General features: G+C 42.7%; 1 protein-coding gene across 9 annotated transcripts; it reads right to left on the bottom strand.

Moving 5' to 3' along the window:
* Positions 1 to 47,167: 47,167 nt before the first annotated feature.
* Kcns3 (potassium voltage-gated channel modifier subfamily S member 3) lies at positions 47,168 to 104,642 on the bottom strand. 9 transcript variants are annotated; one of them, XM_052186110.1, is made up of 6 exons: positions 104,476 to 104,642; positions 101,365 to 101,425; positions 99,659 to 99,781; positions 83,617 to 83,716; positions 75,048 to 75,238; positions 47,168 to 49,188 (listed from the first exon to the last, which is right to left on the bottom strand). In XM_052186110.1, the coding sequence occupies exon 6, from the start codon at positions 49,127 to 49,129 to the stop codon at positions 47,654 to 47,656; it is 1,476 nt and encodes a 491-aa protein (XP_052042070.1). In that variant the 5' UTR covers positions 49,130 to 49,188; positions 75,048 to 75,238; positions 83,617 to 83,716; positions 99,659 to 99,781; positions 101,365 to 101,425; positions 104,476 to 104,642; the 3' UTR covers positions 47,168 to 47,653. The 9 variants fall into 9 exon arrangements, with proteins under 9 accessions (XP_052042070.1, XP_052042066.1, XP_052042068.1 ...); XM_052186106.1 differs by lacking the exon at positions 104,476 to 104,642 and adding an exon at positions 103,729 to 103,924; XM_052186108.1 differs by lacking the exon at positions 104,476 to 104,642 and adding an exon at positions 103,025 to 103,188.
* Positions 104,643 to 144,179: the final 39,537 nt, after the last annotated feature.

Below are 144,179 nucleotides of genomic sequence, written 5' to 3'. Positions count from 1 at the left end.
CTGACCTTCAGCGATCTTCCTTGAGCCGACTAGGATTATACAGCAGGCTTCACTTTAAGCACTTAGAACGTCTGCCTGTCTGGGGTTGTGACTTCAGACCCACAGAAGACTGTTGGGTCCTCTAATACAGATTATTAAATCATGGAAAACTAACTCAAAATCAATATCTCTCACATGGGGATGGGGGCATTAGATGACTATGGATTTACATTTCTTACCCTAGAATCAGTATTTGCTAATCTATTTTTATATCTAACCTTGAGGTGGTGTGTGTGTGTGTGTGTGTGTGTGTATGGATGGATGAATGTTAGACATACCTTAAGAGTATCCATTTATTCTTACCACCCTTATGTGTATTGCTAGGATAGGATACTATGTCCAGAAACGTATTTTCTTATACAGCATCTCCCCAGGATATCCTTTGCTTTACTCTTCTTTACATAACCAGGAAATATGTCCTGGTTATTTAAGATCTAAGACATGATGCTCAGTCCCAAAGAGGCTACATAAACAAAAAGGTGTTGTCCAGGGAATATGTGCCCACAAAGCACAGCACAGACATAGGCTCTATCTCTTCTCTCAGGTTGTAGGCTCTCTCTCTCTCTCTCTCTCTCTCTCTCTCTCTCTCTCAGATACACAGAAAGAGAGAGGGGGGGGAGAGAGAGAGAGAGAACAACAGAGTGTTACAACAGATATGGACTAAAGAAAGCTGATGAGATAAGGCTTCTTTTATTAAGGGGGCCATCAAGAGGTCTCAGTGGTAAGAATAGACTGTTCTTCTAGAGGACTCGAGTTGGGTTCCCAGCACCTATGTGAGGTGGCTCCTAATCTCTATGGGCATTTGTACCCATGAGTATAAACCCACACTCAGACATAGACATGTCCTTATAATTAAAAACTAAACTCTTAAAAAGAAATTTTATTCCAGCAGGTGGATCCATTGGATGAATAATATAAATTAACATACTAAAGGGAGGGTGGGAAGATTAAATTGCTACAGATTCTCAAAAAATATTTATTTTAGGGTTTTTGAGGGTGTTTGTCTACTTGTTTTTAATTTAAGCCAAGTAAGAGACTGAACTGAAGCCATACAAGGAGAACTTCAATAACAAAGGCAGGGTAAAGATCTGTCATTTATGAGCACTGCATGCATTTTGGATGATCACAAAGCAGGATGAGCACAGGGCATCTAGGGCATAAGGTCTGCTAGTATTTGGGAGTTGACTACAGAGGAATTTCCATGCCATAAAAAGACACTTGGACAATTTGGTAAGTAATGGAAGGTTTTAGAGACTCTAGCCAAGAGGAGGATGGGTGTCCTTGCAGTTGAGGAAACTTCTATTTGAAGCAGATGCAGTATGAACAGGGATGTGACTATGAACTTCTCACGACCTGGTGGGTATCAGAAGAGCCCTGGAAAAGTGCTTGGCCCTCTCTGTGCTTTCCCCCTGATCGGGAGCCTTTCCACAGCCACTCATAAGGCATGCTTTACATACATAGTCAGCTCTCTTCCCACACATGGAGTCTGGCTCTGTTTCAGAGGAGAGTCACTTCTAAAAGCCACCACTCTGGTGATGGTTCACAGGCCCAGCAAAACCTAGATCTTAGTCAGGTGACCCATTCTAACCTTCTTCTTTCCAGAAGCTGATGGACTAACCCCAGATACTGGGTGTGAAAAACACAAGTTTTTGCCTTTAATGAACTGAAGCAAATCCCCTAAAAGAAACCAACAAATGACTAGTATCCTTTCCATCCTGGGGTCTGCTCTGCAGGCTTGAGAAAAGTTGCTTATACGTGCAAGTTCTCTGAATCGCAGCAGGACTCACTTGTCAGGAGTGTGGGAGCCCACTCTCTGGGTAGCAATACATCCTCTCCCATGAGGGAAGTGGGAGGAGGATGTAAGAAGCCTTTTGTTGAATCCATCTGGAAGCAAACAATTCTCTCACGATTTATTGCAAAAGTTTGAGTTCTTATGTATCAGGATTTTTTTTTAAGTGACAAAAGATAGACAAGTGCTGCTTATTGTCAACACAAAACATTGTTAAAAGCAAAAGATGACCTGAATAAGAGGACATAGCCCCCATGTTCCTGGATCAGAAGGATCGATATTGTTAAGATGTCAGGGCTTCATGTAATCATCTATATACTAAATTTAATCCTAATAAGAAGCACAAGGAGAAGCCAAGCATGGCAATACACATCGCCAACCTTAGCTCTTAGGAAATAAAAGCAACAAAATCAGAAGTTTGTGATCATCCTTGGCTACACAGTAAATTTCAAGGCCACCCTAGGCTACATGAGACCCTGGCTTGAAACAAAGAAAAACAGAATTGCAAAAGAACTTTTGTTTGTCTAAATTGAAAGGCTAGTTTTAATGATAGACTGACATAAAGGTTGTAGACATATTCATAATAGCCTTGAAGAAAAGAACCAGGTTGCAGCACTTATCTAAAGTGATCTTGAGACATTATAGTGCTGTGAGTATTAGGAGAATGTGGTATTGGCACAGGCATAGCCATGCACAGCAACAGAACACAGTGAAAGGTCCACAGACAGCCATACATGACAAAGTCAAAGTTACATAAGATTCAGTGTCTGTTTCCAAGAAGTCTTAAGTCTCCTGGAGATTATGAGTAAGAAAAAAATGTATTAACAATGTAATAAATGCTACCAGAACCCAGATAAGGGACCTCTTTCTTACTAGAGAAAACCAGGAAAATTCACTAGAGTAACTGAATGAAAGATCAGTTGAATTTGCAAGAATTTTCTAAGTAGCAGCATATGGGCAAGAAAAGAAGCACAAATGAGCACAAAACCGTTGAGTAAATGACCGGCTGCTATACAAGGCACCGCAGCAGTGCATGCAGGCAGTGGAGAAAGAATGCATGGGAACATTAGAGCTACAACACAGCATGCCTTGCATAGCTAAAGGGAGGCTGGGATTCCACAGGTGTTCAAATCCACAGGAAAATTGTATACCCTGGTCTTTGATGTGGTCATATTTGCATTCTGAAATATCATTCCATTAGGATTAAAAAGTGAATTTGGTAAATTTAGAACTGGAGGAGTCAAGACCAGGCAGGGTGTTACCATAACTTTTCTTGGTGGGACTCACTGGATGCTCCCCCCAATGCAAAGGCTATCGGTGAGGGTGAGGTGTTCAAAAGCTGTAATCAGAGAAGGACGATAAGAGGCTACCAGTTGACTTCAGAGAAGAAAAGGGGAATGAGTAAGGAATGCTCCTCTCGCCTCTGCTTTTTGTCAGGTATGACGTAGAACCTCTGGTTTCACTTAAAGGTAAAACCTTTCAAAGATCTCTCTCAGTGTACAACCTAGCAGGAGAGAGGGGCGGAATCTGCTGAGTGGGGCTTTGTAGACTGCCTGTATCATTTCAGAGCCACCTGTGATGTCCAATGAAAATTCACTTTCCTACTGGCATCCTTAAGCTGTACACACCAAGAACCTGGGAAAATAGCTGCAAACAGAAGCTGGAGAATGTGATTCTGCTTTGTGTCATATCTAGGGTGAAAAGGAAAACATTCTGGACCAGTAAATGAGCCGTGAGTCCACCCGGGTCCACACTCCCTTTCCTGGTCATGCTTCGAGGTTCTCACTCTCAGAAAATGATTTATCATTTCAAGTCCTGCCAAGCTTGGGCCTAGTGCTTTCCAGACACTAGACTATAAATGGCTGAAGAAATAACGGGAAAGGAGCAGAGTTGAAAGGCCAGGGAACAACTGTTTTTCTTTAGCTTTGTCTGGACTGAGTAAGCAGGCAGCTGGGGTCAGGCCACCCCGCCTTCTATTACTCAATGAGACAACTCATGTGACCTCATCTCTGAGCGGTCACTGGGACTAGCAAAGCCCTCAAGAGTCCACAACCCCATTGTACGTAATCTCAAAACCCAACAAAATTACTTATATCTTGCTAAACCACCAGAAACATCCTGTGCTACCAAGAGCACTTATTTACCAGACTGCATGTTGGGAGTGGGGTGTTTTTGTTGTTTGGTTGTTGTTGTTGTTTTATTATTATTATTTTGGTGGTGGTGATGGTGGTGGTGTTATTGTTCTTTTTGTTTTTTAGCTTTGGGTTTTTTGTTTGGTTGGTTGTGTTTTGTTTTATTTTGTTTTGCTTTGTTTTGTTTTTAAAGGACAGAAAACAGAAAGAGGTCAGCTCTATTGTGATACAAATGAAGGAGGGAATGCAATGTGTGTTGCCCCAAGTGGTCCCTGAAAACCTGGGCCCTGACTATTCTTTTATGTTGCTAGAATCCCCTCCCTAAGGAGACATAAACAACAACTACCCCTCTTCCAAGAGACCTGACTTCATAATGAGATAAGTTCAGTAGACTTTACACAGAACAATGAGGGTCACCTTGAAGCAGGCATAGAAGGTCTACATCTGACATAAATGACGCCCCTGTGACCACATGGATGGAGTCTTCCTATAATCCATGTGCCATTACAACAAAACTACATTCACAAAGTTGAGAAGAGTGGCTGGATACTCAAGTGAAGTTCCCATGATTGTCTCCACCACTCCTTTGAGGGAATGTCCACAGTCAACGAGTCATGCTATGCTGATAGTTTATAATTAGGAACAGCTGAACTCGTGAAAATGGCTTTAAGAACAACATGGTACAACTCTGTGACAGTGACATCATGAGCGGGTTTACAGACAAAATTGTCATCTATGCTAATTTCTCCTCCCAAATGTCACTCATTTCTTGCTCCCTGATAGTACTGGGGTGCATATTTTCATGATGAAATGAAGACAGTGTTTTTAGAAACATTTATTCTTCAGATAGATAGATAGATAGATAGATAGGTAGATAGATAGATAGAAGAAATAGATATAGATAGATATAGATATAGACATAGATATAGATGTATGTATTATACACACACACACACACACACATATATATATATATATAAAATTAAAAAAAGCCTCACTACATATACCAGACTGGCCACAAAATCACAGTAATCCACCTCCCAAGTTCTGGGGTTAAAGATGTGCACCACCACACAAACTTGGAAATAATTATTAACTTACAGATAGGACAAGTTCTCAACAGGGACTCAACACACTCAAGTGGAAAACATGTTCAAGCTTATTCCTCCAATCTCCATTAAAAAAAAAAAAAGACTGTGATTACAGGCCTTGCCCATTGGGGGGAATCACTGATATCTAAACCACTTATATGTGTTAGTTTAATGTTTATTTATGTACATTTGGAAGGGCCAAGGAAAGGATATAAACAATATTCATTGCCAAGAGACATGATTGGCTAAGGCTGATCCTGGAAGGGTAAAGCATCAGTAAATTTTGTGTGGTTTTCACAAAGAAAAATAAATCAAGTCAGAGTCCAGCAGAGACTGTAAATGAGAACGCCAACCAATCAAAACTAAGCAAGAACCAGTCACAAAGCTCTGTATAGGTGAAAATACCACATACAAAGTGGTCTAAACAGCAGGATGTTATGTCTCAACAGTCCTAGAGAACTGAAAGACCAAGACCAAAGAGGAAGCTTGGCAGCAGATCCTGACGAAAGTCCTCTTTCGGGTGTGTAGAGACCAATGTCCTTGCTGGGTTCTCCTGGTGTAGAGTAGAGAATGAGGAAGCAGGTGCTGCCCTATCACATCTCATAAGACATTCTGGCTCTGAGAAGGTGCTCTCTTCATGACAGACTCACCTCCCAAAGTCTCCACCTCCTGTCTGCCTCACCTTATCGTTGTTGCTGGTTGAGTTTTCATTTTGTTTTCTGTTTTGTTGTTGCTGCTGGTGTTTTGTTTTGTTATTGTTGTTGGTGATGGTGAGGTTTGGGGGTATGATTTTTGTTTTGGAGAAAGGTTTGCCAGGCTGACCTCAAGTGTTTGGCAATCCTCCTACCTCTAGCTTCCTCGTGCTAGAATAACAGGCGTGAGTCAGCAGGCCTGGCTACCATATGCTCTTAAATTAATCCATGAGACTGCTAATTCACTGACTTAAAAGAATCTCTCTCTCTCTCTCTCTCTCTCTCTCTCTCTCTCTCTCTCTCTCTCTCTCTCTCTCTCTCTCTTCCTCTCTCTCTCATATTAAAAGGGAACTTAGTAGATTGGGTTATACCATTCGATTTGTGTAGACTGAAAATGGCATTTTCACAGTGGAAAATTTAAGAAGCCAGTAGTTGCTCATATGAGGAGGCTCTTGCCCCAGCAGTCTGGTAATGAAGGACTACAAGATTCCTGGAGAGCCACTTCCATTCATTTTTCATTGGAAGCCTGAGGAAGCTGCATTCTGGATATTCAAAAGCAGCAGCAATGTGGTACATGAACATACCAGAAAGACATGAAGGCAATGATTCCAAAAAAAAAAAAAAAAAAAGCAAAACATTCATTTTTAAAGGTCATACTTCGGTGTGCTTTGTGCTTTGGTTTGATTTGGGTTGGGTTGGGTTGGGTTGTATTTTTGCTTGTTTGATTGATTGTTTTGTTTAGTTCTTATTTGAGACAAAGTTTTAACCCCATGTAAGATTGTCCTGGCTGGTATGAAAATCATTGGCATCTTCCCCAGTGCTGAGGTTACAGGTACAAACCATCACTCCTTATTTGGGATTTCAACATGTAGATTTAAGGGAACACATGTTTGCCATCTCTGTTAATTATATACCATACCAGAGAACTTTACTGCTAACTGAATCTATTCACATTTGTAAATTCTCCAATATTCTTACAGTTAATAGAAAATATAGATATATAGATATAGATATCCTGGCCAGTGGGTCTTAAGAAGTGATACATGTTATCTCTAAAGCATTTAAGAGATGGTACTCAACCCTCCAGCTCATTTGTTCTCTTTGTGGAGACCCGGACATTCCAAATGGCAAAGATACACAAGGCAAAAGAATAAGACTGTTAAATCATGGCTTGACAGGGCACTGCCCTCACTGGCTACCAAAATCTTGAATGAGAAAAAGATGTTTATGCATTAGGCTACTAAGAATTGGGGATTTGCTTGTTATTGTGCTAAAGTCTAGATTAGCCTGACTAACAGAGATAACAAGCAAGAAATCAAATCAGAGATTTGGGCCTGTGTGTTTACAAAATAGATTTATTCATTAAGTCTATGTTGGACAAGAACTGAGTAAGAGTTAAGGCCAGGACAGAACAGGACCAAAGCCAGTGGCCTACATGGAAAGCTTTCAAGAGCTTCATCTCTCTACCTCCTTGGAACAGCCTTTCTCCCATCCTATACTAACAGGTATGAGTTTGGGATGGAACTGAGTGGCCCATAGACTTTGTAGTGTGGTGGAACTGAAGCAGGATAAACCAACACTACACCAATTTCAAGCTTTTCTCTGTGGCCCTTGGTACTCCATGTGCTAAAACACTGTCCCCTTCTCTACTGCCAACCACTCTGAGTACCACACACTTCTAGGCCTTCTGGGAAATGTAAGAGTGATTAAGATAAACCCCCACTGTGTCAGTTATTTTTCTCATTACTATGGCCAAATACCCCACAAGAAGTGATAACAGAAGACAGGCTGGATTTATTTTGGCTCATGATCTGAAATAGGACGATAGCAGGAAAGCCACAGCAGTGGAAGTGACTATGTAAAGGTCTGAAAATCACTAAAGGAAGACCCCAGATGCAGATAGTATGCAAAGACAATGAGTGTTTATTCTGCAGAAACATCTAGCATGCAAGAGCTACCATCGTTTACAAATGGCAACCCCCACAAAGACATTCAAGTTCCTTTTATAACAGGACTGGTTAATTGCTTCAGAGATAACAGCAGACTTCTAAAACATAGGGCACATTCCAGGGGGTTACAGAAACCATTAACTGAAGGTCATAAAGAAGATATACACACCGCAGGCCCCCAGGTGCAAAAACAGGAGATAAGATTCTGACTGAGTTTGTCAAAACTTCATGGACAGTTTAGTTATATTCTAAAACTATTCCATGACCATGCAAACTAGTAACAAACTGGGAAAGTCAAGCCAGATAATAGCTCCTAGTGTATTTGCATTCTCTGTTATAACAATTCTCTGTCTTATTCAATTTATGACTGAGTTTATGTGCAGACTTGCAGTGAGTGAGCATGTGAACACACTCTCTGAAAGTCTTACAAGTACAGAGAACAAAGGGCAGAGATAAGTCCATCTCCCCTTTCTTCAACTTAGAGAATCACAATTCCTTGCTGAGGCTTTACCCAGCCTTCTGCTATGCCACTTCTTAGGTGCTAACCTGAGGCTACAGCTGTCAGCCTTATAGTGACTCCATCAGGCAGATCAGCTGCAGAAGAGGAATACTTTACACTCAGGAAAGATAGCAAATGCTCCATTGTCTGCTTTCTGAGTGGAGATAAAATGAAAAATGAACTCCTCAACTAGAAGTTTGGGAGACAGATGCCTGTTCACATCTCTTTTTTTTATTGGTTATTTTATTTATTTACATTTCAAATGTTATCCCCCTTCCCAGTTTCCCCACTACAAACTCCCTATCCTTTCCCATTCTCCCCTGTCTCTATGAGGGTGCTCCCTGACCTGCCTACCCACTCCTGCCTCAACACCCCTAGCATTCTCCTACCCCGGGGCATTGAGCCTCCATAGGACCAAGGGCTTTCCCTCCCATTGATGTCAGACAAGGCCATCCTCTGCTCCATATCCAGCTGGAGCCATGGGTGCCCCCATGTGTATTCTTTGGTTGGTGGTTTAGTCCCTGGGAGCTTTGGGAAGTCTGGTTGGTTGATGTTGTTCTTCCTATGGGGTTACAAACCCCTTCAGTTCCATCAGTCCTTGCCCTATTGTTGTTCTTCTTATGGGGTTAAAATCCCCTTCAGCTCCTTCAGTCCTTCACGTAACTCCTCCATTGGGGCCCTGTGCTCTGTCTGATGGTTGACTGCATGCATCCATCTGTATTGGTCAGACTCTGGAAGAGCCTCTCTGGGGACAGCTATACCAGGCTCCTGTCAGCAATAGTGCCTGGGTTTGGTGTCTGCAGGTGGGATAAATCCTAAGTGGGGCAATATCTGAATGACTTTTCCTTCAGTCTCTGCTCCACTCTTTGTCCCTGCATTTCCTTTCAACAGGAAGAATTCTGGATTAATATGTTTGAGGTGGGTGGATGTCTCTATCCCTCAATCAGAGGCCATGCCTAGCCACTGGATATGGTCTCTACAGGTTCTATGTCACTTTTGTTGGATATTTTAGTTAACATCCTATCCCGTCCCGCAGGACTCAGTTATTTGGGGAGCCGAGGGGAACCCAAGCCTGTAGAAATGGGTGGGAAAGAAAAGCGAAGCCAAGCAAAAGGGGTGTTTTGTCAAGGCTTCTTTAATGAAGAGCAAAATGCCTGTTTTGAATGCACTATAAGAGGAAGTAGGGAGGGGCTGAGGGGGAATGCTAAAAGCACAGGAGGAAAGGTCATGGGGCGGATGCTGGCTGTGGCATCCAGCAGCTTTTCTGGAATACTGGTTCCGCCTAGACAACCCCAGGTGTTCGGCCAGGATAAGAACCAGTTGATCAGCCTTGTGTGAAGAAGGGGTTGGTTTAGCTATAAAGCGCAAGGTCAGTGGACTCTCAAGGTGAGAGCTGTTGAAGGTCTGGTTTTCCACAGTTTGGTCTCCCACAATGTCCTCCCTGCTGGGTCCTGGGAACCTCTTGGGTCCCTGGCCCTGTTCACATTTTATCAAATCAGGAAACAGAGGATAGGAAGTTGGGCAGAGCTGTAAAATTCAAAGGTATGCCCTCTAGAGACCTATTTCCTCTAGGTAACCTCCATATCACCTTTCAAAACAGAGCTACCAGCTGGGAACTAAGTGTTCAGACAAATGGACCTGTGGGGGACATTTTCTATACAAACCACAACAATCCTCTATGCCTTGAGCTTCTGTCCCAGACACACTGTGCACTAGTAATCAGGTTATGCTCCTGTTTGTGTTGCACTTCATTGATTATCAAATGGAATATCTGAGTTTTATGATATCAAAATACTATACAAACTAAATTTCCTTTGAAAAGATTATTTGGGTATATAAAAATAAATTAATTAAAAGACTGGGGCTGGGGCGATTACTTGATATATAATAAGCATAAGGAGCTGAATTTGATATCCAGGCCATACAGAAAACATTGGGCACAGCCAGCTATGTTGGTGAGACTTTTTGGAGGGAGGAAAGGTTAAACTGACATGATTATATGATAATCTCAAAAAAAATGTATTTTTATTGGATATTTTATGTATTTACAATTCAAATGTTATCTTGTTTCCTGTTTTCCCCTCCAGAACCCCCTATCCCATGCTCCTTCTCCCTGCTTCTATGAGGGTGCTCCCCTTCCCACCCACCCACTCCCACCTCACTGCCCTGTCATTCTCCTACACTGGGGAATTGAGTCTTCACAGGACCAAGGGCCTTCTCACCCATTGATGTCCAACAAGGCCATCCTCTGCTCCATATCCAGCTGGAGCCATGGGTGCCCCCATGTGTACTCTTTGGTTGGTGGTTTAGTCCCTGAAAGCTCTGGGAAGTCTGGTTGGTTAATATTGTTGTTCTTCCTATGGGGTTGCAAACCCATTCAGCTCCTTCAGTCCTTTCTCTAACTCCTCCATTGGGGTCCCTGTGCTCAGTTCAATGGTTGACTGTGAGCATCTATCTGCCTTTGTGTTGGTCAGGCTCTGGAAGAGCCTCTCAAAAGACAGCTATAACAGGCTCCTGTCAGCGAGAGCTTCTTGGAATGTGCAATAGTGTCTGGGTTTGGTGTCTAGGTTCAGAATGGATCACAGGTGGGGCAGTAAAGCTGGATATAGCTATGTAAACCTGCAACCCAAGCTTCAGGGTGGGGTTGGGGGCAGAGACAGGTGGATTTAGATTGATCCCTAGCTAGCCTAATTGAAATACTGAATGATGCCATGAGAGACTGTCTCAAGGCAATAAGGAGGAAAGTAATGGAGGAAACACCCAAAACTGTACACTGCTCTTCACATGCACATAACTTACTCACATGCATGTGCTATTCCACATAGTACACATAAATTCACATGCACACATGTACCCACACACACACACACACACACACACACACACACAAAGAAATTTAAATTACAGGACCGTTGAACAAAATGTGCATATGCTAAGACTGTGCAAAAAATTTCAAATATCTCTAAAGGCAAATTACATCAGTGGCTCATTTTTTAATGTTAGTTACAGAAAATTCTCTCCTTATAATAAAGAACACCTCCCTCCAATAAGCTAGCCAACTTTGAAAACATTTATTCCTGCCATACACCCAAAAGGGACACCTTGAGGAAACACAAGCTCCCTCTTGTTATATCAGATAATTGGCTGCAGAGATCGGCTTATCTGTACTAAATGAGAATTACATACCCCAGAGTTCCTTTGTCTATCGACTGCTACACTCATCTTCTGAGACATTTAACAGAAAAATGTATTGCCTCCATAAACTGTTATGCTAGTATTGATTTTTTTCTGTATGTATAGAAGCTCTATATTTCTCTATCACTCGCTGCTCAACCTGTTCTTTTTTTATATGAGAGAAGTTCAAGGACTTCACACTGAATTTGTTTATGTTCCTCTAAAGGAACATTCTGCTTTTTATTAAGGGAGATTGCCTATGAATATACAGCAAGTATGGCTCTTATAAGTGATCTATGACTGAAATTCACATTGGCCTGGACCTATCCCTCCTTCAAAGCATCACATGGCACAGAATAAGAAAAGGAATGTGGGCTTTGTTGTGAGGTAAACCTAGTTTGTGAATTCCCAGTTCAGAAACCCATTGGCTCTATGGATCTGAACTTAGAATGCCACAGAAGCACTCTCAGCCTCAGAAAAGGCAAGCTATCAGTACCCTATGGGATTTTTATGAGACTGGTGTGCCCATCACACATTCAGTGGCATCTTATTATTAGATGGTTAGAAACAAAAGAGCTGTAATGCCCTTGGTCAGATGTCTTGTACAGAGAGAGCTACTAAGAGAAGAAAGAGACTCACCCGGCTCAGTGGTTGGCCTGAGAAGCTTTTTGAATTTGTCTTCTGCGGTGCTGTGGCCCCCACCATTCATTTCTTTGTCTCAGACTTTATCAAAGACATACTAACTAATAACTCCAGGGGAAGCATTTGATTGCTGTCTTCCTGAGCTTCCTACAGATTTTATAGGCTCAATATTTCTAAAATACCCTGACCTCTGCATGCCCAGGATCCTTTGCTCCCTCACAGTGCCAGAACCAGCTAATGAGATCTTGCTTATCCTCTTAATGTTAGTGTCCCCAGAGTATTTCCCTAGGACACCTTCCTTATCATTGTACAGTTAGTTATAGTCTTCTTGTCCTTCCTACATAATCATTCCCAAATTTGGACCTCCTACTCTAGACACACAGATCCAGTCTGTCCTGGAGTCCCCTCGGTTGATTTACCTTCTATCTACAGCATCAAAACTTATTCCTTTGAACTTTACACTAAGTGTACCTATTGCTTTTCCAGTGGGCTCTTCTTCAGTCAGCAAAACTACCATTTACCAAGACACTCAGCAAATAAGCAGGATTTGCGTTCTAACTCTGAATTTCATTGTACCCTACTCCTGGGCTTAATACATCTAGCATCATTCTTTGCTGTTCTTCAGGATAATACCACCATACTCCAGCTTAATTCTTCTTCACATGCCCTGAGAATTACTTCACCACTCATATTATAGAGTCTCCAAGCCTCTGACTATATGGCCTTCACAAAAGCAGAATAAACTGTCAGCAAGAAGGTTACTCCAAGAGTGGCCCCCAGACAAACTACCTGTTTTCTAAACATGACAAAACAAGGAGACTGGGCCAAAATGTGACTCAACCACATCACTAAGCTCACTTCCCATTCAGCGGACCTTTTAAAATAGCAACATTTACTTGATGAAAGAAGCAGAGCACTGATTTACATTCTAGCATTAGCTTCTTGCAGTACTGCAGATCGGCTCTAGGATGGGGGGGTCCATCTTCAAAAGTCTAGAGTCCCATCTGTAGACACTAGTAAGACACCCTCATCTGAGGCCTTCTTCCCTCTTCAGTCCCATCTGCCACTGTGGTCAACTCCATTTCTGTCCCATAAGCTCAGATCTGTGTCTGGTCCTCTCTGTCCATACAAACACATTTGCATGACATCTTCCCAGTTGCCACCCCCCACCACCATTATCTCCATCCCATACTTGCTCTTCACCGCAAGTTTGATATTCTTCTTGTGCTTTATAACCATTTATTCACACGTCTCTATATAAAATGTTAACTCAGGGAAGAGAGAGGATCTGCACTGTCCTGGTCTCATTTCTGTGGCTTTGATAGAATACTCCAAGAAAAAGCCACTGGTAGAAGAAAGGGGTTCTTTGTTTACAGTTTTCTTAAGCTAAGGTTTTCTTAGCTTACAGTTACAGGCCATAGTCCATCATGGTGGCAAAGTCAAGGCGCGAATTTCCAACAGCTAGCCACACCCCTCCACAGTCGATTGTAGAGAGCAATGAGTGCATCCATACTCACTTGCTTGTACTCAGATTGGTTTCCCTACTCTTAGCAGTCTGTGAGCCCTGCCAAGAGAACAGAGCTGCCCACTGTGGACTGGGTTTTCCATATCAATTAACTTAATTAATAGAATTCTTCAACAGTCACAAACATAGGTCAACCCAATGCAAACAACCCCTCCCTGAGTCTCTTTCCAGGTGACTCTAGGTTGTGTCAGCTTGACAATGCTGACCATCTTCCAGGAACAAATAAACTCTCTAATCTTGGTAACTTGACAACATTGAAATTTGTTTCCTGATCATTCAAAGTCCATGCACAATGAGTAAGTAGCTATCTCCAATGGCGCTCTCTCTCATGGACTAGATTCCTTAATTTAGAGATGGGACCAGCACCTAGGGCCTGGAATTCCTCTTTTGGGTTTTTGGTTTTCATCTAATGATGATGAAAGAAGGAGAAATGAGAAAATACAAGCTCATTTTAGGAGACAGGGATGGAAGTGGCTACATCACTCTTCTCAAACCTATTAACCAGAATCTACTCATGCAGCAGTTTCACCTGACCTCAAATAGACTGAGAAATATGACATAGTTAGGTGCCTGAGGGGGGAGGGAGGAAACTCCTTCATGAGTATCATGCAGCGCCCTCACCATACGAGCCGAGCCCGGGACTTGCAGCAGTTATCAGTGATTCTTAAGAAATACTTTCTCCATGAATAAATTACAGCTCAGTGGTTCTTGAGAAATACTTTCTTAGTGAATAAATTACAGCTGATCTCTCGTGTTTAAGCAAGTTATCCTCTGTCATATGGCAGATCTGGATCAGAGCAAAGAGTCTGATGGTATGAAGATAGGAAGGAGAGCTGCTTCAGCTGGGCACAATCAAGTGCTATCAATAGCCATGACAAGCACAGAAAGATGTTGGGTAAACACTGAGAAGGAAAAGCAGAAAGCCAGGCTCCTCTTAGGAGGTAAGTTCATCTCAAGTTTCTTCATGGGCCCTCCATCTCACCTCCTATGGGATTTGAAACAAGTTGACTCCTTGATAAGGAAGTTCTAAAGCCACCCCCCGCCCCTTCACTCATCCTTCAATTGAGAGGTTTCATTCCAGAAGCTTAAAAATGAGCAATAAAAAGTCTTACATTCTGTTCCTAATGCCTCCACACGTTTCCCATATAGCTCACATCCCAAGAAAAATCAGTAAAAGTTCTTGTTAAAGCCAAATAACATTCTCATTTTTTAGCTGAAACCATTCCCCCATAATCCCTTGATTTCAACTTTGTATGGCATCCTTTAAACAAAATGTAAATTTAGAGCTCAAACAGCCTAACAAACGTCCCTTTAAAGGAATAGTATTTAATAGTGTGACTAATTACATAATCAAAGTTCAGAATGATATTAATAGAAGGTGGTAGGGTATGCACCCAAAACACATCACTGGGATATGCTACAACTTGCTTTAAATGTTTGCATGGGACAAACATTTAGGTATTAGATTGAAGCATTTCTTTGTATCTTCCCTGGTTGAAAATAACTATTAAGATTTTGGTTTCATCTAATCAAATGACCCACAGCAGATGATATGTCGAAGCATAGAATTACCACCTATGAGCTCTCAGCTTTAAGGAATGCAGAGGCCAACCTAGAGAATGCAGCATCCTAGTCCTCAGAGCAACAGGGGAAATCGAGCTAAACATCCCACTGAAGCCTCCCCCCAACAAACCACTCCCCTTCCCTTTACCATGTCCTCAGTCCTCAAGCCAGTGTGAGACTCACAAATCAGGTTCACCATACTTCATCTGCTTTAATTGCAACAGAGAGAGAGAGAGATCATACCAGTGTTTGCCTTCAGACCCCCAGCCTGGCACGGATGACATGTAAGTAGTAGGCCCTTCATTACACCTGTGGTCTTCCCCATCAGACAACATTCAGGTAGTCCTTTCTGCATACTTGTCACTGATTGATTGTGACACTGGCCATGCTCAGGGAACAGGCTGGCATCCTTGCTGGCTGCTGTAAAGCACAAAACACACTTCACAAAACTGATAAGCTGATTAAAAGAAAAGAGAAACCAATAAATATATTTCAAAAATATTTACCGAATACATGTCGATGCCAAATATCGCACATAGCCTGGAAGGTGTATGAAATAGGGTGTCTTAAGTTGCTTTTGCTATGATAGAACACCACAATCAAAGCAGTGTGGGAAAAATGGGTTAAATTGGCTTACACTTTTACAGCATTGTTCATCATTGAACGAACTCAGAGCAGGAACTCAAACAGAACTTGGAGGCAGGAGCTGATGCAGTAGCCATGGAGAGGTGCTGCTTACTGGATCACTCCTCATGGTATGTTCAGCCTGCTTTCTTATAAAACCCAGGACCACCAGCCCAAGGGATTTATTAGCCACAATAATCTGGGTGCTACCACCATCAATCACTAATTTAAAAAATGCCCTACAGGCTTGCCTACAGCCCAATCTTATAGAGGCATTTTCATAATCGAGGTTCCCTCCTCTCAGATGACTTTAGTTTGTGTCATATTGACATAAAACCATTCAGTACATAGGGTCAAACTGACCCCAGCAATATGTGAATAAGATTTGTGTGAATAAAGCATTTGCCTGTGGATGTGGTGATGATATTGGCAGGAGAGGTAATAAATTATAACAAAAGTGTAAAAGCACTTATTGAGCAGCTATGTGCCCTATAGAAAACATACTACTGTTTTATATCCACAATAATTTTATAAGGGATAGAATGATTATCTCATTATGTGATTGAGAAAACTGGTGCAGAGAGCAAGTAACTTTCCCAAGGTCACTCTATCGAGTAGAAGGGAAAGAAGCTAGTAGGTTAAGGATATGAATGTTTAGGATGTGACGAAAATGAAAGCAGGGAAGTATCTTTAGAAAAGGTGGCATTGCTAATTCTTGTAGAATAGAGGATTGCAGAGGAGGAAGAAAGTGGGATTTTTCCAGAAGCTATGGGCAAAGGCTCTGAGGAAGGAGGGGAATGTGTAACACTCAGACTGAAATGTCGGAGACTGGAATTATACAAGAACATAATGGACAGAGTTCTGAATCTGTTGGCATTGCACTTGGGAGTATGGACATTGGATTGCAAAGGGAAGGAAGTAATACCCATTCCACAGACAGATTTTTGTTGTTGTTCTCCCCCTCAAAATCTCTCCCTACCCTCTTCTCATCCCCATCTACCTGATAATGCCATTTTTCATTTCATTAATAAACTCTTCTCCTTGCCCTTTCAGACTTTAAGAGAGATTCTTAGAAATGGTCACAGGCTCAAATATTTGCCCACTTTAAAGCAAGTTGAGAGCTTGTCATTTTAATTAGAATTTACCAGAGTTTAAAATAATAAAAACAGCCGCACATGGACAATTACCATATTTTATAAAGTTGAAGCCGAAGTTACAGGATGGAGATTCGTAAAAAGAATTGCTTTTATTGAAAAGATGGTAGAAAGAAGGATGAAGAAGAGAAAGAAAAGATGAAGATGAAGGCAAAGAAGGCCATAGTATTTGGCTATAAGCACTTTAGAAAAGCAACTCAGAACCCCCACTAGAGACAATGCATGCAGCTGACACACCCTAGATGTTCTGTTTCCAACAAGAGGTTTCTGTCACTCTAGGCCTCTCTCCCCAGGATCAGAAACCATGATATGGAATTGTTCACTGGTCTGACTGGGCATAGGACTGTCTATTGTGCCTAATCTGTGTGTCTTTCTATTGAATTTTCCACATATGCAGTTGGGGCCTGCTACCCACAGGGTCACCAAGTATCTTCATATCAGTCCAATCAACTTTGTACACAATTGCTCTTCAATCTCTAATAAAAGAAGAGCTAGTGAAAGGCCACTGTGTCATCCTGTAGTAGACCAGTGGGGTGAGAAGAAGGAGCCAGTTTGAGACACAGAAGTCTGCACATGGTCCAACCAGGCAAAAGAAAGAACATTAAAAAGCATTAATAATAATTAAAAAACCAACAATAAAACACATGATCTGTTAGGCTAAATTTTTCAAATAATTACAGATAAAATCCAGCTCTCTGTATGGTAGAACACTTCTGCTGTGGTCCTGTGCCTTCTGTGTTATTGAGGTACCCAGCTGAAAGCTGGATTGCAGTGGGATATAGCTTCTGTCTTTTTCAGTTTGCTTAGCATCACTGATCTAAGACAATTAGAAAGCTTCCCTGTTTACCATCATCTCCTGAGCAGTGTCCTTCCAAACTCAAGAAAGACTCCATACTATTCACTGGGCTTCTGAATATGTATTCAAGGGCTTCAAGGAAATTCCAAGCATTAAGAAGGGCAAATAGCTTCTGTATATTTCCTCTGTATGTGTACCAAAGTAAAATGCCAGGAGCTGGGGGATTCATGTCACTGGGGGAAAGAGAGATTAAACATGGATTGACCTGACCATATTGTGATCCACAGAATTCATTCTGTGCATTGGAAATGGAGCCTCCATTGCAAACAAATAAGCAGGTAGGAGATGACATGAAGAGGAAAATAATAGTTGTGTGGATTAAAATAAAATAAAGGCAGTGTTCTTCAGTGGTTTATATCCATAAGCTCTAAAAATTGTAACAAGTGTCCATTGCCTATGAAGAAACAAGGAAAACTCAACCTCTGAAAAACATTTCATATGATTCCACTCTTTATTTAAGGGATTGAAGCTAAGCATTTGCATATGCTAGGCAACCTTTCTATCACTGGACTATATATTCAGCAATAATTTTATTAACTTGTTCTAGCTACTCTTGAAGCCACACTGTACTCCATTCTGGCCTAAGACTTAGAATACTTCTGCCTCAATCTGTCAAGTATCTGAGATTTCAGACCTGACCTATTGAGGTCCAACTCAAATAACTCCCAAATATCCAAAATTCATTCTCATTCTCTCTCTCTCTCTCTCTCTCTCTCTCTCTCTCTCTCTCTCTCTCTCTCTCTCTCTTCCCTCTCTACCTCTCTCCCTCCCACTTGCAAATTACCTAAAGAAATCTCCCTTCCACATCTCTTCACTCCCCTCCTCTCCCTGCCACCTCTCTCCATTCCACACCACAGATTTTTAGAGTGAAGAAAAACTTCCAGGCAGCAGATTGGGAGGTGGGTGTCACACTAGGCTGCCAAGAGAAGATTTTCATCTGCGAGAAAGAGGTCTGAACACTTCCAAGTTAATCACTTCTATCCTTTCCCACCCTTACTTAATTATGTGCTAACTGAATGGCAGAAGAGTAAATGCTGTGGGAATTCTAAGAGGAAATATCAATGGAACTGAAAATGCTAAGTGACTTCTGCTGCTAGTTCTACTTCAATCAAAAATTTCCCATCAAGTAAAACTATGGGCCACTGTAGGGGTCCCAGGGAAACCTAATACTATAGGAGCTTCCTAAAATATATCCATATGTGGAGGCTATCTAAATGAAATTGCCAAAGAACAGAGGAGACAGAATACCCACTGAACAGTTCTCACTAAGAAATGAAGCTCTAAATATGAGTAATTAGAAATATCTAACTGAACTGTTGACCCAAACAACCCAGATTATTGATTGCCAAGGCTATTAGTTGTTCTCTCCAAACTGATGGTAAAGCTATGTTGCTGAAGATAACACCTACACAACTCATTGAACATGAAGAAGTAAGTAAAGCTGGTGTCTACCGAGAGCCTTCATCCCTGCCAACCAGTGTTCATAGTATGAGAAGGTACTCTGCATGAAACCAAAGGAGAAAAGCAAGCATCAACCCAGAAACACTTACATCGACGATGGGAACCTGCCTGCAAGATATGCTGATATAATAGTGGTGCAAAGTTTGAAGGCATCACCAACCAATATCTGATTTTTCTTAAAGTCTGCTTCATGAAATGGAATCCATCCCTGCTACAACTCAGATGTCCAAGAACTTGAGACCAGATAGGCTGTAGACGTATTCTGTTAAAGGAACAGAGCAAAAATTGATTCCTAGTGATGCTCTGCTATACTCATAGATCAGTTTCTTGCTCAGTCATCACCAAAGAAGCTTTCCCCTGCAGCATAGGGGAACAAATAAAGAGACCTATAGCTGAACAGTCCACAGAGAGTGGGGGAACTTGGAACACTCGGTCCTGAGTGGGGCGTCCCCATCAAATCTCTCCCCTCAGGACTCGGGGAAGAGGAAACAAGAAGAGTGTAAGGGCCAGAGGGGATGAAGGGTACCAACGAAACAAGACCTTCTAAACACAGCCTGGCCCATGCACACATGAACTCATGGAGACTGTGACAACATACACAGGCCGGTACAGGTCAGCACCAGAAGGGGTGGAGATGAGAGAAGGTGGGAAGCCCCCATTCCTTACCTAGAAACTATCTCCAATTGACAGCTACTTTTTGAATGAAAGATTGGTTTTGTCTGATAAAGTCTCACTGGGGATATAAACCATTCTTAAGATTTGTACATGTCCAGTAATAGATGGCCAACACAAAACAGACTTAATGACATCTTTAGAGGTTTGGAAGGTTTGCTTTTGATTTTCTTTTGTTTTTTCTCATATGTTTTGTCAGGGCACTTTTTTCCATTTTTTCTTTCTTTCTTTTCTGTCTTTCTCTCCTTTCTTTTATTCTTTCATTTATTACACCTTACATGCATATATATATATATGACTTCCAGTTTTGTGTTATGTGATTCTTATTTGTGTGTCTGTGCATCGGTATGTCTTTCTTATGCCTTCTCTTTGGCTCTTTTTCTTCTGTTTGTCTTGTCCTTTCTCAATTTGTTTGGTTTTGTTTTATCTTATTTTATTTATTTATTTATTTTATTATTCTGTAGATACCTGTTTTTTCCTAAGGACAGAAAGGATGTGAACTTGGATGGGAAGAAAAGGGGGGGTTTGAAGGATTTGAAGGTACTGTAATCAAAATATATTTTATGAAAAAAATCTATTTTCAGTAAAAGAAATATAGAAAAAATTCCAGCTAGGAAACATTTTATGTTTGTATTTTATATACACACACAGGTAGAATCAGTTTGTTTCTGATGCTATGAAAACTTGAATATCAAATTACTTATTTCTTGCACTAGATGATACACAATAAAATATCAAACTGTCATAATGACTCCATAACAAATTATTTTTATGAACTGCTTATTTGGTTAGCTCTAAAACTATATTTAAATATATTCTGCAATGTATTATTTTATTTACTACTGGCAAAAAAAAAACCACATTACAAACACCCCTATCTGAAAATAAAGTAGATAGTCTAGAGAAACTAGGTCATGGTCTCAGAACTAGAAAAGTAATCCAGTCTTCTGAATGTTAATCTTCAATGTCCTAGTTGGGGGTTTCTATAAAACACCATGACCATAAGCAAAATAGGAAGGAACAGGTTTATGTCGCTTACACATGCACATGACAGTCTATGATCAAAAGAAGTCAGGACAGGAACTCAAGCCAGGAACAGAAGCAGAAGCCGTAGAAGAGTGCCGGTTACCAGCCTGCTCTGCCTGCTTTTCTATATCATCTAGAACCACCTGAGCAGGCGTGGCACCTCTTCCAAAGAACTGGAACCACTCCCATTAATCTTCAATCACCAAAATGCACAACGTATTTTCCTGTAAGCAAATTTTTATAGAGGCATTTTCTCAATTAAGAATCCTACTTGCCAAATGTCTCTATCTTGTCTGTCAAGTTGAGGTAAAACTAACACATTCAGCTGTGAGAACTCATAGCTTTTAGATAAGGCTTCTGTTATACCACTCACCGAGTTTTGACTCATACACTAGAAAAATGTTCATGAAGCACCAGGGTTATGACTTCAGCAGCAGTAGGTGTCAAGTATGTCTTTCATCAAAGGAGCCAGAAATCTGACCAGGAAATGGTTTCCATCAGTTATCTGCTGTAGCACTCCAAGCACCCTTTTGGCTTCTATCTCAATGGCACCAAGGGTATTTTTTAATATAGATTTTTTTTAACCAAAAATCAGCAAAGTGGAGCGCAGGAGTGGAAAGATGAGTCAGTATGTAAGCTTGAGGATTTGAATTCAATCAGAGCACCTACCTAAAAAGCCAAGCATCATGCTGTGAGTGTGTAACCCTGTGCTGGAAGCCTTAAGCTCTCTTAACCAGACAATGCAGCCTAAATAGCAGGTACTGGCTCTAAGCAAGAAACCCTGACTTGTGAAACAATATAGACAGCTCCTGGGGAAGGGGACCTAAGCCTGAGCTCCCACCTTTATGTCTGCACACCTGCTACACACAAACATATACACACTAAACACACACACACACATATACAGAGAGAGAGAGAGAGAGAGAGAGAGAGAGAGAGAGAGAGAGAGAGAGAGAGAGAGAGCAGGAAAGCAGTATTCTGTACCCTTGTAAAACTACGTGATAATTCTGGTAGAGAAGCAAAATATGACCAATACTCATACAGGATGCTCCTCAGAAGGTTTACAGGAAAAAAATATTCCTAGTGGTTCCAAACAGCCAGCTGCAGCCCAGACTTAGGAGTTAGGGAGTTTTAATAGAGAGAGCAACACGTTCTGCATTGAAAAGCTCACTTCAGGGCATCTAATGAAGAACGGGCTGCTTCAAATATTTAGAGCTGAGCTAAGGCACAAAGCTCACAACAAGGAGTCTGTCAGATGCATCTTCATTTGTCTGTGGTAAGAAACAGCAGAGAGCAGGAAGTAGTTTTCAATTAGCCAGGGGTGCAACATGTGCCTGAGCCCTCAGTAATCATCATGCAGAAGTAAACAGGATTTGCCTTAATGGGAAAAATGTCAGTAAAGCCTGTTTGGAAGCAAAGCCACAATATACTGATGAAGCCACCACATTCAAGCGTCTGAGGCGATTTCCGTGAGATTGTCCCCGCCCCATAGGTTTATGTGTTTGCATGCTTAGTCCACAGCTGAACTGCTCGGAAGGATTAGGGGGCGTGGCCTTGTTGAAGGAGGTGTTTCACTGAAGGTGGACTTGGAGGTTTCAAAAGTCCACACTAGATCCAGTCTCCCTGCCCCATCCCCCTCTCTCTTGTTGCTGCCTCCTAAGATCTAGACGTAAAGCTCTCAGCCAGTATTCTAGCACCACGCCTGCCTGCATGCCGCCATGCTCTCTGCCATGATGATAATGGACTGATCCTCTGAAACTGTAAGCCAGACCCAATTAAATGCCTTATTTTATAAAAGTTGCCTTGGTTGCGGCGTAGCCTCTCAGCAATGGAATACTAAGACAGGGCCTCTCTACTATCCCGAGCTGGTGATGCCAGGATGCACGGTGTCTAAGTTACAAAGAACAGTGACTGTGAGAACTTTCTGGAAGCAAAACTCATGCTGAGGTGAAGAAGGGGAAAGGGAAAGAAGGAGGCAGAGAGTTAGAAAAAGAGCAGGTACATTGACCCCAAGGAAGCCTTCCTCATTCCCCAGGAAACATTCAATAGTGGATCAGCAGAGGCAGAGAAGTGACAGAGAAAACCGAATGTCAACACCACACTGCCTCAGAGCCCTCCTGGCTTCAATCACCAGAGCAGAGAAAACCTTCTAATCCATTATCCATCTACCTCTACTCACCAAGCTAATAGGAGTGTGTCCAGTCAGGATCTCCTTTCTAAAAGCATAGAGACACATAAACTTCTCGACATGTTGTCATAACATAACCAACATTTCCATAATAAACATGGCCTGTTGACTCTGCAGATTTTCCATGGGCAGGACACGTTTTTATGAAGGACTACTTCACAGCCAGTTAATGCCTCCTTTTAGGTTATTCGGTTCACAACTGATTTCTGATTCTGCTTGAGAGAGAGAGACAGAGAGACAGAGAGAGAGAGAGAAGAGCATTTGAGAAATGTTTTTCTAGGAGCTAATAAGAACAGCCATAGGAGAAGCCAGTCACCTTTGGCAACAGCATTACAGAGTTAATGACAGTCTTTTCATTCTAGGACCTCACAATAAAATCGTGAGGCAGGGGTTGCCAGTAGTAGAATGTTTACAGGCACAATAAAGAAAATTAAAGCAAACAAAGAAACTCAGTCCTCTACCTGGGTTTTTGTGCCCTGAGCCCTCAGGCCTCTGGGCTGAGGCTGAGCCACTTAAAGTATTCTAAGCCACACTTCTGGAGAGCACTCTCACTATATCCTGATTTCTGTGGTGTTTAGATGCTATCTGCCAGCTTATCACTAATGAGAATAAAGGGCCGAGCAGCAGATGTCTGCACACACATTGTCCAGTTTTCAAATATGTGCTGTCACATTTCCAGTTAAATCATTATTCAATGTTCACATTATAAGAAATACGAGAATGTTATTCATAGATCAGATAGGCACCATGATCCCAACTCATTTCCCTGAGAATTTTGTATAATTCCTAGAAAATAATTACTTTAGAATTTCCAAAAATATCTACCATACAGTTTCTCCCATATGCTCTAACCTATTCTTCTCAATATCAGATGCATCAAGTAATTTTTACGTTCCTATCATATATGTTATAATGGGGATTAAACAGGAAATAGCCCCTCGGAAGGTATTGGGTATTTAAGGCTAGCTTCCCAGGTTGAGTTACTGTTGGGTGGTTACTCCATCATAAGGGTGATAAGCTCATCAAGGTCTTAAACTCTTGATGAGTTCATGGTTAAATGGGCAACAAGAGGTGGGGCCTGGTTAGAGGGCCTGGGTCATGGGTGCTTACCATTGAAGGCAATACCTTAGACTCTCTCTAATCTCTCATGTTCTCTCGTGTTGCATGAGTGAACATACTCCTTGGGGGGAAGGGCGAGTTTTGCTCTTTTGATTTCTAAAAACTAATTCATGGTCTCATAAGCACTACCATTCTGTCTCCCAAGGGCATGCTCACATGATTTAATTGTTGTATATTCATTATACTTAGTGGTGGGTTTTATGGATACATTTCCATCTTGGATATCATGTAATTTGACCAAGTTCATATGCCAACTCCCTTTATTCATAGTCATTCCTCCCAGAGAGTCCTACTTCTATTTTCATGTCCTAGATAACATGATTACATGTGCCTGTATGTAAAAAAAAAAAAATCTCAGACTCAAAACTGAGACAGAACATGCCGTATTTGTCTTTCTGAGTCTCAATTTTCTTCATATGATCATCTTTAATTGCACTGATTTTCCTTCAGATGGCATAATCTTATTCTTTATCATGGCTAAATAGATCTCCATTACATAGACAAACCAAATTTTTCTTTCTCCATTCATTCATTAATGGACACATAGGCAAATTCCATAACTTGGCTATTGTGCACAATGTGTCAGTAGACATGAATAGGCAATTACCTCTGTGCTATATTGGTTAAGAGCCTTTTAGGTACATATCCAATGTGCTGGCTAGTTTTATGTCAACTCATCACAAGCTAGAGTCATCTGGGTAGAGGGATCCTCAACTGAGAAAATACTTCATGAGACTGGGCTGTAGGCATGCCAATAGGGCATTTTCTTGATTAGTAACTGATGTGGGAGGGCACAGCCCAATGTGGATGACACCATCCTTAGGTCGATGGTCCTGAATTCTATAAGAAAACCGGCTAAGGGCTAGAGAGATGGCTCAGTGGTTAAGAGCACTGACTGTTCTTTCAGAGGTCCTGAGTTCAATTCCCAGCAACCACATGGTATCCCACAACCATCTGTAATGGGATCCAATGCCCTCTTCTGGTGTGTCTGAAGAGATCACCAGTGTACTCACATATATGAAATAAATAAATAAACCTTAAAAAAAGAAAAAAGAAAAAAGAAGTCTCATTTAAAAAAAGAAAGAAAGCAGGCTAAGGAAGCCATGAGGAGCAAGCCAGTAAGCAGCACTCCTTCATGGTCTCTGCATCAGCTCCTGCCTCCAGGTTCAAGCCCTGCTTGAAATCCTATCCTGACTTCTATCAATGACAGACTGTGATGTAGAAATATAAGCCAAATAAACCCTTTCCTCCCCAACTTGTTTTAGTCTTGGTATTTCTTCATAGCAACAATATCCCTAACTATGGCATCCAGAAACAGTATAGCTAGGTCATACAGTAATTTGAGCTTCAGATATTTTTGAGAGCTTTTCATGCCAGTTGGCATTCCCACCAGCCGTGTATAAGGTCCCCTTCCCTTCTCGTCCTTGCAAACATTTAATGACACCTCTTAGCATTGCCACCTAGAAGATCACATTTTCAAACCAAGTGTTGGTCCTTGGGATACACACTCTCTCATAGCCATAGCTAACAAGCAGCAAGGCCAGGAAGCCACCTCAAGCCTGATTTGTACCATTGCACCATCTCCACTTCCAGCAGCTGGTGTTGCTGACTGTGCAATATAACTCATCTGCATATCTGTACAGACCAGGATGACTCAGGAAGTTGAAATGTTTTTAAATGCACACCCATCTCCACATCCGATCTGAACTGTCCAGCACAGTCTTTCATTGTCTCAGTGTGGAGCCTGTGAGGAATGGCAATTATGAGGTTTTGAAAGCTCCACTGGCACCATTAGAATGAAATTCATCTTCCAAACAAAGAAGACACATTTGGTTATGCATACAAATAAAACTCGCACAAAAGCCTGGGCTAGCTACCATTTTTCTCCTTGCTAGAGTGTCTGTCTTTTAGAAGTGAAATTTATTTCAAGAGGTAGCATGCTTTGAAACTTTGTTCTTTGTTGGAAATAGCCTGAGCTCTGTGAAGGAGCAGATAGGGTAATGCAAGGCTGAGAATTACTCATGCTTGGCAAAGTAATTACAACTGTTTACTCAATGCCTACTGTGTGCAGGGTGCATTTTGTCTATTATATCATTCAAGTCTCCTCTAAGTCTATGAGATAGGTATTGCCATCCTCACTTCATTAAAAAAATCACAGAAGCATGAAAAGGTAAATTCACTTAGCCAAGGAGTGTGACCATGACACAGAACTCACAGGCTTCTGTGATTCCAAGTTGTGCTTTTTCCTTTTTTCTTTTCCCTTCCTCCAACCTCAAACACACACAGGACCTTCCCCTAGCATGAACAGGGAGAAGCCGTGGTTGGCATTCCCCACTGTGGAGTACTAAGCCATGGGTTTCTAAAGTTCACAGATGGTAAAGCTGGGCTTGCTCCCGGACTCCCTGCATGGACCAATCTGTAAGATCTAGCAGATGGGGCATCTTTCAGAGTGATTTCTTAACAAAGGAAAGTGTTCATAGCAAACGTCAGCTAAGTTGACAAGTTGTTCTCTTTGGGTTAAGTAGTAAGCTTAGGAAAGAGGTACCCAGACTTGAAGGCTGACTGACAGTCAGACCCCCAACTCCACTGTCTATCAAGCATGTGATCTTGGGCAAGGTATTTCACTTTCTTGAGTCTTAGCAGGGTTATGGAAGTGACAAATCGATCAAACTAGCTAACAAATCATCTAGCTCCAAAAGAAATCAAGAAAAGGAGGGCTTGTAGGTTATATCACAGAAAGAAACATCTTACCCAGACCTACCAATGTCTTAGCTGATATGCAGAAGCTAGCAGTGAGGACACAATATAAAGATTCTACCAGTTAAACGAGTCCTTAGACACTTAATAATTCATTCAATCACCATAGGATCAAGGATTTAATATTTTAGTCAGTTATCTCTGAAATCCAAAAATAAAATAATGTAGAGTGGCAATAAAAGGCAGGTAATCTGTCTTTTCCAATAAAGTATGGATTAGGAATGATAAAAATACCGAAGTCACCCTGACTGAGGACACCCTGACCCACCTGTCAACTATACATATTTAAAACTAGGAGCATTACATTTTGAGCAAATCATGTGGGAGAAAAAAAAACCCACATATTCTCCAAATTAAGTATTCATAGCCTTTATCTTAGCTGTAAGACTGAAAATGCCACAGAACCAGAGGGAATGCATATTGTTTTGATGGTTCAGGCATTTGAATATATAACACAAATAACCTGTGACTTAGAAAAGGACAAGAAATTTCTCAAACACAGAGATAAGACTTTCAAGTAATGGAGCTGCTTCCAAGAACATCCATCTCAGACTTGCTTTTGAACCAGCTGTCTAGGTTGGTTTGCCCTATAATAAGCTACAGCAATATTGTGTCTGATAACTGCCTGCTTCCTGTCCACTCCACTCTCCCTTCCCATTGAGGAGACTCCCCAAACTCTACTCCCTGGTCAACCACACCCCTCCCTTGAGAATGCACTGGACCCAATTAAATGGAATTGGGGTAGGTGCATGGTTTTCCCAGTCCTGACCATGATCATGCCCCATGTCGGGTGAGGGCAAATAGGCTTTGTTTTATTATTTAACTTTTTCCTTTTGACATAACATTAAATATGCAGAAACATTATAAAGTAAATGAATAATCCTTCACCCAGCTTTCCTGAATATTAGCATCCCACTAAAGCACAAAAAATATAAGATTATATATGTGGGAAATTAACATTGGTACGATATTATTAATTAAAACAGAAGTTGGTGTCTTACTGCTGAAAAACATATCATGATTTTAAAAAGCCAATGCTCATACTTTCAAGTTATGAGTTTGATTTGTCAAAAGATAAACAAAGATAGATAAAGAAGGACAGCTACATGGGGACTGTGCTTGTTGTGTAAACATGAGGGCCTAAGTTCAGAGCCTCAGCTCCCACATAAAACCCAGGCACCACAGTGTATGCCTGTATCCCTGAATCAGGGATGGGAGAGAGACAGACAGATTCCTGGCAGTCACTCGACAGGCGGTCTACACAAGATAAGAAATTCTAGGTTCAGTGAGAGATGCTTCCTTAAAAGTTAAGGTGGAAAGCATCACCTAACATTTACCTCTGACCTCAGCACAGATGCACAGGAACAAGCAAACACATGTGCATATGTGTACACAGTACACTTGCTCATGCATACATTTGTTCATGGGCATGCTCTCAAGTGCACATGTGTGTATACGCATACATACATATACGCGCATGCGCGCGCACACACACATGTGTGTGTGTGTATATACATATATACATATGAGACTTATATATATGAGACACACACACACACATATATATATAATATATATATATATAGAGAGAGAGAGAGAGAGAGAGTGTGTGTGTGTACAGATACATAGATAGTTATGTCTGAAGCTATGACCTTTTTGACTTGAAACCTGTTTCAGCTGCTTCCTACCAGCAGTACATATACCCCCTCTGTCCTTCCTGCTAATGGGATATAGTGTTCCACTTCTTAATCTCTGTTTATCTGATAGATGAGAAGAAGTATTGTGGGATTTCATTTCCATTTCTCTAATCACAAATGAGTTTGTACATTTTTCATCATTTGAGAACCATCTGTCTCACTTTAATTAACATCCTAAGGAAAAGCACAGAAGAGAAACTTGGTCAAAATATCCACTCTCCTCCCTCTCCCCCCCCCACCCCCAGTTGCTTGTGGGCAGAAAATACGGCTCACAGGTTCTCTGGTCCAAAAGCAGCCATTGTCTTTCTGACCCTCTATCTTTGAGCCCTGGAATGCACTCAACAAGAAGACACCAGGCCCCACCCTCTCCCTCAAGAAACTATAAGCATGGGTTTAGACCCAAGCGAACCTGGAGTCTTTAAAGCAAATCACCACTAGTGCTCTCAGATCACTAATCTGACATCCAAAGACAAGAGAAATATGAATTATATGGGTAATTGAACCAAAAAAAATTTTTTTGAGAAAAATGCTTCCATGATAACATGCTTATTAATTGTACTGGGTAGGACTCTTTCCGGTAGGACAAGAGAAATATGAATGAGAACAAGTGAAATCTCTCCATTTCATATAAGAACGACTGAGTTAAAAAGACATGAAGCTTCTTCTCAGTGTCCAACCAGCAAGACAGCCTCCTAAACTGTTAGTTCTACCAGGAATACCTTCCCCGCCCACACAGGCGTCAAATATCCCACTGTGAAATCTGAAGCTCGAACACAGGCATTCTTCTGTGACTATGGAGCAAGAAGATAGGATGAATTGTTGCAAACTAAAATGTAGGCACCTTGTCATCTGGAGCAAGCAAATAATTAGGTTGGGTGGTGGATAAGACAGCCAGATTCAACCAATAAAAATTTCAGATACCCTGTTAAGTTTGAAAGACACTCAGCCACAATGATGTCCTAACCTTAGAAATCTCAAATACTACATTATGCATTAAACTGGTTAACTTGACATGTGAGGTATCTCAGTTCCATGAAGAATACAGTCCATCACAGTGTAAAAGGCATGGCTGGCAGCAGGAACAGGGGTCTGGTCATGTTGTGCATGTAGCACAGAAGATGAATGAACAGGAAGTCAGCCCCAGCAACAAAACATCAAGGCTCACCCTAAGTGATCTACTTCCTTCAGAAAGGCTCACGTGCCAAAGGTTCCACACACTTCCCAAATAGTGCCACTAGTTGGAGACCATACTTTCAAACACATGAGAGAACATCTTACATCTAAACCACAACAAACAGTCTCAAAAAGAAATAGTCATTTAATGAGATTTAGCTTCCCTAGAAAAATACATGCCACTTAGATTTGAATTTTGGATGAGCAATTAACTCAGGGTCATAAATACTGCCCATATTCAGTTATCTGAAATGTAAATTTAACTGACTTGTACTTTACCTAGAAGGTCAAGTAGCAGGCCTCCACATCTTTCTGAAATTCACCTTCCTGTTTCCCTACATAGAAAGTGGTGGTTCCAACTGCTATCCACTCTGCAGATCACTAGTCTGACCTTCAAAGACAAGAGAAATATGAATTATATGGGTAATTGAACCAAAAATTTTTTTGAGAAAAATGCATCCATGATAACATGCTTATTAGTTGTAGTGGGTAGGACTCTTTCAGATGCAAATAAAATATAAAACTCTTAAGGAAAGAGTCCATAAGCACGGTATGTGTTGTCCAAGGTAGTTGAAAGTAACAGAGCTAGAGCTGACTTAGATGTATCAGAACAAAGGCTTAATGATGCCATTAGGAACCACTAGAGTAGTAGTACACCTCTATAATCTCGGCACTTGGGATGTGGATATAGGAAGATTAGGAGTTCAAGGCCAATTAGCAATATTGCAAGCCTGAGACCAGCCTAGGTCTAAGAACATGCCTAGGACTATACATGAAAATGTATCTCTAAAAACCAACATCAAACAAAATCTGGGTTTTTTTTATCCTCTGTCTCCTAGCTGTGCTTTTCTCCATCTTATTTAATGAAAGTTTGTTACTTAGTCAGTCCCCCAGTAATGAGAGAGATTCTCATTCCTAATGATCCAAGGATAACAGAAGGAAAGCATCCACACAGAGATGTAATGACTCAGTCATGACTGAACTATGGTCTTCTAAATAAAGCAACCCAACATTGTATCAGGCCACAGACATCGTAAGATTAAAACCTACCCCACCCCCATTCTGTCTTCCCAAAATAATGAGGAAACTACCTGGGAAAAGATCTTTATAAATCGCTGGGTCTTAACAGAAAACAAAATGATCTTAAGATTCTATTACTTCTACTATAATGGAAATGACATATCTGTGAAACTCCAAGAAAGGAACCATGTATGTGTGTCTAAACTCTTGAGGAAGATGCCCTCCCTTTCACAAATACATAACTCTACCGATGTCAGACCTTTCTAAAGTGACCTTCTCCTAACCTAGCTGTTATATCCTACAGAGATTTGTCTGAACGGAAGAATTCTATAACCAATAAATGCTGCAAGCCTGAAATTACTTGCTTTAATAGAGGAAGAGAAGGTAAAAAAAAATTCCTAAAGACCAGTCAGCCCTGAAATCAAACAAATAATTCAAAGTGATGGCTAGGGATAGAAGCTAGGATAAAGGGAGAGGAGAGTCCTCCCTCTCACAGGAAAGATTAGTGGGAACTCAAAGTAGAATACAGGCAAGTGATTATGGTTTGATTAAAGTTTGAAGCACAGATATCCCTTTAAAAGATGCAAGTGGGTCTTCAGTAGATGGCATTACATTACACAGCTGTGGTATACAGTGCAAGCACAGGATTCCTAGATTCCTCTTGGATCTCCTCTGCTTCTGTACTTGTGGGAACCTGTTTTCTACAGTGGTGTTTAGGACATAGGAAATATATAGCAGGCAAGAGTTAGCCAAACTCTTAGCAGTTCCTTACACTGGCTGCTCGGAGACATGGAATGTAAGAAATGTGCTTTATAACTAGAAGCTCAGCGATAGACTTTTAAAGTTTAGTAGAGGAAAAACTGGGTGAAATCTCATCTCGAGTTACCTCAGCAAAGCATTTAATAAGCTCTGAGGAGCCCCACATAGGCCAGCCTCTGCATGGAGTTCCATTCAAAGGAAACAGAAGCAGGACTGTGGTAGCATCAAAGAAAGATTCAAATCTTTAAAGTGAGATGAGCACAGGGTTTCTGTAGAAGTCTGTCAGCATAAATGCTTCCCTGAACACTTTGTACTGCCCACGTAGGCTCACAGCACTCTCAGCCACAAATGCCACCCAAGCCAACCAGAGTAAGAATAGTAAGTTAATCATGCCTTACCTGCAAACCAGCCCTGCTCAGTGAGCAAGAATGAGAGGAGCTAGTGACAAGTCCCTCAGATACATGTGTTGTGGCTTCCAGACACCCTTCTCTTTGCAAACCAGCCAGGGATGAAGTGACCATTTCATGTGGCTCATTTCAAACATTAATCCATCATGGTTCTTTGGAGAGGTCCAAGATCAAGGCGCTGATAGAATCAGATGGCCATGTTATTAGCTGTCCTCCCACGACAAAGAGAAATGCAAATTTCTTACAAAGACACTAATTCTACCATGAGGTCCCTACTCTCCTGAGCTCTATAGGTCCTATCTGCCTCCAAAAGACCCTATCAACAGCAGCATAGTAGCACTGTGAGTCAGGGCTCAAACACAGGAATTTTTGTAAGTCACAAATAGCACAGCCATAAACATTAATTTTAATCTGCATAGTGGCAGACGTGCTTGTTACCCACAAAAGTCCTGACTTATTTTTGAGTTGTTAAGAATCAGTATAATAGTTTTCACATTTAATGCATGTGTGTGTGTGTGTGTATGTGTATGTATATATTGTGCTGCGCTGTGCTGTGTATGTTGTGCTGCATTGTTGTATTGTGTTGTGTTGTGTTTGCAATCCCAAGCCTGCACACACATGTGGAGGTCAGAAGACAACTTTGGGTGGCATTCCTTGCCTTTTACCTTGTTTGAGATGGGTTTTGTTGTTGTTGTTGTTGTTGTTGTTGTTGTTGTTGTTCACTGCTGTTGCATACAACAGGCTAGGTGACCTATGAGTTTCTGGAGATTGTTGTCTCTACTTCCCATCTTTCTGTAGGAGCACTGGAATTAAGGAGACATGCTATTGGCCCCAGCTTCTAAGGATTTGAACTCAGATCCTCAGGCTTAGCAAGCACTTTACCTACTGACTCATGTCCCCAAGCCCATTATAGTGTTTTTGATTCTTTAACATGCTTCAAGTTAATGATTTTTAATAAGAACGAGAAAACTATTTTTAAAGAACCCCATGAATAAAGTGGATCACGAAGCCCCAAGACCTGGAGGAAAACAACACAAAGGCCTCCCAGAGCTTCGGTGCCTGGTCCTATTCACTCAGTGCTCGGGATCTGTCACCTACATCTGTGTCATCCCAGAGTCAATTCTCTAATGAATTCCTCTTGAAGCTTTTGTTAGCTTAGAAGCTTTTGTTTGTTTGTTGATTGGTTTACAACAGAAAGAATCTCAGCAGAGTGTTTCTTTTTCATCCACTAAGGCCTGAGAATGTGAGCAGAACTCGTGAGAAGCACAAAAAGGGAAGGTCTCTTTGTCCTAGGAATTAAGAATATCAAGATCTTGCTTTTTTCCATGAAGCGGTGTGACGTCATATCATATATCCTTGCTATGTCTCAGGTTCCTCATGTGTGAAATGCTAGATGATTCTGCAAAGCTTTCCAATTCTGACAGCTTATAATTTTATTTTGAGCTCAGAAAGGGCTGATGGATGTGTTTATTTAAAATTGCTCTGCTGATGTTCCACTCATACCCTGCAATCCTACGAAGCTCTGTGCCAACCCTAAGATCCAGCCAGAAACAGCAGAGAAACAATCCAGGCGTCAGCATAGATTTGGAAAGCAGTGTCTGTGCTTCCTCGGGCCATGCTTCTGACTCTCTGTCCATGTAATAGATGAAGTCCTCTAACTGCAAAGACAAGACCTCGAACAACATTGTGGAACTTCGGTGAGCTGTAGAATGAACTTCAAGCAGAAGCAGTCTACTGGACATAGGGAAAGACTCCGCTGAAATCTTCTTTATTGAGACTCTATCTCTTCCTCACATTTGGAAGCAAAAACTTCTATTCACACTCAGTGTCCTCTTAAATGATCTCCTAATGCCATCCCTTCTCCGTGTGCCCACCAAAGTCCTTCCTTAGACTTTGGATTTTCCCTGATGTGCTCTCAGTCCATTTGCCCTCTCCTGATTCTGCACATTGCTTAAAGGTATGACTTCCTGAAATAAATTACATATTAACTCAACCAAAATTTACCAAGTGTCATAGTTCACTTTGTCAACTTGACACAATCTAGAATCATATTGGAAGAGTTTCAATGGGAACAATTGTCACGATCAAGTTGGGCTGTTGGTATGTTAGGTATGTCAGGAGTTAGGAGCATAGGAGAACGCAACCTTAAGTGGGCAGTACCTCTTTCAGGAATTTTTCTGAATTGAATAGAGAAAGCAAACTGAGCAGCAGGCAGGAACGCATGTGTTCATTTCTTGCTCTGCTCATGGCTGTGGATGTACTAGGAATAGCTGTTTTAAATTCCTCAATGCCTTGATTTCCCTGCTGGGATAGGCTTTAACCTAGAATAGTGAGGTAAAATAACCTCTCTCCTGAATTGCTTTGTCTCAGGGTATTTTATCACAGAAACAGTGACAAAGTGAATTAAGGCTCTGAGCTCCTCCCTTATCCATATAGCCAGAGGAGAGGGGGTGTCACTGGAAAAATGAAAGATATACTTTACAATTAAGCACTAACTCCATTTCATATTTCAGTTACAGTTTAATGACCATAATTGTGTGTGCTCCCCATGCATGTGCATAACCCCATGCTTGAAGATAAAAGTGATCTCATATACCCCTGGCTGTCCATGACTCCCCAGCTGGACCAGTAGTATCACAGTCTAAATGCAAAAGGGATAACTTCTCATCTTGTAAAGGTCAAAGAGGGTAGAGGCATTTGCCAAGAACTGGTGCTATTCAGGGTGCCACTCTTGGAGGCGTGTGCCCCTCCCCCAGCCTTGAGCAAGCTAAACAGATGTTAAGTGTTTGCCACAGTTGGACCTTAATGACCCAGGTAGAGTCTTCTGACCCTGGTGGAGTCTTCTGCCTTGCCACATAGGCAATTTCCTACAGGAGTAGACTGCTTGCTGAGCTTGCTTTGCAACATAATTCAGCTCAAACAAAAGATGGGTCTGTGGACTCTCCCTATATAAATGCAGTGCTAAATATTAAACTTTGAGCCTCGATAAGAAACGTCTTAGTTTCATCCTTCTCTGACACCCCATTCCTTTTTCATTTCCAGTCCCCCCTTTCAGGAACACAGTCCATCCATGGCCGCTGGATGGGTACAGATGGATGCTCCTTTGATCTGTTCTGGATACAGATCTGTGGCAGGTTAGTATCCGGCTTTAGACACTAGCTCATGCAATCTGAAACCTACATCATTGCTGATAGAAGAAAAACAAGAGAAACAGACTTATGTGACAATAATTCTTTGGGAATTCCATGAGGTTCTTTGTTCTGATGAAGCGAGCTTTTCCACAGCTGACACTTGAGTTAGTGAAGTGAGAGTACTCCCCAGACTGACAGGCACTCAGGTGAGCCTCAGCCTCTGATCTTACTGGCAATTACACTGAACCACCATTCCCACCATACATCCAATTGATCTCCACCTTTCTGTGTCCTCCACATTTGAAGGCAACAATAAAATCCATTTGTGTGACTTCCCAAAAAGAGACTAGAACTCCTCATCTATAACCAGGCCATATGCAGTCTTCCTAGCTACCTCTCAGTTTCACTCATTCCTATCCCCAGGCAGCCACGAGAGCCTGACTCAGCAATGCACTGGCTTCTCCTGCCCAGCTCCTCTGTGTATGTCATCATCTCCGCCAAGAGCATTCTCCTTTAACTCCCTTTAACTACCTCTTAACTCGTATTTTTCCTTTAATCAATTTGTACCTTGATTCTTGTGGAAAGAAAGGTCATTGCATATTCTCATACCAACATTGGTCATAAATGAACTGCCTCATTTATATTCACAATACTTTGATGATGGTCCATCTTTCCCGTGAAAAAGTTCACAAGAAGGAAGTGTGGGGCTTTGTTTTGTTGCATAACTCTATTATTGCGCTAACCAGCACAAGATGCTAGAAATACAGAAAGGAAGGGAAGACTGCAATGAAATGGCTACTACGGGGATGTGAAGGGATGCAATGGAATAAGGGAAAATGGCAGGGAAGCAAGACCAGCCAATTCAAGGCTGTTAGGAGAGACCACAGTGAAGCAGCAGGTACAACAGGAATGGCTAACAAAGCACAGAAGTAATAGTGAGGGCTCTGGAGATGACTCAGCCATTATGGGCTTTCTATGCAAACATGAGGACATGGATTTAAGACTAAAGAGCTGTGGCAAAAAGCTGGGCCTGGAAATGGGTACTATAATCCCAACACTGGGAAATGGAAGCAGGTGGCTCCCTGGGACTGGCTAGCAGACAACCTAGCTGAATCAGCGATGTGGAGAAAGAGGAACACTCCTCGACTGCTGGTGGTGCTTGCAAGATGGTACAACCACTCTGGATATAAGTCTGGCGGTTCCTCAGAAAACTGGGCATGACACTTCCAGAGGACCCTGCTATACCACTCCTGGGCATATACCCAGAGGATTCTCCAGCATGCAATAAGGACACATGCTCCACTATGTACATAGCAGCCTTATTTATAATAGCCAGAAGCTGGAAAGAACCCAGATATCCCTCTATGGAGGAATGGATACAGAAAATGTGGTATATTTACACAATGGAATACTAATCAGCAATTAAAAACAAAGAATTTATGAAATTCTTAGGCAAATGATTGGAACTGGAAAATATCATCCTAAGTGAGGTAACCCAATCACAAAAGAACGCACATGGAATGCAATCACTGATAAGTGGATATTAGCCCAGAAGCTCTGAATACGCAAGTCACAATTAACATATCAAATAATTCCCAAGAAGAAGGAAGGAGAGGGCCCTGGTCCTGGAAAAGCTTGATGCAGTATTGTAGGGGATTGCCAGGACAGAGAAATGGGAGGGAGTTGATTGGGGAATGGGCAGAGGGAAGAGGGTTTATGGGACTTATGGGGAGAGGGGAACTGGGAAAGGGAAAATCATTTGGAATGTAAACAAAGAATATAGAAAATTAAAAAAAAAAAAGTCCTGTCTCAAAACCAAACAGGATTATGACAAAACAATGACACCTGAAATTGTTTCCTAGTATCCACAAACATGTCCTGGTACCTAACACACATGTGCACATACATACACACACATGCAAGAGAATGGCCAGATGATTACAAGGCTAGAGCATCGTTATTTCACAAGGTTTCTGAGGATATGTACATACATATGCACGTTCAGCTGTGAGATTTGAGAAAGGGCAGTTCCAGGAGAGTGACAGAGGTGAGGCTCAGCCATGAGGGCGAAAAGGGAGATTCTGGATATACCAGCAATAGAAAGAAGGGACATCAGAAGCCAGAAGGGGGACGATAAAATGTGTGGTGTAAGTGCTGAAGGAATGATAAATAGGCGTTACCGAACAAGATGTCACTGTTATTTAGGGCCTAGAAGACTGTCTGGTCACCAAATACATAGTCGTACTGAATGAATGAATGAATGAATGAATGAATGAATGAATGAATGAATAGTAAGATAAGATGAGATGACATGAGATGAGACATAGGTGAGGGATCTAGCTCTGAGAAATATTGAGTGTATAGACCAGCCCTCCCCACCCCAGTCCCATATTAAAGGTTTGGTTTCCTATTTAACACTATTAGGAGACAATGATGCTTTTAAGACATGACATGGCTCAGCAGTAGGGAGCACATGCTCCTCCTGCAAATGACAAAAGTTTGGTTCTCAGCTCCCATATGACAACTCATAATGACCTCTGTCTCTAGGTTGCGTCAAACTTTACAGTCTTTTGAATATAGGATTTTGGTGGTTTCATGTTTTGTTCCACCACTGGGACAAGAGAACACCTCTGGGTGCAGATATGCTAGACTGCATTCACCCTGCGCTGCTGTCAGGTGTTGGGCTGGAGGGAAGCACCAACCTTACAGAGCTCAGGGGGTAGGAAAATGTAGCCTAAGATGTAGGAGGACAAAGCCGGGTTTCCTGACTCCTGGGCATCTAGGAAACCACGAACAGGAGTCAGGAACAGAGGGTTAGGGGTCCCTGGGCCTACTATGAGGAGCCCAGGGCCCTGGGGCTATGGAGAATTCCAGCCTAGCTCAGCAGTGGGGAGTCCAGGAGCACTGAGGGGCCTTCTGGGGGAGACTTAGGTGGTACAGCTTTATAGTCAAGCTTTCTGAATGTTCCCCATGAGGTTCTTGATGAAAGAGACAGTCCTTGGTTTGAAACTGTTTACTAATTGCTCATCATGGAAAATGAGCGCATACCCCTCCTCAGGCTGGTCCAGAAATTAAATACCTTTTGCAGGAAGGAATTCCAGGAAGGAAAGCTTATTGGCTAAATCCTCAGTACTGCTAGATGCCTCATTAGCATGGAGAACTCTGTCACATCCTATGTGATAGAGGCCTGTTTGGAAGCAGGTGGAGCTCCTACTGACCTCTCAGAGGTTCCCTCTCAGAGGTTCCAGGCTTCCAACCTACTCAACCCTATCAAGTTTCCTGGCACCGTCCACTGCCTCACAGATTATATCATCTGCAAATAGGAATAATTTAATGTCTTCCTTTCCTGTTTGAATTCTTTTCATTTATTTTTCTTGGCTTATTGCTCTAGCTAAGACTTTAAGGACCATTTTGGACTAGAGTAGAGATATGGGCATCCTTAAGCTAATTTAAATAAAACACAACAAAATCAAACACACAATCACAATATCATTGTAGTACAGCTGCCATTCCGCATGAAGCACACTGCAAAAGGTCAAAAGTCCCTAAAGATCCCTAAAATACTCATCATATCCACTGTCAGACATCAAGGGCTTAAGTTCAGCTTATGTAATAAAATCTTGGCTGCGAGCATATTACTAATTAATAAAATCAGAAAGTAGCACGTGTTGAACACTGTCAGTCAGCTTTCTACCACTTTGACAAAATACCTGAGGGAAAATTATTTTGGCTGAATTTCAGAGACCACAGAAGACTGTTACTTGCCTCTATCGGTTTGGACTTTGGTGAGGCAGAGCACCACAGGCCATTTGATGAAACTGAGTCACTTCCTTGAAGCTGTCAAGAAAAGAGAGAGAGAGAGAGAGGGGGGGGGTAGAACAGACACCAAGAGAGAGGAATGAATAGGGAAAGAGAAACAAGATACTCTTCAAAAGTGCGCACTCTAATCTACTTCCTCCCAGTAACTCCTACCTGATACAGTTCCCACAGACTCCCAAAAATCCATTTAATTATGAATATATCAATGGACCAATGCATGGATATCATCAGAGATTTCTACTGCCAATCAATTCCAATCAAGCCTTTAACACTTAGGAGACTGTTTATATGCAAGCGTAAGACGTGCCTATTAAATACTCTTAATATGAATTGCCTTAACCTTGTGAGATAGACTATGAGAGTCCACCTTATGAGGTTGAGAAAAGGGAGGCTTCAGAAAAGTTAAGTAACTTGATCTTAGTTATCAATCAAGAGAGTGGGAAAATCAGGTCCTGAGCTACCTGATGTCCAAGGCGTGTGCTGTTTTTCTGCTTGACTCATGCACATCAGCCTGATAAGCAGCTATTATAAGCTTCTCATCAACAGAAGCTTCTTTCTTTTCAAAATTGTGATAGCTTGGTCACACAGTAGCCTGTATCATGTTTCTATTGAACAAAACAGATAAGTCAGCACTTTCTACAGGGCTTTAGCAGATTGGGCTCAACCGATGCCAGCTGGAGACTGGGGTTGACATAAGAGATCGCTTAGGGTAGATTCAGATAGTGATCTAAAATATGGTCACATACACACTGTAGACTGAAGGGAGTGAATGGGAATGAGAATGAGAAACAAATGATTTGTCAAGACCCAGGGGTAAATGATAAACAAAAGACAAAGCTTAAAAGTCAGAATCTGATCTTAGAGCATAAGCTATTGGTTATGCTCAGGAACTTTTCCCCTGTGCCCATGTCCTCAAAAGTCTTCCCCAGTTTCTTTTCTATTAGTTTCAGTGTGTCTGCTTTTACGTGGAGGTCCCTGATCCACTTGGAGTGGAGTTTAGTACATGGAGATAAGAATGGATCAATTCACATTCTTCTGTATGCTGACCTCCAATTGAACCAGCACCATTTGTTGAAAAGGCTATCTTTTTTCCACTGGATGTTTTCAACTCCCATGAAGAAGTATAGAGAGGGTGTTTTCGACTCCCATGAAGAAATATGGAGAGGGTCCTGATCCTGGAAAGGATTGATCTAGCGTTGGAGGGGAGTATAAGGACAGAGAAGAAGGGGAGAGGTGATTGGAGAATGGGTGGAGAGAAGAAGGTTTATGGGACATATGGGGAGGGGGGATCTGGAAAAGGGAAAATCATTTGGAATGTAAATAAAGATTATAGAAAATAAAAATATTTTAAAAAGTCAGAATCTGGATCACACAAAGATCCAAAGGATACAAAAGACTAGTGATGAGAGGTTAGCTTCATTCTGTGAACCTTGTAGAGTGTTCTCTTCTATGTGAAGCTGGCCCAGAGACAAAGGGACTTGGTAAATATGAATCCATTCCCACCAAATCCAACACCCTGGAGAACCTAAAAAGAGTTCAGAAATCCTAAGGACCCTACCTATAAGGTAACACTGTGACTGTCCTATTTCTCCAGGTTTCATGTAACAGGCAGGAAAGGGGATGACGATGAGGATTCTGAGCACTCTGACTCTCATGGCGACACCATGCTTTCTACACCAAGATCCTTTGCCTCTGGAATCAGTCAAGTTGGCCCAAAGAAGGATGGAGGCATCTAACTCAGGGCCTTGCATTCTGCCTGGCCCAAGATTAGAACCACACATGCTAGAATTGTCATCTATAGAAAGACTCCACAGCAACAATAGAGTTGCTGACAGCTTATGAATCCATCATTAGCTCTTCAGAAACAAGGAAGCTATTTCTTACTGGCTCACAGCAATGAATGTGTGCACCACACATGCTGACAAACATCTTTCTCAGTTTATAAATACCAGAGCTTGTGTTCCCACTCCAATGGGAATAGAGCCTGTTGGCCTGCTGCAGACAAGGCACAATTGCATCAGCTAATTGCTACTGGAGAAACAACTCTCTGTGTACTTTAGTACATCTGGCTTTATAGTATGGCAAGCTTCTCAATAAGATGCACATTCATGATGGTGACTAGCAGGATTCATTTAAAAGGAAAGTTGTGTTCAAATGCTGCGCAATGCTTCAGGAACTAAATGTTCTACTTATTGATAATTTTTTGTTTATTTGTTTTTAATGATGTACTTAAGTCCACTGGGAACTCAATGTATAACTGTTTATCTGTCCTTATAAGGAAAAAACTGTCCTGTTGGAAAAAACTTACTACTAAGTATTTATAGAATACACTAGAAACATGCTCATATCTTCACAATATGATCCCTTAAGACACTGAAGCAAAAGCTAATCTGACACTAGATTAAGTGCTTGCCCTATCTTTGAATCTATTGCCGTTCTAAATTTTTTATCTTTTTAAAAAAATTCTCTCTAAAGTTTACATTGTATAATGTTATTTATGGTTCTCTTCTTTAGAATTTTACATTTTATGATTTAAAATCTGCATCAGTGGTTTTTCATACAATTGAACCTTCCAAATTATCTTTGATACTTGTAAAAGTTTTGACAGTTCTTGAGCCAGCAAGGGATGAACTAACTTGGCCCATGTATTACCACATGGAAAGTCATCTGTGTTATTATTACACACAGTTATATACTGTATGCCAAACACTACTCTGGTCACTATAAACAGGCCACAGCATTTAATTTCTTTCTTATTTCTATGAGATGACTGGCATTATCTCCCTATACAAATCAAAAATGGAAGCTCACAGATTATACCCATCATATGTGCCCACCAGGGCAACAGTGGCATGACTATTACAGAGTTAACCAGCTGCTTTCTGATTGAATTTGAGGTCTGCCCAACAGGAACAAACACACACCTGGTACTATAATCCTGGTGGAAAGCCTACGGCTGAGGATGTCACAGCCCTAGAATGTATTGCTCACATTTTCCTACTACACAAGCCATCTAACTGCCTCTTGAGCATGTACACTATACCTACAGATTGGTGCTGCTGTCCAGCTGGATCAGAGAAGCTTCTTTTTGCAGATGGAAACAGTTGATGTAAAGCCTCACAATTGGTCAAAAGTAGAGGGTAAGTGACTATTGAGTGCTGAGCCCTAAACAAGACATATATATTACAAGGTTCAGAGGGCATCACAAAAAATGGGTTAGAAAAACTTCAAGAGCCAGACAATGGAGATGAGCCCTATGAAATGCTACCTTCTGGATATGAAATCACCATTACAATCATGAACACATGGATGTGCTAACTTGTACAAAACCTGAACGCACACAAATGACACAAAGATGAAGAGAAGAAACTAGTAGGGGAGATAAGAGAAACAAAGAAAAGGTGACAAGGGGTAAGAAAGGGTAGTGGGAGTAAATATGATCATAGTACATTCTATAAATGGATGTAAATTATCTAAATAAATAGTATTCTTGTTTTTTAAAGAATTCACCCATGATCAAAGACAAAGTATTAAAATTCAGATTGTCTGATGTAAAAACCTGTGTTCTTATGCACTGTTCCTACTGTCTGTTGTTCCTAACTAGTAAGATACACTGATAATAGCACACTATTCAAATGAAAGCTGCTTAGTAGTTGTGTAACTACTTGGAGTTGTCCTCACCTATGGATATAGGAGCCCTCAGAGATATCCAGGTCCCAGTCTCTAGTATCTGTGACTGTCACCTTATATCACAAAATGACTCCATACGTGGGTAAGATGTTAATGTAGGAATAGCAGCCAAGGGGACATAACACAGAAGATGTGGGGGCAATGTGGCCACGGAGGCAGAGACTAGTATGATATGGTGCAAGCCAAAGATGCCTGAAGCTATTGGAGGCTGGAAAAGGTTTTGTTCTCCTAAAGCCTCCAGAAGAACCAGTTCTATTGGCACCTCTGTTTTAGGTCCTAGAACTCAGGTTCCAAATCAGAAAACAAATTTCCATTGTGTCAAACCACATTAGTGGTAACTTGTTATTGCTGTAATAGAGAGAACATACTCTTGGGAAAGGTGTAAGGGTCTCAACTGAAAGTCTGACCTCACTTGGATGTTTATGAAACTGGTGAACTTAACACTTTCTCCGTCCTTTATGAAAACATAATAAATATACTGGATATCAACTATGAGGCACCACACACATGTACAAATATGTATGCACACACTAAAAACACTGTGTGTGTGTGTGTGTGTGTGTGTGTGTGTGTGTGTGTGTGTGTGTTGTAAATAAGAAAGCAAGGGAAAAGAAGGGAGCCAGAGCTGTCACTATGCTCTAGGGTGGATTTAGTCTTTGTGTTGCTACGTGGCCTCAAGCAACTCATTCTTCTTCATTGTAAAATGAATAGTGATATGACCCCTGAAGGCCTCTCCAAGCTGCCCCACATTGTCAAGTCCTGTGACCCTAAACAGTGTTTAACCATCTAAGACCTCTTCCCCCAGCTCACCCCTCCTCTCTCCTCTCTCCTATTCCCCTAAATGCTCTGGCGTCCTGCCTGGGCAGGACAAAGTTAGCAGATGCTACAAATGAGCAAGGTTAAGCCACCAATGATGTGTGAACCAAAAGAAAAAGCGCCCCGGAAACCTTTCACCCAGCCTGGCTACCAGAAGTACAGGATCCTTCACCCCAGCCACGAGACACAGACAGATGAACAACCCTTTGCAAGCACATTTGACACCTGAAGCTTTAAGGTAGCAAACTCCTAGGGCCCCCAACAACAGAAGTCAGACCTTAATGGCTAGGACTCCACTGGGTGAGAACAAAAGGAAAATTAGTTGCCAAATTAAAACTGGCTCTTATTGGGCATACTTATAAAATAAACAAAGTTGGAAGGAACTTAGACAGCTTGGAGAGAACATAAATAAATTATCAAGTGTGAGAGCCACAAATCCTAGCAATTGCCCACTCCCCTTCAGAAGAGAACACAAGTTCTGATTGCTTCTCACTTCCTGATCATGCATCTATGAGCAGTGGAGCTAACAGGAAACCCCAGGCTCCCCAACTCACTTCTCACTAAGGCAGCACACATTTGTCTATCCTAATTGTTTGTCTAACCTAAGAGACATTTTCCCCTAACAGAAGGCAAGCTCACACCACTAAACTGAACCATATTCAAACTGCTGCTATCCTCTATCAAAAATAATAGATATTGACAATTCCATATGCTACAAACCACCCTTTTCTAAACGTTAACAAATATTTCTTAACAGTACTATAAATCAACCCTCGAAAAATCCAGCACAGATCTCCAAGCCCCAAGGCAATGAACAGCAGCAGCACACTGTAACCTTCCAGACGGGGACAACAACAGTACTCCTCAAAAGCTGTTGAGTTAAATATGAAATTAACACAAGATGGAGTACTGGATAAGTACAAAAGCATCTGAGACCAAATAGTTAGGACAAAACAAGAAGACCAGGCAATCAAAGTTCTACCTGTACCTACACAGGTGACCCCTACCAGACAAAACGTGAGGAGGAGGTCAGAGCACCTCAAGGTGAAAGATACCACCACTAAAATTGGGTGTTGAGCAAAAGGGAGAGAGACAAAACAGGTAGAGTTTTCCAAGTAGTGTATACCGTGGGAGGTGGGAGGTAGAGTCTGAGGGATGGGGTGGGGGCTTGCCAGTACCAATTCCTGCTTTATCCATAATTGAACTAAGCCAGGCTCAGAACAGAACCCCCCAGACAGCTCTGGTGTCAACTCCTTCAGGAAGCTGTCTGCTCTTTGCTTCCTCCTCTCTCATCCTCCTGTCCCTTTTCTCTCTGTCCCCAGGGTAAAGGACTAGGAAGCTGGCAGTCCTTGTGCAGAATTCATGGCCTTCCAAATTCCTACTGGCTACGATAAAAACAAGTGTAAGGAAGCAAGGTTCACAGAGCAGGAACAAAAAAAGAAAAATGAGCAAGTTACAAGGTAACAAACACTCCTGGAAGCAGTCGGCTGAAACGAACCCCAAGGTCATCAACACAAAGCCAGATGTTGCAGAGCTTGTCTGGTTTCCCTTGCTCCCTGTTCTTTTTCACATACTCACTAGCTTCCTATGAAGTTGGTGTTTAGCCAGGAAGTGCAGTCTTCCATAGAAAAGGGGCCTCTGTCTCTCTATGAACAAAAGGGATCTCTGAGGACTGTGGGAAAGCCAAGAGTAGCTGCCTGTCACCAGAGCCTCATTGAGTGATACAGGGACTTCTGTGAAGAGGTGTTGGGAAGCTAGAGCCAAGACCAGGGAGGAGCCACAGCGGACACTCAGGTTACAGGGTGACCACTGCAGGACCTCCCAGGAGCACAGACAGAGCGGTTCCCACTGAGTACTGACTCAGAATGTCCCCTGAGCTTCTGCAATTGAAACCTACTCAAATTCCTGGAGAAAGTAGCTTATTCACTGTGTCCACTACTCAGTGTCCCTCGGAGCCTGTTCCAGCTTCACAGTTATTCTAGAAAAGTCTGAAAATAATGGCGGCTGGCTTCTGGATCAGGAAAGGAAAAGTACCCGAGCCAGGATGCCCCTGGGCCTCAGGCACCGGAAGGAACTCTGCCTGTGCTCGCCTCAAATCTCCTCCCCGTGGCAGTTCAGAGGCCAGCTTTGCAGTATGTCTTCTAGAGTTCAAAGCTCAGCTGTGTTAAGCATCTTGTGAACTTTCCAAACCCTCCTTCCTGCCAACCTCAGCTTCTGCATCTCCAAATGAAGATGCAAATAAACTCTAAATTCTGGGGAAGTTGCAAGGAATAAATGAGATTGTGTCAACAAACACTCACTGAGGTCTCTTGCATGATGGCTGATGCTACTTTTGCTGCCATGTTTCCTATAATGACAATGTCTGTACAAGCAGCCTCTAGTTACTTCACTATTAGCTAGGAAATATTCAATAAAACAGGATGCCAACTCCTACTTTTATGCTATATATAAACTACCTTTACATTTATGATAACATCAAAAAATCATTTTAGTCGAATAGGTTTTCCCAAAGGAGTAGGCTTCTGATGACATGCTTATGTAAGAAACATCAAGCTTAGAAGCAAACTATTTCTTCGTGTCTCACCCCGATGTCACGGACATCGTAAGAGGAATGAGAAGTGCTAGGGATACTGACAGCCTATAGATAGACTTTCAATGAGATGCATCTCCACACATTAAACGCTGTGCGATACATCCTTGTGGTTTCTCCATTGAAAAGAGCTCAGGGACCGAACTGGCAACCAACCTGACAGCACCCATTAGCATCTTGCTACATCTCAAAAATGGAGTCTGAGGCTACATTCCCTCCATATAGGATGGAACTGTGCCTTTGGCTCTGGTAGTGATTAGCGTGTCTCCTTTCATGGCCTGGAGTTTCTGTTTTGAAGCAGCTATTCCCCTCTCTGTGGCAGTTTGAAAATGCTGGCTTATTTTATAGCTGTCGGCATCTTTGCCTTGGAGATTTTGCACTCGCTGCACTGCATAATGGTCCACATCTGTGTGTTTGTGTATTTCCCCCCTCCACTCACAAAGTAGCTCTTTGCTTGTGAGTGGGTGGGATTTACCCAGGTTTGTATACTTTTCAAGTTTTTTCCTGGAAATACAAATTATAAAATTCAAAGTGCACGGCAAACATACCTTGAAAAGGCATGCCATTTGTTCATGTCTCAAACATCTACATATTAATCATTTTAATTATTTTGCATGAGACAGAATGGTTCAATTACTAATATGTTCTTCTACCTGCCAACCATAGCATATGCAACAAAAAAGTATCAAATCATTGGACATATTCAAAGAGAAAAATTCATGGACATGAACATGCACATGTGTGTGTGTACAGAAGTACATATGTACACGTATGTATGTAGATGTCAGAGGACAGATTACTGCGGTATAAGTCTTCAGTACCATCTCTCTTTTTGAGACAGGGTCTTTCGTTGATCTGAGATTCACCAAGTAGTCTAGGCTGGCCAGCAAATAAGCCCAACTTTGCAATTCTACACATGCAACACTATGCCTAACTTTTTTTTAACTGTAGTTTTTGAGTATTAAATTCAAGTCACCTTGCGAGCACATTACCAACTGAACTATGTGCCAACTAATGTGTTATGAAAAAATTTGATATTCTGTCGGAAGCATGTCCTTTTAAGCCAATTGTGAGCATAATAGAATATACTTACAAAAACATAGAAACAAGGCATTCTCCATACCGAATCAGAAGTTTATTGGGCTCCTAATTCCCATGTCTGGAACATGAACATGGATTTACATGCATTGTCTCATGTTGTAGATCTTACATGCATGTCATCTTCAGTCAGCTGGGCCTCTGCTCTATCATCAGTAATTTGTAGTTAGCTCAATGTGAGTGAATGGCAAATACAGAATGATGTGTAAGCCGTAGCAAGAAATCCTTCCCAATATCATTTACTTTCCCCCCCCAAAAAAAACCGTATTACAACTCTCTCTTGTAAAAAATAAATTTCAGAACAAGGCATTTTAATTGATCTCACTGAGAAAAATAAAGATAATTCTATCAATTCAGAATTCAGCAATGAATGTCCAACTATGGCTAAAAGGTACACCCTGAGAATTAAATGATTTATTTGAACAAACCCATTGAGGTTTATAAAGCTGTGTTAACCTAATGTCGCGAAGGGACACAAGCTCTAAGTGCAAACGCCCCTGCTCATTTTGCAGTACAGTTCTCCAGGGATGAGCTGTTGTAGACATCCTCATTGTCTTCAACGCTCGAAGCATCCGTAGAGTCAGGATCGCTGACCACGATGCCAATGGAAGACAGACTGGTGATGAAGGCGTGTACTTGCTGGGCATAAACGTCCCTAATGTTAAAGTAAGGTAGCTCGTGGCACTTCTCCGGTGGGTCCTCACTGCACTGGTCCACATCCATGTCCTTCTGCTTCTGATAGTACTTGGAAAACTTGTTGAAGATGATGGTGATGGGAAGGGCTACCACTAAGATGCCACAGATAATACATGTGCTTGCAATGATTTTCCCAGCTAAGGTGACTGGGTGGGTGTCTCCATAGCCCACTGTGGTCATACTGATAGTGGCCCACCACCAGCAGATGGGGATGCTGGTGAGACTGGATGCGAGTTCATCTTTCTCCACAGAGTAGATAAGCACAGAGAAGATGGAGATGCCCACAGAAAGGAAGAGAAGCAGTAGCCCCACTTCGTGGTAACTGTGTCTCAGGGTGGCCCCTAGAGACCGGAGCCCTACAGAGTGCCGAGCGAGCTTCAGAATTCGGAAAATCCTCATGAGCCGTAGGATCTGGACCACCTTGCCCATGTTCTCAATGTCCTCACTCTCTTCTTCCTTGGTGTCCACAGCCAACGTTGCATAGAAGGGAATGATGGAGACAAAGTCAATGATGTTCAGAGGGTTTTTCCAGAACTTCTTTTGTGATGGCGCAGCAACCAGACGGATGGCCAGCTCCCCGGTGAACCATGCAATGCAGGCAATCTCCACACCTTCCAGCACAGGGTCATCCACTTCTCCATCCTCGTTCTGGAATTCCGACATGCTGTGCACACACATGGCCACGATGGAAGCCAATACCACACTCAGTGAAGAGATGGCAATGAGCTTGGCCGACAGGCAATACGCTGGGTTTTCCATTCGAATCCAGATCTTCTTTCGGAGCTGACCGAACCTCAGCTCATCAAACTTCTCCAGCTCTTTCTCAAACAGAGACGATTCTTCAAAGGAGGAGTCTGTGCTCACATCATTGCTTTTCTGGTCCCAGTCCTTCTCGTGGCTCTCCTCCTTGCGCTCCTGGTATCGACTGCTACAGCAAGAGTCAATGAAGAGCTCGTTGATGCCCCAGTACTCGATCTCCTGGCAGAAGGAGAAGACACACAGTTCCTCCATGACGTGCAGCTTCCCTGTGTAGTAGAAGTTCAAGACGTATCGAAAGAGGGAGGGGTTCCGATCAAAATAGTACTCTTTATCCGCCACACTATAATCATCACACAGCTCCAGAATGGCCTCCTCAGAGTGACAGGTAAGCAGCTTCCCCAGTCGTGTGTGAGGGAACCGCAGGAGCGTACTCTGATCCACGGACTGCTTAAAGCCCCCCACGTTCAAGTTGACAAGTTCCTCATCTTGTCCAGGGCGATGGAAAAACTCACCAAACACCATGATGGATTGAGAAGGCAGAGTGCTGGCCCGGAAGGGAGACACAGAAGTTCACGCTGAACCTGGAAAGAGCGCAAGACAATATTAGCCTGTGCCCAGTCCTGCCTCATCGGGCTTATTTTTAATCTGCCCTTTTCAGGATGATGGCCTGATTGCAGGGCAGACAGGACCGAAAATGCAATGACAAGAAGCAAAGCAAAGCAAAATAGATTCAAGTCTGTTTAAGTGTCTGTGCATGGGGGGGGGGGGGCAGGGTAAGAAGTCAAAGCTTGAGCTTAAAAATATAATATTAGAAAAGAAGAGAATGGATAATATAATTTCATGAACTCTAATTCCCATTTCTCTATGAAGTCCTCAAATTTCATCTTCTGTAACCCCTCACAGATACACATAAATACATATACACTAAAAAGAAATTCACTTCTGATCGCTTAGTCACAGAATTTACACACATTGAGTTTCAACCACGATGCTCTCATCAAGTCAGCCACTGTCAGGCTTGTAGCCCACTCATGCCCATCCCAAACTCAGCCATCTACCCAGAAAGAAGGCACTTTCCTCTCCTCCACGTATGATTCATAGACACTAGATCAGCTCTTGAGGTGATTGTGGGTTTCACCTTATGCTCCAGCACTGTGCTCTTTCAGAAGAGCCCATTATTTATATTTGGACATTGAAACTCAAGAGGATATAATTATCTTGCTGTAATTAAGCACCTTATATCTTACAGATATCATTACACTTTCCAGGATGGGATTTCAGTGGACTATCCACACGGAAAGAAACTGGACAGGGAAGATCTTTTCAAGTTAAAGATACTCTACTTCCTGACACACAGTCTCTTCTCCCATCCTGCCCTCATCCCAGATGATGGATCCTCAGAGCCACAATATCGGACAGTTGTGAGCTGCTGTATGTGAATGTTGGGAACTGAACCAAAGTCCTCAACAAGAGCAATATAGCTAACTAAACAAAATGGGGAAGAGAGCTCTCAGCAGAGGGTAGCAGAGGTAGACAGCAGGAAGTCTGTCAAGAGGCAGGTACATAAGTCTGAAGGAACTGGATCTTATTCTATTGGCAAGACTGTCATGAACTGAGCTCCCATGCAGGTGTGACATTTCAACAGAAAGCTGTGATCTACAAAGTTCATGCTTGAGGATCATGGAACTGAGTTACAAGGAAAAGAGCATCTCAGTGTTGGTCCCGTTTATAGCTATCTTGAGCCACATGCAGCCAGCAAACTGCAGGTTCAATGTGCCCACAAGTAAAGGATCGTCTCACATGTATTTGTGACCATGACTTTGACCCACTCAGATTCAGGCCTCTGTGCTTCTGCATGACACTGACTGTACAAAACCCTCACCAGGTGCATAGCCTCCTTAGAACCATGAGTAAAATGAATGATTTTCTTTACAATTCAAAAGCCAATAATAAAATATCGGTTCCACTAAGAATAATAGAAGACCTCTACATGGAAAGATGACAACGGTTCCACTAAGAATAATAGAAGACCTCTCTACATGGAAAGATGACAGGACAAGGGTGTGCACAGCACCAGAGTAAAACAGGGACTCAAATGCATGTGGTGGGGAAGCAGAAGAAAAGAAAGTGTCAAGTTCAGGAGTTTACAATGTAAAATTAGCGGGACTTGGAATCATTCAAGAGAAAAGAGAAATGTACGGACAAGGTAAAGGAGACAGATGATTTCTAATCTGCCTATGCTTGTGAAGAATAGCACCATTAAAAGATACAAGGGCCAGAAGGCATTGTTCTTCCCTTATGCTGTGGCCAGCAAAGTCATTGGCAAGAGAAAAGGATTCCTGATCTGAAATAGAGAGCTACATGACAGGTCACAACCTTAAAACACAGGTGGTGCCATCTACTCCAGAAGAAAGTCTACAGTCATAAAGAATCCTTGGGTGTTTGCCTCCGAGACACCACGCTTCATGAAGCCAGAGACCAGAGCATGGCTAATGTATCTTCAATACATTTGCTGACCTCTTCCAAAAAGTCAATTTGCCTCCCTCTGCTTTCTGCTTTTAATTAGGGTTCTTCTTTGAAAGGCCTAAGTCAGAGCTGCTGCCTTGGTCCAAATATTTATGTAATGTCAGGTCTCTGACAGCCAGAGCAGGCTAATGGCACATAGAGTAGGAAAATGTTCCTGGGAGTTAGTTCAGCTAAGCTCGCACTAAGACTTTAATGGAAGCTGTCTTCTGGTGGGTTGTTTTTCATCTCAGATATCCTGGAATCCCAAAATGATATAACGTTTCATGATCCTGCACGCATATAAAGGTCTCATAATCAGGACCTATAATCCACCTCTTCAGTCTCTCCATAGTGACCTCTCTAAAGAACACGATCATGCATGATATCTATATTCCCACTGTGTCCTTCTGCTTTGTCCTCCTGCATTTTCTTTAGCCCACAATGTGAAGGAGAGGTCATTATGACGTCCATCCATCTGCTCCACAGAGTCTCATCATAAAAGCAACACACATCACAAAACCAAAGATCCCATCTAGAGGCTTTCAAAACAGAGATAAAAAGAAAGCATTGCTGGGTCAGATCCAACGCTACAGCTCAAAAGTTACGTTGGGATGTGCAGAGTCAGGACTGGCTTCCTGGACTGCACCTGGTGCACAGCAGCCCACTTGGGGCAGAGAAGGTGACGTTTCTACCTTTACGAACTGCAGTAAGAGTTCCTGTGTATAGACAGTCTTTTGCCAATTGTGGAACATCCTTATGTGGTCTGCTTCTCATTCTGGGTATTGGCAGATGTGGAAACAGGGAATTTGAGTGAAGGAATAGAGGCAAACACTAAACTGGGAGCTTGGTACTATCCATGCTTCAACACTTCTCTCACACAGAAACAAGCACAGGGATACAACAAGCAGCAATATATCATCACTTCCAAGGATGCTGCATTCATACTAGAATTTATTAAAAACCATTCATTTTCTCTTTCAGTAAACATTTAGGGAATCAAAGGTATACTTCTGTACCACAGTGGTATTGTTTGTGTTTATATACATACACATTATATACACTCAGCTCTCCATGTTCGTGAGTTCCAGAACAAAGGATTCTACCAACAACAAATCAATAATATTCAGGAAAAAAAAAGGCTAATAAGATGCTTTGGTGGGTAAAAGCACTTGCTGACAAGACTGCCAATGTTCTTTTTTAAACCTTGTGACCTACATGGTAGAGAGACTCAACCCCTACATGGTGGAGAGACTCGACTCCCACAAAGTTGTTTTCTGAGTTCCATACAGAAATGATGGCAGGTTTGTGCCCACACACATATATACAATAAATAAATAAATAAGCCTCTTTTAATTTAGAAAAACGCATGTACTGCACTAATGGGCAAAATGAAATATGTTTGAACTTTAAGATCAATACAAATTATATAAATATAAAGATCAGTTTAAATATGTCAACTTGAACACTGCATGTTGGTACAGTAAATGTCAAGAAACATGTCTAATCATGTTGGATTCGTATTTTATGCGACACTAGCATCATGTTTTCTTAACCATGACAATGTCATCAAGAGGCTGGTTTTCAAGACTAAAGAGATGATTCCACAGGTAAAGCACCTGCCTCAAAAGCATGAATACCTGAGTTCAGGTCCCAGCACATATGCAAAAGCCAGGTAGGTATGGCAGCCCATCCGTAACCCCACTTTCCCAAATGGAAAGTGGACATAGGACATTCCCAAGAGCAAGCTAGGTAGACAGACTCTTAAACAGTGAGCTCGGGGCTCAGCAAGAGATCCTGACTCACTATATAAAGGTAAAGCTCCATAGAGAAGGATACTTGACATTAGCCCTGGGATCCATGCACACATAAGTGCACAAGCACCTACATGGATGTACCACAGACATGAACATACATGCATACATGTACAAACATACACACACATACAAATACATACAAAAAGCAAAAGGGAGAAAGAATGGAAGGGAGGGAGAAAAGGAAAAGGAAAGGAAGCAAGCAAGTACCTGGAGTATTCAGTTTAGTTTTGTTTGGATTGAATTGGATTAGGTTGGGTTGGGTTGGGTTGGGTTGGGTTGGGTTGGGTTGGATTGGATTGGATTGAATTGGATTGGATTGGATTGGATTGGATTGGACTAGATTTTGAGGCAAGGACTACCTGGCCTCAACTTGCTGTGTAGAGCAAGCTAGCCTTGAACTCACCGAGACCCACCTGCCTCTTCCCCCTAGCTGCTGAAATTAAAGGCCTTTCTAAAAAGGTAAATTTTAGGACGTTCATTTGCTACTGCACAACATGGACAGGGCAGAAGACACCCCAGAGGCCCAGGTACCACTAAGATGAATAAGTGTGTGGTGGAGAGATGGTAGAAAAAGAGAAATGGAAGAGTGCACAATAAAGAGAGGCAGGCCTGGAGGCTGGAGGGTAGTGAGAAACCGCCCAATGTGAGTAGCCTATGCTGCTACCTGAGACCATGGTGATGCCCCAGCCCACAGTGCCACCAAGTACAATATCTGGGTCCATAGCTCTACAGCAGAGAGGAAGTCTGTGGCCCATGTTACCATCAAAGGTTATAGAGACATCCCTGATTGGGACTGCCACCTGAGGCCATGATGTCTGAGAGCTGCACAGAGCCGTCCCTACCCCTCACAGGTTACAACACTAGAGACAACAGACCCACACCATACCCAGGCATCACAGACCTCCCCCCCCCATTGGACACGGGCTCAGGAGAAATATCCTAAATGCCTGCCCTTTGCCACCTGTGGCAGATGGGAGAACAGGCCCCACCCCTTGCCTAGGCTGACTCCTGAGGATGTGAGCATGGTAGAGGCTGGCCCTGCCCCTCTCCAGTTCCAGGATGCAGGAGTGCCAGTTTGCCGCTCACCTGGGCAAAGTGGGAGAACTGGTCCTAGTGGATTGAGGGCAGGAGATGTGCCGGACTGACTAATTCAGCTACCACCCAGGCCCAGATCCAGGGCTTTGAGTTGGCTTACCACAATCTACCCTATCTATAAATTGCTAGAGTGCATGAAGGGACCAGTATGGCCGAACCAAAGCTAGAGGACATCCGTGATATGGGGCAACAACGGGATATCACAGAGGAGTCCTAGTGAGGATCCAGTATTGATGGTGTAGCAGAAGCCAGAGGCCTCGAATCAGACCAACGACTCATTGCAATGAGAATTTGCAAGTAAAGCTGTTTGGGCCAAAGGCTGTAGTGTGCAACACACTGACACACCACAGCTTCCAGGGCAAGATTTTGTTTGTTTTGTTTTTGTTTGCTTTGAGGGAGTGGTTTCAAGGGCAGAATGCAGAGGTGGAAAGATGGTGAGGAGTGGGAATGGGGTGCATGATGCAAAATCCACAAAGAAGCAATGAAAAGCTAAGAGAGAAAAGAAAGGTAAAATGTTATCATTTAAGAACATACAATTTGTTTATTTTTTAATTCTGACTAATTATATCATAGGACATTTTAGATACTAGTTAAATTAAGAAACAATAGTACTTACTGTTTAAAAATGAGTAAGATTATCTAATAACTAGGAAAGTGTGAATTTTGATGTATGATACAAAATAAAACATAGACTAAGAAACGTAGAAAATGTGTGCATTTAACATGTGCACAGTTTTCTCTTCTCATTGTTCTCTGAACAATAGGGCAACACTATTGACACCTCGCTTATACTGTGTGGTGTCACCAATCATATAAAGACCATTTAAAACATGCAGGAGACCATGTGTATTATTTATGCACGTACTACACCAATGTTGAATAACTGAAAATTAATTTATTAAGCACCTTATATCTTGTAGATATCACTAGACTTCAGGGAGTCTGAAGTTACACTACATGGGGTTTCAGGATGTGTATCTGTAGGAATCCTAGAAACCAAGGGATGACTGTCATTATACAACATATATGTGCATGTGTCAATATATATTGACCCATATTTATATTTAGAAGATGGATGATTCAACTAATTTATGAGCAAAAGATGGGGAGATTTTTCTGAATCAAAATTTCTGGTTGTGTAAAAGTAATTTTATATGGAAGAAAATGCCATAGCAACATAAAAATGAATTATAGAAAATACTGCTACAAATATCACACAGAGGGGGTTTAGTATACTTACTATATAAAGTGGCTATTTTTAAAGAAGAAAATGAGCTATAAAAATGTGAGAAATGGGCAAGAGATAAGAAAAGAGAGTTCATCAAAGAAAACCACCCATGGGACCAAAGCCAGACAAAAAAAAATGTTCAACCTTGTTCATGAGTGCATGCGAAAACCACACTGACACGTCACATGACATCTAATGCACACACTTGCAAAAGATCCCAAAGAACATCTACATGTAGTGCTGGCCAACCTGTGGGGAAACATGCTCCACCACATTGTGTTGGGAATACAGAATGAAGGGGAATCCCCTAGGGAGGAGATCTTGACAATATTTGATGGACTGGCATAGGCTATTACCCTCAGATTTAGTAATCTCTGTTCTAGAAATTTTTTCCCAAAGTTACACAAGCAAATAACTGGTGTGTAACTGGTAACAATCCAAATGTCCATCAATAGAGGAACAGCTCAAAAAAAAAGTATGATCTATTTCTCTACACACAGAGACACACCCACAGACACACATATAGACACACACCGCATACACACTACATATATGTGTATGTATACACACATATATACATATTAGAGAGAGAGTATGTGTGTAAAGGAGTAGTTTTCAGGATATTTGTACTAAATGGGAGGAAAAGAATCAAAACACAGAAAGCTGTCAGGAATATGCAGCAACTGTTCTAAGAAAGAAGGTGAAACTAGACCCCAGAGATGGCTCAGCCAGGGAAGTCACCTGCCACCAAGCCTTTCACCCTGGCTTTGATCCCTGGACATACCTTGTAGAAAAAAAGATATGACTCCCTCAAGCTGTCCTCTGACCACTCACACATCATACACATAGAATAAGCAAATAAATAAATATTTTAATTAAGAAATCTAGGGAAATTACAGCTGTGTATTACACACATATATATATGCATACATGTATATATTTGTATATGTATGTGTTTTAATACAAAAAAAGAAACAATACTAATATAAACAAAGAAAACATAAAATAGCCATAGGGGACAATGTCAGAAAGTGAATTCAGGAACCATGCTAATGTTTGCCTAATTATAAAAAAAAAATAAATTAAAATCAAACAGACATTCCTTAAAAATTAAATACTATTCTATCAACCCGGTGACTGAACCTCACATGGCTGAATTACTTCAACAAACTGACTATACATCCTACTGGTATGTGGCCTAGGGAAAAAAAATAAATAGCAGTATTAAAATATTTTTGGCAATCACAGTTACACACTTGTTCTTTTTAAAAATGTTTATTATTTCATGTATCTAGGTGTTTTGCTTGCATGTTTGTCTGTGCACCAAGTATGTGCCTGGTGATCCCAGAAACCAAGAATGTTGCTTAAATTTTTCAAAGACCTATTTTTTTCTAGACTGAAATAAACTAGACAAAATTGATTTTACTCACCAAAAATAACAGCAATATTTTCTGTATTATTTTTAGATAAACCACAAAACATTTATTTCTGTAGGTTTTGCTCATAAATCAAGACAAGGCAGTAGACATAATCATGTAAAAAAAAAAAAAGAAAGAAAGAGAACAGACAAGTCAGTTGCCTATATGGATGCCTGGGGGCCTGTCTTGCCCATGAATCAGAAGTGAACAGCAAACAGCCTATGAAGATGTGGGCTCAGCAAAGGAATGTAAGCCCCAACAATCCGATGAGGAGTAACAGGGCCTGGCTGACACTCCGACTTTAGCTTGTTCCTCTGAGGTTCTTCAGCCCTGACAGAATCTACACAGAAGGCTGCTCCTTACCTCCTGTGTCTGCCCATTACAAGCTGATCTGTTGATTTGCTTTTTGTCCTGAGGCGAGAGCCTAGGGCTTGCACACACTAGGCAAGAGCTCCGCACTAAGCTCCTCCCCAGACCTCACTTGTATTTTGAAACAGGCCCTCACTATGTAGTCCAGGCTGGCTTAGAACTTGTTATCCTCATGCCTCTGCCTTCCAAGTGCTGCTACCACAGATTCGAAACACCCATAACTCCAAAAGCCAATGGTGTGTTTCATCATGACACATTATAAAATGTATTTCTCTCACAAAATTCATTTTCCAAAGGCCTGATCACTTAATAACTGACAACTGGATGGACAGTGATATCGGCACACCTAAAATGACATTTTTTAAAAAGATTTATTTATTTATTTTATGTATACGAGTACACTGTTGCTCTCTCCGTTATTTAGGTTTAATGATAGACACATGTGTCAAACTCTATACAAATGAAATCAGAGCTTCCTACAAATAATTCAGAAACCGCTGAAAATACCTAAAAGATTTTAAAAACGGCTGTTGCCTTATTTGGCTGTTCGGAAGAAAAGCTGTAAGGTATACAGTTCATGACTTGCTGATAGACCTCCAGTTTAAGACACCATTAGCTATTGGTAACCCACGTACTTACATGGCCCCTGTTTGAACTCTCATGCTTTCAATACCTCTCTGTTCTTCCAGAAGTTGCCATTGGGAGTGCCAAAAGGCCTCTCTGCTCGTGATACTCTGGAAATGTTTTAGTTAAAAGTCATTTTAGGAGCTAGAGAGATGGCTCAGGGTTACGAGCACTGACTGCTCTTCCAGAGGTCCTGAGTTCAAATCCCAGCAACCACATGGTGGCTCACAATCATCTGTAATGGGATCCGAGGCCCTCTTCTCTGTGATGGGATCTGAGGTCCTCTTCTGGTGTGTCAAAGATCTATTTTAATGATGATTCTTAAATGCCTTAGACTCCCTTCTAGCCCACCACTCGCCAGAGGTAGTGGAAAAGAAAGGTTCTTAGGATACAGGGGAGGTGGACTTGTTTAGAAATTGTTCTTTGGAGCAAATCCCATTTGCACTGTCAGGAAATCAACAGTTAGGTTCACAGGTCAGCAGCAGCAGCTCGATTCACTCACAAACACTTCATGGATATACCAGTGGTCCAGTCCAGTAGTGTCTGGATAGCAGCTGTAGTGGCACAACCTAACAGGAACAGTCAGACCTTAGCCAAATTGGCTTAGGACAACAGGAGGGACCAGGACCACCATGGATGCCAGGAAAAGTTCTTCACCGTGCCTCTCTCATTAAAGTGGAGATCACCAAGACCTGAGACCAAGACGTCCTGCAAAGCTTGCTATGCAAGCGAAGCAAGTTAAGCCTCCATCACTGTTCTGTGAGTTCCATTTATTCTCCCTCCAAACATCACGTGTCCTCCATGGGTCTTGCCTCGACACATGAGTCTGTCTTAACAAAACCCCATGTGAGTCTGTATCAGCTGACATCACTCTACCAATTAGCCTGGGACCTCAGAAGTGCAAGAAGCTGCCAGAACACTACTAGAAATTTTTTGGTGGGACTCTCTATGGAGTCCTGACAAATGGAGCACAACAACACATGCAAGGTGAACTAATACATGCTTGTCATTAGCAAAGAATCCTTCATCTCATGTTCTTTCACGTGCTTGCTTTAGCGAATCCTCCTTTCACCTGTATCTGCTTCAGGAAAACATTCCTCCCCATGTCTGCCTTAGTGAAATATCCTCTCACACAACTGACTTTCCAAAGAACCCTTAAGTTTCCCCTTCACAGGACAGTCTTGGAACTGGAATTTCATGGCTTCCAGGAATGAACCGAAGTCCTCTAGAAGAGCGCCAGTGCTCTTAACCACTGGGTCATCTCTCTAGCCTGCATACTTATTGCTAACCTTTTATGACCACATAGGATCAAGCAAAGGAAGTGTTATGTTCATGTCCTTAAATGTCCCCAAGATTTCAAAAGAAAAGAAACATGAATATGAGAAGCAATGAAATTAAATGAAACTCTCTGATGCTGAATTTGAATTGGAAATGGCAATCTAAACATACAGCTCATTTTTTGCTCATGGAAAGTCTTATTTCTTAGCTCTGTCTACCAAAACAACAACAAAAAGACAATAAAAATAAAAAAAAAACCAGCCTGAAACAGATGACCAGACGATGGATGCTCCTTGGCCACTCATCTCCCTTCTTATAAGTGAGGTATTCATTCGCACCCATGCTAGGAGTACTAATAACCAAGAGTTCTCAGATAAGTCAGTCCTCACTTGGGAGTCATCTTCAGCCAAAGAAAGCTGCTTTTCCCAAGGTCAGAAACATAGTCAATGACTCTTCATAAAAGACCTGTTATAACCCAGCATCTTTTTATACAAAGGTGGTCTACCCAGCTCCGGAGCTCTGCGACAGCCAAGTGAGTTCTGTGTTCAAAGCTCGTCAAAGTTCAGCACCTCCTTTTGCTGAAGCCTCCTTTCCGAACTTCTCCACAGGCACTGATCCCAAGGATACACAACAAATTCTTGTATATATCTGCCTCTGTCTATTTTAGAGAGACCATGTAGAGATACCATCTAGAAGTATCCTGTTTTAGTGAGACTGAAACAAGTAAATATAACATCTCCCTAAAAGAGCAAGGCTTCCTTGGATGAACAGCCAATTCCCAGTCTGGGACAGAAATACACAAGAGGAGCTTGGAATGTCCTTGTATACTAGAAAATAATGATGCTGTCAAAGACAAGGAAGAGTCAAAAAAAAAAAGATTTAAAGAAAACTAAGGTTTTCTTTAAGTCCAACTGCTGAAGAGAAGTGTGTGTCTCAAAGGGAAAAGAAAAAAATCTGCAACAAATTGTAACATTCCAAATACAATAAAATTCTTACACTCACAGCAGTTATTCTCTGCCTGTGCCCATGTGTATGTTGTGTATGCATGCAGCTGTGCAAAAGTGTAATAGCCAGAAGACAGCCTTAAGACAGGGTCTGTCACTGTGCCAAGAGCTCATAGATTCAGCTAAGTTGGCTGGCCAAAGCCCCAAGGATCTGTCCATATCTATTCATCCCAACTCAGTGCTGGGATTACAAGTACACACTGATGCATCTGACCTTTTAAAATAGGTATAGGGTTTGAACTCAGGTCTTCCTGTTTGCAGAGAATCCTCTTCATTGATAACAAAACACCCATGATAATAATTTTTGAAAACCAAAGCTGTACATGGGCAACTTTCACAGACTACTAAAGTGCCAACTCATTATTCCGTGAAAGTGAAGAAAAAAATCAACTACTTATCCTGCCTTCCTGGGAAAATTATATTTTAGAAAAATAATACACAAGTTAATGAGGGAAATTTTTCTTTATAAAAATATTCCAATAATTTGAAAACACAGCAGTAGAAATAACTAAATTGCCTAATAGCAATTATTCACATTTAAAAATAAGTTGAGATTTTAAAGGTTGAAAATAATAACTGAAAAGGAGTCAGTGTGACTATACTGAATGTCACACAAAATATAATTTAAGATAAAAATTGTTGCCAGAGTCAAAGAACATTGCTAGTAATAAAAATGTCAATCCATCAAGCAAAGCATAAGCACTATAAACATACTTAGCAAGAGAGCCAAAAACTACATGATGTAAAAATAATGGCAGAACTCGAGGGAAAAATCATTGGAATTTCAATATCCCACCTTCGATAACATATGGAACAATTATACAAATATCCACAGGGAAATAAAGAAGATTCAAACATCATTATAAACCAAGAAGATCTGACAAAGACAGAGCACCATAGCTAGCAAGAGCATACTCTCTCTAATGGACATAGACATTCTCTAATACACACCAAAAAAGGCTAAGTCATCAAACAGCCTGGATAGATCTTAAAGTATACCAGCCATCTATCATCACTGTGACAAATTACCTGAGGCAATCAACTTAAAAAGAGACAAGGTTTGCCTCCTGGCTCACTATTTCAAACATTGCAGTGCACCATCACTAGGCCCTGTACTCTTGGGCCTATAGAGAGACAGAGAGCACAGCATTGTACATGGGTCAACCTCAAAGCAACCAGGAAGCAAAGCCAGTAAATAGAAGGGGTGTTAATATCCTCATCAGTGCATAACCCCAGTGAACTAACTTCCTACTACTGCCTCACTTCCTACAGATTATATCACCTCTCAATAGTGCCATAACCACGGACACAGCCTCCTCCTAACACATGGATAGGAGACATTCAAGATCCAAATTACAGTAAGAAAACAAAACATAGTAAAGTACAATAACCACAATGCAATAAAATTATACATCAATAACAAAAGAAAATCTTAGAATATTTTTTTAATGCAGAAGCTAAACCACATTCCTCAAGGACAGGTCATGCAAAGGAGAAATTTAAAAAAAAATGTAATAAAGACAAAACTTCCAACTAACAGGGTGTATAGAAGAGTGACGGGGAAACAAGGTCAGAAGTAAAGAGCACTGGCTGCTATGCCAAAAAGCCCAGGGTTCAATTCCCACCACCCACATGGCAGTTCACAACTATCTAATAACACTCTACGGGATCTGACACCGTCACACAAATATACATGCAGGCAAAACACCAGTGCACATAAAATAAAAATAAATAAATCATTTTAAAAATGTGACTACGGGAAAAACACACAGATGCACATACCTATGGTCAAAGGGAAGAAAAAAGTCTTAAATTAAGAATGGTCCCCCTCGGTGTCCTGTGCGGAGAGCAGCAGAGGGAGAAACTCCCCAAGGCCATCTTCGCGGCCTGCCAGGGCAGAAAAGCATCACTAGGTTCTGTATTATCCCCAGCTTAAGATCTCTGGGGGTGCGAACTGCCAGGGATCTGCCTGTGCCCAGGACCTGAGCATATAGGCAGTTAGCCTGCCAGCCGGTTGTGGGGCCTGTGTCCTACGTGAGAATCAACAGAGGGAGTAACCTCCCCCACCACCCCTCACCCTAACCCTCTCCCCACTCCCTCATCCCCCTACCCCCCATCCGGCACCCCCCCACCCCCACCATCATCTTCGCTCCATGACAGAGCAGTCCAGGAACACCTGGTTCACCTTGACAACCCAAGTATAACATTGCTTGGCAAGACTGAGCAAGACTCCAAAGGAAAGCTCCAAAGAGGAAGGCAGCATATCAGCAATCTGTGCCAGAGGAAACCCAGTCATCCAGTGTTGCAGAAATAGACTTAAAGGTCCACAGTAGGTTGAAGTACCAGCCAGTGACAATAAGACCATCTAACACCAGGGAGAACTAGATGGCTAAAGGCAAGCATAGGAATGTTACTAACAGAAACCAAGGCATTATGGCAGCATCTGAACCCAATTCTCCAACAACAGCAAGTCCTGGATACCCCAACACACCAGAAAAACAAGAGTTGGATTTAAAATCACTGGCAAGGATGCTGTTAGAGGAACGCATAAAGGACATAAATAAATCTCATAAAGAAATTCAGGAGAAAAATGATCAAAAGCTAGAAGCCATTACAAGGGAAACACAAAAATCACTTAAAGAAATTCAGGAGAATATGGGTCAGAAGTTAGTAGCCAATAAGGAGGAAATGCAAAAATCACTTAAAGAAATACAGGAGAACTTTCATCAACATGCAGAAGTCATGAAAGAGGAAACACAAAACTCACTCAAAGAATTACAGGAAAATACAAACAAGCAAGTAAAGGAACTGAGCAAAAACTTCCAGGATCTAAAAACAGAAGTAGAAACAACTAAGAAAGAACAAAGGGAGATAACTTTGGAGATAGAAAACCTTGGGAAGAAATCAGGGGCCATAGATTCAAATATCAACAAGAAAATACAGATGCCGAAAATACCATAGAAACCATGGACTCAACAGTCAAAGAAAATGCAAAATGCAAAAAGCTTGTAACCCAAAATATCCAGGAAATTCAGGACACAATGAGAAAGCCAAACCTAAGGAATTATAGGTATTGAAGAGAGTGAAGATTTACAACTTAAAGGGCCAGCAAATATCTTCAACACAATTATGGAAGAAAACTTCCCTAACCTAAAGAGAGAGATGCCCGTAATATACAAGAAGTCTACAGAACTCCAAACAGACTGGACCAGAACAGAAATACCTCCCGTCACATAATAATCAAAACCCCAAATGTACTAAACAAAGAAAGAATACTTAGGGCAGTAAGACAAGTAACATATAAAGGAAGACCTATCAGAATTACACCAGACTTCTCACCAGAGACCATGAAAGCTAGAAGATCCTGGGCGGAGCTCATGCAGACTCTAAGGGAAACAAATGCCAGCCAAGACTACTATACCCAGTGAAACTCTCAATCACTATAGATGGAGAAACCAAGATATTCCATGATAAAGGAAAATTTACACAATATCTTTCCACAAACCCAGCCCTACAAAGGATAATAGGGGGAAAACACCATTACAACAAGGGCAACAATACCCTGGAAAAAGCAGGATATTAAACTTCTTTCATCAAACCCAAAAGAAGATAACCACACAAGTATAAAATTAACATCAAAAATGATAGGAAGCAATAACCACTACTCCTTAATATCTCTTAACATCAATGGACTCAATTCCCCAATAAAAAGACATATACTAACAGACTGGTTATGTAAACAGGACCCTACATTTTGCTGCATACAGGAAACACAGCTCAGTGTCAAAGACAACACTACCTTAGAGTAAAAGGCTGGAAAACAATTCTACAAGCAAATGATCTCAGGAAACAAGCCGGAGTTGCCATTCTAACATCAGATAAAATTGACATTCAACCTAATGTTGTAAAAGGGGACATGAAAGGATACTTCTTGTTGGTCAAAGGAAAAATCCAACAAGAAGAACTCTCAATCCTGAACATCTATGCTCCAAATACAAGGGCACCATTGTTCATAAAAGAAACTTGACTAAAGCTCAAAGCACACATTTCTCCTAACACAATAATTGTGGACTTCAACACTCCACTCTCATCAATGGACCAATCAGGAAAACAGAAACTAAACAGGAAGACAGTGAAACTAATTGAAGCTTTGGACCAATTGGATTTAACAGATATATATAGAATTTTTCATCCCAAAGCAAAGGAATATACTTTTTTCTCAGCACCTCATGGTACCTTCTCCAAAATCGATCATATAGTTGGTCACAAGACAGACCTCAACAAATATAAGAAGATTGAAATAATCCCATGCCTCCTATCAGATCACAATGGAGTAAAGTGGTGTTTAATAACAATAAAAACAACAGAAAGCCCACATACACATGGAAACTGAACAATACTCTATTCAATGATACCTTGGTTAAGGAAGAAATAAAGAAAGAAATCAAAGATTTTTTAGAATTTAACGAAAATGAAGGCACATCATACCCAAATCTATGGGACACAATGAAAACAGTGCTAAGAGGAAAATTCATAGCTTTGAGTGCCTCCAAAAAGAAATTGGAGAGAGCATACACTAGAAGATTAACAGAAAAACTGAAAGCCCTGTAACAAAAAGAAGCTAATTCACCCAGGAGGAAAGGAAGACAGGAAATCATCAAACTCAGGACTGAAATCAATCAAGTAGAAACTAAGAGAACCATACAAAGAATCAACAAAACCAGGAGCTGGTTCTTTGAAAAAATCAACAAGATTGATAAACCCATAGCCAGACTAACCAAAGGGCACTAAAGACTAACTAAAGGGTATCCAAATTAACAAAATTAGAAAATAAAAGGGAGATATTACAACAGAAACTGAGGAAATTCAAAAAATCATCAGATCCTACTACAAAAGCCTGTACTCAACACAACTGGAGAATCTAGAGGAAATGGACAATTTCTTAGACAGATACCAAATATCAAAATTAAATCAGGATCAAATAGATCATCTAAACAGACCCATAACCCCTAAAGAAATAGAAGGGGTCATAGATAGCCTTCCGACCAAAAAAAAAAAAAAAAAAAAGCACAGGACCAGATGGTTTTATTGCAGAATTCTATCACACCTTCAAAGAAGACTTAACACCAAACTATTCCACCAAATAAAAACAGAAGGAACACTACCCAACTCCTTCTACAAAGCCACAATTATGCTGATACCAAAACCACACAAAGATCCAACTAAGAAAGAGAATTTCAGGTAAATTTCCCTTATGAATATCAATGCAAAAATACTCAATAAAATTCTTGCCCACCTAATCCAAGAACACATGAAAACGATCATCCACCATGATCAAGTAGGCTTCATCCCAGGGATGCAGGGATGGCTCAATATATGGAAATCCATCAATGCTCAAGAAACAAACTCAAAGCAAAAACCACATGATCATTTCATTAGATGCTGAAAAAGCATTTGACAAAATTCAGCATCCTTTCATGCTAAAAGTCTTGGAAAGGACAGGAATTCAAGGCCCATATCTAAACATAGTAAAATCAAAATACAGCAAACCGGTAGCCAACATCAGACTAAATGGAGAGAAACTTGAAGCAATCCCACTAAAATCAGGGACTAGACAAGGCTGCCCCCTCTCTCCCCTCTCGCTATCTTTTCAATATAATTCATGAAGTCCTAGCTAGAGCAATTAGACAACATAAGGAGGTCAAAGGGATACAAACTGGAAAGGAAGAAGTCAAACTATCACTATTTGCAGATGATATGATAGTATACTTAAGTGACCCAAAAAACTCTACTAGAGAACTCCTACAGCTGATAAACAACTTCAGCAAAGTGGCTGGCTACAAAATCAACTCGAGCAAATCAGTAGCCTTTATATACTCAAAGGATAAGCAGACTGAGAAAGAAATTAGGGAAATGACACCCTTCACAATAGCCACAAACAGCATAAAGTATCTTGGTGTGACTCCAACCAAACAAGTGAAAGGCCTATATGACAAGAACTTCAGATCTCTGAAGAAGGAAATCAAAGAAGATCTCAGAAAATGGAAAAATCTTCCATGCTCATGGATTGGCAGGATTAATATATTTAAAATGGTCATCTTGCCAAAGGCAATCGACAGATTCAATGCAATCCCCATCAAAATCCCAACTCAGCTCTTCATAGAGCTAGAAAGAGCCATTTTCAAATTCATCTGGAATAACAAAAAACTCAGGATAGCTAAAACTATTCTCAACAGTAAAAGAACTTCTAGGGGATTCAGTATCCCAGACCTCAAACTTTACTGCAAAGCAATAGTGATAAAAACTGCATGGTATTGGTACAATGTCAGGCAAGCGGATCAATGGAATAGGATTGAAGACCCAGAAATGAACCCACACACCTATGGTCACTTGATCTTCAACAAAGGAGCTGAAAGCATCCAGTGGGAAAAAAGGTAGTCTTTTCAACAAATGGTGCTGGTTCAATTAGAGGTCAGCATGCAGAAGAATATGAATCGATCCATTCTTATCTCCTTGTACCAAGCTCAACGCCAAGTGGATCAAGGTCCTCCACATAAAACCTGACACACTGAAACAAATAGAAAAGAAACTGGGGAAGGCCCTTGAGGACATGGGCACAGGGGAAAAGTTCCTGAATAGAACACCAATAGCTTATGTTCTAAGATAGAACAGACAAATGGGACCTCATAAAACTACAAAGTTTCTGTAAGGCAAAGGACACTGTCAAAAGGACAAAATGTCAACCAACAGATTGGGAAAGGATCTTCACCAACCCTAAATCCAACAGAGGGCTAATATCTAATATATACAAAGAACTCAAGAAGGTAGAACCAAGAGAACCAAATAACCCCATTAAAAAGTGGGGTACAGAGCTAAACAAAGAATTTTCACATGAAGAACTTCAGAGGGCTGAGAAGCACCTTAAGAAATGTTCAACATCATTAATCATTAGGGAAATGCAAATCAAAACAACCCTGAGATTTCACCGCTACCAGTCAGAATGGCTAAGCTCAAAAACTCAGGAGACAGCGGGTATTGGCGAAGATGTGGAGAAAGAGGAACACTCCTCCACTGCTCATGGGATTGGTGCAACCACTTTGGAAATCAGTCTGGCGGTTCCTCAGAAATCTGGGCATGACACTTCCAGAGAACCCTGCTATACCACTCCTGGGCATATAACCAGAGGATTCCCCAGCATGCAATAAGGACACATGCTCCACTACGTTCATAACAGCCCTATTTGTAGTAGCCAGAAGCTGGAAAGAACCCAGGTGTCCCTCAGCGGAGGGATGGATACAAAAAATGTGGCATATTTACACAATGGAGTACTATTCAGCCATTAGAAACAATGAATTCATGAAATTTTTAGACAAATGGATGGAGCTGGAGAACATCATACTAAGTGAGGTAACTCAGTCTCAAAAGATCAGTCATGGTATATACTCACTGATAAGTGGATATCAGCCTAGAAACTTTGAATACCCAAGACATAATCCACATATTAAATGATGTCCAAGAAGAACAGAGGAGTGGCCCCTGGTTCTGGAAAGACTCAGTGCAGGAGTATAGGGGAATACCAGAACAGGGAAGTGGGAAGGAGTAGAGGGAGGAACAGGGGGAGGGAAGAAGGCTTATGGGACTTTAGGGGAGTAGGGAGCCAGAAAAGGGGAAATCATTTGAAATATAAATAAAGAATATACCAAATTAAAAAAGAAAAGAATGGTCTCCCTCAGCAACCAACAAATTGGGAAAAGATCTCCACCAACCCTACAGCCAACAGAGGGCTAATATACAATATATACAAAGTACTCAAGAAGTTAGACTCCAGAGAGCCAAATAACCCTATTAAAAAATGGGGTACAGAGCCAAACAAAGAATTTTCACCTGAAGAACTTCGAATGGCTGAGAAGCACCTTAAGAAATGTTCAACATCATTAGTCATTAAGGAAATGCAAATCAAAACAACCCTGAGATTTCACCTCACACGAGTCAGAATGGCTAAGATTAAAAACTCAGGAGAAAACAAGTGCTGGCGAGGATGTGGAGAAAGGAACACTCCTCCAATGCTGGTGGGATTGCAAGATGGTACAACCACTCTGGAAGTCAGTCTGGTGGTTCCTCAGAAAACTAGGCATGACACTTCCAGAGGACCCTGCTATATCACTCCTGGGCATATACCCGGAGGATTCACCAGCATGCAATAAGGATACATGCTCCACAATGTTCACTGCAGCCTCATTTATAATAGCCAGAAGCTGGAAAGAACCCAGATGTCCCTCAGTGGAGGAATGGACACAGAAAATGTGGTATATTTACACAATGGAATACTGCTCAGCAATTAAAAACAATGAATTCATGAAATTCTTAGGCAAATGGTTGGAACTGGAAAATATCATCCTAAGTGAGGTAACTCATTCACAAAAGAACACACATGGAATGCAGTCACTGGTAAGTGGATATTAGCTCAGAAACTCTGAATACCCAAGACACAATTCACATATCAAATGACTAGCATAACTGTCCTCTGAAGGCTTCATCCAGACACTGACTGAAACACATGCATAGACCCACCACCAAACATTAGATGGACCTTGTGGAGTCATGTGGAAAAGCTGGGGGAAAGGACTGAAGGACCCGGGAATGGATGGAGACTCCACAAAAAGACCAACACAGTCAACTAACCTGTACTTTTTGGGGCTTCCAGAGACTGAGTCCCCAACCAAAGAGCATACACAGGCTAGACCTAGGCCCCTTACACATATATAACAGATGTGTAAGTCTCTGTGTTGGTCCTCCAAAAACTAGAGAGAGGGCGTCCCTGACTCTGTTGCTCACCTGTAGAACATATCCCCCTAACTGGGCTGCTTTGTCTGGCCTCAGTGGGAGAAGATGTGCCTAGTCCTGTAGTGAACTGATGTGCCACAGTAGGTTGGTATGGGTGAGGGGACTCCCCCTTATCAGAGGAAAAGGAGATGGGGGGAGGCTATAAGAGAGGGAAATGGGAGGAGAGGGGCTGTGATCAGGATGTATAGTGCATAAACAAATTAATGAAAGAAAACAGAAAGAAAAGCTATTTTCCTAACTTTAAAATAAGAATTCTCTCCCTCAGAAGCATAGGAAAAAAGAAAAGTTAAGGCCTAATTCTTCTCAAGTTAGAAAATAATGATTACAGTTGAAATGAATGAGACAGAAAATATGAATAGGAATACAGAAAATTCAAAAGGCCAAAAACTGGACTCTTTAAAAAAAAATCAATAAAACTGATGAATCTTCAGCCACACGAAACAAGAAGGAATGGAAGAAAACCCCCATTAGCAAAAGCTGCAATAGACGAGGCCATGTCACAGAAGTGGGAAGAATTGTAAGAGCATTCGGTGAACAAATTCATTCCCACACATTAGATAACCTATAACCTAGATTAAGTAGTCAAGCTGCTAGAAATATACAACTGACATGATGCAAGATGAGAATGGGAATCTTAGTGAATTTTCAAGATACTTAATTTTATAATAAACTTTTAAAAATCTCTACACAGAAAAGTCAAGCGGCAACAGCTCCACTGGGAATGCCATCACTCCTTAGTGCAGATCTTCACAATCCTTTCCAAAACCATGAAGAAGGTGCCCTTCCCAATTCTACAAAGCTAGTATTCCCTTAATACCAAAACTACAGAGAGAAAAGAGAAACAAAACTGAAGATCATTGACCCCCAGGAATAAAGATGCAAACATAATCCACAAATCACTAGCAAACCAAATCCAGTAACATGTCTTAGTTAGGGTTATATTATTGTAATGAAACACCATGAGCAAAACCAACTTGAGGATGAGCGAGTTTACTTCACTCACATTTCCATATAATAGCTCATGTCAAAGGAAGAGAGGACAGGAACTCAAGCAGGGCAGGAACCTGGAGGCAGGAGCTGTTGCAGCAGCCAGAGAGGGATGCTGCCCACTGGCTTGCTCCTCCTGGCTTGCTCAGCTTGAGTTTTTATGAAACCCCAGCAGGGATGAAGCTGCCCACGATGGTCTGGACTCACCCACATTAATCACTAATGCCCCACAGGCTTGGCTACAGACCAGTCCTACAGAGGCATTTTCTCAACTGAGGCTCCCTCCTCTCTGGTGGTTCTAGCTTGGATCACATTAACATAAAACTAGCCAGCACAACATATAAAGGGGGATCTATGCTTTGACTATTCCAGTTTACCTCAAGAATCAGGGCTGGCTTTATATATATGTAAATCAGCCAGGACATTAAAACATGCTGCCATATATATGTATATATTCATATACATACATACACACACACACACACACACACACGTGTGTGTGGGGGGTGGGGGGGTGTTCCATAGAAATGCCATTATACATCACATCTTCACATATGATATATCCCCCAACAAATAACACACACAAACAGGAAGTGCATTAGTGGTCACTTGGAGCTGGAAGGAGAGAAATGGCATTGCTAATGGATACACATTTCTTTTAAGAGTGATAAAAATATTCTGGAATAAGACAGCTAAATGACCTTTTGAGTATAACCAAAAATAGAATTATATACTTTAAAGTACAGATTCTGTAATATATGAAGTATATCTCAGTAAGACTGTTTTTTTAATTGAGTTTCACCTAATGAATGAAGAATTGAGCATTAAAATAGTACTGGTTGATTACCAGCTTATAACAAAAGACCTGAACAAAACTTAGAAAGTAGAAAGAAATTATATTGATCCTACAATCTTACCTTTATCTTTAGATGACAGATAAATGTAGCTGCTATCCCTCATTAAAAAAAACCTTTGTTGATGCAAATGGAGACGACCACAGAAAACCACAACTGGATACAAAGCAAAAAAATCCACAAATCGTGGGGAGTGCGGTCCCAAAGCATTACACTCTGGTGTCTATGACTGGGAGAATACCATGGAAGGTGTGCTGAAAAGATTGTATGAGCCAGAATACTAGGAGGACTGCTGTAGAAGTCTCTCCTAGAAATCGCTCCATAAACAAGACTGGCACAATGGTAAAATCAATGGACATTCTAACATGGAAAGGGGAAAGTTTTTCTAGACAAAGAACTACAAGCAACAGTGACTGCTGGGAGAAGGATCATCGTCCCCCAGGGATGATCCCCTTGTTGGCTATCCAGTAAGAGTGGTCAGCCTTGAAACCATATACACACCAAGAATAAAACCTGATCCAGAAGGATATATGTGTGTACATATGCTTATATGCATATATGTGTTATATAACAATAATCTAAGAAAAAGAGGCTATAAACTTGAGAGTGGCAGGGGAAACATGGAAGAGATTCAAGGGCAGGATTAATGGGAGGAAAGGGAGGGGCAAAGTGATATAATTCTATCTCAATTTAAAAACTTTTAAAGACCTGGACAATGGTTATCAGTGACTGTCAGATAACAATCAATGGGGAATTTCCTAGCACATAGATCCGAGTTCTATCATCTGTCTCCTTAGTAATGCCCAGTGTAACAAAAGAGGCAAAGGGCAAAACATCTCCTGATGGAAGTATAAAAACCATCACACAGACCTAAATTTGATTGGGCCCGTCTAGATCAAACTCTGAATTAAAATAAAACAAGAGATTTCAGAAGAACCTGTTCAATGACATCAAAAGGAATGCTAGCAGCAGAATTGAGAAGCCACACAGAAAAAAATGACACAGACACAGAAAACAGAAGCAAGCTATAGATTTTAGGTGGATGTTGACCATAACAATAAAATGCATATCCTTTCATTATTTGCACATGTATTATATCTGCAGTATATATATATATGGACAAACATTGAATACTAATTAGATGTGTGATATTATAAACTATTAACTTTTTAATTCTTAATAACATTCTAACTGGAAATATACAGTAAAATATTTATAGATAATATTATATAGCATTTGATATTGATTTCTAAAACCAGATGGGGAATACAGTAACATTGACCATACAAATTGGTCATATGCTAGCGACAGTCACAGCTGGGAACTGGCTACCTGGGAATTTGATGCATCATTCTACATCTGTATATGTTAAAATCTCCACTAATAATGACTTAAGAAACAAAGCATTAGGGGGTTACACCTACAATCCTAGAACTTGGGAGACTGAGGCAAAAATCCTGTAAGATCAAGGCCAACTAGGGCCACATAGCAAGACCCTTTGAGGAATTTTTGCTGAACACATTTTTTGAGGGAACCCACCGTAGCAAGTGATTTTATTTATGCTGTATTTCAACTGTTTGCACTCTGAAATTGACACAGTACCTGGACACTAGTGAGCAATTGAAAAGCATAACAGAATAAATGATCTCCTTCATTTAACCAAACAAAGAGACCCCACTGTGGCCCTATGCTGGTTAATATTGACTGTCATTTTGACAGGATCTTAAATTACTAAAGAGACAAGCCTCTGAGTGTATCCATGGAGAAGTTTCTGAAATCCAGTTCACTGATGTGGGAAAACACACCCCGAAATGTGGTACCACTCCATGGTCTAGTGGTCAGGACTACATAAAAAGAATATAGATAGATATGCACCAAAAATGACCTCACTCTGCTTCCTGAGAGTGACACACTGTGACCAAATACCTCACACTCCTGCCACCAAGCCACCACAACCATGATAGACCATATCCCAAGCCATGGGCCAGACTAAACATCTCCTTCTTTACATTGTTTATGTCAGATATTTTATTGCAGCCATGAGCAAAGTAGCTCACAAAGTCCCCAAATTCAAGCTGACCTACAGAAGCAACCAGCAAGGGGAAAGGCAAGGTCTTAGAAAACCTGACTTTACATTGTCTCCGCTCAGCTATGGGACCTTGAGTCAAGAGACTCTTCAAAGACAGAATTAGTTGATACCCTGCCTTAAGGATCAAATACAAGTGAAAAATGAAAACAAAAACAAAACAACCTTGGAAACATTAGAACTTTATTAAGAGATTAATATAGTAACTGCCCTTCCCCTCTCTGGCCCTGCTCCCGTGTTTATTCTTTCTCCATCTGACTAGTACAATTATGTATATCAGAGTTGTTCTAGTTACTGCTTTGTGAGTTTGTGAGTTCTCAAGGACAGGCCCAGAGCCAACACAGAGAGCATAGGTTACTTCTGGATCTGGGTGTTTGTTCCAGTCACTAATGTGGCTGGCTGCTCCTCTCTGGAACCCTAGGGATTTCTGCACTGTTATACAGTTCATCTCAAGCAGTGTGTGTTCAGGTTTAGTAAGCCAAGAAGCCAGGAAGCTGTACCATTTAAAAAACGGTTGAGTATCACAGATAATGTGTTCTCAATAAGAAAGGTTTAATCTTGACCCCAAGAGGGGTTTCTAATCCTGTGTACACACCCCATCTCCTGTCCACCTGAGCCATGATTTTGTTTTGTGCTGTTGGGTTTTTTTAATTTTATAAATTGTATTATAAAAATAACTTGCAAACAAATTAAAAACATCAGACACCAAGATTAACCAGACCCAAAATCTATATAACTCAATGAACCTTATACAATTAGAGCAGGTCTGAAAATGGAGTTTCATATTAAATTTTACCCTTTTAGTGTCAAATATACTTTATGCTCTTACCAATTCCCAAGACCAAAAACTCTATAACAGAATCAGAATTAGAAAAACAGGTAAGTTCATATACCCTTTCATTACTTCGCCCATTACCTCATCCCCTAATATTTAGCCTTTCTTGCTCATGTTACCCTGTGTACTCACACGTATATTTTCTTATGTATTTACATACATTATCACCTAGATTCTGCATACAAGGGACAATCACTTTTCTACCTGAGCCATGTTGTATGGAGGCGTGGTCATATAGATGTCTCTAACAGTACCAGCACTCAGGATAGGGAGTTTTAGAAACTTTGAATTACTGGGTCAAGTTCATAACTCCCTCCTCCTGAACTCTCCTGCTCTGCTCATCTTCTCCAAGAGACCTTTGTGTCCACTTTATACCAACATTTGTCACATGGTAGTACTTCTGTACTTGATTTTCACTCTGCACAAATGTCAAATGTCTAGCTTGTCTGTCACATTCACGCACCCTCTCTACAGCAATAGCCTCTTTGGATATCTACCGGTCCTTGTCTGGTAAAAGACACTGATTTTGAATTAACAAAAGCTATTGCCATTTGTCGAAAAAAAAAATAATAGCAGAAAGCTCTAAATCAGGCATGGCAAAGTTCAGCGACTTGAATGGCCAAACAATAAAGTCAAGGAAATAAAGGGACAGTTGGGGACTGTAATATATTCTCCACAGTTCAACAGCGAGAAACTACAGAGCACCTCAGTGCTTTGGGGGATTAGAGGATAGACTTATCAGTGTTTGTGGAAAATGAAACTGATTTCTATGTAGGATATCTGCACTGACCCACCAGATTTTAAACATTATATGATTCCACTGAAGTGTGCTTCTGGCTACATTGTGACCTGAGCCAGTCTTCTGACAATTCCAGTTTGGTGGCATCCAAAGTAAGCTAGACATAAAAGGACTCTTATTGAAAGAGCAGCAGTGTTGCTTCTTCAAGTCTGAATGGTAAATGTTAAAAAAAAAAAGTAAAGAAAGGAAAGAAAGGAAGGAAGAAAAGAAAAAGAAAAATGGAGAGTCAAGGAAAGAATGTATACCACACATTTTTTTCCTGTTTAAGACACTGAGATAGGGCCTCATCTAGCACAGACTAAGCCCCAACTCACTAAGCACCCAAGGATAACTGAACCTCTATTCTTGCCTCTGCTCTCAAGGTCTGGGAGTGTGCTACCATGCCTGATTTTTATGCTGTGCTGGAGATCAAAGCCAGGGCTTCATGCATGACAGGGAAGCACTCTGAGCTTTATTTCCAAGCCCACCCCAAAACTTACTAAAGCAGGCTTGTGATATGACACTACTCTAATCTAACCCTTCCAGGCCTATACACTGTGTATCAACTGCCCATCAGGGTTTACAGTCAGAAGAACTCTCCCCCCCCCCCCCACAACTTGCCATCTTTGGCTTTCCTCTTTATTGCTCTATTGTAAAATATTTTCCTCTTCCTCTAATAACAATGACCATCGAGAAATTGACCCAGAAAGACAGCTCTTACCCTCGTGGTGGCGATGTCACACAGCCTGCCCTCATCCTGCACAGTGGCACGTCCATCATCATCCAAGAAGCTCCACCCGTCTTCCCTTGCTGGAGTGTGGAGTACGCACAGGCATTTAGCAGCTCAAGGAAGACAAGGAGGTGGTCCTCTGGTTGTCCAAGTCAAAGCAGATGCTGTGAAGTCAAGTTCACCTACAGAGGAAAGCACCAGCCAAGTTGTCACTCCAAGGTGTTAAAAAAACCAAAGTGTCCCGTCACCCACTCAGGGTTCTGGGTATTTTATTACTGATTAGACACCAGCCTTCAAGCTCCATGAATTTTTTGTGGAGGAACTGGTCTCTTCCCAATATGGTACCATTGTTCCTCCTGAGCTAATGGATAAGATTAAGGACTCATGAAATTTGATGTCAATGGAACATCTGGAGCCTCACATCTGTCCAGGGCCATGAACGATCTGGACACTGAATTTTAGACTGATAAACTAGGAACTGGATTTATGGCTTTACTCAATTCCCACAGAGCTCCTTATGAGAGAACTATTCTCCTAGCCAATCCATTGAGGATTTGCTTATAATCTTCTAAGTGAATATCCTTTAATCCATTTCAGAGGTAAATTTATACCTCTAATAGAATATACTGATCTAATAGAATTAATTCCACTGCTACAATTTGAGATCAATAGATTTCAAAAGCTGTCCAAATTCAACAAAGTCCTCTTTATTTGTACATTGCTATATGTCACACAGTACAGAGAAGATTTCAGGAACTAATGTAGAGGACTCGACAACCATGAGGATTTTCATTCAAGAATGAGGAGAGGGGTAAGTTTATGTCAAAACAAACAAAAATATAGCACCTCTCTCTCTCTCTCTCTCTCTCTCTCTCTCTCTCTCTCTCTCTCTCTCTCTCTCTCTCTCTCAATAATTTAAAGAAAGTGAAAATTAAAAATTCTCAACCAAGTAAGCCTTGCGTCATATGGATATATTCCCATAGGTGGGAATCTATTAATGTTTTTCCAATCAACACTAAGTCCAAAAGGAGGAGGGAGTAGTCGTGGAGAAAAAGAAACTATTGATGTTGAGCTAAAGATAAGCAATAAGTGTCTGTGCCTACATCAGTCATTAAACAAACTGTGTGGTTGAAGACCTTCTAAGGCCCTGGGACCTCCCACGGCACACAGCAGCCACTCCAACACACCAAGAGCTCACAGCTCCTAAGCCAAGCAAACATGTGAAAACAAACATGTCTGAACAATATCCCGGGGACAGTGTAGGCAATGTCCAAGAGGAACAAAGTTTACAAGTTGGTCCCAACAGGGACAGAGCACATCCTGACACTCTGTGGGGATGAATTTTCAATTCTAACAGATCTGGGTCAGGAGAATGATCCAGAAGTAGCAGCTCCATCCAAACTGAACTTCCCAGACAGAATTTTTGGTGGAAAAGCAAAGAAATCTCTTTATGAGGATGAATAACCAGTTTTCAGAAGTTAAAGGCTCCTGGGTCCTCCTCTGGCCTCCCCTTCTTCCTCTCCCTCCTTCTCTTCACTGCCTCCCTGAAGCACCTTTGACATTTGCCTCCCAAGCAAAGGTATGACTGCTACTCTACCTAATGGTTCCTCTCAGATATCTTTCAAACTGCAAATAGTTTAAAAGAAAGGTTAACCTGGCTGGGAAATAATCATTTAACCCCAAGCAGCTTTAGCATCACTGTATTCAATATAGAAAGAAGAAAATAAAAAGTACATGGCTCTTGGCTAGAAGTTCATTGCTTTGGCTCAGCAAAAACAGTCAGTGCTGACCCAGGGAAACACAGTCAGGTTGACCAAATGTATCCTTTCCACAGAAACCCGTACCCAGGGAGGCCTTCAGTCCACGTGTCATGAACCAATGACACATGACATCCTAAACCAGCTTCTTCACTGTCACCTACTCTTAGAATGTGTGCACCTTAGATTTTCAATCACCTTGATCACTGTCAAATGATGGGAAATAGGGAGATGGCTCAGCTGGTAAAGCATTTGCATAAAAAACATGACGACCAACTGGGCACCTCACTTCCAGAAGATCCTGCTATACCACTCCTGGGCATATACCCAGAGGATTCCCCACCATGTAATAAGGATACATGCTCTACTATGTTCATAGCAGCCCTATTTATAATTGCCAGATGCTGGAAAGAACCCAGGTATCCCTCAACAGAAGAGTGGATGCAAAAAATGTGGTATATCTACACAATGGAGTACTATTCAGCCATTAGAAACAATGAATTCATGAAATTCTTAGGCAAATGGATGGAGCTAGAGAACATCACACTAAGTGAGGTAACCCAGACTCAAAAGATGAATCATGGTATGCACTCACTAATAAGTGGATATTAACCTAGAAACCTAGATTACCCAAAACATAATCTATACATCAAATGAGGTACAAGAAGAAAGGAAGAGTGGCCCCTTGTTCTGGAAAGACTCAATGAAGCAGTATTCAGCAAAACCAGAATGGGGAAGTGGGAAGGGGTGGATGGGAGAACAGGGGGAGAGAAGGGGGCTTACGGGAGTTTTTGGGAGTGGGGGGGGGGCTAAGAAAGGGGAAATCATTTGAAATGTAAATAAAAAATATACCGAATAAAAAAATTAAAAAAAAAATGATGACCTCAGTTTGATCCCTAGAGACCATGTAAAAATGCTGCATGTAGTGTCGCACCTTTCTAATCTCAGGAGACCAAGACAGGAAGATCCCTAGAGACCAATGGCCAATCAGTCTAACCTAATTTGCAAGCTCCTAGCCAATAAGAGACTCCTCCTCAAAAGAAATAGACTGTGTTTCTCTAGACAACACCCAAAAGGATCTTCTGGTCTCTGGGCATGCATACCCTAACCCCTGGATTTTCAAAACAAGTATAATACTAGTTAATAGTACTTATGCATACCAATCCACACCACTCTAGGATTATTTGTGTTCTAAGTAATTCAAGAAAAAAATGATAGTTACCATTTTCTGAGCCCCCCACCCCATTCTAGGCACACTCATGTAATGTTTACAAACATCTCCTCAACCTTTAACCAGTGCATGTGACAAGTATTATTCTTATTTTAGAGATGGGACATCTGAACCCCAAGATGTTATCTGTCCACAGTTCTACACCAAAGAAGTTCCAAAACCAAGGTTCAAACTGGTCTGTCTAATCTTATTTACTGTGGAAATCAAAGTTCCTCAAGTCATCATCAGGAAATTTTGAGGAAGAATTGAGGGAAGTAGGCAAAACATAACCCAAAGCACCAGACTTAGAGGAATCAAAAGTGGGCATCCAAAGTGCTCCCTCCCTGCTTAACAACCCCAAGCAATGTTTGTTTCTATGGGCCTTTCACGGTGATTAGGGATGATCTATTCAAGCAAAGGGATCATCAGGAGTCATTTAGCACTGAAAGGTCTCTGACTCTGTGATTTAGCCTAATTCTGGCAAAAACCCATCAAGCTCCCTCAAAACTGCTTCCTCCTGCAGAATTCCTCTTCCCAGTAATTGAATTATCTTTGCTATTTCCTCCAGCCTATCTCTATTTCCTGGTGAGTTCAGCATTCAAAACATACAGATGACTACCTCCATTACCAAGGGCCAAAGGTGAGGAGTGGATGGTGCAGTAGACTCTTCCATCATCCAGACACCTAACATACAGAAGCCAGGGGTTGGGGGAATGAAATGGATTACAAACCATAAACAGGAGTGGCCACACTTCCCTAGGCCCTAGCTATAGGTATGGGGTGATCTGTAAAACTGGAAACCGATGCCTGGCAAATCAAATATAATACTCCTTGTGGCATTGCACGACTGGCTATTGTCCTTTGTACCCACACAGAACTCTGGATGTCCCCATCATTGTCATGCCCTATTCTTCTGAACTGTTATCACACCAGCGTGCCAGCATCACCCATTAGACTGAGAAAGCCACCAGGTAGGTCCAGCATCCCAGAATCCATCTTTATATCAATTATCCCTGTCATACAGTGGGGCTTCACACATTTTGTTCAAACAAATTCATCTCAAGTCAACAAAATTAAAGGGTAAATTAGAGAAAAATAATATAGATAATGAAAGGCAATTGACAGGAGACAGAAGAAGAGAAGGAAACTGGGAAGGATAAAATGGTTGCCAGGACTTATCCCAGCACTATGTAAATGACATAATCTTATCCCAGAGAGTAAGGCCACCCCAACCCAGTGATGGACCATCCCAAGACCAAAGTAAAATGTCAAACCTTCAGGGGATCTGCATTCTTAAGCACCCTCAAAACCTCTCTTGCACTGAGTCCAGGCTCCAAGAGATACTTCCTGATGACCAGAGACCCACATACCTTGCTAACAGGTAAGACATGAACTGCGTAGCCAATATATGCTCTGCCCTTGTGATTTGCCAATGTATGGAACTTTAAAAAGTGGAAAGTGGCTTACGTATAGCTTCCTGTGAGTTCTGATATAATTCAGTGTCCTCATTAGGGCATCTCTTCCTGTGATGAAACACTGTGACCATGAGCAACTCAGAGAGTAAAGGGTTTATTCGGAATACTTCTACATCACAATCCATCACCAAAGAAAGTCAGGACAGGAACTCATACAGGGCAGGAGTGTGGAGGCAGGAGCTGTGGAGGGCAGGCCATGGAGGGGTGCTGCTTACTGATTTGCTCATCTTGGCTTGCTCAGCTTGATTTCATACAGAACCCAGGACCACCACACCAGAGATGATGCTACACTGGACTGGGCCTTCCCCCATTAATCTCTACTTAAGAAAATGCCCCAGAGCTGGATCTTACGGAGGTGTACTCTCAATTTAGGTTCCCTCCTCAAGATGACTCTAGCTTATGTCAAGTTGACATAAAACTAACCAGCAGAATTTGATCAAATTTTTGATGCCAGAAAATAAGTTTTTGAAGTTACACAGCTGGCCTTTTTCTGTGATAAGAATCCTGGGAAATGGCACCTATAAGAAAACTGATCCAGACAACTTCTCTGGAGACATCTTGTCCTTAGAAACTTCCACAGTAGATGTTTCTGCCTTGGCATCACTGTTTCTATAGGACAGGATGATTGTTTCTGGTGGGAGTAACTCACAGATTATAAAATATTTAACAGTATTGATAGGCCCCACTTACTAAATAACAAGGTTATGACAATCAGAAATCTCTCCAGAGATGGCAAGGTATCTCAGCAGTTAAAGTGTTTGTCATCAAGGCTTAGGAACCACACAAGAAGAGAACAAGTTCCCACAAGTTGTCCTCTGACCACCACAGGCACATCATGACATATGTGTATATATGCGCACGCGCGCGCGCACATACACACACACACACACACACACACACACACACAAATTAATAAAGCCCACTAAAATGTTCTTTAAAATGTTTTCAGACCCTGTCAAGTATTCTGCTTGAGAAGCAAAATGAGCTCCAGCTAAGACAGCTCTATAAACAAAGCAAAAGTTCAAAGCCCTGTTTGCAACTGGGCATGCAATAATGCTTCCTTGTGGACAGGGCCCAGGAATTGTCCTCCAGTATTTCCTTTTTTAGAATCAGGCATGGCATTTTATGCCATGATATCAGCCAACAAAAACGTTAAAAATAAGAAAAGTTAAAAGCAACTATAGGGAGGCTGAGACGATGGCTTAGAAGGTAATGAACTTGTCACAAAAGCATAAGGACCTGAGCTTAGATCCCAAACACTCAACATAAAAGCATAGAAGCCAGTACCTACAAGCCCAGCCATGAGGAGGCCGAGAAAAGCAGATTCCTGGAGGTCACAGGCCAGCCAGTCTAGGCAAACAGGTAAGCTCCAGGTTAAGGAGAAGCCAATCTCAAAAAAAAGCTGGAGAGTGGTTAAAGGTAGCTGACATTGACTTACATTATACCCTCTATTATGTATTCATATATGGGCATGTGCATACACACACACACACACATGAATACATTGCACATACACAAACACACACAAACATGTATACATTGCACACGCACACACACAAACATATATATATTGCACATACACACAAACACACATATAGCACACATGCACCAAGCAAGTCTAACCTGTTAGCTCTCAAAGTATGTTTCATATGAGTTCATGATAAGAATAGTGTTTTTTCTCTATGAGAGTCTGCCTTGTGTTTCCTAGGATGACATGCCATGCATGTGTATTTATGTGGCTTTAAACACATCACCTGCTTTCTCCAATAATACTACTCTCACCTTGTAGAACCTTAGTGACTGTCCTGAAGGAAAAAAATGCAAATGCATGTCAGTTTCATGGCCTTGCCACTACTCATCAATCACACTCCGATTCTTAATAAAACCTGAGGGTAATAAAATTATAGGCATAATAGTGGGAGATGAAATTCTATCCTGTCTGTGTCTTGCTTAACTAATGAGAATTTTCATCCAGTGTTTTGCTCCAATAGTATTAAAATATCACAATCAGACTTCCATAATTGGATTTCCTGCACTAGAAGAGTTGTACTGATATTTAAATCCTATAATCCAAAGCCATCAGAAGAATACACCTTCCAGTCGACGCTGACAGTGGATTGCTACCAGTATCCCTGAGCTACACTCTTCCTCTAAATTATCAAATTTCAACAAGTACCTTAATATGAAAAATCCTTACATTCACATGATTTTTTTTTATTTCAATCGGCCCCAGAAGGAAAATGAAAGCTTCTCAGGTTCTAATATATTCAAGGAATAAAAATAAATTTATAGATGTTCTGGTTTTCGATGAGAGGCCTGGTTAGTGCTTTTTAAAGCGAAGTCTCTAAATTATACTGGAAAGATCAGTGTAAGTTCTGTTTCTCTCTTGAGTATCTGCAGTGAGTGACTGTAAAAGCATCCCCAGCAATCCCTAAGGCCCAGGGCATTCGTAACCAAACACCACCCTCCTCTCCTCCAGTTCTGTGTTTCCAGACAACCTCCCCTGTGGGGTAAAAAAGCAGCAGCAGCACAGCTGAGTCACGGCCCCAGGACAATCTATGCCACCAAAGCAGAGACAACCAGGCCAGGAGCTGCCTAAGGAGGTGTGCCCCACATAGACAAGAGCATCACACAGCTGCTGACCCCAGTAAGTCTATTAACAGGGCTCTCAAATCGCTCTGAATAGTCCACGTGACTGTCACCTTTCCAGTGGCCCCAGGAAGGAACTATCCTACCTTGATGTAATCAACTTTGCCCGGGGTGGCTGAAGAAGAAGGTTCCTATTGCAGGCAAGAAGGTAAATTAGCCCAATCGGGAGCCTGAGATGGTGCACAGCCTAATCCTAGTCTCATCTCCCTCCCTTTCCGTGAAATGAATGACAACCCGCTGTGCTGAAGCACTGAGGAAGGGAGGAAGAGAAAGCCAGCAGCATTGCAGGATGCAGAACAGTTTAACACCAAGGGAACAGCAGACTGTAAATTGGCACAGGAAAAGCGTTTCCGAGGACATCATAGCCAGAAGGCTCACTCACCTTTCACATTCCCAGTAATATCTGGAGGTAATACATCAAAAATGCATTAAAGGAGGTGTGGAGGAAGGCGTCCAGTGCATCATTAATTCCTCATAAGTTTATGCCAAAAGTCACCTAAATGTCCATCAAGGAGGAGACACTACATAGCCTAGAGATAGCCATGTAGTGAGACCCTCTGCACCAGATGCCTTCACTGACAGAAGCCTAGCAAACTCTGGGATCTTGTCAGACCTGGACCCTGCTCTGTGGTCTTCCATGCCTGGGCTCAGTTATCACGTCCCTGTCTTGGTTTCCTGAGACAGGGTCTCAGTATCTAACCTTGGAAGGTCTTCAGCCCACTATGAATTCCAGTCTGGCCTCCCAAATGTTGGCATTACAGGGATGTATGTAACAAAACCTATGAATAATAAATGGGGTTTTTGCCTTCATTTTACAGATGGGGAAACTGGTGAACAATGATGTTACTAACAATGACTACTTTTAAAAAAAGAAAAGAAAGCTCACTGTGTAGCTTCCAACTTCTGACGCTCCTGGCCTACACTAGAGTGTTGATGTACAGACACACACCACCACACCAGGCTTATCCCATGCTTGGGATTGAACCCAGACCTATGCTCACTGGAGAAGCACCCTACCAACTAAACTACAAACTCAGGTGAGGAGTCAACAACTACTCCATGATGGCACCATGATTTTAACTCAAGCAATGCCCTAAAGTCATGCTCCTCACCACTAAGACAAGAGGCTTAGCTGGAAATTAAGACAGTTATAGTACATTGTATGGCATGGTCCTGCTTTACAAGATATGCCTGTGTTGATTGTAGAGTGGGAAAAAATTGTAATCATATACATTGAAATGATGTGTGCATTTTTTTCTGGATGATAGAGTTTGGCATGAGTCTCACTTTTGACTTTGAATTTGTCAATGTTGTATAATTTTTTTGAAGTGTGCTAAGTCTTATAAAATACTCAGAAAGAGTTACATTGGCAAGGAAATATAAAAATGCACAATCTGCCTGGGTCAGTAGTTGAACAGGAAGGAAAGGAGAGACACATGAGGGGGATTCATAACCTGAGGGGAACTTACAGACTAGACAGTGGTAGACTCTTCATCTGGGTCCCCCTGTGTCTTGATAGAATCGTGAGCTGCTCTAATTCACTGAAGACTCCTTTACCCGCAGGGCTACCTGGGAAGACAGAGGGAATGAGGCGATGTGGAGCTTGACTTCAGAGCTTATAAGAATATATTACAGGACACACAGGGAAGTAAGGAACTGCCATAGAAGGTGGCCAATTCAGAGGAGGGAGAGTCCCTGCTATAGGAGTAGAGATGTCTAGGAGTGAAAGCACTAGAGCCAAGCCTGTGGGGCACAGGGGCTGTGATCAGGCAAAGGACACAGAATGGAAGCCAGTTCCAAATGGAGGAATCTCATGCCAAATAAAAGAAGAGGAAAACCTCTGCTGGGTACAAAGAGCGGGTAAGCATGGAGTTCAGCCAAGACAGAGCTCAAGACACTGACAGACCCTTTCCTCTTAAAATGTCCAAAGAGCCCTGCCTGTATAGGTCACTCCTTTAGAGAGCTAGGAAGAAGGTTGCTCCAGGGAGAGGGATCTGGCTTAACTATAGCTGTATGTACTCCCCTGAAACAAGTAGCCCACACTCCAGACCTCTAAAAATTTCTACCAGTAAGAAGCCAGTAAGAAATGGCAAAAATCTGCAGGCATTGGTGCTGCTCCTCGGATGTTTAGAATAGAAGGGGCCCTTGGGCACCTCAGGTGGTCAACAGCTAACTCTAGGAGAGCCATGAAATATGCAAGCAAGAACAGAAAAAATGAAGTAGTTTCAGTAATTCATCCCTCTCTGTATGCTCCACTCTCTCCACAAAAGGTAGCACAGGGCACTGCAGAGGAATCCTAGAAGGGATATATCTTGATTTTCCTAACTCCAGCTGGTACTGAATGATTCATTCCACCAAAACAGGCTTGGGGTAATAGTACCAATATGCCAACCACAACAAAAGGTCTGAATAATCCCAGCCCCAGTAACCCTTGCTGCAGGAGCCCCAAAATACCTCTTCGACTCACAACTGCTTTGAATTCACAGTAATCATGCACCTACTTTTAGGTGCATCATTAAATCTTCTTTAATGATTTAATAAAGGAATGCATATATTGCTTTATCACAAATTGGTTTTAATATTTTGATAAGTGCATTTCAATATGGTAGGAGTCCTTTATAACCTGTGGCTTTTCTGTTTTGCATTTTGTTTTGTATTTAAAAGCACTGCTCTGACAGTGGGCGCGGGAGCTGTCCCTGACTCGTTTCTCTACTTGTGGGTCCCTTTTCCTTCTACTGGGTTGCTGTCTTGCCCAGCCTTTGGGTGTGCCCGGTCTTATCATAGCTTCTTATGCTACAATGTTACATTCTGTGCTTGGTTGATGTCCTGATAGAATCGTGAGATGCTTTAATTCAATGGACGTTCCTTTACCCCCAGGGCTCCCTGGGAAGACAGAGAGAGCTAGGCAATGTGGAGCTTGACCTCGGAGCTTATAGGAATGTATGACAGGGCACACAGGTAAGTAAGGAGCTGCCATAGAAGGTGTTGCCCAAGGAAGAGCTGACACAGATGAGCCGGCATCGCAACAACACAAAAGCACCTCACCCCAGTCTGTCTCTAGAAGGGTTAGCTTTAATAGCAACTACTGCTTCTTTTGGAATAATCCACTAAAGCTTGCTAAGGCTGGACTCTTCCCATTTCTTACAAAACATAGTCAAGGGCTGAGGGTATAACTCAGTAGTGTGGTGCTAGCTGAGTAAGCACAAGGTCCTGCATTCAGTCCTCTCTACTACCACAACCCCCAAACATGTAAGTTAAGGACAAATAAAGTACTAAATGACACCAATCACAAACATCTTGATGAAGATGTTCTCAAGCCCATCAGATATGAAACACACACACACACACACACTCACACACACACACACACACACACACACACACACACAAAAGCATACTAAAACCTCCCTGAATGCCTCACTACAGCATGGTTGTGTGTGTACATGTATGCATACATATATATGTATATGTACACATGTATATATTATGTGTGCATATATATACATATGTACACCTATATGTGTATACATACATGCATACATATTTTATGTACATCCATCAGCTACAGATATAGATATATGGACAGAAGTTAACCTTGGGTTGGGTATTGTGATGGTGTGTATGTGCTTGGCTCATGGAGTGGCACTATTAGAAAGTGTGTCCTTGTTTGAGTAGGTATGGCCTTTTGGAGTAGGCATGGCACTGTGGGTGTGATCTTTGAGACCCTCATCCCAGCTGCCTGTAGGCCAGTATTCTGCTAGCAGCCTTCAAATGAAGATGTAGAACTCTCAGCCCCTCCTGTACCATGCCTGTCTGGATGCTTCCATGCTCGTTGATGATAATGGACTGAGCCTCTGAACCTGTAAGCCAGCCCCAATTGAATATTGTCCTTTATAAGAGTTGTCTTGGTCACAGTGTCTCTTCACAGCAGTAAACCCTAAGACAGGTATCTTCTTCAGTCACTATCCATCTTATTTATTGTTACAGTGTGTGTTATTAAACAAGGAACTGAATGATTCAGCTAGGCCTGTTGGCTGGTGAGTCTAAGAATCTGCCTGTCTCTGCTTCCCAAAGGCTGCGATTGCAAGTGTGCACCATTGTGCCCATCTACTTTACACACAGGTTCTAGAGTCTGAACTCCTGCACTCTTACTTGCTCAGCTTTATGAGCTAAGCCGTGCCCCCGAGCTCCCCAACACAGCTCTCTGAAGTTAGTTTCTTCACCCTTCCTTTGCTCTTCTTCTGCCATACTACGTGTGTTTTGGCTGAGGGCAGTTCCAAACAGCAAAACCCAAAGATGTTTCCCAGTCTGCCTATGGTCTCCCAGAGAGTGGGGTTTCTCTGGCTCTCCTTAACCCTGCTGTTCCTTAACACTAACACCACTCTTTACTGCTCCTCCCACTTCTCTGACAGCTGTAAGTCCCTAGGAAATCCCACTTCCTCAGCTCAAGTTTTAAATTAAATGCCTTCAGGGACCAGGATGATGCCCACAGTGAGAGTACGAGAATCCCTGGCCTACTATGAGAAGCAAAAATATGCTAGTTTATCCAAAAATCTGAGCTCACTGCTGTCTCTCACTCATGGAGGCTACATCACCCAATTTATCAGGGACACTAACAAGTCTTTCTGTAATTCTTTTTAAACATTGGAAACTATTGTTGCTTGTGCTTTTAGATTGTGAGCCAAACCAAACACATTATGGCCTTGAGACAACTTCCAAGGTACCACATTGTCTTCTCTTCAGCTTAGTCATTCCCAGTTACCCTTCCTGTCCCCTGTTCTTCTCCCTAACCCCCATCTAAAAACAGAACGTAGATACATGCCCTCCCACTCTCTGTCTGTCTGTCTCCCTTGTCCCTCTTGCCTTCCTTCCTGCACACACACACACGCACACACCACCACCACCACCACCACCACCACCAACAACAACAACAACAACAACAACAACAACAACACATTCTGGTCCCCTACAACTTCCCCTACTGGATTTCTCCATTTGAATAATCCACTGAGACCCTAAACACATCCAAATGTTCCATTTGTTCTCTACTCTCACCACACCTGAATCTCATTAGACATCCAGAAATCATGCCAGCCAGACATGGATCTTCCCTTCACTCCCCACACCACTGACACCAAGCCAGTGCCAATGATAACCTCTCAGCCATGCTCCATGGACCTCTTACATCCTTTCTTTTTCCTTCAGAAATGCTGTGTGTTTACTCTGGTTGGCCACAGTAGACTCTGACTGTACCCCTTGCCTTCTGACCATCTTCATTCCTTGCTAGGCTTGGACTTTGTCACACTACACACACAGCAGGCTCTTCAGGCCTTCAGGATAAACACTAGATCCAGAATGCTTAGGGGAAAATGTGGCTTCCCCACTCCATAGGTAAGCGATATTAGTATTAGAAAGAAAATCTAATGGAGCTGTCTCAGCCTCAGTTTCATGATTCTTAAAGTACAGACACTGAATGTGACGGTTTAATTAGGAATGGCTTATAGAGACTAGCATTATTAGGAGGTATGGCCTTTTTTGAGAAGGTGTGGCTTTATTGGAGGGGGAGGGAGCTTTTAGTTTATATATGCTCAAGCTATACCCAGTGTAGCACATTGTGTCCTTCTGTTGCCTGTAGATACAGAACTCGCAACTCCTTTTCCAGCACCATGTCTGCCTACATGTTGCCATGCTTCCTGCCAAGATGGAACTTCTGAAGCTGTAAAGCATCCTCAATCAAATGTTTTCTTTTATAAGAGTTGCTGTGGTCATGGTGTCTCTCCACTGCACTAGAGGCCCTAAGTACAACACTGAATACCAAGCATAGCTCGTGTAGAGCAGCTAGGAAGGTGAAAGAGGAGACAGAGTGCTCTCATCCATCATCCTCACCTGCCACAACCCAACTGGGACTGATGAAGAATGCCTTCAAGTTTGCCAAGAGTTCCCCAGCTCCATCACCGAGGTCTGCACACTTGCTTGCCCTACAAGACTCCACTCCATCCTGCTCTCCCTGACCTCAAGTTCCTCCCTACCCCAAACCCATGTCTGCTTCACCCCTGCAACCACCAGCCCCTGTGTCTGTATAGACAAAGTATTTAATTTGCTCTCTGTAACAGAGTAATCTGTTTACTGTCGCCACCTGGACTGGAAGCTCCTCAAAGTCAAGGGGTCTCATTTGTATTAATCATTGCACTCTTGATGCTGAATAATAAATCATGAATGTATGAATGAGCTAATGACCCCTCAAATTCCCAGACCAATCCAGAGAGGCAGGCATACTCATGGTTTACCACTGACGGCCAAGAAAAGGGAGGTTCAAAATGGCTGAGTACAGGACCTGGTATAGAATGCATCGCTCAGTAAAGTGTTTACCATAAAAACATCAGGATCCAAAACTGGTTCCCAGAACCCATGTAAAAATGTCAGGTATTGTGCTAGTGGTGATAAGGGTGTGCTTGTATCTCAGCACCACAAGTGAATTCAGAGGGCTCTCAGCCAGCCTAGCACAGCTGGTAAACTCCAGACCAAGATAGACAGTGCCTGAGGAATGACACTCTAAGGTGATCTCTAAACTCTACACATGTACACATGCACCCACATACAGCTGTGCACCCATACAAACATGCATGCAGTGCTCGCTTCGGCAGCACATATACTAAAATTGGAACATGCATGCACACATGCATATGCACATATGTGGTTGGGTACAGAGCACAGTAAGTAGGCGAGAGCTCACAAAAGCCCAGCCTCAGGAAAAGGAGTGAGAGGAGACACCATTTGACCTCTCCTGCTGATGGCTTTTCTGTATACACCAAGTTCTTGTCCCTAAAACAAACTAACTTTATCTCTCTGAATACATAAAGGCATAGTCCACAGGCCTTTTGTATCACCACACAACTGTCTGTGTGAAAAGCAACAAAATGTCTACAAAGTACCAGAGATCTCAACAAAGAAGTTGCAGGTAGATTTCAACCAGGGTCTGTCACTGAACAGTTTTTCTTAAAAGCCTATCTATACATTGCTTACTTTGTGCCAAGCACAAATTACTTTGTTGAATGATATCATTGTGCAAGACAGATGTTACCATTGTTATTCCCAATCTGCAAATGAGGAAACCAGAACTTCAGAAGAGTAAAAGCATCCCCAACCAGAAAAGGTAGGAAGGGGGGCCAGGCCCCGTAGCCAGTCTGCTGGCATGTCAATCCCAATCTGCTGCTTTCTAGCAGTATGAGCTATTTGTATAGAGAGATAAATAGGCAGAACGACAGACAGATAACTGATAGATGAATAATGTTAAACAGATAGACAGTTGGAAAATAGAGAGAGAGAGAGACAGACAGACAGACAGACAGACAGACAGACAATCCATAGACAGTTGTAATGTTACATCTTCTTTCATGGCTGCAATAAGTTACCTGACCAAAGCAACTTAAGGAGAGAAAGGTTTATTTTGCCTTACAGTTTGAAGAGAAGTCCTTCATGGTTGGGGACGGGATGGTGGCATGTGTGTGAGGCAGCAAACAGTCCACGGGCAGAAAGCAGAGGGTGATGGATGCTGTGCAGGTGCTCAGCTCCCCTTTTTCTTTTCATTCAGTCCAGGACACCAGTCCACTCCATGGTTAAGCATTACGATCCTTGCCACCTGAATTAATCTACTCTAGGTAATCCCTCACAGGCCTTCAGGAGAAGGCTCATCTCCCGGATCAGTGGTTCTCAACTTTTGGGTTGCAACCCCTTTGGAAGGAGTGTTGAACAATCCCTTCACAGGGGTCACCTGAGACCATTAGAAAACACAGATAGCAAGATTGGAGAGATGGCTTTGTGGTCCTCTTCCAGAGGACTTGGGTTCAATTCCTAGCACCCACATGGCATCTCACAGCTGTCTGTAACTCCAAGACACACACAAATATATTTGCAGGAAAAACACTAATACATATAAAATAGAACTAAGTTATTAAAAACAGAAAGAAAGCAAAGATATGTACATTAAAATTCATAACAATAGCAAAATTACAGTTATGAAGTAGAAAAAAATAATTTAATGGCTGAGGGTCACCATAACACGAGGACCAGCATTAAAGGGCCACAGCTTTAGGAAGGTTGAGAATCACTGGCCTAGATCTTGTCAAGGTGGCAATCAATATTAATCATCACAGATAGATACATAAATAAGTAGAAAGGTACACAGATAATAAATATATCAGTAATAAAAACATTCTAACACAGATACACAGATAGCTATTGATGAGTGATAGATAAAATGTGACTATAAAATAATAGTACCTACAATCATGACTAAAGAGATTAATATATATTGTATTTGCACAATGTCTAGGGTGTTATAAGCCTTGCATCTATCTTTATTATTTTTATCACTAAATTCTACAAGAACCCTGAGAATCATCTAACTAAGAACTTGGAGTTCTAACAAGTTCCCCCCACTTTTCTGATGCTAATCTGAAAGGCACCAAGAACGCAGGAGAAGTCCCTGGGGACTGAGTCTGGGGAATAGCAGGGTTGATCCTTGGGGATCTCATTTTCTCAGTATATCCCAGGCATCCTTGGCTCCCTTTCTGCAAATAATGATCTTGAAGTTCATCCTGCTCCACTTTCAACTCAGTGGGAAAAACTATAAAACAAGCCTTTAAAATGATGTGAAAATAGACCTTGGACATCTTTTACATCCTTCAAGGATCTTTGGATATACGTAACAGGAACTGGTTGTGATGAACCAATACAAGCGTGATTTCCTTTTTTCAAAAAGGTTGTGGGATGTTTTTAGAATCAAAGAAGGTGAGAATAAGCAGGAGCCCTCCTGAAAAAACTGGAAGTCACTCAGTTGATGGAGTATGTCACTAGCTAAGGCCATTATATCTGCCCACCCAATGCCTGTACTGAAACACAAACAAGAAGCGGGCAGCAGAGACACCCCTAGTTGTTACCTTTTACCCATATAACATCAGAATAGGAACATATCAAGAAACTCAGTTAAGAAGAAGCAGTTATGCAGCCAAATTTTCCACTCAACCCTCTCCAAGAATCCTCTGGGGTGTGTGTGTGTGTGTGTGTGTGTGTGTGTGTGTGTGTGTGAGTGAGTGATTATGTCATTTCAGATATGAAGCAACAGGTGTCCTTCTCTAATGCCTCTCAATTCACAGCAGTAGATAAGCAAATGATGTCATTGTATTCTCTCTACTGCCCATACCCTCTTGGCATACAGCCACAGGGACTTTCCTGTATCCTGGGTACATCTTCAAAAGTAGGCCAGCAGCATCATGGAGGAACCCAAACTCAGTGGCCATCGAGTAAGAACACTACTTCCTGCTCATCTGGCCTCAACATCCACCAGGCTACTTCCTGACTCCCTGTTGCAGCCCCAATCAACCATTTATTATCCCCAGTCATACCAGGATTTCTCTCATTGGTTCCAAATTGTTGAACCAATTCCTTCTAATGGTTATCTTCTTTTTATGTATTGTTCTGTCTTGAGGAAATCAGCTGAAGGGACTGGAGAGATGACTCTGCAGTTTAAAAAAGCACCAGCTGCTTTTCAGGAAGACTTAAATTTGATTCCCAGCACCTACAAGATGGTTCATAACCAGCTATAACCCCAGGTCCACAGGATCTGACATCCTCCTCTGGCATGCAAGTGGTGCACAGACATGCATACAGGCAAATTAGACACTGAATCTGAAAACAAAATTAATAAAGAGATACCAGCTGAAACATCACCACTTTTGAGGACTTTCATTGTGTTTCCTGTTCCCTTCCTGCACGCAGCCACAATGCTGAACATGTACCCTTACAAATCTGTGTTTGTAGAACCCAAAAATATCCCTGACGTTCCATGATATCAATGTCTGATTCAGACAAGTGGGAGAAGTCTAGCTGGTAGAAATATGACTAAATTAATGTTTTTCTTTTTGAAAAGCATTGGAGGTAGGAGAGATGGCTCAGTCTATAAAGTGCCTGTCTCACAAGCATAAGAACCAGTCTTCAGATCCCAACACCCATATAAAAAGCTGAGAACGGCAGCAAGCACCTGTAGCTAAAGCCATAGGGATAAGCACAGGAGAATCCCTGGGACTCATAATCCAGCTAGTCTAGCAGAATCTGTCAGCTCCAGACTCAGTGAGAGACCCTGTCTCAAAATAAGTTGTGGAAAATAATTGAGGAAAACATCTGTCTTCATTCTGTGGGCACACACACACACACACACACACACACACGCACCACTCGCCCCCACACCTCAATAAACTATAATAAAATTACGTTTTAAAGAGGGGTCTTGATGGCAGAGGAATGCCTTGTCAGCCATCAGGGGGAGGAGTGGTCCTTGGTCAGGTGAAGGCTCAACAGATGCCCCAGCAAAGGGAAATCGGGGGGTGGGGGGTGGGGGGGTGGGAGTGGGTCAGGTGGAGGGGCACATACTTGTAGGCAGGGGGTGGGAGGAGGGGTTGGGGGTTTTGGGGGGAACAGGAAAGGTTTTACCATTTGAAATGTAAATGAAGATTATATCAATAAAAGAATATTAAAAAGTAAAAGGTGGAGCTTGACCCAGGAGCCTCATGCCAGACCAACAAGTCATCGCAATAAAAATCTGCAAAGAAAGACTTGTGTACCATAGCACATACCGCTGGACACACTGGGACACACTACCGCTTCCACAATGAGATTTTTTTTCTCTCTCTCTTAAATGGAGAGGTTGCAAGGGTGGTAGGCAGGTAAGAAAGGAAGCAGAAATGAGTGGAATTGAGGTACATGATGTGAAATTCACAAAGAACCAATAAGGTTTTAAGAGGGGGGTTCTCCCCTGCTCATAGTGGAGAGAAGTAGAGAGACAGAAAGAGCTCCCAGGGAGGAGTCTCTCACACCAAACCACCGTTCCTGTGGCTGCCACAAGTGTGTTGAGAAGAGACTTGATGTGCCAGAATATGGGGGTACCCAGGGGGCCACACCCTCTCAGAGGAGAAGGGGGACGGGGGTAACCAGGAGAGGGGGCAGTGAGCAAGATATAAAGTGAATAAATAAAAACAAAAATAAGAAGTCATAATTGGGCTCAATTCACTTTCCACTGCTATCAAAACACCGGAGACGGAGTAAATTATGAAGAACGTAAGTTTCTTTAACTCATAGTTCTCAAGTCTGGGAAGTCCAAGAGCATGATGGGGCATCTGATTGGTCCTTCTGGCTATATGCTAAGGATCAGGAGCCACACATAGTAAGCCAAGGTCCTGGCTCTCTTTCTCACCTAACAAAGCCACCAATGCCCTCACAGGGGTTCCATCCACATAACGTCATCGAATCCTAATTACCTGCCAAAGAGCCCCACACCTCCAAATACCCCCAACATGTGAATCTCAGTCAGATTCTCCATGCTCTTAATATCACCACAATTACAGTCCTAAGGTGTGAATTTTGAGAGACAAACACAGGCCGTTGTATAAGTTCTTGCTTCTCTGCACCCAGTCTGAGCCCTGACATGTTATAGCATTTCCAGAGTATTTCAGAAAAACGTTTATTGCTGCTAACTGAAAACAAAGCACATTTGGCAAACCATAAATTGTCAGTATATTTACAATGAAATTCCCAGAGGTCCAAGTGTCTTCTGCTGTAACATGTTACCACAGTGACTACTCTGTGCAGTGAAAAACAAGTTTTACTTAACTTCTTAAAAGATATGATGAAATTAACACTATGGCTTGTGTAGTATCCAGGCCATTATATAAAAAGGAAAGGGTGGGGGATGTGTTTATGTTTCAAAACATCCACATCCAGGTGCTGGGATCCATCCTGGAGGGATGTTTTTTAATGCTTTGCCCAGTCTGCTATGACTAACATTACACTTTATGAATATGAAAAAATTTATAAAATAATGAGATCCCCAGGCAATGTAAGTTTTAAAAATGCTTTTAATTTGACTTATTAAAATTAATTCTCATACCTCCTCTTATCCAACTCATTTTCTACAGGCATCTACCTCTCTCTGGACTTCCCAGTCCTTGATCTGAGAGAGAACAAAACAGAAGAGTGAGCTAGAAGACAAAGTAAACCCAATGAGCACTGTGTTCGCCAACCAGCAGGGGCGTTGGTGTCTCAAGGGCTAAGCTGCAGAAGCCAGTTTTTCCCAGTACCTATGGGCAGGTGTTCAAGTCCCTCATGTCCCACCATACTGCAAGAATATCTTCACCACGCAGCAAACAGGAACGCATACTGAAAACATAAAACCCCAGGTGCCTCAGAGGGAAATGCAGTGGCTTTCTTAACCTGATTTGCACAAAGGTTCACATGTACATGCTTCCTACTTAAAGTAAGTAGGGAGATTCGCAGCCACTCAACACTCACCCATTTGAGTAGAGCCTAAAGAAATTCCTGAAGACCGGATGGTACACACCATGTTCATGGAACTAATTTGGATAAAATAGTACAGTGCCCTTTGTGGTTATCTACTTGGGCCAAATCAGCTAAGCGGTCAACACCCATGAGCACTGTTTTCTCCTAAGTTTCTGTTGGTGTGCAGGGGTGTGCAGCATGAGGATGTCGTCCTCTTATGGTGGTTTCAGTGAAAATCGTCTCCCATAGGCTCAGATATTTGAACACTCGGTACACAGTTGGTGGCACTGTTTGGAGAGGTGGTACAGCTTTGCTAAAGGAACTACATTTCCTGTGTGTGTGTGTGTGTGTGTGTGTGTGTATGTGAAGATTTCATTGTTTCCTCCCACTTCCAGTTGACTCTCTTTGCATCACATTTACGATTAAAAGTGTGACCTGTTACCGTCTGGCTCCCTCTGCTTACAGCCACACCCCTCCACTCTACGGACTGCCCCTCTGGAGCTGTAAACCAAACGACCTCTTCCTTCTGTAAGTTGCTCTTATTCGTGATGTTGTATGTAGCAGGTACTCTATTCATAGCTATATATATATATACACACACACACATATATAAAACCAATGTTCCCGTCTTATTTCCTCTTTTCTACACTACATAGTACCGAAGTCCCAGCTAAACAGTCTGAAGCTGGGCCCCATGATCTAATGCCTGCATAAAAATGAATTCTGAGATGCCCACCTAGGAGCAGACAAAGGTTAGTGAGCTCTGTTGAGAAAAATGCCTGGTAAGAAGCAGTGGCTCCATTAGCATTTAAAGGCAGATAGTGCAGCTGTGCCGTTCATGCTTTTCACTCTATCATTCCACATCAAAGTACTAGCTTTCGTGTGATGAGCAAACATGTATAACACCTTACAGAAGGTACGTCTAGAAAAACTCAGTTGCTCGCCAAAAAATGCATAGCACACTGACATTCGCTCTCATCAAGATGTTGATGAGTCTGCTAAAGGACCAAAATTCTCAAGGCATAGAAAGGAAGTTTCATCAGACTGCTATTTCCCGTCTCAAGGCACTCCCTCCCGACAACAACAAAGCACAGTAATCTAGTCCAGAAACTATTCTTGAATTGTTAAGGATTGTTTGCTTTTATACTGTACTACACTGTAAGTTTCAAAGGATGGTGACAAAGGATTTGAGGAGATGATGAGAAGATTGCAGATACTGGGGGATTTTTAGTTTTGACAAAGACTAAGGGTAAACTAACAGATATGGATGGCTGAAAGAAGGAAGGAAGGGAGGGAGGGAGGGAGGGAGGAAGGGGGGGAAGGAAGGAAATATAGAGAGATAAATGATAAAAATAGATATATTACTGATGGATAGAAATGGAAGATAAGGTATCATACATACATACATGCATACATACATGCACATACATAAACACATAGAAATAGATTGGTAGGTATATGCTAGATAGGTATCAGATAAATGGATGGATGGATGGATGGATGGATGGATGGATGGATGGATACTAAATAGATGCCAGAAAGTTAGATGATAGACAGATAAATAGGTAGATAGATAGATAGATAGATAGATAGATAGATAGATAGATAGATAGACAGATAGAAAACTATGACACATTTATATTGTTTTATGTGACACATTCTTTTATACTTTCATCCCAGAAAACATAAATTTTGAAAACAAAGAGGATCAACCCAGAACACCGTCTCATAGCTGTTGATTACCCAGATGAAATCTAATCACCAAGATAATCAGAGCCCCTACTACAAATCCATTCATGTCTTCCCACTGCTCTCTGAAAAAGCCGTAACATCTTGAACTTGGCTTCAAAGCCACAGCATGACCTAGCACCTGACCCACTCTTTAAGCTCCTCCCAAACATTCTCCTACAATCTTATCCCAATGCTTGGCATTCAGTCCTCAGCTTGGGGTCCTCTTGCCCCAACCCTTCCTTAACAAATTCCTTTCCACCCCTTAGAATGAAATATCCTCTTCAGTGGTCTCATGAAATCCCACACTTATAAAATAGGCATCATAAAAGCCCACGAGATAACCACTGCCTGGTGTGTGTTATTTACTGACTTCAAAGACTAGAATGTGAAAACATCCTTGCCAGAACCAAAGCATCGTCTCAGGCCAAATGAAAAAACCACAGCCTTTAACCACAAAGTCTCCCATCTTTTTGGCCAATTATAACTCTTACCTCAAATAAATCATAGGGGATACTTTTATAGTTACCTTGGCACAGGAATCAGACTTTTAGAAAGCCAGACTTCTTCGCAGCAAAAGAAAAGTAAAGAGACGTAAGCATATCCAAGCTCCTGGATCCAGTCTGCTGGCTGCCTGGTGTCTGAAAGCACTACTACTTGCCAGGATTTAAGTCTTCTTGACCAAAAAGAGTCTTAACTTTTGAGCATGGGGGCTCACATTAATCTCAGCTCTCAGGAGACAGAGGTGGGTATATCCCTTTGAGTTTGAGGCCAGCCTGGTTTATATATTGAACTCCAGGGCAGCCATGGCTACATAGAGAGACCCTGTTGAAGATGAGAAAGGGAACAGGAAAGGGGAGGAAGGTGAGGGAATCATAGCGCAGAAAATGGATTAAATGATTCTATGGATTAAATGAAATGTGATTAAATGGATTGGTAAATTGAAATGTACCAATTTCAATTCTATGGTCCTAGCTCAATCTTACCTCCTATAGCTTTAACTGGATCACTGAGAGTTCTTTCTTTAAGGAAAAATAGCATAATTGTGGTAGATGGAATATGCTTGGCCCGGGGAGTGACACTACTGGGTGTGGCCTTGTTGGAGGAAGTGTATCACTGTGGTGGTGCTTTGAGATGTTCCTCCTAGCTGTCTGGAAGATAACCTCCTTCTGGCTGGCTTTGGATCAACATGTAGGACTCTCTGCTCCTCTAGCAGAGGATCATGCCTTCCTGTGAGTTTCCATGCTTCCTGCCATGATGATAGTGGACTCAACCTCTGAAAGTGCAAGTAAGCCCCTATTAAATGTTGCCCTTTATAAGAGTTACCTTGTCAGCATACACCAGCTGATACGAGGCCCTCGACACATATACAGCAGAGGACCGCTGGGTCTGGCCTTAGTGAGAGAAGATGCACCTAACTCTCGGAAGACTTGAGGCCCCAGGGAGTTGGGAGGTCTGGTGGGGTGAGGACATGGGGACGTCGTCTTGGAGATGGGTGAGAAGGTACAGGATGAGGAAAAGTCAGAGGATAGACTGGGAGGGGGATAACGACTGGACTGTAATAAAAAAAGATTAATGAATAAGAATAATAAAAAAAGAGTTGCCTTGGTTATGGTGTCTCTTCACAGCAAAGGAAACCCTAAGACAATGACTGTGACATTCATTATTGACCTTCCAGTCAGCATACTTTGCTAAACCTGATGTAATGGTTGGTTTAATTCTATGTCAGCATACTTTGCTAAACCTGATCTAATGGTTGGTTTAATTCTATGTCAGCATACTTTGCTAAACCTGATCTAATGGTTGGTTTAATTCTATGTGTCAACTTGGCTGGGTTGCCCAGATATTTAGTTGAACAATATTTCCAGTGTTTCCATGGGAATTGACTAAGGTTAATGTACTGGCTGATTTTGTATGTCAACTTGACACAGGCTAGAGTTATCACTGAGAAAGGAGTTTCAGTTGGGGACGTGCCTCCATGAGATCCTTCTGTGGGGCATTTTCTCAATTAGTGATCAAAGGGAGGAGGGCCCCTTGTGGGTGGTGCCATCCCTAGGCTGGTATTCTTGGGTTCTATAAGAAAGCGGGCTGAGCAAGCCAGTAAGGAACATCCCTCCATGGCTTCTGCATCAGCTCCTGCTTCCTGACCTGTTTGAGTTCCAGTCCTGACTTCCTTGGTGATTATCAGCAATGTGGAAGTGTAAGCTGAATAAACCCTTTCCTCCCCAACTCGTTTCTTGGTCATGATGTTTGTGCAGGAATAGAAACCCTGGCTAAGACAGTTAATATTCAAATTGGTATCAAATCTCTTGTGTGTTGGCCTCATCAAATCAGTTTAACACACACACACACACACACACCTTTTCTCTTCCTTATCTGTCATCCTTACCACAGTATACCCAGCTCCTAGCATAGTATATACATCACCAGGCAGATGCTCAAATTCTTGTAGACCAAATATCTGACTGCATTCCTTAGTCATTAGCTTTGAGGAGCATCTAGTAGGTACTCTGTTGAGAGTAAACAGGACATTTCATTCACTTGGAAGGTCCCCAAGCTCACTAAAGCCAGCTGCTTATAAACACTGATTGCTCAATTGTAGCACTGTTGACTAAAAGCAAGCAGACCATGAGCCTTTATCATTCAACACTTGTGCAATTAAAGACAATATTTATACAGCATCTCTTACAAGAAAATCATGGTCTAAGGCTCTGCAGGATTCCAAAGAAAGTGAGACAACCCCACCCCCAAACAAAAAAATGACAATGTCACAATCTAGGCTAGTAGCTATTTTTAGGTTATTAAAGATTACTTGTATAATGTACTCATCCTGGGAAGCTTCGAAATACAGTGACAAGAAATAAGAGAGTCAAGCATTGCAGCTTTCGCATTTCATTCCAGGTTCTAAGCATTTTACTGAAGACAACTCCTATCCTCCCCTCCCCCACCTCTTGCATCCTGCAACAGCAACCCCAGGAAAAGTGAAATACCAACAGAAAGTTTCTGTCTTTCTCTCCTATTCACTCCACTTCCATTAGGCCCACTTAGCACCAGATCAAGGTCGGAAATGAGAAATCAGCGGCAGGGCTGGCGATGTGGCTCAGGTGGCTGAGTACTTGCCTAGCATACACAGAGTCCTGAGTTTGAGTCCCAGCTCTGCACAAGTGCTATAGTGGTGTGGGCCTATCATCCCAGCACTCAGGAGAAGGAGGCAGGAGGAGGCTTGAGAGTTTAAACTTAAGGCTCAGCTACATAGAAGGTTTGAGGTCAGCCTGGGATACTTAAGAGCCTACCTCAGAAAAGAGAATAAAGAAAAAGAAAAGTTGGCTTCAGAATAAAATTCTTACTCATCTGCTAGCAAGTACTCGCCATTGGAGTCAAGAAAATGAAGCTGGAAGGCAGTGGGTTTGGAATCAGACATGGCTATGTCATCTCTGCCCTGCTGTGACTTACCATAATCAAGATGCCACGAGGACTCCAAGCGACAAACCTCCAGGCAGTTCCTCCAGACACTGGGTTAGGGGATGTGTCACTGTGGCTCTAACCTATGAATCTTCTAGGTTTCTCAGATATTATCTAAAAATAACCACAGTGTTTGTCTAGTTAGTGATTTACTTATTTATTTATTTATTTATTTATTTATTTATTTATTTATAGATCCTTTAGGTTATACCTAAACCTCTTTCCTTTCAAATCAGCTGAGTCCATTGAGAAGCTGCTGAAAAAGACAAAAGCTTTTAAATTCTGTCTTCTGGGAGAGTTTTCTTGCTGGTTTATTTTTGTTTTTGTTCTTGGTTTTGTTTTGGGGGGTGTTTTGTGTTTCTGTGAGTTTGGGGGTTTTGTTTTTGTTTTTGTTTTTGTTTTGTTTTGTTTTTGAGAAAGGGTTTCTCTGTGTAGCCTTGGCTGTCCTAGAACTCACTCTGTAGACCAGGCTGACCTTAAACTCATAGAGTTCTTCCTGCTTCTGTCTCCTGAGTGCTAGGATTACATGCATGCGGCATGTACCACCACTGACTGACTTTGTATGTTAATCTTGGCATGATTTTGCCAGTCTCTATACTCCTGCCATAATATGACTCAGGCCCTAGTTCTTTTAAGCCTTAGCTGAGCTTTTAAATTCTAGTCTTCCAGGTTCCTCTTAAGGTTGAGACACAGAACCGGAAGTCACTTGATAACCACGGGCTTCCCCTAACAGTCACTTGACCAAACTGTCTGAGATTCCACTACAGAGAGGGCACAGCAGGTGAGCCAAGGAACCAGACAGTGGGCAGGGTCCTAAGCTCCACAGAGGTTCTGCAGGCCGACTGCAGGACTCAGACTTCTGACTTTACATTGTCCTAACTGGCTGGCCTTGTCTCCTCCTTCTCCTATAAAACAGGGCAATGATTACTACCTCATGTGGTTAATCCTCAGAATGAAATGAGTTAATATGTGTTTTTTTTTAAAAAAAGCCTTTAGCATTTAGATCCTAGTGCAAGGTAACAATAATAGCAATCTAGTCTTTGTAGCTAAGCAGAAAGAGTGCAGAGAAGTGACCAGTGTCAAAGAGAGCACAAGGACCGTTTATTGGGTTTCGTAGTCTGTTCGCTTTGATTGATGTCTCCTTGTAGATATTTCACACAAGAGAGTCAGGGCTGTAGCCCGGTTGGTAAAGCACATGCAAGAGAAACCCTGGGTAGATCCCAGCACAGTATAAATCAGGCACAGTAGCACGCATCTGAAATTCCAGTACTCAGAGACCAGCCAAGTTCAAGATCATCTTTGACTACACAGTGAGTCTGAGACTAACATGAACTACATGAGACCTCAAATTTTTTAAAGGGTTTTAGAAAAGATATGTCTCACTTGTGACACTGTAAGGATCCATCATCTGAGAAGTAAAAGGGAATAATACATCTTGCCCTCTGCCTGCACCTCCCCAGAAAGCTAGCCTTCCCCCCTAGGGAGACCTCAGGCCACACTAGAGGGCTCCATTCACTGCAAGCTCCCACATCCACACTGCAGTAATACAAAGAATGCAAGCCTTACATCTTCACAGGAGACAATCCCCAGAAAAGCACCTAGCAGAGTATCCAGCCAAGGCCGTAGGCAACCAATAAGTGTTATCTATTTAGAATGTCCTCTATTTTAAATGGAAGAGGAGGAAAGCCCTATGGTACCTGCTTTCTCCAAGCTGACACACATTCCAACACCGAAGGCCATACAAGAGCAGACTGGAATCTGTGGAAGAACAGAGAGATGTCATGCAGTATCTGTAAAGAATGACAGTGCAGGGAAGAGATCACTGGACAGAAAATACAGGAATCGCCTTCTTTCTTCTTCCCAAGAAGAAAAGCATTAGAAGGAAGACCCTTAGTTGGGAAATTGCTGGCAAACCCAAATGTGATGGTTACTTTTAACTGTCAATTTGACACAGTCTCAATCACCTGGAGGAAGGGCCTCCAACAATGTCTGTGAAAGATTATCTCAATTACATCCATTGATGTGATGTGAGATGACCCGTCCACCGTGGGCAGCATTGTTCTCTGGGCTTGGAGCTAGGGACTGAATGAAAAACTAGAAAGCTACCAGACTACTAGCAATCATGTGTTACTCCATCTCTTCGCTCTCCACCATGAACGTAAAGTGACCAGTTCTCTCCAGCTCCGGCTGCTGTGACTTCTCTGCCACAATGAACTGGAATTATAAGTCAAATACACTTTCAAGTTCATTTTGTGAGTCATTTGCCACTGCACCAGGGAAGAGCTGGTATTAGACGCCAATTAATATTTTTAACATTTCTGAACAAATCCAAAACAGCTTTTGCCTTCCCAACTTGCTCTCCTGGGCAAGGCACACAGCTAGGCTGCCTTCATTCATGGCTTGTGTAGGCACTGTCAGCTCCCACACAAAATCCCATTAGTTCTATTACTGTGTTAACATGCTGTAGACCCAGAGGTCTTAATCATTTCATCACAACTTTCTCCTCCCCTTCCCAACACTGGCAAGGTCTAGTCCTAAAAAGACAAACAGTGTTCAGAGGAAATGGAAGCCAATTACGAGGAGGGAGAAAGAGCAAAACTAACTCTGGCATCCTTTGCTGTGGCTGGCCAAGGGCACACAGAGAGAATCAAAGAGAATCACCTCAAAGAGCTAGGAAGCCAGGGAAATAGTTCAAGTACAGAATCAGAAGACATTCTAGCAAAACCATCACCTTTAGCAGGAGGCAGAGTGCTAGGGGGAAATGCTTGCTTCCTGTTTACCTGGACGGGTATTCACAAGAAGACTAGAGGAGTAAAACCCAGGCCTAAACTGATGGTTATGCAAATTGTATAAACAAATCTATGCAAAGAGTGGGAAGCTTTCTCATCTAGTTTCCTCCTCACCTGTCTCACTGCCTTCAGCAGACAGAGTCAAAGAGAAAACCTAACAGCTTGGAAGAAGCACAAATCCACTCTCTCGTTTGATCAAAAGGAACATCCCGGTCCACCCGGCCCCTCAAGTCACTCTTACGGGTTGAAGGAGTTCTTCGCAGATTTCTGTCCTTGCCAAGGGTCTCTAAAATAAAGCTATCACCGTGATCTTTCTAGACTAGACAGGCATAAGGAAGGAGAAACCAAGGTCGCAAAGGGTGCTCCTGTCCTAAATCGGACAAGGAGGCAAGGAGTAGGGAAGAGAGGGGCACAAGAAGACAGAAGCTCTGCAATGCGAAAGGCGTCCGGGCTAGGCTCGCCGCGGCCCCTGCCGGCAGGTCTAGCTCCTTCCAAGCACTTCCTGAGGTCTGATTGGAGCCACCAGCGAGGATGAAAGAAATTAGAGTTCCTGACCCTGCGGACCCACCTCGCGCCACTACTGCAGATTCAAATGAGACTCTGGGGACCGTTCCACGTGGGCCCAGTGAGTCCCAAGCCGCCCCACCTAAAGCGCGCTGACTGTTCCCGAGCCCAGCGCCGCACCAAAGGAAGGGCCCTGGGTACGCTCTTGCCTGCAACTGTCGCGGGGCGCCTTGCAACACTGCAGGGCAGAGGGGAGGGGGAGAGATGGCAGAGAAGGCGGAGCAGGCGGCCCGGGAAACACTAACATTTGCCAGGAAAGCGCCTCCTCCCGAGAAAGGAAAGGAAGGGCTTCCCGGCTTAGGAAACGCCCCGGGGTTGCCCCCACGCGAGGTGCCGCCTTTCCTTGGCTCCAGTCTCCAGTCTCCAGTCGGTCCTCCACTTAACCTCCTAGCCCCAAAAGGTGGTCCTAGCTCCCCTTCCCCAGGTGTCCAAAGAGACCCACGCTCGGCTTGGGCAGTCCGCAGCTCGTGCAACAGGCAGAGCCGCAGCTCCAGCGACGGCAGGCTCCAGCTCCGGCTCCGGGACTGGAGGATGAGGAGGAAGCCAGGCACCCGGCAAGATACAAAGTCCCTAAGCAGATTTTGCACCCACGACCTGAGAGCCACTGGAGACTGGAAGAGCAAAAGGTGGGGGAAGGTACAATAAAGTTGAGGGGTCGCATGGTGAAGTGTCACGAACGCGCGGGGAGGTGGGGACCCGATCAGGTACCTGCAGGAGTCGTGAGTCCTGGCGCGTCTGGCTGGCTGGGTTCTGCGACGCCGCCTGCCCGCGCTGCAGGGATCCGGCCTCTCCGCGCGGCCCCGCGCCCGCCGCCGCAGCGGCAGGAGAGCGGGCTAGCCCGCACGGGTCGCCGAGTCCGCGGATCCCGCCGGGCTGGAGCTGGGTGCTTCGAGAGGCGGGCGGGACCGGGCGGGGCCAGTCTCTCAGTCAACGCCCTGCTGCTCTCCGCTCCTCCTGCCGCCTGGCGTCCTGCTCTCCGCCAGGGTTTCCCCCGGCCCAGGGCGCGGCGCTCGCTCACGGACCACGGCAAACTGAGAGGATCCCACGGCGAGCCCCACGCACAGATGCTTGGACCCAGACACAGCAGTGCGGGACTTGCATCCCGGCCAGGCCCAAGTGCAGAGTCACCTCCTCAGGAGTGTCCCGCCCTGCCCCAGAGGGATATCAAGGTCACATCCCACGCCTCCCACCCTGCGCACTCCAGGGAGAGAACTGCAATCCAGAAGAAGAAAAATAACCTCTCCCGTGGTCTAAGCAAAATGCCTCTCGAAAGTCGTGTCCAAAGCAACACTTCGCAAAACTGCCAGGGTTTTCTTGAGCTGTCTCGAGGCCCCAACTTGTTTTACAACAAAGTGCAAAGGAGGAAACGACCCTGATTCTGCCACTGTTTGCCACCACCCGCTCCTGAAGACTCACAGTGAGGAACAGGATAGTTTGTTCCTTTCCTCGACTTACCAAGTCTGAAGAGATGGTTGGACTTATGCACCAAGCATATGGAGAAAGGAAAAAGGAACTGAGTGGAAAGGGGGAAATGGGAGAGGGAGTCACCGGGAGATGGCTCCAGCTAGGGTTGAATTAACAACCAAGGACCTATGCAAGGGCAGCGTGTGGTCCAGAAGACACGCCTGGCCTCCCCGCACTGGCGCGCTGAGCGAAAACACAAGCAACAGCCCGGAAGAGAAATGGGACGCGTGGGGGCCCACCCCCGCGCTCCCCCTCCCGCCCCAAACTGCAGAATTTTAAGTTGTGCAGGCATGCAACCATTCCTCAAAGCCAGCTGCTTGGAGTTGTAGGCGCCCAGCGTTCTCAGGGTTCCTACCAGACACTCCAAGCTCTGCTGGCTGCTCCCAGCCCAGCGTCCCTAACCCAGCCTTGGTGGCAATCACCTCAGACATGCATCTAGCAAAACTAAGCATCTTTATAATGGTGACAAGAGGGATCTATACAAGATGTTTTTCTGGCCTCGTGGAAGCACCCTACGGTGTCTGTGGGGTTCATAATCATTTCTTCTTCATCAAAACCCACACCCAGTCAGAGCTGGTAAAGAACACCTGGTTTCAAAGAGATGAAGCCTGAATCTTATTTATTTTTATTACATTTTATTTTTCCGTATGTATATGTGTGGGTGCATCCACGCGTTGGCATGTGGAAAAAGGGCTCAGAGGACAACTTTCAGGGATTGGTCCCCTGCTCCCATTATGCAGGTCCTGTGGATTAAACTCAGAAGGTCAGGTTTGGGGACAAATGTCTTTATGCACTGAGTCATTTCACTAGCCCTTGAAACCTATATCTTCAAAAGAGGTCTGCCCCAGAGGAGAGAGTCCCCAGCAGTGGGCAGAAGACTCTGAAGACCCTGCCTCAAAATGAGGGCACAGGCCACTGTAGAGTCTATTTGGACCTTCCATCTCTTAGGTCTTCATTATTTGGTCCCCTCAGGCCTGCCCCACTCACATCACAGAAGACCCAAATGTCTACTCTGTGTTTGCAGGAGTCTGCGGAAGGTAATTTTCATATGCAATTCATCATCTCTAACCTAAGATCTAAATTATTCTAAGCATTTACATTTTATCAGCGTCATAGGATCAATGCCCCTGGGTCTCCCTAGCAGTTAGGTAGCTACTTGAGCATTTCAAAAGCATCAAGTTTATGCCACGAGTCCAGTCTCCTTTGCCTAAGAAGGACAAGGACAAATGGCCTGTGTCTGTGGCGGGCAGGAGGTATTTGCAGTGTAGAGAGAGCAGTAGGTCCTTCTCTTCCTCTCCTGAGGTCCGGGTGACACAGGTGGATAGAAGGGGAGAGAAGGTGCAATCCTGGGCTGTCAGGAATAGTTCCTTCAGGAGGCAGACACAGAAAGTAGAGCCCACCAGTCTGAGTTAGTGGGTCAGCCATGTGCACACATCCTTCTGAATCCTGCCTTCAGTTCTGGTGTGTCACCTATAAGGGAAATTCCTTCCTCACCTGGTGACCAAGAAACATACGTCAAACAAACAAACAAACAAAACCAGGAAAGCACATTTGCTCCTGAAACTTTAATCTCTCTCCTCCCCACCCCCACCTCTCCGCACATACCACGAACTCACATAATCACACTCTTCCTCCACCTGCCCCGACCTGTCCTTGATTTTTTTTTTCATTCTCAAAGTCCCCATGACAGAGAACCAAGTCAACCCCAGAGGCAGGACAGTACTGGTTCATCTCTGTTTGTCTCTTAAATGGGGACAGGCCTGCAGGCAAGAATGAAGATGTTCTCACTTCAGGCTGCAGGAGAGGGGTGAGTGTGCTTGGGTAACAATGCTCACCATTTGTTGAGTTGCTACCTCACTCATCTCGACTCTTTACCCTGCAATGTGAATGTCACTATAGCCGAGTGAGTGCATAAAACACCTCCTGGTAAACCACCAGGCTATTCAGGACTGCCTGCATCACAGTGACTCTGTTCCCAATCACCCGCTCCTTCTTTGCTGCACAGATGGTTAGTTGGACTCTATTAACAATTAAGATACTCTGGGAGGTTCCTTCTTCCCTCAATGGTTAGGAATTTCCTCTCCACCCCACCTTAACACCCTGTGTTGCTCCACTGCACAGCCCCCAGCACGCTGGCTTTTAACTGTTTATCCTCCACTAGTTAAGGGACTGAGTCCCTGGCAGCCACATTTCAGGGACCTTCTACGGGCTCTTCATGTTTATGCAGTGAATGACTGAAGGCTCTGTCACGGAGCCCACAGGTTCCATCTGCTCCTCATGGGTACTTAAATCTTTTGTTTCTATGCTGCCTTTTGCCAGGTAGAAAGAAACCATGAGCCATCAAATTCTCATTTTGCTTGGTTGCTGGGAAGCTCAAAACTAAATTTATATAAATCAAATTTAGCTCTTAATTAGCTGAAGTGCTTTTGTTCCAGATTATTTCAATGATGATCATGAAACTATGGTATATTTGCCTATTGCCTTATGGTGTAGTGGTTGTTGTTGTTGTTGTTGCTGTTGCTGCTGCTGCTACTGCTGCTGCTGCTGTTTCACTAAACATACCTTAAAGTTTTATGTCCTTAAAGGTCCAAAGACTTGAATTCCAATTCTCCTCTGCCTCTGACAAGCTCAGCGGTATTTCTTCCCTGGCTAGCTTTGGCTTTGGACCATATGATATTCATGGTCTTTGCCAGCTCTAAAAGCTTTATACTTCTATAGATAAAAGGAGACAGTTTATAAATTATTAATGAAGGAATCCTGTGACAGAACATGGCTCAAGTCTCTAGGCACAAAGGAAATACACCCTTCAGGTACAGGGAGACACCCTTCACGGGGCTCCAGAAAGCCAGCCAAGGTGAGTCCTTCAGAGCAGGGCCCAGGCAGCAGGCCTTGGTTAAGTGTACTGCCTTCCCTAGTGGGTATTCTCTCCCCTCTTAGCCAAACAACGACTTTGACAAGTTAGTCCATGAAAATCCCCTAAGGGGGTGGCCTTTCGGTGGCTGCTGTTTGACTTCTCACCACCTCTCCAGCTTTTCACATCTTTCTGTCTGCTTTACTCAGCCCCTGTCAGCCTTCCTACTCTGCTTCCTGACTCCTGAGTCCTGGCTTTGTCTGTGCCCTGTCTTTCAATGCTTCCCTCCTACAGTTAAACAAACAATGACAGCAAGAGCATACTTTACCTGCAGAATAAAGCTCGGAGTCGCTCCTCAAAAATGGCTTCCTCTCTCTCACTGATGGTGTCTATGTGACCTGTAGAAGTGAACCCCCACAGTGTTGTGTGCTGAATATTAGATCCCAAAACCTGCTGGGAAGTAATGTATCTTACAGAATAGGTTCGAAGTCTTGGGGTAGGAGGGTGTCCCCCGATCCCTCACTCTCTTTCGCTCTGTTTCCTGTTCCTATGCACACTCCCACCACAGGTCCTTCCTCCTTATCACAAGCCCAGAAATAATATGGCCCAGAATGATGAGATGTGAGATAAAATAATCTGTCCCCTTTGACTTATTTGTGCCAAGTACACACACACACACACACACACAGACACATACACGCATGCGCGCGCACGCACACACGCATGCATACACACATGCATACACAGAAATTACAGAAGTAACAATTTCTGTGAAATTAGTACCAGGAGGAAGGTCATGGCTGTGAGTAACCCTGACCTTATGGTTCTTAGGACTTTGTAAATGGTTTGGGGAGGGGAAAATTTGGAAGAGTTTAGAGATAGGAGCTTAAAATTGTTCAAGAGCATTGCAAATGTAGCTTAATGTGACATTTTGTGGAGATTTGAAAATAGTGGAAATATGAATAAAATAGTAAAATATGAGTGGAAAGACCAGACTCATGTGTAGCTGCTTTTGTAAACAAAATGTCACCATGATCAGGTCATAGAAGTACCCACCGAGATTTCAAGGATCAACAGGGTAGGGGACCAAATAGTGTAAGGCAGGGTTAGAGTCTCCACAGGGAATCCACTGAAAGGACAGTGGATAAAGGATGAAGAATAAGGCAGGGACCTGCAAGAGAGATGCCTGGATGCTGAAGATGCCAAACACACGGAACAACTGCCAAGGAGAGTCAGAAGCAGTAAGCAGAGTCAGCTCAAGAAAACGTGGGCCATAGGCATCAAGACCACAGAGGTGGGGCTTTCCAAGGGCGCTCAGGAGCTCAGATCATGACTCCATGTACTCTGGATGCTAGACACGGAGCTGCAGGATTCAGGGTTTGCCATGCTGGCTTTCAGCCTTACCTTGACCTGATCCTTTGTTGGTATTTTCTTATTCCTTCACCTTGAAATGAGCACATTTACTCTGTGCTTGTGTATCTTGGAATCAAACTTTCCTCTTTCACTTTACAAAGAATCACAGCTAAAGCTTTTCCTTGGGTGTCAAAAAAATCTTTAGAATTGGACTTTAAGACCCTGGGGACTCTAAGAGGTGAACGCAATACATTTTGCATTACGAAAAGCAGTAATCCTTTGGGGGCCAGTGGTGGAGTGTTACAGTCTGAATGTGCAATGTCTCCTGGGGGCCATGTTTTTAACACTAGGTCTCCAGCTTATGATGCTATTTTAAGAAGTGGTTAAAACATCAAAGATAGTTCCTAGACAGATGAAGTAAGTCACTGTGGGCATTGAACTGAAGGTTGCATGTGGTCCCGGTACCTTCTTTACTCCAGGAGTCCCATTCTCTCTGAGACAAACAACCTGCTCCTTTACAGGTTCCCACCACCAGGATATTCAGCCTCACTGTGGGTCCAGAATCAAAGAAGCCAAAGGCTGTGGAGTGAAACCTTTGAAACCGTGAGCTAAGATAAATTGTCCTAGGGCAGGTTCAATGACTCAGCAATAAGAACATTTACTGTTCTTGCAGAGGACCCAGGGATTTTTGTTTTTGGTTTGGTTTGGTTTGGTGTTGTTTTTCCCAGCACCTTGGTCAGGTGAGGCACAACTGTCTATAACTCCAGTTCCATCAGATTCAACACCCTCTAGCTGCAAGGACACATTCACCTATGTGACCCACACAAACTCATACAGGCACAAGCACACACACATAAATAAAATTTTAAAATTGTAAAGATCAACCTTTCCCTTCTATGTTGTTTATGTTGGTATTCTGTCCCATGCATGAGGAAAGTAAGTGATAACCTCACGGGGCAAAGGTAGCTGTGTTTCCTAGTCCTCCCCTTTATACTTCATGCAAAACTCATTAAAGTTACTCTCCGGTACTACTGTGCATGTTGCATTTGAACTTAGTGTCTTGTGTTGATTTGTAAGTGCCCTGAGGGCAAGAACTATGTGATACTATTAATGTCCGTACTTTCAGAATCTGTTACAGAGGTTTAAAGGACTAAGAATAAGGCAGAGGATGGATGATGGATAAATAAATGGATGTTTCTGAGACTGTACAGAAAGGTTCAAAAAACTGTATATATGTTATAGTTGCTAGCTTTGTGCTTTTGTAGGACTCCTAAAATGGAAGTGGGGTGTCTCTGACTCTTCTACCTGCTCTCGGACCCCTTTTGCTCCACATTGCCTCACACAGACTTGATATAAGGTTTTGTTTGCCCCTAGTCATACTGTATCCTGTTGCCATGTTCAGTTGATATCTCAGGGCTATCTGCTCATTTCTGAAGGGAAATAGAGGAGGTGTAGATCTTGGGGAAGGAAGGGGTGTGGGAGTACTGAGGGGAAGGAGTGAGGGATAACTGTGGTCAGGATGTCTCATATGAGAGAATAAAAAATGCAGGAAGTCAAGTTGGGAGCATCAAAGACCATCAGTGTATTCATAATTTTCCTCCAAGGGGAAAATTGTACCTGTAAGAGTTCCTCTTTTGTGGGCTGGAGCTTGGGGTCTACCTCCCATTTGCAACTAGAAGAGTGAAGGGTATGTCTAGGGCAGAAGCTACTGAGTGCATTCCATGCCATTTTCTGCTTTCTTGGTAGTAGTATCTACAGTCATTGCCTAAGTGACAGATTCTTCCCTTTTGTCTGGAAAGACTCCAGTTTTAAACTGAAAGTCCAACATCCCAGGAACACCATCAGTGCAGGGCAAACCGGGACAGTTGCCCATCCTCTTGGCATATTTCTGTGGAAGATAAAATTTTCATATCCTGGCATTCCATGAGCTGCGGCAAAGCATATAACTGAAGGCTTCACAGTGGGACATTGGTGGAAGTGGTGCATTCAGTTTCTTGAATGTATCCTCAAAGGAAGTGGGGAGAGTACCTCCTCCTTTTCTGCCTTTAGGCTCTTTGAAATGCAGAAAAGACAGCTGGACACAGACTTGATATATAGACACGCACGAAAAAGCCAGGTAATAAGGCAGAGCAAGGTCACAGGCAGGAACTGGACCATCTGAGCCCTGAACTTCCTTCACTTATACAAGGGAAATATAGTTATATCTTATTTAAACTATTTCTGTTTGAAGTTTTATGCAGCTTAAGGCTGAATCACATGGGCTCCTCTATGTATGCCTGTTCATGTGTGTGCATGTGCATGTGTGCACACACTTATGTGAAGGTCAGAGGTCAACATCCAGTGTCTTCCTATATTGCTGTACCTCATTTTGTGAAACAGATTCTGTCACTGAGCCTGAAGCTCACTGATTAGCATGACTAACTGGCCTACAAGACGCAGGGATCCTCCTGTCTCTGCATTGTGATGTATGAGTACTGGCATTTAAACTCAAGGTCTTCATGCCTACATGACAAGCACTTTACATACTGAGTCATCTCCTCACCCCCTGAACATGAATACACTTTTTTACTCTAAGTGGCAATCTGTCCTTCATCTGACTCTTCTTTGAGGTTATATTCAACATGGTGAGATGATTTAATTCCATCCCTAGAACTCTGTGTATGATCGCTCAATTTCTGTATTACCATGTGCATCTTCCACACCTATTTCCTAGTGATGGATCTAAAAAAATCTTTAAGCTCTCCACCACAAGCAACCCTGGAACAGCCTTGGACCCATAACATTGTAGAACTGTAGAGAACTTGAGGGAAATATATATCCCTCAAGATCAGTGCCTGTAGGGTAAGAGTGTGGTTGATGTGGGCACTAAACCACCTCTACATTGATTTATCAATAGCCATGTCCTTTTTCCTCCCAAGGGTCTTCCAGAATTTCCTACCATGTAGAAACCATGAGGCCAATATCTACACCAGCTAACAGCAAAGGTCCCCTACTTAATATCTTAATTTTCAAGATAGATGCACTGTTAATGTGACCCCCTTGAGCTTCAGTTTGACATACAACAGCTCAAAGTAAAAACTTTCCTGAAGAGTTCAGTCACCTGTCTTATATTTTAGAAAGTGTCAGAAATCTAGAGCCCCCCCCCCCCCCCGCCCTGGTATTTCTGTCTATATCATTAAGTTGTATCCTGCTCGATCCTACCCAGCTATGGGAGCCAGTAGGTTGATGGTACTCTTCTGATGGTAGTCAACACAAGAGACAGGTATCCTGACAGGCAAAGAGTTCTGAGATAAGCATCTTGAGGTTCAATTTATGTGGTGGTTTGAAAACATATAGACTCGTGTGTGAATGGAGTGGCACTATTAGGAGATGTGGCCCTGTTGGAGTTGGTGTGACCTTTTAGGAGGAAATGTGCAGATATGGGTGGGCTTTGAGTTCTCAGATGTTCAAGGCAGAGCTAGTGTGGCAGTCTCCTGTGGATCTGCTTCCTGTTGATCAGCACATAGCACTCTCAGTTCCTTCTCCAGCACCATGTCTGCTTATAAGTTTCCCTGTTTCCCACCACAATGATAATGGACTAAATCTCTCAAACTATAAAACAGCCCCAACTAAATGTTTTCCTTTATTAGAGTTGTTGTAACCCCACAAGAAGATTAACGGTGTCAACTAATCTGGACTAGTCTAAGCCACCAACCAAAGAGCATACATAGGCTGGACCTAGGCCTCTCCACACGTATGTAGCATATGTGCAGCTTGGTCTTCATATGGGTCCCAACAATTGGACAGGGGGCTATCCCAAAAGCTGTTGCCCATCTGTGGGGTATGCCTTCCTAGCTGGACTGCCTTGTCTGGCCTCAACGAGAGAGGATATGCCTAACTGCAGAGACTTGATGTGCCAGGGTGGGGGGATGCCCAGGGGGCCCCCATCCCCTCAGAGGAGAAGGGCAGAGGGGATGGATCATGGGAGGGGTGGCCAGGAGGGGGCCAGTGAGTGGGGTGTAAAGTGAATAAACAAAACAAATTACATTAAATTAAATTTTAAGCAAATAAGACTCTAATAAGGTAATGATGTGCTGCAGAGAAATTTAGACCCATAAAATGTCTTTTGTTGTCAAACTCCACATCACACCAGTGTAGCCTTAGCACTTCCATTGTCTCATTTCTTCTGATGTAAAAGGAAGATGATGGCCTTGTACTATAACATCTGAAATCTATACGCTGCATTAACATCTTTGAGCCCCACGGGGACCCAGAGACTTAACTGTAGGTCCTTCACCTTTAAATGCCTCACAGCTAATGGGAAAGGCAGCCCCCCTGGCTAGTTTTCCTGCCAGCTGGGACAACTGTGCTTCACTTTGTCCTAAACCTAATAGGTGTCCCCTCCCTGATGGACAACAGAACTACTCAACCAGTAAGTACATCACATCTTCCCCAAAGACAATAAAAAGTAGCCTACTTCTGATCACTATAATGCCTGCTTCCAAAGTCCCTGAGGGCCCAGGCTTCTCCTGAGTGCCACCCTGGGCAGACCTGTGCAATATGTAACTTCCTCCTCCCTGGGAGTGTTCACATAAATGACTAACTAGCTGCCATCAGTACCGTATGTCTGAAGTCCAGGGTTCTGTGCTCCTGTATCTCATACTATTAAGGCAGAGGTGTGTTAACTGGTAGAGTGGATGGGAATCAATCAGAACACATACTGTGGTAGCTGGTCATGGTTGTCAACTTGATGGAATGGAGATGTTTAGAACTGCTGAAGTGGACCGGCAGGTATCTGTCAGGTGTTTCCAGACTGGATTAGCATGGGAACTGGGAAACGGCAGAAAAGGAAAGTAGCCGTCGCCCTCCAATGGGTTGGGGGCCCAGATGGAAGAAAGTCAGAGGAAGAAACTGACATGCGCGGGGCAACCACCATTTACTTCCTAAAGATGTGCAGATAACTCCTTCCGCCATCCCCCTCAGACATCCCACGCTCAGGCCGCAGCAGCTTCGCCAACCTTTCGATGGTGAGGGGAGCCCCAGTGTCCATAGAACATCTGTCTTCACCACTAGATTGGGACATTGGAGGTGAACAGCTTCTTGGATTGGAGCATCCCCCGTGTTCTGTGCCTCTCTAGCAGCTGAGTGGCTACTATTGGCTACCCAGCCTGGCGTGGTGTAACAGTCTGTTCCTCTTGAGATCTCTCATAAAGATACGCACCTCAAATGTATTGTAAAGCTAAAGGGTTGATACCGATGAAGATCTAAGCTCATGAAAACCAAGGTAGGATGTGGTGTTAGCCAGAGGGTGAAGGTGCACCGGACTCTAGCTGGGAATCTACCAGGAACTTTCTTAAGTGGGGCCCGGGGACACCCACCTATTATTACCAGCACTCAGAGAGTGGAGGCGCGAAGATCAGGAATTCAAGGTCATCTTTGGCTACATCGCGAGCTTGAGGCCAGCCTGGAAGAGATCAGACACCACCTAAAACAAACAAAAGAGCTAAATAACTTTCTATTTTTCGTGCCATGTAAGAAATGGATTTCTCTTTTTCTTGGCACAATGAGAAAATGCTGTTATGCATAACTGAAATGGTAACTACTCAGACTACATTACTACATTCTCAGAACCTGAAACATGTCTGTCTTAAATAGCAGCTGTTTTCCACCCCACAGTCCCCACAACCTGAAGAAGATGCTGGGTCTCTGGAAGTCATGGCAGCTTTGGAAGATAAATGGTCAGGGTCTGCGTGGGGAAGAGCTGACACCTTTCCGGTCTAGTATCAGTCTCCACCGTAAGTCACCTCACGTCTCTTTGCTTCCTTTGACTTACAGAATGTGTCTTTTGACTTACTGATACCAGATACTAAACTGGAAATGGGAGCTCTAAACTCAGAAAGGAGAGCCTGGTGGCAGATTCCTTCCCACAAAGAGCTCTGGATTCAAAAAGCTGATATCACATGCCACCTCTCTGAGCCACAGGTCCCAGGAGGCCTTCAGGGCTACAGTGCTGTGAGATAAGGGCACTGTGTACTGACAGGGACTGCACGTGACATTAGAATTCTATTTTCAGCTGTAAAAGGCAGATGTGGCCACATTGGCTGCGGTAGATGTTAGAAAACATAATGTGTTTCGTTGAACATGTGATTAGCCATAAATACCTGCAAGCAGTGTGGTCACATCATAAATACATACAACCAGTGTGGTCACATCTGCTTTCACAGTCAGATGTAATCTTTCATACTTTCTGATGCTTTCCAAGGAGCCTCGTTAAGAAGAAAGGTATATAGTCTTTCCTCCGAGTACTGGCACAGAATGCGATGAGCCAGTTAGCATCCTAGCGGCTGGCGGGGTCCATGAGAGCAGAGGGGACATGAGGATAGCACGGTCTGACCTAGAGGAACCCGGGAACTTCCTCATCACAAGGCTAAGGCTATTAATTATGTCAATTATTACATCAATGCTGTCTGCTTCTTTAAATAGGGAACAAACTGCTGATGTACATGGGACTCTCAGAGCCTCCCCCTCTCCCCCTCTCTCTTTCCCTCTCCCTCTCCCTCTCTCCCTCTCCCTCTCCCCCACTCCCCCTCTCCTTTTCCCTCTCCATTCCCCTCTCCCCCTCTCCCTATTTTTCCCTCTCCCTATCTCCCTCCCCCTCTCCCCCTCTTTCCCTCTCCCTCTGTCCCTGTCCCTGTCCCTGTCCCTCTCTCCCTCTCCTCCTCCCCTTTCCCCTCCCCCCACCCCCTCTCTCTGCTTGTGTGTGCCCATGTTTATGAGCATAAATATCATTGATCCCAATCTCAACTAATACAGACAATATCTAACATTGGCACTGCAAATAACCACTATTTTAGGTTCTAATGATAAGGAACTTTAAGGGAAAGATACTTTTGAGATTTGTTTTATTTTCAATAATGTGTCTGTGTGTGCATCCATGTGTGGCCATAAGCACATGAGTACAGGTGCCTGCAGAGGCCAAAAGAGGCTTTGGATCCCCTGAAGCTAAAGTCACAGGCTGTTGTGGGCCCCCCAGCATGGCTGTTGGGAACGTGGAAACTGAAGTAGAGTCCTCTGTGCCAGGACCAGAGTATAATCGTAACTGCTGAGACAGCTTTCCAGTTCCAAAATGTCTCATGCTGTGGCGATGGTAAGCAATGAAAGAGTTCCCAAACTGCCTGTGGCTCCAAATCAATGAATAAATTCAGGTCATGTTATGATAGAGAAATCTGGAGAAGTCTACCTTCTCCTGAAATAGCAAATTCCTAGAAGAGCAAATCATCAGCATGGGACTTAGGGCCATATGCAGTCCCCTTGATACCCATGGTATGTGCTCTTCAACTTAGAATGGCTTGCAGCTCAGATAAAGACATCACACACTGAAAATAGGATAAGTCAAAACTGCATTTGCAAGCCAGTGAGATGGTCCCATAAGGAAAAGCACTCACTGCACATTCCTAACGACCTGAGTCTAACCCTAGAACCCATGAGACAGGAAGGGGCAAACCAGTTTCAAAGTTGTCTGACCTCCACACATGTGCATGGAATGCATCCACCTGAGCACATGATGATGATGATAAATAATAACTTTTGGTTGGGGAGTTGGTTTTTTGAGACACCATTTCTCTGTGTAGCCCTGGCTGTCCTGAAACTTACTCTGTAGACCAGCTGGCCTCAAATTCTTAGAAGTCTCCCTGCCTCTGCTCCTGAGTGCTGGGATTAAAAGCATGCATCACCATGCCCAGCAATAACCCACTATATGTCAATGTTTCACCTCGCTTTACTTAAGCATACTCAGAACATTTATACTTGCCTACAGTTGGGCAAAACCACCACACACATAGGCTAAGTTATAATGTTGAATAGCTCTTGTAACTGATAGACTACACAGTAGAAGTGGATAAAACAGGTTCATATAAATGCACTCTACATCATCATAAAGTAAAAAAGAAGTCATAAGTTGAGTGTTCTTAGGTAGGTACACATATACACACACACACACACACACACACATATACTGCCACATCCTTGTGTCCATACTGAGAAGAAAGCTCTGGTAGATTTCTCACAATGACAAAGACCCCAGATTTTTCTTTTATCCAAATACTCGGCTCTGCTGAGTTCTTATTTTCAATAATAACTTGCATATAAGTCTGTAGTCATTAAAAGCAAGAGCAGGAGAGCTTTGTAGTTGATTTTGACTATAGAGGTGGATGGATAGAGATGAACTCACAGCATGAATACAGATAAAAAGCAAGAAGAAGATGGTGCCCCAGCTCCCCAACACACATAGGACTGCTAAAGTCAAGGGAAGAATCCTTGGAGGATTTGAACTTCGTGAGGTCTCATCTTTTTTTAAAAATCTTTTATTATTTATTTATTTACTTACTTACTTACTTACCCTCCATATTTTATTCCCCATCCCACCCCTGCCTTGTCCACCCTCTGACTGTTCCACATCCCATACCTCCTCCCTGCCTTCTGTCTCCAAGAGGAGTCCCCACTCCCCACCCCACCAGACCACTAAACTCCCTGGGGCCTCCATTCTCCTAAGAGTTAGGTGCATCTTCTCTGACTGAACCTGAGACCCGGCAGTTCTCTGCTGTATGTGTGTTGAAGGCCTCGTACCAGCTGGTGAGGCCTCATCTTTACAGTGAATACTTTCATAAGAATAAATTAAGCTCCTATCCAAGTCTGTGCTCTCACCCAGTCTCCTCCTTCAGATAGCTCATAGGTGGGTTTGGTTACTACTTCTGTATCTTGACACCTCCTTGAACCCAGCACCCAAGGGCAAATCAGTCTTTTGAGAATCCATGTAGACAAACACATTATGCTAAGATCTTGGGGAAACATGAAGAAACCATGGCCTCTGCTCTCAAGAGTGCATCCTAATGAATAATTTATTGAGAAATAAATATTAAGAGCTAACTTTCTTAACAATGTTAGGGATGATTACCAGAACTGATACAAATCTAAAATGCTATATTACATACATACTATACATCGAGGTCTTCTCATCCACTATTTGGATAATTCTTTCTATCCAAAGTACTTATGAGTGGAGATTTCGTAATGCTATTTTGATAGTATTAAGAGGATATTAAGGATATACTAAATAACAAATTGTATCTTTAAATTCTTGAATAGAATGAGACTCCTTATAGAAGAACTTAAAGGAGTGGGCTCTTTCTTGTCTACTCTTCCACCATGATATTGCCTGGAAGACACCATCTTAGAAGCAGAAACAGGGACCACCGGGACCTTGGTATTTCCAACCTCCGGAACCAAAAAAAAAAAAAAAAACAAAAAAAACAAAAAAATAAAAAACAAAAACAAAAACAAAAAAAAAGCAAAAAACAGATCCATAGGATTTTAAATTGAACAGAGTCATATATTTTGTTATATCAAAAGAAATTAACTGACACAGTCACCGAGGAATTAATGTAGAGCTGTAGTATGCTCTTCCTAGAACAGCAGGAATCCTTAGGTATAGGATCAGGTTTCAGCTCTATCACTGTGAGCATGGGACACAGCTCTCATTCATTTATCAGAAAGCCTATTGAGTAGTGAGTGAACCAGTTAGAGCTACAATTTAGCCCTGACAAAATGGAGTTAATTCTAACTTGTAAGTTCTCCTTAAAGCTTCATTGGTCCAGCCGAGACCAACGGGGAGTAATAAACGGGGAGTAAATATCTTGCACTTTCCTCCCTGACCCTTCATAATCAAACTCCTTTTCTGTATATAAAGAGTAATTTCTCATAAACCCAAACAAATTCCTACTTGGAAAATGAAAAGCATCAATATAAAACTAAATAAACTTCAAGGCATATCCTTCCGCTTCTGTAATGAAGTCCTAATAATCTGAGCAACTTTGTTCAACTACATTTTCATTATGTGTAAAACTGTTCTGGAGCATACTTGGCAAATACTGCCATGTGATAACAAACAGAAGAGCCCTCAGCTAGATGACTGGCTATGCGGATTGCTAACAGGCTCCCCACCCAGACAGAGGAGCTACATTTTCATTAAAGTACACCCCCCACCCAGTCAGCAAATGTTTCCTGATGTAAGCACAGTATCAACTCTCAGTTCAAAAACCTGTGAGTCTTGACTGTGAATTTCAGGGTACAAGTTTGTGACTGGTTTTTTTTTTTCCTATCAGTAGTCTTATAGAAACAGAGAACAACTGTGGTAACTCCAGGCAAAACTAGTGACTAGATTATAGACTTAAGTTCTGTGGATTTACAACCTTCATCTCTCCCCTACCTTCTGTTGTCTTTCCTTTAAACCATGTATGGCCCAAGGAGAACTGTTTGTCACTCTGACACAATGGGTCTCTCTGTGTCCACTGCGGTGGACTCCTCAGTGCAGGCCCCTCCTCCTGTACCATGTGGAGTCAGCACTGATCTCCACAAACCCTCTGGACCCTCAGAGGACACTTTGTGTTCATTGACAAGTCTGACTTGTCTGTTCTTGCTCTACCAACTCACATATGGCTCGGAAATGCCATTGCAAGATTCAGAAATTCTCAGCTCCTCCCTGCTACTGAATGGGACACAAGGCATGTGATGAGGGAGATACAGTCCTCATCAGGATCTAGTGCTGGACTCAACTCAGCTACCCAGTCGCTATGCTCTCCTTGGAGAGGTAAAACACACAAAACATAGCGCACAAGGCTGGTTAAGTCTATTGCAGAGAAGGGGAGTGCGCAGACTCGAGGGCAAGAGTAAACAGCCGGCCAAGAGACACTTCCATGGATCGACACTTCAGATCAGCCTCATATTAGTTCTAGGGCCTTTTGAGCAGACGGCTTATACTAGGTGTGTTTCCCTGTCCTGTGATTGACAGGACTGATTGAATTGTCACTGGTAAGGGGACTACGGCAGATCCTAGTTCTTTACCAGCCTCCAGCTGGACCTCCATCTCCTAACCTTCCAGACAATTCAGAAAATCGGAGACAGTGATATTGTTACTGATGCAGATTTTAGCCCCAGAGCACCTGCAGAGGTTTTTTTTTTTTTTTCCCCAAGTTCGTGTGTCTCTTAGTAAATTGGACAGATATACATAGTGACTGGAAAGGAGGCAGTTAATTTTTAAAAGTGCGGGGAAGATAAATGGGAAAAAATAAGAATGGCAGAGAACTAATGAGCTGAGGGAAAGGCAACCCCCTCCCACACACGCAAAGCCTTCGCTATGGTAGAACGGAGCACGAGGTGCCTGCCCTTTCCAGATTTGTGACGCTGGGCTTTTCACAAGCACACGCTGTTTGTTTACTAAGTCCAGGTGAAGAATGGCTTCTAGCCTGTCTCTGCCAACTGGTCTCTTTTGTATGTTAATTTATTTGTTTGTTTTTTGAGATAGGGGTTCTTTAGGAAGCCTTACTCTGTAGACCAGGCTGACCTCAAACTTGGAGATCTGCCTGCCTCTGTCTCCAAAGTGCTGCAATTCAAGATGCGCGCTACCGTGCCCCACTTTGTATGTTAATCTTGGTGTGTTGTCTTCAGTCTCTACCCTCCTGCCATAATATGACTCGGGTCCCAGTTCTTTTAAGCATTATTCGGAGTCTCAAAGTTTTCAGTTCCTGGCTGATTTGTTGTTGTTGTTGCTGTTGTTTTATTTTATGTGTACTGGTGTTTGCCTACACTTATGCCTGTGCACACCTTGCATGCCTGGTGCTTCCAGAGGCCAGAACAAGGTATCAGTCAGATTCCATATAACTGGAGTTACAGACAGTGGTCAGCCAGCATGTGGGTGCCAGGAATTGAACCCAGGTCCTTTGAAATACTACTCTTCACCATTGAGCCATCTCTCCCGCCCCATAGTTCCTTGTTTTAACTTTGCTGATGAGGAAGTTTATCTTCAGTGACCTCCAAGCCTGTTGCTATCTAGCTAAAAGGCTCTGTCTCCCATTCCAGAAAATTCACTCGGCCACTCTTCAGCAGATGTGCTAGGAGCAACATCTCCCCAGACAGAGATGGAATCTGTAATCTGCTCAGCACCCTTCCAACCCTACCTGGGTAGAGATTTTCATCACCCTCCTCTTCTAACCAGTTCTTTCAGGATTGAATCCCTCTTTTCTCTACATCAAGCTCTGTGAACTCCATGTGGGGAAGCCACACGGGGAAAGCCGTTCTCTTACCCATCTGTCATTTGTCTCTGGACCTTGGCTTTTGTTTATCTCTTTGTATTAGGGTCATTTTTGTGGTCTTAGGTTATATCAAGAATGTAATTTACAAGTCAAAGTGAAACTTGGACTTTTCTTCCTCTTTGCTTTCCTCTGAAAACAACCCCACTCCTCTCATGGTCACAGTAGACCTCTGACTAAATAAATGGATAATTGCATTTTTAAAAGCCTCTAATGCTTAAAAATATTATCTCAGGGGGCTGGAGAGATGGCTCAGAGGTTAAGAGCACTGACTGCTCTTCCAGAGGTCCTGAGTTCGATTCCCAGCAACCACATGGTGGCTCACAACCATCTGTAATGGGATCCGATGCACTTTTCTAGTGTGTGTCTGAAGACAGATACAGTGTATTCACATAAATAAATTTTAAAAAAGTGGAATTTAAAAAAAATATTATCTCAGGCTGAAGTTGTAGCATAGTTAGTTAGTAGAGTGTTTGCTTACCATACCCAAAGTCCCAGGTTCCATCCTCATCATCATGTGATACCAGGAATGGTAGTATTCATATGCAACCCCAGGATTTGGGAAGTAAAGGCAGGAAAACCAGAAGTTTCAGGTCTACCTGAAACCCTGTTTCAAAATGGAAAGAAAGAAAGAAAGAAAGAAAGAAAGAAAGAAAGAAAGAAAGAAAGAAAGAAAGAAAGAAAGAGAAAGAACGAAAAAAGGAAAGAGAGAGAAAGAAAGAAAGAAAGAAAAAGAAAGAAAGAAAGAAAGAAAGACACACAGACAGAAAGAAAGAAAGAAAGAAAGAAAGAAAGAAAGAAAGAAAGAAAGAAAGAAAGAAAGAAAGAAAGAAAGAAAGAAAGAAAACGAAAGAGAGGGGGAGGGAGGGAGGGAGAAAGGAAGGTAGGGAAGGAGGGAGGAGAAGAAGAAGAAGAAAGAGAGAGAGAGAGAGAATTGCACTCCATGGGAAGCACTTATGGCCCCTACTTTGAAAAGCTCACAGCTCACAATCAGTGGAAATTTTTTATCAAATGGTAACTTAAGGAAATACACAATACCGAGTATAAGTCAGTCATAAATTCAGATGTTCTTAGTAAAATGGGCTGAGAAAGTAGCTCATAGACTCAGCTCTATCTCAACAATTGGTCAAGAGCATGAAGAGAGTTCCATTACCACTTAGACAAGCCTGTTGCCTCTGACTCTGGTCCTTCACAGTAGCATGAGGGAGCCCCCTTCTCAGCCTCAGTCCACTCAGCAGACACTGTGTTGGAAGGGCATATTATACCCAAAGACATTTTTATTTTATTAGATGTATTGCCTTTAGTGTTTTGGATTTTATTTTGACTTAGAAGTTCTATAGACTAGAAGATTGTATAAATATAAACACCTTATTGTGAAAATAGAACAAAATTATTCTATCAGAATACTAACTAAAAATTTTTACTAGGGATAAATTAATTAATTAAATTTAAAAAAATAGTAGAATAAACTCAAGTCAATATACCAGCAATTATTGAGGAGAGGTAGAGAAAGAAAATTTAGTGTATGCTGTCGTACTATGGAATAGGAGCCATAAGGGGATCCATGGCCCCAAGTCCAAGCCTTAGGTTTAAGAAGACTCCATTCAGAGAGTGAAAAGTTTGTATGGTTGAACAGTCTTGGTCAATGATTCCCTCAGTCCAGCTCTGAAAAGTGACCCAAGAAGCCCTGATTGTTTGAAGAGACAGTACAGTTCCCAGGACGTGATTGCCCCTTCTGGGGGCTGACCCCATCATGGGATGATCTGCCTGTGAAGACCTACTTTTCCTGGAATTCAAGGTTTAAGACAATGATTAGACTCATGTGCCTTTGGAGAAAGTCTGCAAGAAAACTGTGTAAAACGCAACTGTTGTGACATCTGTTATTCTATCTGTGTGCCTTTCACCTTGAAGCAAAATGAGACCAGTTAGGAATCCAGTATCTAGACAGACACTCCCTGAATGGTTAAGATATTTACTTGCAGAGTAATGCAGGTGGTTGACCTAAAGTAAATTATATAAATTGAAAATGAGGGCAGAGATATTGGCCTTTTAGCTACTGGTTGGCCTCAAAGGAGAACTGTCAGGCAAAAAAAAAAAAAAAAAAAGGGGGGGTTTCTAAATGCCTGTTAGTACTAGACAGGTATTAGTTTGTTGCCAATTCTTTTTCTAAATATTGTATCCAGGCTTTCAATAACGGTGGTAACCAGGCCAGTGAGATGACTTGGTAGGAATGACACTTGTCCCAAGCATAACAACTTGAGTTCCATCCCAGGCATCAATATTGTAAAATGAGAGAGCCACCTCCCTTAAGTTACCCTCTGTCTTGCATCTGCAGAGCATCACATGTGCATACATACTAAAGTAAATACAGGAAAAGAGAGAGAGTGTGTTACCATAGTGTGTTACTTCCATAGTCATTGAGTCTATAAGATCAGTCACAACAACAACAACAACAACAACAAAAGCTGATGCTGGAGAATGAAAAGGGAGCAGTTTAGCCCCTAAGGATAGATGCACAGATTTAGACTACTGCACTATTTTCTCCCAGTGCTTTGTGTTACAAATGAGATACAAACACGGGCATGTGATGGTCAGTGATAATCAGGTTAACCGTTGTGACCTCTGGCGACCTCTTGTGATCTTTACTTTCTGACCATCCAAACTGCCTTTGATTCCTGTGAACTCCGTCAGCTCCCAAGAAATTACCCTCTGATTAAATTAGCCACTTATTTTTCAGTTACTTGCAGCCAGGAAATTGAGCGAATTGGACAGCATAGAGGCCCGTTTCTTTCTTGGTACGGCTCCCCACATCCCCAAGTGCAGCGAACTCTTTAGCAAGCTTTATTTCCTCTCTGTCTTGGCAGGTTGGAACAAAATGTAAGGGTTTCAAGTCTAACCTCCCTGTCTGTCCTTCCTCAGGTTCCAGCCTCTGTGTTGTGTTTTGTTTTGTTGCTTGTCTTGGTTTGGGTTTGTTTGTCTGTATTTGTTTGAAAGAGTATCTCTCACTGTCCTAGATCTCCCCTCTTAGGCTAGGTTAGCTGGCCACTAAGCCCCAAGGACCTACATGTCTCTGTTCCCCCACTGCTGCGTTTGCATAAGCATGCTTCTTCCATGTCCAGATTAATTTTTGTGTAGGTTTTGAGGATCAAAATCAGGGCCTCGTTTTCTGAGACAAGCACTCTACTAATTGAGCTCTCTCTCTCTCTCTCTCTCTCTCTCTCTCTCTCTCTCTCTCTCTCACACACACACACACACACACACACACACAGACCTCCACCCATCCAGGTTTTGCTTTCGGTTCCTGGGAAAAGCAACCTGGGGGTGGGGTGGGAGGTTAGAGCCTGTTATCAAGGAAAGTCAGAACAAAAAACCTGTATCAAAATAAATAAATTAGAAAGTCCAGACAATTTTTTTGTTGTTAGATATTTTCTTGATTTGCATTTCAAACGCTGTTAACCTTCCTTGTTTCCCCTCCAAAAACCCCCATCCCATCCTCTCTCCCCTGCTCACTAACCCACCCACTCCCTCTTCCCTACACTGGGGCATTGAGCCTTCACAGGACCAAGGGCCTCTCCTCTCATTGATGTCTGACAAGGTCATCCTCTGCTACATGTGTGTCTGGAGCCATGGGTCCCTCCATGTGTACTCTTTGGTTGGTGGTTTAGTCCCTGAGAGCTCTGGGGGTACTGGTTGGTTCATATTGCTGTTCCTCCTATGGGGCTGCAAACCCCTTCAGGTCCTTGGGTCCTTTCTCTAGTTCCTCCATTAGGGACCCTATGCTCAGATCATTGGTTGGCTGTGAGCATCCACTTCTATATTTGTCAGGTACTGACAGTGCCTCTCAGGAGACAGTTATATCTGGCTCCTGTCAGCAAGCGTTTGTTGGCATCCACAATAGTGTCTAGGTTTGGTAACTGTATATGGGATGGATCCCCAGGTGGAGCAGTCTCTAAATGTTCTTTCCTTCAGACTCTGCTCCATACTTTGTCCCTGTATCTCCTCCTATGGGTATTTTGTTTCCCCTTCTAAGAAGGACCAAAGTATCCACACTTTGGTCTTTCTTCTTCTTGAGTTTCATGTGGTCTGTGTATTGTATCTTAGGTATTCCAAGCTTCTGGGCTAATATTCACTTAAAAGCAAGTGCATACCATGTGTGTTCTTTTGTGATTGGGATACCTCATTCAGGATGATATTTTCTAGTTCCATCCATTTGTCTAAGAATTTCATGAATTCATTGTTTTTTATGTGTAAATATACTACATTTTCTGTATCCATTCATTTGTTGAGGGACATCTAGGTTCTTTCCAGCTCCTGGATATTATAAATAAGGCTGCTATGGAAATAGTGGAGCATGTGTCCTTATTACATGTTGGAGCATCTTCTGCGTATATGTCCAGGATTGGTATAGCTAGGTCCTCAGTAGTACTGTGTCCAATTTTCTGAGGAAGCACAAAACTGATTTCCAGAGTGGTTTTTCCAGATTACAATCCCACCAGAAATGAAAAAGTGTTCCTCTTTTTCCACATCCTCGCCAGCATCTGATGTCACCTGAGTTTTTGAACGTAGCCATTCTGACTGATGTGAGTTGGAATTTCAGGGTTGTTTTGATTTGCATTTCCCTGATGATTAAGGATATTGAACATTTCTTTAGGTGCTTCTCAGCCATTCAGTATTCCTCAGGTGAAAATTCTTTGTTTAGCTCTGCAGCCCATTTTTAATAGGGTTATTTGTTTCTCTGGAGTCTAACTTCTTGAGATCTTTGTATATATTGTATATTAGCCCTCTATCTAATGTAGAATTGATAAAGATCTTTTCCCAATCTGCTGGTTGCCATTTTGTCCTACTTACAGTGTCCTTTGCCTTACAGAAACTTTGTAATTTTATGAGGTCCCGTTTGTCAGTTCTTGATCTTAGAGCATAAACTATTGGTGTTCTGTTCAGGAAATTTCCCCCTGTGCCCACATGCTAAAGACTCTTCCCCACTTTCTTTTCTATTAGTTTCAGTGTATCTGGTTTTATGTGGCAGTCCTTGATCCACTTGGACTTGAACTTTGTACAGTGAGATAAGAAGGGATTGGTTTGCACTCTGCTTCATGCTAACCACCAGTTGAACCAGCACTGTTTGTTGAAAATGCTCTCTTTTTTCCACTAAATGGTTTTAGCTCCTTTGTCAAAGATCAAGTGACCATGGGTGTGTGGGTTCTTTTCTGAATCTTCAATTCTATTCCATTGATCTACCTGCCTGTCACTGTACCAATACCATGCAGTTTTTATCACTATTGCTCTGTAGTACTGCTTGAGGTCAGATGATGGTGCTTCTGGCAGAAGTTCTTTTATCGTTGAGAATAGTTTTTGCTATCCTGGATTTTTTGTTATTCCAGATGAATTTGAGAATTGCTCTTTCTAACTCTATGAAGAATGGAGTTGGAATTTTAATGGGGATTGCATTGAATCTGTAGATGACTTTTGGCAAGATGGCCATTTTTACTATATTAATCCTGCCAATCCATGAGCATGGGAGATCTTCTCATCTTCTGAGATCTTCTTCAATTTCTTTCTTCAGAGACTTGAAGTTCTTGTCATACAGATCTTTCATTTGCTTGGTTAGAGTCACATCAAAGTATTTTATATTATTTGTGACTATTGTGAAGGGTGTCGTTTCCTTAATTTCTTTCCCAGCCTGTTTATCCTTTGATTAGAGGAAGCCTGCTGATTTGTTTGAGTTAATTTTATAACCAGCCACTTTGCTGAAGTTGTTTATAGACTTTAGGAGTTCTCTGGTAGAATTTTTTGAAGTCACATAACTATACAATCATATCATCTGTAAAGAGTGATATTTTGGCTTCTTCCTTTCCAATCTGTATTCCTTTGACTTCCTTTGGTGTCTAATTGCTCTAATTAGAACTTCAAGTACTATATAGAATAGACAGGGAGAGAGTGGGAAGCCTTGTCTAGTCCCTGATTTTAGTGGGGTTGCTCCAAGTTTCTCTCCATTTAATTTGATGTTGGCTACTGGTTTGCTGTATATTGCTTTTACTATGCTTAGGTATGGGCTTTGAATTCCTGATCTTTCCAATACTTTTATCATGAAGGGGTGTTGGATTTTGTCAAATGCTTTCTCATCATCTAATGAAATGATCATGTGCTTTTTTTTTTTTTGTTAAGTTTGTTTATAGGGTGGATTTTTTCTTTTTTTTAATATTTTATATAATTTATTTACATTTCAAATGATTTGCCCTTTTCTAGCCCCCCACTCCCCGAAAGTCCCGTAAGCCCCCTTCTCTCCCCCTGTCCTCCCACCCACCCCTTCCCACTTACCCGTTCTGGTTTTGCCGAATACTGCTTCACTGAGTCTTTCCAGAACCAGGGGCCACTCCTCCTTTCTCCTTGTACCTCATTTGATATGTGGATTATGTATTGGGTATTCCAGTTTTCTAGGTTAATATCCACTTATTAGTGAGTGCATACCATGATTCACCTTTTGAGTCTGGGTTACCTCACTTAGTATGATGTTCTCTAGCTCCATCCATTTGCCTGAGAATTTCATGAATTCATTGTTTCTAATGGCTGAATAGTACTCCATTGTGTAGATATACCACATTTTTTGCATCCACTCTTCCGTTGAGGGATACCTGGGTTCTTTCCAGCATCTGGCAATTATAAATAGGGCTGCTATGAACATAGTAGAGCATGTATCCTTATTACATGGTGGGGAATCCTCTGGGTATATGCCCAGGAGTGGTATAGCAGGATCTTCTGGAAGTGAGGTGCCCAGTTTTCGGAGGAACCGCCAGACTGATTTCCAGAGTGGTTGTACCAATTTGCAACCCCACCAGCAGTGGAGGACTGTTCCTCTTTCTCCACACCCTCTCCAACACCTGCTGTCTCCTGAATTTTTAATCTTAGCCATTCTGACTGGTGTAAGATGAAATCTCAGGGTTGTTTTGATTTGCATTTCCCTAATGACTAATGAAGTTGAGCATTTTTTAAGATGCTTCTCCGCCATCCGAAGTTCTTCAGGTGAGAATTCTTTGTTTAACTCTGTACCCCATTTTTTAATAGGGTTGTTCGGTTTTCTGGAGTCTAACTTCTTGAGTTCTTTATATATATTGGATATTAGCCCTCTATCTGATGTAGGATTGGTGAAGATCTTTTCCCAATTTGTTGGTTGCCGATTTGTCCTCTTGATGGTGTCCTTTGCCTTACAGAAACTTTGTAATTTTATGAGGTTATAGGGTGGATTTTGTTGATGAATTTCCTACTTTAAAAGAAACAGTAAGTAGTTTGTTCACAGGTAACTCAGATCCTCCAAGCACCATACTCCATCAGCAGGTATGTATGACCCAGCTGCTCCACCATTCTTGTGCCTGTGTGCTCCTGGCCGGACCTGCCTTGAACAGTCACTGGAGAGAAAATGGTGATCTCACTGCCAAGCCCAGGTGTCAGAGCACTCCCTGGAGACCAGCTCTCCCCTGGCAGGACCAGTGTGCACTGAGGGCTGTGGGACAGCCCTAGCTCCCAGATGCAGATTGTCCAGATACTTCTTAACAGGTGTAAGTTTATCTCTCTCCAAAATGAGCCCAAAGGCCAATGCTTCCACCCACCCACCCACCTACACACCCATTCACCGGCCCATTCACCCACCTACCCACCATCCCTCTCAACACCTGACCAGTGTGACCTGGAGAAAGTGTATAAACACATGTTCATGTAGATAGTCTTCTGGATTTTGTTCCTGTTCACTTGCTGAAGGAGAAACCTTCCAGATAAAGACTCCCTCATGCCCTAGAGGTATCTGCCATTGATTTGTTGGCAGGCTGTTGACTCTTGCCTGTCAGAGGAGCAACAGCCCTGCCTCTTGGGAAGACTAGCACACAGAAAATGATGTCTAATAGCCATCTCCAACTTCTTTTCCATAAAATAAAATATACAAGCACTTTGTATTCTCAAGCTTTCCCTCAGCCAGATGTGAGAACAAGGCTGGCTTTCTGAAGGAGACCAGAATAACAATGCCTGGAAGTCTGGTGTTCCTTCTCTTCTTCAGCCACAGATTTATCTGGTAATACATGGAAAATCAAACCTAGGGACCAATGAGTCACCACTAAGCAGAGCAATCAATGTCCATTTGGTACCCACTTTCTAATTGACAAGCATTTTTGATCTTTCATATCTTTTGCATCCCAATTTATGTGGGAATATCAATTCATATAATATAAAACATCTATAACACCACTAATTGTTATTACCCTTCCTTTAATGTTTTTTAGTCTTGCTTATATGTGTGTATCTGTGTTGTGGGTTTGTATATTAGCATGCAGTCACCCAAGAAGGCCAGAGATACCCCTAGAACCACCTGATACACGCACTGGGAACTGAACTAGGCTTCCTGGGAAAAACAGACTGTGTTCTTAGGTGCTGAGTCATCTATCTCCATTATCTTCTCTTGAATCATTGCTCTGATGATTTTTTTCCAAAAAATTCTCCAAGCATATGCATCATATATACAGACACATAAGTGCAGACATACATATATTATATATTTTATACACAGGCAAATATATACATATTTGTGTACACATATGTACATATATGCATATATTTGGCAACTTATCTTCTGCCTACGCATATGTTTATGGCCCTGTCCTTCATCACCACCATATGCCCAGGAATACATAACCTTAGGTGGTTGCTAACTGATGACATGGTTGCTTGGGGACCTGCCCAGGTTCCCTGTGCAACTCTAGCCACTGAATCTCAGGATAACTCATACATATCCCTCCACCAATTCTGCCATGTGGCAAAACATCTCTCCTCTTTCCTAAACAAATCCAACTTTCTGTCAAGATCCCATGTGGAAGGGTGCCCATTTCTAAATGCATTCTTGTGTAAGTCGCTTCCCCTGTAGGAGACTGTGGGTAGGTAGCTGCCAGATAATTCACATAGGAAAACAAAGTCCAGGATCCTAATTGAAACATCCATCTTCAACGGGGCTCTGAAGCTGAGATCTGAACCTTCCTCGGGGTGAGGTTCTCGTTCCTCAGCCTCTTGGGCATCACCCTGCTAGGAGCTATCACAGAAGCCTTTCTACACTCAAGTTGTACAGTGTCCAAAGATTTGGGGACACTGCCAGCCTTTCAGCAGTCACTAGTGAGATCCTAAATACTGTAGGCTTTTAGCTTTAGAAAGGCTCTTTACAGTTCAGCATGAAAAGAAAAATACTTCCAACAGATCAAAGACACAGGCTACTGAGGAAAGCAAAAAGAAACAGGAACACAAAGATGGGTGTGACAGTTTTTACCCTTGGTGTGTTCTCCTGGTGTAGCAGAGAGGCAAATAGGTTTTAGATATGCAACATGACGCTCTTTCCACTTCCAAAGTCCCCTTCTTGAGATGTGTTATATCAACAACCCCTCCTATGGAAAGGCCAGACACACTTAAAGTTGGGATAACTGAAAGAGGATTTTTAATAACAATAGTAACTAACTTCACAGAGCACTTAGTATGCTAGTTTTTTTTCAGTGTCTGTTAGCCATTAGGCACCATCGTTAGCCACAGGCAGCACAGCAGAGTCCCAAGAGCAAAGACATGCTCAATGCCTGCTCTTACAATGAAAAATTGAGTAAGTAGTCCTCTGCTATGTATGTGCCAGGGGCCACAGGTCAACCCGTGTATGCTCTTTTGTTGGTGACTTGGTCTCTGGAAGCTCACCAGGGTCCAGGTTAGTTAATACTACTGCTCTGTTTATGGAGTTGCCATCCCGTTCAGCTCCTTCAGTCCTTCCCCTAACTCTTCTATTGGGGTCCCTGGCCTTAGTACAATGCCTGGTTATGGGTATCTGTATCTCCGTCAGCTGCTGGTAGAGCCTCTCAGACGATAGCCATGCCAGGCTCCTGTCTGCAAGCACAACATGGTGTTAGTAATAGTGTCAAGGTGCAATGGTGCCCTCCCATGGGACAGATCCCAAGTTGGGCCAGTCACCACATGGCCTTTCCTTCTATCTCTGCTCCATTTTTGTCCCTGCATTTCTTTTAGATCTATTCTGGGTCAAAAATTTTGAAGGTAGGTTGGTGACCCCATCCCCTACATCAGTGGGAGAGGATGTGCCTAATCCTTTAGCGACCTGATGCCCCATGGAGGGAAGACAGGGAAGTTAAGGAGATGAGGTGGGGTGGGGGAGCGGTGGGTGGAGCATCCTCTCAAAGGTAAAAAGGATGAGGAACTCTTGGAGGTAAGACTGAGAAGGAGGTAGCATTTGGAATGTAAATAAAACAATTTTTTTAAAGTCAATGTTGTGTTACTGTTGAAAAATGATGCTGTTATTGTTTAATACATTTATATTCCTTTATTTTTATGCTCAATAAAACTGTTTGAGTTCCTACTTTAAAAAGCAAAACACTATGTAGTTTGTTCACAGGTAACTCTGATCCTCCAACCACCATGCTTCTTCAGTACGTATGCATGTAGCCTAAGCTGACCTTGATCTTGACATATGGGAGCTGATGGCCATGATCCTCCTGAATCCAGACTCATACCACCATGCCTCACACTGGGGACAGAGCCCCAGGCTTTCCTCATTCTAGGCGGACACTCCATTGAATGAACCCTGTTGGTGATTGTCTCCACCAACACCCCTCCCAACACCTTCCCTTACTCAGGAACACCTCAAGGAAGCAGAACAGCAGCTCATTCCCTGCCTGGGCTTCCTCTGACATACCAGATTTATTGTCCTATTCCAGGGCCTATCTAAAGAGAATGAAGACTACAGGAAGGAGTAGAAGGTGTGTTTAGTTCAATGGCCGCTCTAACAAACTACCCCGAACTGGATAGTTCACAAACAAGAGAAACTCACTTCCCGCGTCTCCAACCTCCTGGCAGATTCGATGTTGAATGATTTCCCACTTCCCAGTTCACAGATGACTCTGTCTCACTTTTTACATGGGGTAGAAAAGGCACATCAGCTCTGTGGGTCCTTTCGGAAGACACCAATACAGCATGACCTTGCCGCGCCCCACAGTGTCGCTTCTTTATGTCCCATTGGTTCAAATTTCAACTAACAGTTTCAGAAAGAGCCGAGCACTTTTAACTGAACCAGGTGCTCTTGTGTTGTCGAGCATTTTACCAGTGCACCTGTCCCTCATCCCCTGCTGAAGGAAATGCTGTGCTGGGGAAGGCAAGCAGAGGAGGAGACCCAGACGGTGTAGAATCTGCTCGCTAAACAATCTTTAATCTCTCTCTCTCTCTCCCTCTCTCTCTCTCTCTCTCTCTCTCTCTCTCTCTCTCTCTCTCTCTCTCTCTCTCTCTCTCTCTCTCTCTCTCTCTCTCTCTCTCTCAGCAGTGGTGACTGAGATGAAGAGCTCTGGACCACATATGAAGGTCTGTAGCCATAGGCTGTATCCCCGCTAAGGACAAGGATTGTAAGGACACCTTGTTCCATACAATGAGTAGGAGCCTTAGGATGCTTTCTCTGTCTTCCCTGTAGGACCTGACAGGACGCTGAGCCAAGGACTCACGAAGGTACTCTTGCTCCCACCATCGCACCCTAGCCTGTGCCTGGTCCGTGGGCCTTTGCCCTGTCTTGGCTAATGGCAGCCGCCACTGGCAGCTGTCTTCCCCTGCTGCACAGTGATTGGTTCCGATGAGCTTTTCTCACACCATCTTGTGAAACCCGTGTGGCTTTCACAGCATGTCCCTTTGGGACAACACCTTTAGCTGTTAGTAAGCTGACAGTGTCTGTACTCTGAGAATTTCACAGCCAAGAAGAACAGAGCTGAGAGCAAATGCCTCAGCGGGAGGGGGAAGGGACTATGTATCCAACCCCCAGCTGCAACCTTGCCCTGTCAGATGACCTCCTTTTGCCCTTTGGGGGGTACTGAGAAAGCTTTGCGATCTCTCCAGTAAACTGGTTGTTGGGTGGCTGACAAAGTTTCAAATTCCTATTTGGCTACTCGCAGCTTCCCCTTTCTCCTTGTGGCGGCTGACTTCAAGCAGGGAGACAGACGGGTGTGGTGTTGACCTAGGGACCTCCTTAGTAGCACCCTGGGGTGTCTGAGGTGACTTGTGCTTTCCCAGTTCTCAGGTCCTTTTTCTCTCTAGGACTCAGCCCTCCAGCATGCAGTGGCATGGAGAAGATAGAGAAAATGCAAGCATTTGCGGTCCGAGTAGAAGGTGCTTTACTCTGGCTTTTCTTAGCTTTTATTTCTCAGGGCACCACCTACAGGTCATCTTTGCTTCTGTGTGACAAGAATCATCTGCAGAGATAAAGTGTGGAAGTAGGAAGGTGCCTGGCTTCCAGCTGTTGCAAACGTTTGGAGGTGGGGGGAGCCAACTGTCCCTACCGTTCCCTTTGACTGTAGTGGGGACTTCCGGTCTAGATTCTCTGCTCTCTTCCTCCCCATCTCCTCTTCCTCCTAGTAGCCTCCGGCCTCCCCACAACACACTCACAAGTGCCCTCGGGGGAAGCCTACATGCCAAGGGTCCTCTGCACTTCCCAGCATGCTTTCGCCAAGTCATCATTCTCTCAGGGAAGGGTAGAGGTGGACCTTCCGTCTCTGCTTCCTCCTCTCTGGCAGACTCCCCCGGAACTCTTGGTGCCTTCTCTAAGACTGGGCTTTGTGGAGAGTTCTGTAGTCACAGACTGATAGCTGCATACAGTTGTAAGCAGGTGCCGTCCTCACAGTGCCGGTGTTAGAGCCATGAAATCACCTTTCTTCCACCATGTCATTTCCCCCTTACTCTTACAGTGTTTAGAGTGCACACAGCAAAGGAAAAGCCCTGATCACTCAATAAGGTAAGCCAGAGACTGGGTGGCTTGCAGCTGAGCCACACCTCAAGGTGGAGGAGACTCCCATCCAACCCCAAAGGAGGGCATATCCTGTTAAAAAGGCGTCCCCCAGGCCTTTTCAGATCTAAAATCTACCAACTCAGGCAGCCTGAGCACAGCGGTTGTGCTGCAGCCTCTGTGAGGGAACTGCTAAATCCCATTAGAGAGCCAGATGCGCCACCTTGTGGTCTGACTCTGTCATTTGTATCTGCGCCGGACTGCAGTTTAGTTTACAATAAGTCACTCTGTCCTATTTACTTCTAGAAGGTTTCCGTGAGCATCAGTACAGAAAATATCAGGACTTTTTTTTTTCAATGCCTTCTTTTAAAGACGGTTCTTAATTGCCTTAGTCCCCCTTCTAGTCCACCACCCACCAGAGATAGTGGAAAAGAAAGTCATTAGGGTATGAGTGAAGTGGTTCTTTGGAGCAAATTCCATCTGCTTTGGCAGGAAACCAGCAGTTCAGGTCACAGGTTAGCAGTGGCAATTAAATCCACTTGCATACACTTCCTGGGTATACCAGTAGTCCAGTTCAGTAGTGTCAGGATAGCAGCAGCAGTGGTACAACCTAGAAGGAACAGTCAGGCCTCGGCTGAATCAACACAAGGCAGAGGAGGCATTTGGACCAGCAGGGCAGGACGTTAATTTGAACACTACCTTGATCTTCAAGGTGGTTCTCAAGTAGACTCACGACCTATTCCAATGGCCATAGTCCTTTCTGCTAGGAAAAACCAAAAACAAACAAGCAAAAAAACAACTCTTTTTAAACTCAAATTGCTGGGCCTGGAGAGATGGCTCAGTGGTTAAGAGTACTGACTGATCTTCCGAAGTTCCTGAGTTCAGATCCCAGCAACCACATGGTGGTTCACAACTATCCATAATAAAGGCACCTTGTTGCCAGTGGAGTGCTTCAGCAAACAGGTCTTGTACAATTAAACTGCACAGGCTCAAGGCAGACGTAAGTCCCAATACTGAGACTGGGACCTCCAAAGAGCTATCTGCAATTGATACCTGGTAGTAAAGGAAAAATCAGCTTTTGCTAATGAAATCTTAAGGAAAGGCACCATACCCATGAGTAGTTGGCCAACACAAAGTGAACTCAATGGTATTTTTGTAGACTTTCTGTTTCATTTTGCTTTGTTTGGGCAATTTTCTTTTTGTCTTACTAGCCTTTTGTTTATTTATTTTTATTTTTATTTTTCTATCTTTTTGTGGGGAGTTGTGTGGAGGTTTTGTGAAGTTTTGGGAGGGTTGTTGGTAAGTTTGCTTCACTTTTGTTTGTTTAAAGAGAAAGTTTGTAAAGTTGGGTAAGTAAAGAGGTAGGAAGACTCTGGGAGAAATTAAGGCAGGAAAAATCAGCATCAAAATGTATTGTATGAAAAATGCTTTCCCATAAAAAAAGAAAAGAAGCTAGGTGGTGGTGGCACATGCCTTTAATCCCAGAACTTGGGAGATAGAGGCAGGTGGATCTTTGTGAGTTTGAGCCCGTCTTGGTCTACAGAGCAAGTTCCAAAACAGCCAAGGCTACATAGAAAAACCCTATCTTGAAAAAACATAAGGAGGAGGAGAAAAGAAGAGGAGAGGAGAGGAGAGGAAAGGGGAGGGGTGGGAGGGGAAGGAAGGGGAGGGAGGAGAAAAAAAGATAAGGAAGGGGAAGGAAGGGGTGGGAGGGGAAGGAAGGGAAGGGGGGAGTAGCCAATGCAGCTCTCAGGCTAGAGTTGCCCAAGGCTGATGGACACTGAGATAGTTAATGCTGACCTCTGAAGTGGAAACTTGTAGTTCTTTGGAAAATTAGTTATGTCAAATGATGTTTTGCTGGAACACACAGAAGAAAAGATGTCTTGTTAAAGCAAACATGTGAAAGATTGTTTTCTTGAAGTAGACACGGGTGAAAGAATGTTTGGATATAGCAACCATGTGAAAGGACATTTGATGGAGGAGTGTAAATATGACCCCACAGACAGTGGGAGACGAGCACTGAGCCTTGGTTTGCTGCCAAAGAAGATCAAGCTTAGCCCCAAAGAACTATTGCTGAACAGATCCACTTCCCCCATAGCCTAATAACTTTTTCCTTCCACTGCCTCTGCTGCTGGGTGGTAGGGTAGAGGAGAGGTTGAACCCTTATTAAAAGTAGGTTGCAAAAAATATATGCCTACAGGCCTCTCCTCACTACCATTAGAGGCAATGTTGACTAGGACTGGCTCCCGTTCCTGTTTTGTGCCTTATGCCCAATGCTACACAGAAGCATGGCTACTGGTTCCAAGACAGTCTCAGACAACCAACCCTGTAGTTCCTCATTTCTCGTGGCCTGCAAGGTATAAGGTCCCTTATTACTTCTCAACTTCCTATGAGTATTGAATGATGACCGGAAACATTCATCCTAATGAGACTTGCCACAGTATGTACACATCAAATAGTTTGTTACGAGTAGTTGATCCAACCATTCTAGTGAAACACCAGAAAGATGGCTACATACCTAGACACATGGTGCTGCAACATTGTGTTGGTTCCTATCCTATCAGCTCTAGCACATAAACTGCTAAGCTTGCAGACGTTTGATACATGTCCTGTGTGTGCACATGGGTTTGGTGTTAGAATTAGCCTCATGATGGCTAATTCTAAAGATGGCTTTCCTAAAGTATGGTGATCACAAGACTTAGCCTATGTCATCAATCGGAATGGGGCTGCTTTAACAGTCCCAAAATGCTTTCATCTCCATGGTTCAAAATGCTTTAGGGCTAGAGAGGAGATTCAGCTGTGAAGGGCACTGGATGCTCTTTCCAGAGGACCTGGATTCAAATCCCAGAACCCACATGGCAGCCCACAAGTATCTATAACTCCAGCTCTAGGGGGTCTGAATCCCTCTTCTGTTTTCCTTGGACACTGGGTATGTGCAGGGTACACAGACATACCCAGGTAAAGCGGTGAACTGTCATGTATTACTTTTATACTAAAATTTCCCTTAAATCTGTGCTTGAAAGAATGACTTCCAAACTGATCCTCAGAAGTTCATCGTATCTGAACTCTACCCCGATGCAGAATGGTCAGTCATGGGCTATTTAAGAAAAGATGTTTTTATCATCAATTCTGAGCACATGCACTCAGAAGAGCCACAAGAGAGGCACGCACACAGCACTGTTGGCAGGTAATGTCAGACTGACTGCAGGTCCTGAGGTCCTGTGACGTTTAGTGGGTGAAAGAAACGAGTCCGAGTCCGCTGCCCATTAGATGAAAGTGCTGTAATTCTAATTCCTGTTCTATTCGATGCAAATTATTTCTCTACAGTGTCTTTACAGTCTGCCTTTCTGTTGCTCTCCTCAGTCAAATCCTGTATGTAGGAGTGAGGTATTATGAAATATCTGTTTTCCATCTCTGGCATACAAGGCAGCAACTAAGATGAGACAAAATGTTCCTTTTCTAGGGCAGTCCTCATTTTCTTTACTTTATGAAATTATTTTCTAAGACCGCTATTTTTAAAGGCTATTTGCTTTATGTGTATGAGTGTCTCGCCTTCATATATGTACCATGTGTGTGCCTAAGTGTCCATAGGGACCAGAAGAGGGGGCAGCATCCTTTAGAACTGATGGTACAGATGATTGAGAACTAACATGGGGGTACTGGGTAAACAAACCCAGATCCTCTGCAAGAGCAACAAGTTCCCCTAATCTTTGAACCATCTCTTCAGCCCAAAGACTTTACTATTAAAAAAAAAAATGGGGGTAAGGGGAGACAGAGAAAGCGCACAGAGGCCAGCAGAGGATGTTGAATCCCCTGGAGCTGCAGTTCATAGTGATTATGAATGACCCCAGCTTGAGAGTGCTCAGATCCTTTGCATGAACAGCATGTATCTTAACCACGCAGCTGTCTCTCTAGCCCCAGGCTCATTTCTGTGGAAGGTGTCTCACTGGTCAGAATTTACCAAATCCCACACATTAGGCACAGAATACCAAGTACCAGGAAGAAAGCAATGAGCAAAACCATGTCTGCCTGCCTCAATGTCTACTTTTTTTTAGAGCAGTTGGTTCTCAACCTTCCTAATGCTGTGACCCCTTAATACAGTTCCTCATGTTGTGGTGCCACCAACCATAGAATTCTTTTCATTGCTACTTCATAACTATAACTTTGATACTGTTATGAATTGTAATGTAAATATCCGATATGTAGGATATCTGAAATGCAAGCCCTATAAAAGGATCATTTGACCCCCCCCCCCCCCAAGGAGTCATGACCCACAGGTTTAGAGACAGCAAGCAAAAGTAGTGTTATTCTTTGAAGGACAGGATGTTTAGTAAAGGGTTGCAGTGATGGGCACGTCCTATGACAGATGGGACAGATGCCAAAGAGGCTACATTTGGGCAGAGACCTACAAAGGGAAGCTGGTCACAGGATTGTCTATGCTGGCATTCTCAAATAGCCAAGAATTTTAAAATTCTGATGTTAAAACTTTCAGCATCAGTCAGAAACTTAGCCAGTTGAACTAATTGTTGTGGCTATGATGTCCCCAGGGTAAATTCTATGGTGTCCTTGATTCACACTGAGAATCAGGGTAAAACAGTGCATCCCTGCATCTCCTGGGAAACTGGTCTTGAAGATGCCAGAATATAACAGACTGACCTTTGTAAGACCAGTTCTTCTTAGTACCATAGGCCACAGAGTTTTGTCTTCATTGTTTCTTCTGCAAGGTTGTTAGGATGCTTGGAAGTGAACAACTTGTCTGCCCGTGATTTAATCTCTGCCTCCCTTTTCTCCAATTTTATTTTTTTCATTTTTACTTCAATAGCTTTTTTGTTTTTCTGGGTTCATAAATATTTATAAGTGTTTTTTTAATTCCACAGTTGTCCTTGATATCCATTTTCACAGAAGAACTAAGATTTTCACGCTCTGCAATTTCTGTAGTGTATGAAGAATCTGCCATCTGGGTTATGAGAATGCCAGCCAACAGATGACAATAAGGTTGTGCACCTTGAACTGATGTCTAGACTTTACCTGTAGATGGTCACGGATGATCTCTAACATTGAGGTCTAAAGAGCTCTACTTTTCCCACCAACTTTTTTGATGCCTTAAACAAAATAAATATTTTAACTGACCCCCAAAGGCTTGACACCCTCTACTTGCTTCTTAAAATAACTTTGTACTAAAAGCATTAGAACATATTTCTTTATGTTACTCACAAGAAGCTAACAAATCATGTATAAAGTAGAAATTAATTTCAACCCAGCATCAAAATGACAGTCACTGGGGCGGGAAGGGAGATAGGCCTGGGAATGAGAATGGAGATCGGGAGGAGGGGGACATCTCTGGTGACTAGCTGAGGCCTGGGATGGGAGAGGATATGGGGTGTCTATGGGGGTGACTCTAGCTTAGATTCCTACCAGAGGGGGATATAGAGACCAAAATGGCCAACTCCTCCTATAACCAGGCAGGACTTCCAGTGAAGGACAAGAGACATCAGTCCATCCACAAAAATCTCCAACCCAAAATTTGTCTTGCCTACAAGATGTGCATAAATGAAGATGAAGCAACTGAGGGAAAAGCCAATCGATGACTGGTCCAGCTTGAGACATCCCAGGGGAGAGAGCCAACCCCTGACACTATTTACAGTACTCTGCTATGCATGTACCAGGAAACTAGCCCGTCTCCTGAGAGGCTTCATCCAGCAGTGACAGAGGCAGACGCAGAGACCCACAGCCACATGTCAGGCAGAGCCTAGAGAGGCTTGTGGAAGAGTGGGGAATAGAACTGAGGGAGCCAGAGGGGTCAAGAACACCACAAGAAAACCCACTAACCTGGGACTATGGGGGTTCACAGCACCTGGACCATCAACCAGAGAGCATCCAGGAGCATGGGGGTTAGGGTGGGTTAGGGTTAGGGTTAGGGTTAGGGTTAGGGTTAGGATTAGTGTTAGGGTTAAGGTAGGGTTAGGGTGGGTTAGGGTTGGGGTAAGGTTAGGGTTAGGGTTAGGGTTAGGGTTAGGGTTAGAGTTAGGGTTAGGGTGGGTTAGGGTTAGGGTTAGAGTTAGGGTTAGAGTTAGGGTTAGCGTTAGGGTTAGGATTAGAGTTAGGGTTGGCATTAGTGTTAGGGTTAGGTCTTCATATGTATTCCCTAACAATTGCAGCAGGGGCTGTCTCGAGGTCTCTGTTCCCTGCCATTGCATCCCCTTCTCCTCTACTGGGACTACTTGGTTGGGCCTCACTGGGAGAGAATGTGGGGAGACCCACTGGGACCTGATGTACCAGGGTGGGGCAGTCAGTATCCAAGAAGGACAGTCTGCCCTTCACTGAGAAGAAGTGGTAGAGGCAATGGGTAAGATAATTATAAGGATGGGACTGGGAAGAGAAGAGGGAAGGGGACTGTTATCAGAATATAAAGTGAATAAAAAAAATGAAATTGAAATAAAGATAGTCATTTGGTTCTAAGTTTTCACTTTCTGGAAAATTGACACTTCTGCTATGGAAAACCAGACTTGTGGAATTATTGTTTTCAGGTTACAATGTGTCTTAATGAAAATAAACAAAAAAGGGAGGCTAAGAAGTTACTGACCTCCCCATAATATCCCTAAGCCCTCTTCCCTCTGCCCATTCTCCCATCAGCCCCCTCCTTCTTCTCTGTCCTCGTAGAGGGGGGAACTGGGAGAGGGAAAATCATTTGGAATGTAAACATAGAATATAGAAAATAAAAAACTATAATAAAAAATAATAAATAAATAAATAAATAAATAAATAAATAAATAAATAAATGGGATAAAAAGGGGGGAGAGGGCTTCATTTTATTCGTGCCTCAGTGAAAATCACCACCCCACTTGGGACCAATTCAGTCCAGGTTCCAAGGACAGAATAAACAGGCAACACAAAAAAACATAAATAAATAAAGTCGTTGACCATCAGCATTCACCAGGGGTAAATCCAGGTGAGTTGCTTTGATGAAGACCTGGAACCCATGTGTTCTGTTTCTGAGACAGTTTATTCATGCATTTGAGATCCTGTCACATCGGTGATCAATATTAAGCACCACAGACACTGTCTAACCTCCATCTATCAGTTTGGAAATTGATGACCATCCTATCCAAAATGTGGCTGTCTGTCTTGCAGTAAATAGTTCAGGTCTGCCATTCACACTACTTCCTGGGCTGAAGGCACACAGTAGCACGCTGAACTTTCCAGCAAGCTAAGGCGACCCTGAAGAGCCTGCCTTCTGCTTCCCATCTTCTCTTGGTTTTGGGGAGGAAACCTAAACAAATTTCAAGTTCAGAAATGGAATCCCCAACAAAACATTACCCCAAGCTCATGTGGTGTGGTTTTGAAGCAATGCGTTCCAATACAGGTATCGGAACAATGGCTGTTAGCTGAACTAATCTTGAGACTTGTGGTTTTCTTATGTCTTATTACCACCAGGGAACAGATTCTTCAGCTGGCTACATCTGAGAGGCACATTGTTCAGTAGACACATCTCTCTTCTCAACTGCTTTTCTGTCCTGCCATTTATGAGTAATCTTTCTCAGTGCTTCGATAACAAGGGAGTCAAGAGCAGAGTTCACAGTCCTTCTTCAAATCCTTGGCTAGTCTAGTGTCTCAGGTAGCTGTTGTCTGTCTCACAGACGAAGACGTGGAGGCCCGGCACGGCTGGCTGGCTGGCTCCTTCAGAACTGTAACAATCAGAAAGCAACAGAGTCTGCTTTGAAACGCCAGTCCCATTATTCCAGGCAGCTTCAATCTACCCTCTCATGTATCTCTCCTCGTGAAGGAAAATACCTATTTCGAGTCTTCTATGTCAGTGAGGAGGCTTCTCCACCTTGTGTCCCTCCGGCCCCCCAAACAATTCCATTTATTATCTTTTTACTTCAAATATTTCATGATAGTTTATGCCTACCACATGAAGTCTTTTTCTTTATAACTATATAAATGGTTTTATATATGTATGTATAAATATATATATATGAATATACATAATCATTTGCACATCAAACTATACAACATCTTCTAAATGGTTACCATCTTCCAAAATTTTAGAGCCACTAGATCTTATACATTACATCTTTAATCTTATATGATTTCATTTTCAGACTTTTACCTAACTCCAGTGTCGCTTAGCCAGTACTATACAAGGTGAGTGACTTAGTAAGCAAGTATGTTAAAACAGCAGCAGTGTGGGCTGAGGAATTAGTTCAGTGGCAAAGCTTTCGCCTAGATTGTGTGAGGTTCTGGGTTCAATAGGCAGTAAATAAAAACAAGCAAATGAATGAATAAGCAAATGAATAAATGCAGATGTTAATAAATGTAAGTTAATAAATGTTAACTTACATTTAACACTGTAGAAGCAACCCATGGGAAATATAATAATCAAAAAAAGCATGGGGGCTCTGCAGTGCCAGGGAAATGTGAGTGATCCCCAAACACACACACACACACACACACACACACACACACACACACACACACGAGCCAATCTGATGTAACTCATAGCGGGGTCTTTATTCTATTCGATGTAGCTCCGCCTCCACCCCCAACACACCACCATCATGCAGGGGAGGGGGGACTGTCTATTGGAGCAAGACTTTATAGGAAGCAGCAAGCAGGGAGTACGTGTGCAAGCATTTAATTGGAAAGCTACTGTGGCCTTTAATATAATTGGCTGGTGCTGAGCGTCGTGTCATAAATTAACTTCTGCTCCTCTCTGCACTGGTGGCCATTAGGCAGGGGGTGGGCTTATAACCTGGGGGTGCAGGCTTGTTGGGGAATAACCTGGAGACACTGGTCTTATTGAGGGTGTAACCTGAAAACACTGGTCTTGTTGGGGATTAGCCTAGAGACTGGAGCTAGACTCAGGTTTTGTTGGGGGACAACTTGGAAACTAATGTTAGGTACCGGCCTGTTAGTTTACCTGAGTTCAAACTTACGTCAGGTTCTCCAAAATGGAGTCTGAACTTAAAAGATTTGGCATCTCATGCCCCCTTTCTCTTGTGACTAGAAGTCCCAATCATGAGACTTCTTGAAGCTTCATGAAAGCAGTAACAGGGTTATGTCTTAGTGGTGTCCCTGGGGCTTGGGCAGGGGCACATCAGTGGGAGACAGGAGGGAGTCTTGAGGCTGAATTCTCCTCCTGCCAGCCAGGGTCTTCTTCAACTGCAAACAGATGTGCAGTGGATCCACACTGCAACCCTGTAGCACAGGGACTCTTTCAGTGAAGTTCTAGTGACCCCTGGCAGTGTCTCTTCTCCAGGGCCCAATCTCCAGGCTAAAGTTGGTGGAGCTCCAGAGGTGGACCTGTTTTATGGAAAGTTCAAAATTTAAGCCAAACACCTTTGTGAACCCAGAAACAGATGATTGCTAATTGTTACACAATTTCGAGGGTGTCCAATAGGCACGCGCTTCTGTCAGTAGATGAACCAAGCATAACTTCTAAAGGGATGTTTCCCATTTGATGCGGGGAGTTCTATAGTCTATAACGCTCGAAGGGGAGAAGAGTCACCCAGTCACCATCAATTTCTAAGGTCAATTTAGTTAAAGTCTCTTTCGGGATTTTGCTTATCTTTTTTACATATCCTGAACTCTGGGGTTTGTAAGCACAATGAAGTTTCCAATCAATCCCCCGAATATTAGCTAATATCTAACCTGAGACACAAATATAGATCCATTGTCTGACCCTATAAGCTTAGAAAACCCATTCCTTGGAGTTAGTAGTTTCTCTGTTACTGTCTCCACAGTCTCATGTTTGGTAGGGAAAGTCTTAGTCCATCCTAAAAATGTCTCTATAAATATTAGCAAATATTTGTATCAAATATTCCTGGTTTTACCTCTGTGACTTCTGTTTCCTGACAGACTCCTGGCTTAGTGCTCTGGCATTGAATTCTTCAGTTCTTCTCATTTGCAACCACATTGGTCAATTGACAGGCCTTATAGATTTTAGCAATTTCAGCTGTTTCAAATTGGCATCTCTAACTCTCATGTGGGACCAGCAGACTAAGTCTTGCGTTCTCCAGTGTTCAATGTGTGACCAACAATGGAGCTTCTTCAGTACACGTATACCCATGTTCTCGCGTACAATTAGTTTGTAGTCAGCTGTCCTCTGTCATCTCTTAGGACACTGAGACATGGGCAGAAGATCACATCTTCTGTCTGGTCAGAGAGTGTGGGATCTCCTGGGTACAGGCAATCAAGGACATGCGGGGGCCCAATGTTTAAGACCACCCATTGGGCTGTCTTGTTGCTCTCTGAACTGGAGTATAGTCCTTCCTTCTGCCCCACAGATATGAGTGGTAGCAAAGGCACACTGGTTATCTGTGACTCTTGTCTTTTCTCAGCTCTAACGCCTTGGCCTGAGCTGCCAGTTCAGCTTTCTGGGCTGACATTCCGGCCAGGGCTGGCTCTGCCCATATGATCTCGGTGTTTGAGAATACCGCTGCCCCAGCATACCTCTGTCCATCCTGAATGGGGCTATTGCCAATGGTGAAGCATGTTACCTCTGCACCCATCCAAGTAGTCATGGTGAGGCTCATAGATTGAGGTCAGGGTCCAGCAGCAGAGCAGCTAAAAAATTTATCCTAGGGGCATT

Source organism: Apodemus sylvaticus, chromosome 6 (genome assembly GCF_947179515.1).
Source record: "Apodemus sylvaticus chromosome 6, mApoSyl1.1, whole genome shotgun sequence".
Taxonomy (NCBI): domain Eukaryota; kingdom Metazoa; phylum Chordata; class Mammalia; order Rodentia; family Muridae; genus Apodemus; species Apodemus sylvaticus.
This window is presented reverse-complemented; position numbering and strand designations above follow the sequence as displayed.

Coding starts and splice junctions, on each gene's coding strand:
- Kcns3 (XM_052186110.1), bottom strand. CDS start 49,129: ATGGTGTTTGGTGAGTTTTTCCATCGCCCTGGACAAGATGAGGAACTT.